Source organism: Mauremys mutica, chromosome 9 (genome assembly GCF_020497125.1).
Source record: "Mauremys mutica isolate MM-2020 ecotype Southern chromosome 9, ASM2049712v1, whole genome shotgun sequence".
In the NCBI taxonomy this organism is placed as follows: domain Eukaryota; kingdom Metazoa; phylum Chordata; order Testudines; family Geoemydidae; genus Mauremys; species Mauremys mutica.
In genome coordinates, this window is record NC_059080.1 from 22,511,786 (window position 1) to 22,622,801 (window position 111,016).

The window sequence follows — 111,016 nt, forward strand, 5'->3', positions numbered from 1 at the left end:
ACTTTCAGCAGATGGAAACAAGGGGGAGGGGGATTCTTGGTGCAGCATCCTAACTCCTGACATTTTATTGTGATGCTGTAGCATGACCAACCCTACAACACAGAGCTGCCAGTGACTGCAAGTGTCAGTTCAGGCAAAGTGGGCCCCAGCCCTGGGAGCCCGAACAGAGGCAGGCTCATGTACCTCCCCTGTTCTATAGCTCTACAGGGAATGGGAGGGAGAGGGCAGGCAGCAGGAGGGAAGTGACTGCAGGGGTTAGGTGAAGCATGTAGGCTTGTGCCCCCATCACAGCAAGCCCCTAACTTTTAGACACTTTCACTAACACAGCCATCATCTAACTGGCTAATCATCTCTGCAGTGGTGTCAGAACCTGCACCCCTGCTTCAGTGTCCCCTATAGACCACTGCAAGGTGCACAATCATCAGTGTAGGAATGAGCCAGCCTCACCTCATCCCACCCTTGGCAGTGTAGATTCAGGGTCAGTGGGCCAGTTGCCACCCACCTCTGCAGGATCCCCCAGCAAAATGGCTGTTCCCTCTTCGGCCCTGCCCCTGTGCTGGGGGTGACTGCAGAGGTGGCTGGTGCAAAGGGGCTGTAGGACAGCTAAGAGTTTGAATCTCCATCATCAGGTACAGAGAGCGGATGGAGCAGGTTTGGACTGAGGGGAAGAGGGAGGAGAAGGAAATGTCTAACATGCTGTGAACCTAACATCACCCTGAACATTCTACTTGTATGTTTATATAGGGTTTCTCTACACTCCATTGCAAACGTGTGTCTATATGTAAGGGGACTGTTGTCCCCTTACTAAAACTTGTGGGGGGGGGGGTTTGGTTGGCTAGCTCCCAGTACCAAAAGAAAGCGGAAGGGTCGATGAGAAATCAGGACCCTGAGACTGACAGTCCCCAGGAACAATGGGGAGAGGCCAATGTTCCAGGTCATAGGCGCTGACTCCTATTGGTGGGTGCTTAGCACCCACCCACAGCTTCCCACCCCACCCCCCCGCCCCACCCAGCTCAGCTCCATCTCCGTTCTGCCTCCGCCTCCTCTCCTGGGCACACCGCATGCCTGCTTTTCCCCCCTGGCTCCCAGCGCTTGCGCCGTGAAACAGCTGATTCGTGCAGCAAGTACTGGAAGGGAGGAGAGAGGAGGGGGAACACTGTGCACTTGGGGAAGAGGCAAGGCCGAGGCAGGGCTTTGGGGAAGGGGTCCAATAGGGGCAGGGAGGGGGAGAAGTTGGGGCGGGAACTTTGGGGAAGGGGTTGGAATGGGGGCAGGGCAGGGACAGGGAAAGGGTGGAGTCAGGGTGGGGCCAGGGGGGCGTGAGCACCCACCAGTGCCGGGGAAAGTTCGTGCCTATGTTCCAGGTCAGCCTGATTGACAGGGCGGGCAGGCTAATCAGGGAGTCAGGAGGGGTCCCATCCTCTGTGTGAGCTGGAATTGCCTGGGTCAGACAGAGTGGGGCTGAGCGAAGGAGAAGGAAGGGGCCCAAGCTGAGCTGGGGAGAGGAGCTGTGCCAGCCGGAGGGGCCAGAAAAGCAGCCCAGGAAGCAGGTCAGTGCTGGCAGCAGAGGCACAGAAGTAGCCCACAGAAGAGCAGATCCTGTGCTTGGAGGAAAGCTGCATCAGCCATAGCCAGAGAGGCCAGAAAAGCAGCCCAGAGAGCTTGAGGCAGAGTGGAGCTGGAGCTGAGGCAGAGTGCAGCTGGAGCAGTCCAGAGCCGGGTGTGGTGAGCAGCTGGGGAGAGCAACGGGGGACCCTGGGCAGCGGGCCCGATGCAGGGAGACACCCCCAGCCAAGAGACCCTGCAGGCCACACTTGGAGGGGGATCATAACCCCGATGGAGTGAGGGCGACACTGGGAAGAAGGATCCTGCCATCTAAAGCCTGAGGGCATGTGGGCACCGCCAGAGCAAGTGTCTGACCCGCAGCATCCCTGCAGCACAGCCAGGGCCTGAGAAAGAGGTCTGGGACTTGTGAGGAACAGACTGAACTTCCCTGACATTCCAGATTTGCTGGTTGTGATGTCCCCGTGCCACAGAGCTGGGTGATGTGTTTTCCTTTCACCTTTTTCATTTTTTCCTTATTCTTTTTTTTTAATTGATTGCAGTTTAATAAATTGTATTCGCTTTGAATTGCGTGTAATGATTAGTGGGTCAGGGAAGCAGCCAGTGCAGAGAGAGCACCTGGAGGGGGAACACCCTAGCCCCCACTAGAATGGGGGTCAGGTGAGGGCGGTGCAGAGGTGGGAAGAGGTGGTGCAAGGGTGGGGACGGGGGAGGGGTCGAGCACCCACCGGGCAGAGGGGAAGTTGGTGCCTATGCCCAGCCTTGTTTGGGTTGGGAGGACTCTGGCACACAGGAGAGTGGAAGGGGAGCCCTCGAGGTCAGGCAGACCTCTGGGTAAAGGAAATGGGAGTGAGGACTCAGATCCTTTCGCTAGCCCATTTCACTGGGTTAGTGTATAAGCCAGGAAAGTCCCCCACAATAGCGGGACCATTCCCCCCCCTTACATATAGTACCCAGGCTTGTGGTCTTGTTGTTTCCAAATCTGTGCTTGAGGGTCCACACTGCGTTGTAAGTCTGCATTTACAATTGCTGGACCTGGATCCCACAGCCATGCTAATGCCTCCATACTGCAATAGGCAGACATTCTGACTCAAGTTTGCTGCTTGAGCTGCACCCACACTGCAAAATGACAGGGTTTGGGCCCAAGTCACAGCAAGACTTGGGCTCTGACCCACTCTCCAACTAGAGTCCTGGGACCTGGGTCCTGAGTACTTGCTGACCTGAGTCAGACTGATTTGTGTGTGGAGGGATGTGGGGCTTGGGCTCAAACCTGGGTCAGAGCCCCAGGTTAGGGTGCAGTATACACATATCCGCAGTGCCTGGCACACTGTGGCCTGTAGGTGTAAGAAAGAATTACACGTGTGTGTGTTTATGTAAAATATTCCTTGATGGTGTTTCTTTAAAATTTGGAGCTATATGTTTATCCTGCTGTTCACATGGATGTGTGACAACACTGGCATTCAGGGTTCCTAATCTCAGCAATGTGAGCACAAAGCTAGTTCCCTACAAACCAAACTGTGACTGACACCTGAACGTTCACAAAGGGATGCTCTGGACTTGAACTTTATTAGGAGTCACAGGGCTAATGTTGGGAGCTTACTGGCTAAATCTCCAATGCACATTGCTTCAAAACTTGCAGAGGGGGGTCTTGAGAAATAGGATGATGCAGTCAAGGGGTTGGATTTTCCTCTAATTTACACTGTTGTAAAAGTACAGTGAGCTCATTGAGTTACGCTAGTGTGACTACACACTTCAAAATACAGCTTAGTATTTGATGGGCAAGTCACTACAGGGCCACATATTTGAATTCTTGTTCAGTCTGGCTCCAAACCTGGTACAAAGGAGCAATAGACAGCCCAGTGTCATTAGTCAAATCAAAACAGTGGGCAAGGATTTCCATACTCGTAGCATCTTGAGTCACTTATTTCAGTAATCAAGTTTTGGAGTGGTAGCCGTGTTAGTCTGTATCAGCAAAAAGAACGAGGAGTTCTTGTGGCACCTTAGAGACTAACAAATTTATTTGAGCATAAGCTTTCGTGGGCTACAGCCCACTTCATCGGATGCATGCAGTGGAAAATACAGTAGGAATATATATATACACAGAGAACATGAAAAAATGGGTGTTGCCATACCAACTGTAATGAGGATAATTAATTAAGGTGAGCTATTAGGTGATCTATAATCAGCAGAAGGAAAAAAATGTTTGTAGTGATAATCAGGATGGCCCATTTCCAACCCTTGACAAGATGTGAATAACAGGGGGAAAAATTGGCATGGGAAAACAGTTTTACTTTGTGTAATGACCCATCCACTCCCAGTCTTTATTCAAGCCTAATTTAATGGTATCTAGTTTGCAAATTAATTCTAATTCTGTAGTTTCTCATTGGAGTCTGTTTTTGAAGTTTTTTTGTTGGAGTATTGCGACTTTGAGATCTGTAATTGAGTGATCAGCGAGGTTCAAGTGTTCTCCGACTGGTTTTTGAATGTTATAATTCTTGATGTCTGATTTGTGTCCATTTATTCTTTTACGTAGAGACTGTCCGGTTTGGCTAATGTACATGGCAGCGGGGCATTGCTGGCACATGATGGCATATATCACATTGGTAGATGTGCAGGTGAACAAGCCTCTGATAGTGTGGCTGATGTGATTAGGTCCTATGATGGTGTCCCCTGAATAGATATGTGGACAGAGTTGACAACGGGCTTTGTTGCAAGGATAGGTTCCTGGGTTAGTGTTTTTGTTGTGTGGTGTGTGGTTGCTGGTGAGTATTTCTAAGTCAGCCATAAAAATGTTGGCATACTGTGGGCCCGTAGCAGTGCCGCTGACTTGAAGGTATACATTGTCCCCAAATGTGAAATAGTTGTGGGTGAGGACAAAGTCACAAAGTTCAGCCACCAGGTGTGTCGTGACATTAGCGTGGCTGACCTGTGTGACACACTATCAGAGGCTCGTTTGTTGTCAAGGGTTGGAAATGGGTCATCCTGATTATCACTACAAACGTTTTTTTTTTCTTCTGCTGATAATAGCTCACCTTAATTAATTACCCTCATTACAGTTGGTATGGCAGCACCCATTTTTCATGTTCTCTGTGTATATATGTTTTCCTACTGTATCTTCCACTGCATGCATCCGATGAAGTGGGTTTTAGCCCACGAAAGCTTATGCTCAAATAAATTTGTTAGTCTCTAAGGTGCCACAAGTACTCCTCGTTCTTCTTATTTCAGTAAGTTCCTACAGATATAGTGGGAACCCACCCAATGAGAAGTCTTGTTCTCAGCCTGGCCTATGAGATATATAAACAAATTCAAAGTCAACAAAGGTGGCAGAGGAAGGAAACTGGCATACTGTGATGTACAGGTAATTTCAGTGGGCCCTTAGGGAATCTATGTCCTTGTCTAAAGAAAAGTTGTACCAATTTAAGACAATGTAGTTAAATGAGTGCAGTCTTCTTAGACAAGACCTAGGGAATTTTGCTTGAGTGAGGCTGGAGGCTTCAGGCTTAATAAATACAACAGGGTCTCAAGAAGGCTATGGGCCTGATTCTTCTATTATTCCAGTTCTGTGCTGGTGTAACTCCATTGACCTCAGTAGTGTTACTCTTGCTTTACACTGGTATAAGGCAGAGGAGAATCAAATATCTTATAGTTTATATATTTCTTTTATAGAATGAGAATGATGCTGTTTTTCTTTTTCTTTTTCTTTTTCACAGAATACCACATGGTGAAGAAACAAGACATTGCAAAACATATTAACACATTTTACAGGCTGTTAAATGGAAATTTATTTATATTGTACTACATATAATTTTACAGCATATTATTGCTGAGGGGAAAAAATAAATTTCCCTTTCAGCAGTTGTGAAGATTTAATTATTAGTGTGTGCAAAGCACTTTGAGATCCTCAGATAGAGGCACTAGAGAAATGCAAAGTACTGTATAATTATTAATGTGGTGTCAATTCCTAATATGCCCTAGTTTACTGGTACTCCCAGAAGAATCCTAGAATCAAATTAAACAAAAGGGATTAGTCAGCAATAGGCTATGCTTAGTTGCCTATTAGTTTTTGGCTAGTCCACTTTCCATTTTGTAGCTGGATATGGATTTACACCACCTTAATTTATTCTAGCACCAGAAAGCGACAGGTATGTGGCCGAAGTCAATTAAGGGAGAAGAACCACTGGACCTAGGAATCGATTTAGTGGGGCAACAAATGAAGAAAACAGCTGCCTTGGTCTTAGTGTGGGGCTTGGAAACCCCATCACGGGCCCCTTTGAGAATCTGAACCCTAGATCGCATCTCATCAAGGACTAATATTTAAGTGCCTGAAAATGGGATACAGCTTTCTCAGCCACACAACGGCTATGAAATAATTTTGTAAATCAAAGTCTGACTCTATAATACCTTCCATAGATTAGTAGTCTATTGACTTTGACTGTTGCAGGATGGGGCCCTACATCTGATGCTTTTAAGACTTAGGGTATGTCTTAGGGTATGTTAAAGTGGTGCCGCGGCAGCGCTTTAATGTAGCTGTGTAGTCGCGGCACCAGCGCTGGGTCTCCCAGTGTTGTAAAAAACCTCACCTCCACGAGGGGAGTAGCTCCCAGCGCTGGTGCACTGTCTACACTGCCACTTTACAGCGCTGAAACGTGCAGCACTCAGGGGTGTGTTTTTTTGCTAAAGCCTTGTCTACACTACACAGTTTAACACTGAAATGCTCCTCTCACTGAAGTAACTCCCCAGCTATGCCAACATAATAAAAACACCTAAAAAATGTTGATTGAGGATTGCCTTAATCCTGCAAACTATATATGCTTAAATGTTCTCTATCCTACACTCCTTTCACATCCCCTCCATGTGCCTATACATCCCCCCCCACATTTTGATTCCATTATCCTCTGATGTTGTATTCTAATTTTTAAAATATACTTTGAAATATTTTATTCTATAAAACATCAGTAAGGTATTTTTAAACAGAAAAAATGTTGTTAAAAGGATTGCAGGTACAGGGGAAACTTCAGTAAACTTTAGTGGCTTAAATGTCAATGACCAAAATGAGAGCTTTGGCCTGCTCCAGCCTTCCTGGATTTCATGCAATTGTTCTGATTGTTTGTGAACTAGCCTGCAGGATGTTTAAAAACTCATGAATTTTGTTCAGGTAGAATATTGCATCAGGATGTGATACAATTTGTCAGTAGGATTTCCACTTAAAAGGGAGCTTGACCAATGGGGCAAACTCGTGCATCATGATTTCATATTTTCATTTGTAATCGGACATAATAATATCTGCAGTGTGATGTCTTATGGGTCTCAAAAGTTATTTCAGGCTCTCTCAAGATCACACTAAGTAGACTTGTACGTGGGATTACACTGCAGCAACACAGAAATGCGTTGGTGGTTCACTACTCTGTGTCAGCAACTCTTGTCAGGCCTGACATACTCACTACACCTAAAACACTGTTGTTACAATCTGTATCTAAAAGGCATCATGTAAAATATCATATACAAATTGGTAATAGGCTGGTCTTGAAAATCATTACATGGTGTATGTAAGGGGGTGCATACGAAGAGTTATAGGTATGTGCTACAAATGTGTTCTTAAATGTATTTGGTAAATAGTATCCTAGCCATGCCTGTTCCCGACAAAGGAATGTGGCTCCATATGCTTGAAAATGTCTCTAGTGTAAATGAGGCAAGGTGTGACCAAAGACAAAGAAGAGAACATTTACTTGCAAGGTTAAAAAAAAAAAGCCATCAAAGAGCAAGTGGGGAAAGATAAATACCTAATCTCAATGGAGGATGGAGCCTGCACCCCTGAGTAATCTTCATGCTTCTTGAAGCAGGGTCAATTAACTGTGGGAAGACAGTGTGGCATCTGCGCAAGGAAACAGAAACTTGGGGCTAGTCTACACAGCAGCACTTTAATGTGCCTTGTGTGGTCGTGGAGCAGCACTGGGAGAGAGCTCTCCCAGCGCTCTAAAAAGCCACCTCCACGAGGGGCATAGCTCCCGGCGCTGGTGCACTGTCTACACTGGTGCTTTACAGTGCTGCAACTTGCTGCGCTCAGGGGGGTGGTTTTTCACACCCCTGAGCGAGAAAGTTGCAGCGCTGTAAAGTGCCACTGTAAACAAGCCCTTGGTCTGCACTTACTTTTCAAAGAATACATTTCAAAGGCTGCCTCAGCTATAAAGACAGGAAGTCTGAATCTCCAGTGATAAGCAATTAAATCAACCGATTGTATACAATATTACTGTATTACCAAAGTGTATCAAGTAAGGTCTTCTATGGAAGCCTATGACCCCTGGTGATTAATGTCTTTGTGAAATGTATGCATTAACACTATCTGAGGAATTATGGATACTTACGACATTATGCTTTTAAAGTCTGTGATCAAACACAGAAAGAAACAGGCTTTCTCCCAGACAGGAGGGAAGGCAGCTAGCTATCTGTCTCCAATATAAATTAAACAGTGTGGAATCAAAACAATGGAAGCCCCATTTACATATGAAGTCCTTAGGATGGGAAGAACAGCAGGAAGCCTCCCTGGCTCTTGAAACAGAGACAGTACTTTAGGGTGACAAAAGGGGGGCAAAAGACATTTGCGTTATCCATCACTCGGGGGACTAATGGCGCCAGAGCTCTTGAAATCACAGAATTTTGGATCCTTCAGCTAAGAGGGCTACAGTCTCCGGGAACTGAGTTCAGTGAGAAACCTGCTTAGGCAAAGATTGTACCTTGCTGAAATTAAGTTTTAGTCCTAGAAGTATAGTTTTAGTTTTTGTTTGCTTGCAACCTTTTTTATCTTTATTCCTTATACTTGATATCACTTCTATGTTTTATTGTTAAATAAACTTAGATATCTGGTTAACTTTTATTGAGTACTCAAAGTACATTCACCTGCAAAAAACCCCAGCAAAAAACCCCAGCACACCTGTCCATTTTTTTTAAATATTAACATTTGATAATGTTTATGCCTGGTCTGTTAAATATGTTTCTATAGGGACTTCACTCTATTTAATAAAATCATTAGAAACAACATATTATAGGTGTCGTAATGATGCTCACTCTTTAATACCCTGTTAAATAGAAAGATCTGATGACTATATTCCTACATAATGTCTCTAAACAAAAGTTAACTGTTGTAATGTTTGTTTTGTTTCTCTCATTTATATGGCAAGGATTTGTAAACTTGTTAAAGCTTCCTAAATAAATAAATATTTTAAAAAATAGTTCAGTTGATTCAGAATTGATTTCTCTACTGTAGGCAAGGCGAGACTGGGGAAAGTAGGGAAGGAGAAATGGAGGAATGTGTATGGAAAACAGAGATGTGGGGCTTTAATGAGGGAAGGAGAGATTGAGGAGACTTGTGGGGGGAATGGGACATCAAAGGGCTTTAGGGAGGGTATGCTGAGGAGATTTATGGGGAGGATGAACACAGACTGAAGGCCTTCTGTCATGGGAGGAGAGGTTGGAAGGTTGTGTGTGGAGAGGGATACAATAAGGGGATATGGTGTTAGGATAGAAACACTGAAGGGATTGAGATGAAGTGGGTAGAGATTTAGGGAGAGCTGGGGGATGGGGATCTACAAGGAGAGGATGCAGATCCAAGGAAGGGGTCACTCAGGAGATGAGATGAGACCGGGGAACACTGGAGTGTGTGTGGGAGATGTGGGGACATGGGGACACAGTGAAGAAATGTAGGAGTGGGGAACACATGGGGTCACAGGAAGGACTGGGTCAGATGGACACACAGGGATGTGGGGGTCACAGGGAGGACCGGGTTCGGGGGACATGCAAGGATGTAGGGGCAGTCAAGGAGAGATTGGGGCTGAGGGACATGCAAGGATGTGGGGGGCAGATGGGGATTGGGGCAGGAGGACACTTGGGGCTGTAGGAGTCAGATGGGGATTGGGGCAGGGGGACATGTGGAGGTGTGGGGCACGGGGGATTGGGGCAGGGGGACACGCATGGGTGTGGGGGTAACAGGGAGGACCGGGGCAGAGGGACACACAAGGATGTGGGGACAGATGGGGACACACAGGGTCTGGGGGCAGAAGGTGGATTGGGGGCAGGGGGACACGCAGGGATATTGGGGGCAGAGGGGGATTGGGGCAGGGAGACAGGGTGTGGAGGCATATGGGGATTGGGGGACACACAGGGGCACCCTAAGGATTCAGGAGCCCTGGGGCAAAGCAACTTTGGGGGCCCCTTCCATAAAAGGAAGTTGCAATACTAGAGAATACTATAGTCTCGTAGGGGCCCCTGCGGGGCCTGGGGCAAATTACCCCCCTCCCCCGGCAGCCCTGGGGGGACACATGGGTGTAGGGGCAGAAGGTGGATCGGAGGCAGGGGAATAGGAGGGTGTTGGGGGCAGAGGGGAATTGGGGGCAGGGGAAATCGGGCGGGGTTTGGGGGGCGAGGAGACGGGGCTCAGACAGCGGCTCATGGAGGGCTTTGGGGCGCAGGCGGCAGCTGAGGCGATGGGGGAGGGTCAGGGGACACAATGACTTGCGGGGTGCTCGGACCCCGGCCCGCCAGGACCATGCGCCCGGAGCGGGGGTCGGGCGCTGGCTGCCTGGCCGGGCCGGGCGCGGAGCGCAGGCAGCGCCAGCCGGGGGAGGCAGCCAGGGGCGGGGGCTCGGCAGCTCCAGCCCAGAATAAAGGCGGGCGGCGGGGCCGCAGCTCCGGGGTGGGGTTTGCGCCGTCGCGGGAGAGGCAGACGAGTCCCGTTAGCAGGAAGCGCGGAGCCCGCAGCAGCCGGAGCGGAGGAGCCGAGAGCGCCGAGCCCAGCCCGCTGCCGCGAAGATGCCGAAGACGGTGGGTGCCCCCGGGCTGGGGAGGGGGCTCGCAGCAGCTGCTGCTGCTGGGGGCGGCGAACGGGAGCGGCTGTCTCCGCTCTGCCCCTGCGGGCCGCTCCCTGCGCAGCCCTTCCCCGCCCCGCCGTGCCGTGCGGTGCCAGCGGGCGCCCGGGGCGAGGGCTGGGGGCGCTGCTCGGGCGGGGCGGGGCAGCGGGGACTGAGCCCCCGTCTCGGGCTGGGGTGGGCAGGGCAGGGCTGAGCCGGGGGGGGCGCCGGCCGGGTTCAGCTCGGCGTTTCCCTTCTCGCGGCGGGGATTTCACCACCGGTGGCCGGTAGCTGGTGTGCGGAGCCGGGGGGGGGGACGGCCCGTGTTTTAAAACAAGCAACACGAACTTCGGGGGGGGGGTCCCTGGGCCCGATGCACTGTCCCCAGCCGCTGCGTGGGGTGGGGGCGGGGGCGACAGCTGTGGCCGAAACCCTGTACCCGGCGTGGCAGCTGCCCGGCCCCGGGATCCATCCAGGGGCGCGCTCGTGGCTGGCTACTTAGCGGAACAGGGGCCGGGCCGAGCTTCTGAGTCTCCCGTGAATGATCACATTCATGGGCGGGAGGGGCTCCTCTGAGGCGTGGACAGGAGCTGAAACGTGGGTAGGGCTGTGGGCAGCCATGGTGGAGCATGTGCGATTCCTGCTGGGTGGGTTCATTTGCAAACTAACCCTGCCCTCCAAAGAGTGTTAATTGGAGGTGGAGTAAATAACCCCCTCCCCCCCCGAGTTCTTATCATACCAGTCAGACTTCCCAGAACAGCGGGGGCGGGGGTGGTGGTAAGAGTTTCTGCCCCTGTAAATGAGGGAGGAGTGAATCTTCAGCAGAGCTGGGCTGTGTTGGCCCAGCTTCCATTGGGTGAGCTGCTAACTGTGAGATGACTGTCAATGGGTGATGGGTGATGGGTGTGTGTGTGGTGGAAATCAGCACTGAGACTTGCTTCTGGCTGCCCTTGGTGGAGGTGGCTGACTGACTAATTGCACAGTTGTGCAATTCTCATCCTGAAACTACCCACAAGCATTCATTCTTTTTGAATCAGACTTTTCTTTCTATCTGCCTCCCCTATTGACAGGGCCTTATTCAGTCTACACAAGTTTACAAGCCTTTCTATAAGTAACACGGCTACTCCCTGATACTTGAAGCCTTTCTGTAGTTCAGGGATCTTCTTAGGAGTGTATTTCCTGAATACAAATTTACTGACCTCTTTAAAGTCCAAGTATAGAGTTAAAAATGTATATAGAATGTAATCTCATAACTCCCAGTATGGCTACATCGCAGCCACAAAGAACATAGAGGTTGGTGTCTTTATAACTCATAATTAAAGTCTCTGTTTGACTGAGTTGCTAAGGAGCCTTGTCCCAACTTGATTCAAAAGTATTTCTTGGCTAGGGAGAACTGAGTGCTTGAGAAAGTTTTGTCAAGTCCATACTTGACTCTTTCTTTTTGTAGTAGGAGTTTAATGATGAATAAGAAGGATGAGTTTTTTCCATTTTCAATTTCTCTTGCTTGGACTCAGAACTGGTACTTATTTTCCAATAATGGAAAATAGAAGGGTCAAACTTGCAGGTCTGAAGATTGTCCTGTTTTTAAAAAATGTAGTTTGTAGACTAACAGCCCTTTTTAAACATAAAAAAACATGCAAGTATCTATATCTAATGAAACTACCCTGAACTTTTGAAGATAATGTGATTTGGGTTGAAGTACTTCTATCATACTGCAGGAGTTATTGATGGATAGGGTTACCATGCAAACAAGCTGTATCCAGATTTATGTGCCATGTTGTAATAAAGTGCCTGTTGCAATTTCAGAATCACATACACACCCTAGACTCAGTTCACGGTGTTCAATCTGGTGCTTTCCCCTCTTTGCCCAGGGGCTTGGTTCTATTTTCAGAGCAATTCAAATAGATGCAGATATGAAAATCCAAGCACTTCATTGTAGTACTTTATATCTGCTGTATGTTGTAACTTCAGATGCTGAAGCAGATTTAGAAGCTGGTTGTTTAAATGTGCACCTAGCTACCAAAGTGCAGAACTGTGGGCTCATTGAAATGAGGCAATACAAGTAGCCAGCTTCCCTCCTGTTTCCTGGCCTGTCTGTTATAATTGCAGACCTAAAATAAAATGACACTTCAGCCTGTACTGCAGATAAATTATAGTTCAAACATTTTCAAACTGTGACTTACAGGAAATGTAGGCAAAACTATAACTATTTCTCTAGGTGAAAGTAGCACACTACTAGTAGTCATCCTTCTTAAAACTTTAAAAAAAACACAATGGCTGAAATTCAAAGAGTAAAAGATGAGTTACTTTCTTCCTTCAAATCAAGGTCAAACATGAGTGAAACCGCCTAATAATTAGACATAGATGTAGTATGAATTCCATCACAAAAATAAATCGTGGAGGAGCCAGTTGGAGCAAATGTTTCAGTGAACACTTCTGGTTGGGCAAGAAAAAATTGATAGAATTTCACCAGACTCTCAGAAAATGGGCTGCTATGGTCACTGTTTGATCTAAGCATCAAAAACTGTTGCAGTTTTTTTTTTAAAGCATCTACCAGCCAGGCTAAAATTTAACAGAGCTAGATAGAAATCACCTTCCTTCAGCCATTCCATCACTTTTCAGAATTGGCCAAGTGGCATTAAACTTTGGTGCACTATTAATAGGAAGGAAAACTCCACTCTGTTAACCCTTGAACTAGTGCTACCTGTGACCTTTGAGATGTACATGGGTTCTCTTTGTCAAGCAGTCAGCACATTTGTGATCAAGGATGGGAAATGACTCCCAAGGGCTGGTCCCAAGAAGATATTTTTTTTTCTGGGGTGGCAGCTGGCACACTGGTGTTTATACAGGATATGTAGAAAGTCCATTGTGAAAATGCCTGCTAATCCTGCCAGACTGGGGGGGGAGGGGGGGGGACTGCATCTGGCCTCACAGATGAATTTAGAGAGCTATCCTAAACGGGTGTTGCTTCTGGCTCACCATTGTTCCTTGTTCTGAAAGATCTGTGTGATGTGTACAGTGTAAGCAGTTAAGGATTACATGAAAGAGTAGGCTATATACTTTTTTGTTTTGTTCCCACATGTTAGAGGAGATGGTTGACTGTTCAAAGGCTTTCCCAAGTCATACTAAGCACTGAAGTCTCTCCCCCTTTGTCATTAGAGCCTTGCTTATTGGCAAAGAGTGGGAACTGGTCTCACTGTGACTGGCTAGTGCTTCTGTCTGTCACTCTAACCATTTCATGCTTGGTAGAGCTGAACACTACACTGTGTTCCAGAATCTAATTGAGGTGAGTGAGCTGTCACTGCCAAAGCTGGTTCAAAACCTCATTTCATAACTTGTAGCTATTTAAAAAAAAATAATAAAAAAATTAGCTTGCCTGTGGGGTAAGTGTTGCTTCATAGAGCTAGTATTTTTCTCATGTTTCTACTAAATGGAGACATAAGGAGTTAAATTTACTGTCATTGACCTTAACTTGTAAATGGAAAAAAATAAACTAGCACTGATTTACTTTGAGTGGATTACCAGGTCCAGTGTGATAAACATAAGCGTCAGTCCCACACGAACTATTCATTTACCTTTGGATGTTTGTGATTCTATCTTGCTCTGTAAAACTTTAAGACCTAGTGATGATGAGCAGCAAGTTTTAACAGCTCAGTTCTTAATCACTCTACAACCTCATTTACAGCATAGGGAAATGGGATTAGCCAGAACTGGCCTTTCACAGACCAGTGGGTCTTGTAGACCAGGCCCAATCATTTTATAAGCAAGGCCTGGGCTAGTGCTCATCTGCTTTTTGTGTTAGCAGCACTTAAATGTTGCTGGCTGGTAGATGGAGTCTCTAGGGCATTAGCCCTTAGTGCCCTCTAACCCAAAATGTACATGCAAAGAAAATCTAATTGGAGAAATATGGAAGCTTTTAATAAAGAAAATGGGGAAAACATTTTCACCACTTTACTAATTTGTCAGTTTAAGCCTTTTTTCCCTGAAGAGTAACTTTGTGGCCTTTGGTTCACTATTCTGTATTGCCACTAATCCAGTATAGCAAAACTGCTGCTTAAGGTCCTTATAATGGCCTGTGTTCCTTTTTTTGGTTTAAAATGGGTGGCCCTTGACTTTGTCACTCTTGAATATCCTTGTGGCTTTTTCCCTTGCTATTCTCCAATATTGTATATACTTTGTTTTCTCTTGCTGCCTCCTTTCCAAACAATACCGATCAAGTTTCTCTAACAATCTGGCTCTGACAATCTGTTCAAATCTTAATGATACAGTAACTACAGTGTTACACATGTACTTGACTATTTTATACAGTTACAGAATTTACTCTAAGACTTGACTTTGGGGGTCTAGTGAGAGGCAACCATATAAAATGCCTGGTGAATTATAATAGACACATTCTTTTCACCTCTGGAGACCTGGGTTCAAATCCTGATGTGTTGCCAAGGAACATTCAAGGAATCCCAAATGTCTTGTCTTAACTAATACAGAACAAAAGGGTTTCCATTCTGAGGCTCCTTATATGATTTGGGAATCTTGTCTAACTTTGAGTGCTGTCTAAGCATTGATCTAGCATGGCTGCCTGAATCACTAGCTTGATTGCAACTTGAGTTTGCATAACTATTGTCCCTCTGCTCTGCAGTCTATCTGATAGGGCCTAAAATGAAAAGGCTGCATTGAGAGCCTCCATAGAACTCCATTTTCAGAGAAATGTATTAGGTTGCCTGAGGCATCTGGCAATTTCAAATTTATTTTTTTATTTTTATTTTTTACTTCAAATTGTATTGGGTTATGACTGGCTACATTTAAAACAACATTCTGGTGTGGTACCATACCAATATATAACTGATTTTGTTTTGGTACAGTAGGGAGGGATAGCTCAGTGGTTTGAGCATTGGCCTGCTAAACCCAGGGTTGAGAGTTCAATCCTTGAGGAGGCCACTTAGGGATCTGGGGCAAAAATTGGTCCTGCTAGTGAAGGCAGGGGGCTGGACTTGATGACCTTTCAAGGTCCCTTCCAGTTCTAGGAGATTGGTATATCTCCAATTATCACCTATTACCTTATTACAAACTCCTGTGGCAGACATAACTGTTTCACTGAAAATTCCCTTCTCCCTTCCTGTCCCATTGCGCCTCTTCCAGCAAAATGACTAACACTGACTATCTGGAAATATCTTAAGAAATTTGGCTTTGTTTTAGAATCTTTAAATGGGGATAAAATCAAACACTCTGACTAAAATGTCTCAATTAATGAAACTTTATTACCCAAAAACCATTTAATACTTGTGATTGGCAAAAGTGGAAGCTGAATGGTCAAATGACAAAAGGGCTGATTATTTTGCAGATCAGCAATCTCTGAAATGTTAATCCCTTTGGAACAGCAGTTATCATGGTTTCTTGGTGCTGCAGGAATATTTGGGTTCTGTATTGCATCTTGTATATAATGTGCAGTTGTACCTATGCACAATGGGGTGAGCTGAATGGACTAGAAACAGTATTTACTAGGATTTTTTGGACACTGTCATTTAAATAATACATAGGGGGTTACAAAATCCAATTGATAGGTAAAATAACATTGATTTGTTTAAGTTCTGGTGCATTTTTCCACACACAAGCCAGTGACAGGGCAAGTTTCCCTTACAACTTCAGCCTCTGCCTGAGTGCTTGAGCATTGATTTAGAATGGTGGCTGGTGAGTGGGGAGTGGGAATTCAGTCATTCAACCAAATTCTTGGTTGAGACTAACAAAAGGGGGGACTACTTATCAATGTCTTTTTAATAGTGGGATAGCCTAGTACCATTAGATGACTTGGAAAAATAATCTTTAACACAAAGTCCTATGACCCCTCTGGTGGGGTTGGGGATTAGGAGAGAAGTAGAATCTACAAGAGCTTCCTTCTAAATCCCCAAAAGCCTGAAGCTGAATAGATTTGCCACAAAAACCCCAAACTAATTTAATCTCCAAAATGACCAAACCAATTAAAGTTGCATTTTGTTGCACATCTAACTTTCCAGCATTTTGTCCTTACTCTCCCTTCTGAAAAGGGAACCCTTTTGGATAGCATATCTGGCTGGCCATGTCCTGCAGAGAACCTCCGTGCAAAAGCAGAATTCCAGACCTGTCCCTTTTGGGTAGTGACCAAAAGTTCACTAAACTCATCCTATCTGATTTTTTGAAAGACATTCATGGTCTTTGTTCACCTCTTGGACAAGTGTCCACCTGGCAAATCACCACTGTAACTGATCCCCTTAGCCTCTACAGAAGTGGCAAAAAACTGACGAGCCAGAGCCTGAACTCCCCCCCCGTGTACTTCTGGAGCTTGGCTACCACAGACTATTCTAGGTTCTCTAAGAACATAATGGCTAGATCAGTGTTGAAGCATACTTAAAAAGGCAGCATGGCTGTGCTTTCACAGCTGCTATTCATATCATAATTCTGTGGAGAAACAGAACACTTAATTCCCCAGGATTGCTAATCCAGCACCTCTCTCAAACACCAGAGTATTTTTTTTCTAACTGAATTGCAGGCAATTCCTCCTTTGGGGCAGCAGGGTTTGAAGTGCTTTCTCTGTCATGCTGACTCTGTTGCCTCTTCATATGTGTCTGATTAATCCCCTCTGAAGGTAAAGAATAGTCTCTGTTTAAAAAAAATAAAATGAAATATCCCTGCTTAAGATGCCTTAATATGGACTCCTTTTTGACAGGAAATGGCACAGCTGCCTCAAGAGGAAGCTCTCTGTTTCAGATGTCTCATGTATAATGTTTGGTGTGAAGCAAAATCTTGCTGTGCAGCTCTGCATAGCTCACTGAGCCCTGTGCAACTAGCAGGAAGTACAGCTAGTTAGCCAAAACTTTGTAAATTGAAGGAGGGACTCCTTATTAGCCTGTTGTGACTTATTTTTAAAGGTGCTTTTTCATCATGAGCTGCTCGGATCTGAGCATCTCTGCTCTCAACTGACTGACATTCTTCAGTGTGAGATTTGATGTCTGAGAGGTGCCTTCTGGCTCCACTCCAGTTTCTGAAGGAAACTGATGACTAAAGGCTTCCTCTCAACCACGTCATCTCCTGGACCCTTTCCTGGCTTGGTACCACTCAAAGTCAGCCAAATAAGGCCGTTTCTTTTTCTTCCTCGGTGCAGCCAAAGGGCCTCCCTGATTTTAGCACAATAAAGCTGCTGTTGGAGATTAATCATAACCCTGACGGTTACAATGAGGCCCCCTTGGAGAAGGGCTCTAAGAGTCTCTCAATGCTGGGGGTATGTCTACACAGCAACTAGACATTCCTGGCTGGCCTGTGCCAGTTGACTTGGGTTTGGGCTGTGGGGCTGTTTCATTGCTATGTATCCTTCCGGGCGTGGGCTGAAGCCCAAGCTATGGGACTCTCCTGCCTGACAGGGTCCTAGAGCCTGGGCTCAAGCCTGAGCCCAGAAGTCTACACAGATGTGGAACAGCCCCACAGCCAGAATTGACTGGCATGGGCCAGCCACAAATGTCTAGTTGCTGTGTAGACATACCCTGTATGTTACCTCAGGCTCTCCCCCCGTGCCTCCCTCCCAAGAAGTATCTCATTCACATGCTTGCTTTTAATGTGGTGCACCAAACTCTTCAGGGGGCCTCTGTAGCAGTGTTGCCATGCCCCCAAAAACCCAACCCACCCAGGAATAATTCATACCAATTTAGTGGTTTACTTTTCCTAAGGGATGTGTTAGAACAACAGAAGACCTGTGGATTAGATTCACTAAATGCCTTATTAGTGGCTTGTATTTTTACAGTGATCTTAAACTTCAGGCTGCTTTAGAAGCATAAGTCTGATGCTTGTGGTGGTTTTTATTGTGAATTGTTTCACAAAAGCACTTCCGTGGCTTAAACCTTATTGAAAACCGACTTCAACTGTGACATTCCTGAATGGTCTGGGTGTATAAACCCATCCTTCTGACTGCAATAGCTAATGCTGATTCTCTTTTGCTGTAATGCTTAATATATCTTCCAGTTCCACTGCCAAATATTTGTAGAAAATAGGTCATTTGCAGGCTTGGTGATGATAAAGCCATAGCTCTAGAGGAGAGGAGGAGAATCAGCTGTAACTGTTGTGAATTTTATGAAATTAAGCAACGTTCTTAAGCATTGAAACCTCCCTCTCCCCTCCCCCCTCAATGTAGCTGTAACATTGTGGGGGAGATCCAACATTTGCTGTCTTACTGCCCAGCCATTGGATACTTTTAGTCTACCTTCACATAGGTACCTCTCTTACCCACAAATTTGGGTGTCATAATGTCCATCTTGGTTTAGGTTTTTAAACTTGATGGTACAAGCTGACTAAATACTAATCTTTTGAGGACAATGGGAAAACTCCTACAGGAATCTGCAGACTTAAATTACAGCAGTACCCAAAGGTGTGCTAGTTGCCATACAAATCTGTAAGAAAACAGTCACTGTCCTGAGGTGCCTACTTTGGAGAAGGACAAGCATCTGAAGGGAGGGGAAAGTAGAATGAGGCTATGGCTACACTTGCACTTCAAAGTGCTGCGGCGGCAGCGCTTTGAAGTGCAAAGTGTAGTCAAAGCGCCAGCGCTGGGGGAGAGCTCTCCCAGCGCTGTCCGTACTCCACCTCCCTGTGGGGAATAACGTACAGCGCTGGGAGCCACGCTCCCAGCGCTGGGAGCCACACTCCCAGCGCTGGGGCTTTGACCACACTGGCGCTTTGCAGCGCCGCAATTTGCAGCGCTGGGGAGGGTGTGTTTTCACACCCTGCTGCAGCGCTGCAAATTTGTAAGTGTAGCCATGGCCTGAATGTGTACACTGTGGGGGTGGGAGTGTCTGGCAGTATCCAGCTGCTTCTTTCACTAGTCCAGGGGTGCGCAAACTGTGGCCCAGGGGCTGCATCTGGCCCGCCAGACATCTTAATTTGGCCCTTGAGCTCCTGCTGGGGAGCAGGGTCTGGGGCTTGCCCTGCTCTGTTGCTCCAGCCAGGGAGGGGGGGCCAGGGGCTTGCCTCACTCCACGTGGCTCTCGGAAGCGACAGCATGTCCCTCATTCACCCCTACACGTAGGGGCAGCCAGGGGGCTCTGCACACTGCCCCCGCAGCTCCCATTGGCCAGAAACCTCAGCCAATGGGAGCTGAGGTGCACAGAGCCGCCTGGCCGTGTCTCTGCATAGAGCTGGAGGGGGGACATGCTGCTGCTGCTTCTGGGAGTTGCTTGAGGTAAGCACTGCCCAGAGCTTGCACCCCTGATCCCCTCCCACCCTCTGAACCCCTCAGTCCCAGCCCAAAGCACCCTCCTGCACCCCAACCCCTCATCCCCAGCCCCACCCCAGAGCTTGCACCCCCAACCAGAGCCCCCGCCTGAACCCTGAAGTCCTCATTTTTGGCAACACCCCAGAGCCCACACCCCCTGCTGGAGCCCACACTCAACCCCCAATTTCATGAGCATTCATGGCCCACCATACAATTTCTATACCCAGATGTGGCCCTCAGGCCAAAAAGTTTGCCCACCCTTGCACTAGCCATTAATAGTAGCTTAAGAGGAGGAATTTGAATGGAGAGGTTAGTTGCTGTGCAGATCAGTGAAGGGAATTGTGGGAAAGAAAGCATGAAGACTGTTTGGGAGGGTGGAAGAGGAGAAACAAGGCATCAAAACTGGCATCACTGGAACAGAGGTACAGTGTGGTAAGAGACCTGGGTTTAACTTCAGTAATGTGGTATCATGTGAATCCCACAAAATACAGACCGGACTATAAATTTGGTAAATGACCCAGACTCCTTGCCTGTTGCAGCCCCTTAGTAAGCAACAATTCAGAATTTCCTGGAGATCCCATGCATACTTTAATGAAAGCTCTTAACTCTGCTCCAGAAACAAACTAGATTATTCCCTGAGGCTATGAGACATGTCTGACTCTCTGAAAATCACTAACCCAACCTCTCTTGTCCTCCCTCTTGCTTTGCCACTATGAATCACTGCCTTCTTTCCTCTGGCTAGGAAGGTCTCATTAACTTGAGGAAATTATTCAATATAGGAAAAAAATCTAGCAGCGAGTAGTCTCATCAGTGATGTAGTAGTTTATTTAAAACTTTATGGTTTTATGTGGCATAATACATCAAAAGCTGTGCTAAGCTCATCCCTGATGTAACTTTTGTTTACACTAAGAATGAATTTGGCCCCTTAATTTTATTGTCTGTTCTAGGGCGTGTCAATTTCCCATGTAGACCAGCAGAAATATAGCAGTATAATTATTCACTGACAAGAATTTAGATTAAAAAAAATACTTGGCACGGCAATTGGAGCAATTCCAGAATCTGGCCTTTTAAAATGATCTAAATAAATGCATTAGGAAATATGTATGTGTTTAGGTCTGTCTGGAGCAGGCTGGAAAATGGAAGCTGCAAGAGTTCATAAAGTATTTTCCTCTCCCCCTTTTCTCTACTAAATCTTGACAGATTTTTTTTCTACCTGTTGTAGCTTACATTCTGGGTGCAGAAGTCGGTGGTATTGTAAAAGCCTGCAGTCCTTTGTACAGCATTTTGACTGGTATACTTTCACCACAGGAAAATTCTTCTACTTTAATATCCTTGTATCTCATACTGGGGTGGGTGTGTGTTTTTGAAGAAGCTGTAGTGAAACTAGACAAACTTGAATGCACTTCTGGAAAGTTCCAGCAGTTTTCCTTTAAACTTAAATCAGTATTCAGGATGCTTTCTCTACTTACAGGTTCAGGAAAAGTGCAGATCCATGAGCTCTTAATTTAAACTACTCTGTCCTATAATGTAAGCACCCTTCTACTGTTCAACCTGTGTGCAATATACAGATAGGTTTTATGACTGTGGTCTCTGAAGGAAATGGATAAACTGTATCTGATAAACCAGTTAGCACAGCCCTCATTAAGCTCTTCTTGCGGAGATGGAGCTGCTGGTGAACACCTCTCATGAAAACAAAATTTAAGCCACTGTCCAGATTGAGTGTTAATCCAAAGGATAGATGGGGGAAGACAGTACTTTGTAGAGATAAAATTAAGACTTTGATGGTAAATTTTATCAGAGGGCTCATGATTATACAATGATGGGGCATTTAAAATGCCTAAATCTTGACATGAAAAATATGGTTACTGAATGAACAGTTTAACTACAAAATCCTTAAGGATTATTTTAAAGAATACATTTAACAAAATGGGTATTACACCAATTGATAAGGTACCAGATATATTTCAGTAATCAAGACAAGATTAATGGAATGTTCAACTTTATTGAAATCTGCAGCTCTTTGAGGGGGAAGGGGGAAACAAGTAAGTGTAGGAAAAAATTGTCTAGACTGTGTCCCATAATATAATCGTGTGGGGGAGGGGGGGAATTAAGAAAGGAATTGCTCCTTGGTATACAATAGTTTTTCTACATGCTAACTACACTCCATTGTGGAGGGTGAAGATGGTGCAAGATAGCCAAGTAGGATAAACTAGCACAGACCTTTTGCATAACCAAGTCAACCATTGGCTGTTAAAGTTTCTGATGGATTTAAAAAAAAAAAGTTGGTGACTCTTCTATTCTAACACTTCTATTTACTAGTTCTTAATTCCCTCCATGTTGCAGTACTCCAAAGAGGCTTAGTCCAGGTTTGTCAAGAAAATAGATTTAAAAAGTCAGTCTGGACTGACTTGATATAGATGAATTCTGCAGTGTTTGGATTCCTAAAACTGTTTGGATGGCAACAGTAAGTTACCTACTGAAAGACAGTAAGGCTCACTGGCTGTGCAGACTGGTGTTCATTTAAAGAAAAACTGTATTAAGCTCAGTTTGCTAGCCAGCAGTTTAAGGACTCCCTTCACACTTGTTACAGTTTTTATAAAGAGTGTCTGCTGTAGCACTTGTAAGGATTTGAAAACCAGGCATTAAATCTGGTCTTTCCCTTTCAAAGAGCCATATCTGACTACAGCACATGTGAATGGATTTTCAATAAGGGCTTGTCTACACTGCAACTGTTGACAAAACTTTTGTCTTTCACGGCTACTTAAAACACACCCGCCACCCCGAAAGACACAAGTTTTGCCAAAGCAAGTGGCAGTGTGAAGGCTCTCCTGCCAACAAAGCTACCACTGCTCATGGGGTTGGAAATATTTTTGCTGACAAAATACCGATAGGGAGCATTCACACATGCTGACTTTTAGCACCAAGGCTGTGTTGACACCACCTTGGTGCTAAAAGCTGCATAGTGTAGACATGCCCTGAGGCAGTGGTGCCCAATCTTATTACATAGGAGAGTCACACAAACCTAAGCACAACCTTGTGTGGGCCAAACATTAAAATATGTGGAATCTAAGATTTTTAAAGTCACCTTTATTGATTTATATTCAGTTCAGCTTGTTTCATATGTATTGGGTTGTTTACACTTGTGTAAACAAACACTACATATAAACTAAAATGATGTAAACATGATGACAAAAGGCTAAGGAATCTGCCATTAGTATATTGTGTTGATGCAGGGTCTGGGTCTTATGACTGGGCACCCCTGCGCTAAGGGAACAGCAAGTTTGAGGGGTGTGTGTTTGTGTGTGAGGGGGTATTATGTAACCTGTTTCCAAAATGCTTTGGGTGAGGAGAGGGAATGACTAGATTTCTGCACATTACGAGTCTTATGGCTTCTGAAGATATGATGTACAATTTGATTTTGGTATCAACCCTGTAATTGGAACATAGCTTAATCAAATAGCTTTGCTTTCTCCTGAAGGACGCATGACCCACCTGATGAGCTTCACACGGCTGGTAAAATAATGCTGAAAGTAATTCTGTAATATATTCACCAAAAGCAATGAAATGGATCTGTTTGTAGGATAATTGTCATCCAGTCAGGGAGCAGAAGCTTTTATTGTATCATTAAGTGACCACTCATACACAACAAATCAATTACAGTGAAAAGTTTGAACAGGGTGAAACTTTTTTTATATAAACTATTCAGTGAATACTTACAAAATTACATTCCTAGTAATCTGGCTCAGTGCATGAACAGAAAGAAGATGAATATTCATTTGATTAATCTAAAACAAGCAAAGCTGATCAAGTTATAAAGTGTTGGCCTTTGAGATGTTTCCAAAGGACCAGCATCCCATCAAAACTGGAAAATGGTAGGAATTATACTGCAGTCCTGCAAATATGGATGTCTCAGATGTTAAAGATTTGAAGGTTGTGCAGACTTGCTCGTGGAGGCTGACTGCAAACTGTGAACTTACCTGCTAAGACCACAGTTCAGTACTCTAGGTTTATCTTGCTGCTGTTAATGCCATCAGGCAAACTCTTGATGAGCAGGGAGTAATATGTTCGTTTTTATCAGAGTTATGATGGTATCAGTAACATGAAAAACCTTAACTTATTTTCTGAGAAGTATGGAAACTTACAAACAAGTATCTTTTTTTTTAAGCTGATGCTGTCATGTGGCCCATATGCCTTCCAAAACTGACAGCACATTGTTTTTTCATCTTTAAAACCTCTTTAAAAACATATTGCTTTAACTTTCAAGTGAGCTGCTCAAGATCATAGAAAACTGGAAGTTCCATATTTCAGTTGATAATTCTTGAGTTGGTGTGTCTGAGTCTCCATGGTATCTATCTGCGTTATCACTTGGTGTAGTACCAGTTGCTATGGTGTGAGTGTCTACCATACTACACTATTACTTAGCTGCAGTAACTGTAGAAAAATTAATACTGAGAGAGGGAAGGATTGTAATGCCTTGTACCTAACTGTCTCTTATGGCTTAGCTCTAATAACCTTTGGCACGTCACGTGTTATCTCAAGTACATCCTCAAGCAAGTCCCATCAGAAATGATGCATCAATTTGCATACCCCCAAGTCCAAACGGAGGATTGGCTTAGGAGCTTTCATAACCCTCTTAGGAAAAAGTTCCTCTTTTCTTTAGCTCTATAACATGTGCTAAAGTGCCTGTCCTGAGCTACAAGTGCCTCTGGCATAACATAAAAATATAACTAGACAAATGACCAAATGCTGTTTATCCCAAAATTGTAGAATAATCAACCAAAGATGAGGTGAAATACTAACAAACTCCACTCTTTACTCAGACCCCAAAACTTTATCTTTACACAGGAAATGGTTGAGATACTCACCTTTTAATATGGCAAATAACTGACCAATGCTAAATCACTAAGATGGGGAAATTTGATACACAATCCTTGCGATGTTTCAAGCTCTCTCCTACCTGTGTGGGTTAATTTGGCTTTACCGTGTGTGTGTGTGTGTGTGTCCTTCTGAATTAGTACTATATTTTGCTCTGTGTGGGTGTTAACCGAGCATAGGTGCTTCTGTCAATAAGGACCAGTGCAGCTTGTTCAGGGACAACCTGTAGCTACTGGTCTCAGCTCTTTGGTGGTCTCCTTGCACCTACTGTGAAACAAGCTGATTTGTTTTCTGTGTTACTTCTTAAACATTCCAGTGTGGAATTCTTAAATTTAATTGCACATCTAGAAACTAGCTTCACTAGTCATGAGCATAAAACCCACTCAGCAAGTAGGTTTGACTTACAAATGGAGAGTGTTTCTGACTCCTTCTCTTAGGAGCTGTATTTTGCTTCTGTACTTAAAAATAAGTATGAAAGGTGGTCTTCATTCCAGCTGAAATATTTCCTTTTTCTGAAAGGTATGACAAATATTCAAGTGGCCATACTCTCCCAAGCAGGAAGCTTGTGCCAGCGACCTTTAAAGTAAACTTGGTGCTGTGCACACGTGCAACCCCTTCTCCCAATACCCCAAAACTGATACTAGGACATGGGTTTAGACTTAATGCTATTGCTGTAGTGGTCACAAACTGTAGTGAAATATACTTCAGGGTGCCTAAGCATTTCTCTCCAACCGCCCTCTTTCGGTTACTTGCAACTTTCTGAATATCAACTGTTGGATGAAATGTTCTGAGCTTGGTACCTGCATGAGGATAGGACTATGTGTGTGGGAGATTGAAGAGGCTGCTTATAGCAATGCTAGCCCAGCTTTCCCTAATGGGTCTAGTACCAGAATGGTTGGAGAGAGTCAACATTTAGCAGAGAATTGCCTTGAAGATGTCTCTTCAGTGTTTCAGTTGGAATGGTTTTTGATTTGGCCCTGTTGAGCTTGAAAATCATCCATGGCGTAGGGATAGAGTAACTTTTTTAACAATAGAAGTCCTTTAGGACTTTTAATAAAAGGAAAAAAAGGACTAGCACTGTTTGCCGCTAATCTAGCATGGTGAGGTCTGGTTTTATTTCAACTTTTTTTGTTGGTATGAATTAAGAGATTAACTTTCATTGGAAATAGCCAGATACTGAGCAGGCTGCCTCTGCTATCCAATTCATTTTCTTAGCTCCAGAACTGCAGCTGTGTTTGGATTGCAGACATATCCTATCGTGCCATAGAGTAGATGCTTCCTACATTGATGGAAGGGATTTTTCTATCACTGTAGGTAATCCAGCCACCTAAGTAGCAGTAGCTAGGTTGACAGGTGGAGTCTTCTGTTGAGTAGTCTGTGGATTTAACTATAGTGCATAGGTGTGAATTTTTCAGACACTGTGGGGGGGCCTCCCCAGCATTGTAGCTAGGTGGATTTAAATTTTAGGAGTAGGCCAGGCCTCAGTCTTGAACTCCCACAGCCCTTGTTACTCTAGCTCAACTCACAGGTTAAAGCAAGTCTAGCAAGCCTCATCTTTGTGACAAGGGGGACAAGGGTAGACCTGTTAGAGGCTAATGTTCAAAGAAAGGTTTTGTGGTTTTTTTTTTTTTTTAAATCGCTAGCTCTGCTCACACTGAGCTGATAAATCTGTACATGTTTCCACTTCTCTTTTGGATTACATTTCCAGAGTAATACAGGGCTTTAGCAGCGACTTTTAGTGCAACTGCATGGCTAAAGCCCCATGCTTTCCATTGACAAGGAGCCCCTAACTTCTAGGTGTGCAGAAATCCTGATTCCTGGTCTGGAGGGTTAATATAGACCAGCATATCTGCTTTCCTAGGTGGCTGAAAGGCATTTTAATAGCAAAAACTTGGAATCTTTACATAATGCTAAATAAGTGATCAGCATTGCTCTTGATTGGAGAAGTACAGGCCTGTACTGTTTTGGAAGTGATGCAGACCTTTCGGCTGTGGAAACTGTTACTTTGTTTTTAAGATGGAGAGTGCCTGTGTGATACTGTAGCATGTGCTTGTTGTGAGTTCTGTCTAAACCGATTCAATGTAATCTGTGTTCCTTTAGAAGTTGCATTGTTCAAATACAATGAATGAACATGAGACTTCAAACTGCATGGGTCATTGTGTGCTTTCCCCCACCTCTTATTGTTTGTCTACTAGCTTTGGTTTTGGATTTCCCTTCAGGGCCCCATCCCAACTGACTTTAAGAAGTTATAGGTGGTTGTGAAAGAAGAGAGGTTTTTCCTCTTCTCCCCCCACCCCCAAGGGGTCTTGGAACACAGTCTCAGCCCTCATCTTTGGGAGAGAGACTTCCTTCTAACTACCAGAATGGACTTTTATAGTGACCATCAATCTTCTGGGTATTGTGCTGTAACTCTTTGCAAAGATACAAAGATACCCTTCCCTTTTAGTGGTATCTTTCTGCGTGGGGAAAAGTCACCACAATTCTTAAGTGGCACAAGCTCCTCTTTGAGTCAATTTTTATAACCCCATTTTAAAAGGGAGGTGGTGGTGGGGAGAACATCTACCTGCTATCTAAAAGGTGCCTCCAACACTTCCCTGTGGTTCTTGGCACCTCTTCACCCAGATGCACTGATCATTGCCTCCTCTAAGATGGCATTGGGTGACTAATCTTCTTTCAGCATGGGGTAACAATGCCCACTAATGCTCTTGGGTGGGTCTGAAGAACCTCTGAAATATATTACTAAGCATGTGGACCTGTGGATTACAAACTTGAACTATTGCTTTGAATTCCCCATTGTGTGTACTTCAAGGCACTAAGTAGTTCATGTTGCCTGTAGAAAGACATTTGGGAAGTGAGTGGTAGCCTGATTGTATGCTTCCAGAAGGGAACTCAGAGGTTTTCTTGCCTACGGTGACAAGTCAGACCTGAAGGGGAAAAGTAGCTTTGAGTCTTCAAAACTCTTCTCCATCATAATTATCTTCAATTCTAGCCTACTTGTATCTTCTGAGACCTTCTATAAAAATGTTAGAGCAGTTCTCAAATTACAGCAACATTTTATTGTAGAGATACTTATAGCTCCACTCCCCCTCCTCCCAGGCCATGCAAACTTTGTATTATCTTAAATAAACCCTGAGCCTTTGATCAAAATTAGGCTCTCACCACAGTTCAGAGGAAGGTAGGAAGATAATTTTTTTTTTTTTTAGTCCACATTAGTTACAGAACCAGGATAAATGACTTCTAACATTCAGTGACTGAAGTGATACAACCACTTCCCAATGTACCTGTCCCTGTGTTTATATGAGCAAGTATTCTCTTTTCCCCTTTAAGCTTACACTACAGAGCTGTTTAAGCCACCTGCTAGGGAGAAGTAGATATCCAATTTTCTGTTAGACATTGAAACTTAGCTGTAGCACTGATAGGCTAGTATTTAAAATTGCTGTAGTGTGTCCACTGGCAGGTGGATCCCTTTATTGGGATCTCCATTGTTTACAGCAGTTGTGGCTGGGAATTTCCTGGGGGAGGAGTGAATCTCTCTTTAAATAATGACAGGTTTCAGAGTAGCAGCCGTGTTAGTCTGTATCCGCAAAAAGAACAGGAGTACTTGTGGCACCTTAAAGACTAACAAATTTATTTTAGCATTTAGCATGAGCTTTCCCCTGTTCTCTCTTTAAAGAGATTGAGTGGAAAGCATTAGCAGATTTACTGTGGGGAGAAACCCTGCACTGGCAGGGAGAGGGAGTGGATGACCTAATCAGTCTCTCTCCTCCCCCCACCCCATTTCTACCCACTACTTAACCAAAAGCTAATAACCCTGCCTATTTATTTCAAACTTGTTTCAAAAAATGGGTTGTAGTTCAGTGTTTCTTAAATGTTACCAAATTTTGACTTTCTCCAAGTCCTTGCATTCTGATTCTCAGGAGTGTGGGGATGCTAAGAGTCTTGCAAACCCTGTAAATGTCAAGTATTTTCAGTGCTTGCTTTATAGCTATCTGACTTGCTTTTGACAGAGAGCTGCCCATCAAAGCCAGCACTCTGTACAATGCTCAAGTCATAACAGCTGATAATGGATTGTATGAAGCAGGAGTACTGTTTCAATATTCACATCCCTCTTTACAATTCTAGTTTTATAATCGTGTGTGTGTGTGGAAAAAGCCCTTATAAATTGGCGCTTTATGCATCTAAGTGATCTGAGCATCCAGATGCTACTTTAAAATGCCCAAATCTTGCCATCTTCTGAGAACTGGGCCATGTATGTTTCAAGGGGCATATGAATACCTCTGAGGTCTGAATATGGCTCAATCTTCAATGTTCTAGGGAAGTATGCTCTAGGTTAAGTAGTTTTGCTTAATGAAACCAGAATCCCTCTGGAAAGCTTTACTTTGGAAGGTAACTAGGAGCATATGTATTTTGATGTAGTTACACTGGTGGGTGTTGTGTTGTACCAATGCAGCTTACTCTGGTAACTTACTAGCGTACTTGACCAGTGAAGTCTCATTCTTGCATTGCTTCAGTTGTCTACATTGGAGGTTTGCATCAGTGTGACCATCTCAATGTAGTTACAACAGTGCAAACACTTGAAAATCTTCCTAATATGTAGGCAGGCACTAACATATAAAAGTAAGGTTTGGTGTTGCAAATCACTTTTTTTAATAAACCATAAATAACTCGGGTGGGATTATACAAATTGAAGTTAATGGGTGGGGTCAGGACCGTGCTTACCCATATGCAAAGTACGTGGCTGTGTAGGGGACCAGGAAATTTGGAAATTTCCTGGTGCCCTGCACAGCTGTGTGTTGCTCCAGCCCCTGCTCTGCCTCTGTCCCACCCCTACCCCCCACTACCCTGAGGAATGCAGCAGGGCTGGGCCTGCACTCTCCAGCAGTGTGAAGTGCAGTGGCCCAGCCCCAGCCACGCCACTGGCGAGTGCTGGGGGGTGGTCCCCCCCATCCCCCAAGCCATCCCCACTCCCCCATGCCATGGAGGCCTGGGGCCAGCATAGGGCCCAAGAATAGCTAGGGACAGCCCTGGGTGGGGTGGGAGGCAAATGAAGGTGGGGAAACTTTTTTTTTTTTTTTTTAAATCCCACAAAAATATCCCACCATGCTTCCTGGTGCTTCAGTGAAATCCTGCCTTGTATGGAGCAACATCCTGAATGGACTGATGAATCACTTCTCCTGAATATGAGACCCTAAAAGAAACAAAGTTAGAAGATTTAACTTTCTCTGGAGATGAAGCAGATTCTGGGATTCTCAGAATCTACTTAATGATCAACAGCTTTACTTTAGGTCTCATTGCAGACAAATCTGGAGATATGCCTCATAGACTGGACAGGCACACTCCCACAGCAGGTACATCTGGGTTCATAGTTCCTAGAAATCTGGCTACTGGACAGTTCTAGGGCCTACTGGGAGACTGCACAAGTACTTGGTGTGCCCCACCCAGGCGTTGATCTTCAGCTGTTAAGTTGACCTATGAAGATCATAAAATACAACTGATGTGCCAGAAGTGACCACCTCTGTTTGTTGACCAAGAGATCTAACTAGGTGACAACTTTGTAAAAGGTTTACACAAACGCTGTAGAATTATATAGAAAGGGATGGTGTGCTTCCCCTCCACCCTCAGAGTGTACATTTTATGTACACATGTATTTTCTCTCATAAAAAGCAGTTTTGGAATTTTGCAACTAGAGAAGTTGTTTGTTTTTTTCCCTAAATTTCTTCAAGTTTTGGATTTTTTTTTTAACTTATGAAGCTGGAATTAGCTGCAGGTACTCCCCCAGCGCTGCAGGTACTCCACCTCCCCGAGGGGATTAGCTTACAGCGCTGGGAGCCGTGCTCCCAGCACTGGGGCACTGTTTACGCTGGCGCTTTGCAGCGCTGTAACTTGCTGCGCTCAGGGGGGTGTTTTTTTCACACCCCTGAGCGAGAAAGTTGCAGTGCTGTAAAGTGCCAGTGTAGCCAAGGCCTTAGAAACAAAGATTCAAAACACTTGTGCAGCCCCTCAGGATCTTGTGTAGCTGCTGGTCCAGGGTGTCAGCCCTTCTTCCAGGGTTTCATAGGTAGCCCCTGTGCCCTGTCAAAGCTTCCATCTGACAGGCACAAAGAGCCCCTTCCCATTCCCAGGTCCTTTCCTGACTGGCCCTTTCCTAAGAGGCAGGAAGCCTTGTATGTGATTTCACATAGGCCACGTCCCTGGCCCTAATCTTGTGCCCTGAAACTTCAGCTCTTACTTTTTAAAAAGTCCAAAGGCCATACTAAGCACACAGACGTGTGCATATTCCCAGCATACGTTTGTCACACAACTCAAGATCTAGTCTGTTCTGTTTTCAGACAGTTGTCTCTTGTTACAAATATGGAAGGGGACAAATGATGGCAACTACCTCAAGCTGGATTTGGCTCTCCTGAGCCTGATGTTGAACATGTGGTGAGGGGAGATGTAATGTCCTCTTTCCAGAATCTGATGTTTGTCAGTCAAAATCCAGAAGGGGCACAAAGCTTGTTGGTCTCTGCAAGTCACCCAAGTAGCTGCTCTGTCCGTGTTCTGAAAAGCAATTTTTTTTAAGGGCTTATTTTCAAACCCTAGTGGCACAGGAACTTCAGACAGCAGCTTTATCACAGGAAAGCAAAGGGAGTGTGCATGAAGATTCTATTTATGAGAGAGGAAATGGCAAAAATAGAGGAATTGACTTACTACCCAAGGCTGTGAATAACATTTGCAATAACTGCCGCCATAAATATCTGGACTTGACTATTACTCTGAGGGATCCACCCATAATATTTTCTTTCTGGTTTAGTGTTCTTAGTTTTGCAGTTCCTTTTTTTTCCTCCCCGCCTCCTCATTTAAGAGGGTGGGGAACTGCTTGTGTCCTTCCTGGCTGACTAGCCAGTGGCCACTGTGTTGAAACACAGATGATGACTGCGAGAAGTGGTTAATGCTGTATCACTTGGTTGGTTAGGAAGGAATTTTTGCCATTTAACTCACAGAATTGGAATATCCAGACAAACTACATGTAATAAATTCAGTTACCCTCAACTGATGAATTTTGCTAGTAACCTGTTGAAAGGAACAAGTCCCCCTGCTGGTGGCTAAAACCTAATGACCATGCTTTAACCCTGACACAACAATCTACATGTTGTCCTCCTTCCTGAAAGGAACATAGTTTCTAAGGATTTTATTATTCTGTTATAAATCAAATAGGTAATATCCCCAGAGTTGTAAATCTCTAAAACTCACCTTCTATTTGCTGAGAACTAATTAATTAATGCTGAGGTAAACCTTTTTTTTTTTTTTAATGGTGTTCCCTGATCGTGCTTGGTTGTCGTAAAGCCACACTTCCATAGCTTTGACACTTTTTTTATATCCATACCCATGGGGGGGGGGGGGGAACAGTGTTACTGAAACAAGGAAACTGGTCTTTAATTGGGTGGGATGAAGGAAGGAAGCTTCCTCTTCCTCCTCCCCCACCCCTGGTTTTTAAAAAGGTCTTTAACAGAACTCCAAGCATTCTTGACTCCTCATTGGACTGGGATGGTGGAAAAGCCTGAAGCCTTAGCCAGACTGTGGTGTGGGTGACTATCTCTCGTGTAAGGCATTCTTGTTCCATGAAGAAACTGTCTTTAGATATTCTTCACATGTAGCCTACTGCAAAAATCCAGAAACTTTGATTATATACATATAATGAAGTAGGTAAGATTCCAATTTGCTTTAATGGTGGCAGGAAAGACTTACCCAACAACACACAGCTGAGCTTAAGCAAGATTCTAGGGGTCTGGTTGTCATAGGTGCCGAGTGCCTACAACTCAAGACTTGCATTGTCCATTGGCTTCCTCTTAACTGTTTTAAGAAAGCCCAGCTTAGGTGTGGTAGTGCTGCCGTGATAGCCATAGAGAGTCCAGTTAGGGAATGACCTATTTGCCTCTCAAGATGGCAGTGTCTGTAGAGAGGTATTTTGCTTTTCATCTGCATGAGGGTGGAGTGTACATCCTAAAGGTAAAGTAAACCTTTACAGGATTTGGTAGGTGCAGGTGAAGAGCTGGTGAAAAGGGATTAAATGCTCAGGCTATGGCTACACTTGCACTTCAAAGTGCTGCCGCGGCAGCGCTTTGAAGTGCAAGTGTAGTCAAAGCGCCAGCGCTAGGAGAGAGCTCTCCCATCGCTGTCCGTACTCCACCTCCCTGTGGGGAATAACGTACAGCACTGGGAGCCACGCTCCCAGCGCTGGGGCTTTGACCACACTGGCCCTTTGCAGTGCTGGAGAGGGTGTATTTTCACACCCTGCTGCAGCGCTGCAAATTTGCAAGTGTAGCCATGGCCTCAGTTCCCTCAATGTGGTGTGAATAACTTTCATGGATAAAGATCCTGGGTTGGGAAGTTAGCGCTGCTGGAACATAATGTTTTGCCTTTAACTTTTGGTCAGAAAACTTGAGACTATCCCAGGTTGCTCTTCTAACAAAGATTTCAGCTAGTGGAAGGATAGACACTCTTTTTGGGAGTCCTGATACAAGTCGTCATTCTCAAGGTGCCTGATGACTGGGTGATCTGCTTTGTAAACATTTGTTAGCTGCAGCCCTTAAAGGGAGTTCTTCCAAAGGTGCTGCACTGTGAGACTTAATTATCAGTAATAGAATATTGTGTTTTTTCAGAGCATCTTGCAACATATCTGTGAGGTAAGTGCTATTCACATCTTGCAGATGGAGGTGTGAGAAAGTACTGGAGTGCTAAGAGCATAAATGACTTGTGAGAGGGTGATAGGAATGGGAATAGAATTCAAGTCCATGCTCAGTCCTGTGTTTAGATGGTAATAAGTAGAGAAAACAGATGCAATTCTCTATTGGTGAAGGGAGTTGTGATAATTGGACATTCATGTGTTAACAATCTGGAGTATCACTTAATAATTGCAAATGCAGAATAAGATTATTGCACCAAAAGATGGACTGTCATACTGGAGACATTTTAAGTTTTGGATACTTAAATCTACTTGCCTCTTTGCATGTCTCCACTCTTGCTAATACAAGTTCTTGGTATTTTAATGAGTTTCCTCCCTCCTATCTTGTCATGCCCCTCTGCTTATACACATCTATCACAATGAACCAAAGTAGAAATACAGGTCTGTCACATCTTGCATGCATTTAACATGCGCAATTTCAGCTTTTGGTGGTTGGCAAAAAAAAAAGAGAAAAATAACAATTTTAATATTGTACCTGTAGTGCAGGGGATTCCGCCTGCCATTCAACTCAAGGTAATTTTGACTCTACGCAGTTTTCGCTTTATGCCTAATGACTGGGAACGGAACCCCCGCGTAAGATGACTCGCCTGTAATCATGGGGGTGCCTCATGTGAAGAATGGAAACTTCCAAGGAGCCTCTTTAACTAGCAGTTTAACTGCAAACCAGTCATTATGACAAACATAAGATAAGGTGCGAAAGGGCCATACAATATCAGCCACTACAGTATGAATTCTGCAGTTTAAAATCTGTTAAAGTGCTGTTGGTGAGCTCTGACTCAGAGGAGCACTGTGTCCTCTCATAATGCAAAGTATTGCTGTAGGAGATTGGAGACTGGACTAACTTGGTAAAGGATCTTTTCAGGGTGTTTTCAATGATTGCCATACATGTATACTTTATACAGCTTTTACTATATAATACAATAGGGTCTTAATTAGGGGGGGAAATTTAAAGGTTAATTCTTTCCCCCCTCCCCCCCCCCCAGACAACCTAGAATACTAAGGTAGGATTGGAGTTGCACTAAAATCTGTAAAATGGCTAGTCATGTGCAGAGGCTGGAGAAGAGTATATTGTAAAACACTACAGACTGGATATAAGAAGCCCCCTCACCTGTAGACAGTTGGCAGTAGATCCTGTGCAACTGTTCAGAATTGAAAATGGAGGTATCCTTGCAACTGAAACAGGTGTAGTCTCCGCCACCAGTCTGTTAGATAAGGCAGAGCATTCTCTTCCTCTCTGCACCCAATAACCAATGTTGGTACTCAAATAGTGTGGCCTAAGTGGAATGAGGTAGTCCAGAAAGCCATCCGTGATAAATAGGCACCTAGTACAGGTGACCTAGTCCTCTAGCAAACATCTGTAGCCCTTACTTCAATGGCCAGGACACTCCAAGTATACCCCCAATAAGAACAATGACATCCAAATGTCATATGTACTTCATTGTTGCTATAAATGGTGGGACCACAGACTCTTAATGCTGACAATGCCCCACTGAGTTCCACTGAAGAAGCAAGAGAAAATGTCACACCCTGTGACAATGAATGCCTGATTTGCATGTTCACTTCCCTTCATCTCTCTCCCTTCCCCCACCCCTCTTTCTCAGATCCACTTCTTCAAGTAGATTTGTTTTCAGATGTAATCAAGTTTTTGAGCCTTGCTGAGGCGGATATGGTTCACTTCCTGTTGTAGTGGGCTGGCCCCACCATTCTCTCAACTACTCAATGCTTTGGAAGTTGCTTTAGAGGTGCAGCTTGCAGCAAGGACAGACAATTGAAGTCAAAAGCCAACTTTATGGTATCCTGGGAATCTGAAAATCAAATAGTTAAGTTTAACAAACTAAAATGCAATTTTTAAAGATCCTCTAGCTCCAGCAGCTACCCTGTGTAGCTATCTATAACTGGAGCATTAATGGCTTTAATGGGTATTGTAGTTACCAGTGGCCCTGTATCCCTTTCTGGAAGATGAGTGGTGAGTTTTCCCAGTCCTTCTAGTCTTCTGATGTATCTGACCAACCTGGCTTCTGATCTAGTTCTGCTAGGCAGAAAGCAAGTCCCATTCCCTTTACATGCACCATCAATTACTTGACATCCAGTCAGGTACAGTCTTCAGATGTCAAATTTACATACTTGTCTCTGGAGTTGGATTCAGCCATAAAGTGCAGACTAAGGTGGCTGAGCACTGCCGCTACAGATTGTTTTAATTAACTTTAAGGAATACTCTTATAGGAGTTCATACATGCCCATAATAGATTAACTGCTTAATGCTGCATGTTCCAGCATATTACTCTTAAGACTATATAACGTTCTGTGCTAAATACTAGGAATTGCTATACTGGATCCAGAACAGTATCCTGTCTCCAATAGTGGTCAGAACTAGATGTTTCAGAGGAAGGTGCAAGAACCTTGTATCCAGCAGATGTTCCTCCCCAACACATACACTAGTCCAGTGGTCCCCAACCTTTTCAGTGTGGTGGGTGCCTGACGACTAGCTGCCAAAATGCCACTGAGACGTAGCGTCAGGAGGCATCACCGCTGAAAATCAGCAGCATTTTGGCAGCAGCGCTTGATGTTGCTGCTTCTCGGCAGCATTTTGGCACTGCTTTTCTGGTGGCCTGTAGGAGGGCGCACTAGATGCCACAGAGGCAGTCTCCTAATAGCTAGGGATCGGCTTGCCCCCTGAAGCAAGAGGCTTCAGACAGCTTCTCCCCAAACTAATTGTAATTCTAGATATTCTTGTTGCCATGTAAATGTCCAGTCCTGTCTCTTTGTAGAATCTTGCAAGTCAGTGACATGTGGCAGCGATTTCCACAGTCTAATTATGTGTTTTGTATGTGGGGTGTGGGGGGAAGTATCTTCTTGTTGGCTTTGTATTTGTCACCTTCTGATTTCATTGAATGTTCCCTTGTTCTTCAGTTTTGAGACTGGGAGATTAGAAGCTCCTCGTCAGCCTTCTCTACAATGTTCATTATTTTCTTAACTTCTATCATGTACCCACTTGGCTCTCCTTAAAAGATGAACATCCCACCCTTTTCAGATCTCTTCATACAAGTTTCTCCATTCCATTAATCCCTTTCATGGTCCATCTTAGAATCTCCTCAAACTCTGAAATCCCCTTTTTGAGATGGACCGGTGCTGCAGACAGTTTTCTACATAAGCCACAATGGTGAGGAGGCTCAGGCTTTGTTTCTCAGTTGTCTATTGAAAATGCGAGGTTGGTGGTGTGTGTGGTGTGTGTTTTTTTTTTTTTTTTTAGCATGCCTGACATTCAGTTGCAGTATTGGATGCATCCTAGCTCTCCACTGGCTTCAGTGGCTGGTTGAGATTGTACAGGAGCAGAGGTGGCAAAGTACCAGCAGCTGAAGATTTGAAGGGTTTCAGTTTAGCTCCCACTGGACTTGGCTCCTCCGTGCTGCTTATCTTCCTGGGTGCTGGTTGACTGCACCTGATAATTAGACCAGCCTTTCAATGACATGAGAGAAGCTCTCCTGAAAGGGCTCAGGCCACTGTGGCCTTCAGTTCCTGCTGCTTCTCCATCCTGTGACCTGGAGATGAGCCTCTACTCCTTTTGTAGGTTGTCCTTTTGAATAAGACTTTTTATTATTGGGATGAAGTGTGTTTGTTTTTTTTAAAATATTTCTCTCCATAAACTCATGTTCGTTTGAGCTGTAGTTTTATTTTAATGACAGATGATATTGTCACTGCAATCTTTATTTCCTAAATCTGAAATTACCTCAGACTGATCTTTTCTTAAGGTTCTCAGTCATGTTAGTTTAATTTTACATGATACAAGAGCTGTCTATTTTGACATCTGTTGCTTGCATAAAATAGTCAGTCTGAAAGTTTTTATAAACTTGCCTAGGGGCCAGATTTTAAAGTATTTAAGCAACTAAAGAAGCAAAAGTTTAGCGGGATTTCCCAAATCACTTAGACCCCTGTCAATGGGAATTAAGCACCTCTTTGTGTCTTTAGGTATTTAAATATCTTTAAAAATCTGTCGTCCCCCCCCGCCAGTTCTCCTACTAAAACTCTTCTGTGCTGTGCACACAGATAACACAAGTGTCTCAACACTCTCCATAACTAGAGTATTGTTAGAGATAGTCAACTTGAAAACTGGTGTAAAAAAATAAATAAAGTACTTTTAAATTAATCTATGTACAAGTTACAATGACAAAACTGACCTAGAAATAACACTTTTTTGTTGCACATTGAATCTGTTTCTCTTTAAATTATAGTGGTCATCTTGGGGGGTGTGTGTGTAAAATTAAGTTTTCAGTGTCCATTTAATTTCTCCCTGAAGCTGTCTAAGCCTGTGTGGGGCAAAGAAGCTAAATCTTACAACATTTGCTCCTTGTCCTTACGGTCTGCACTAAAGTGGTTGGGGGTCCAGGAGTCAAGTGAGCTCCCATCATGTGTTCCAGTAAAAGATAATGACTAGTGAAAATGGAAATGAATGACTGTAAGGGATATACCTCTTCTACAGTGATCATAGGTATCAAGGTGCATTAGAAAAGTGGGCAAATAACATACTTGTTTGTTAGAGGAATAAACTGAGACCCAGAGGCAAACTCATCCAAAGTCTCTCAGTGAGCTGCTGGCAAAGCTGGGGATGGAACACATCTACTGACCCAGTCTAGTGCCCTGTCCATAGAGCCCAAGGTCTCTAAGAGTAGAAGTAGAGGACTAGTGTGTGTGAAAGTTAAATGGAAAAACAAGATGGATGCAGCAGGCTTTCTTGGGTGGCCATCCAGAGGGTTAATCTTTTTCTCCAGGTTGCAATGTGGCAGGGTTATGCTTGGAACTCTGGGTGTGCCTGCCTGCTGGTGTTCTGTTCCCTGATTAGCTTAGGAATATGAAAAGCCCCTTTAAGATTGCTGGAAGGGGGCTTGGTTTAATTAAATGTAATCCCTTCAGCAATTGCAAGCACTTTCATATGACCTAGGTTCAGCTTCACTCCGACACACAAAGAACACAGGGAAATTTGAGAGGGAAGGGCTAGCACTCAAAAAGAAGCCAGATGTCTGTAAGTATCCCTGGTGCAACAGGTGGGGGTGGAGTGGCTTATCTCTAATGTTCCTTGTAGGGCCTGTAGTAAGCAGAAGCACCAGGTTCACTCTACTGTGTGACTTCATGTCCCTCTGGCAAGCCACTGGGCCTGGAATATGTAAGGTGTCAGGGCCAGGTTAGTTCATCTTTCGAGCCAGGATTAGAATTAATATGTTGCTGTGAGAAATGTCTACCTCTTAAGCAACATGTGTGGGTTTTGGGGGGTAGAATTTCACCCTGATCATGGTGTCCTGGGCCTCCGTATTCTTTACAGAGCTCCCCTTTTGATGCTGCTATTAAAGTCCTCTTATGGCTTTGCCACATTATGAATTGCTTCCCCATACAATTTCTGTTGTATGTGGTATACTTCATTTCCTGTCCTAAACTGTGTAGTATTGCAACATGCTGTTAGTCTGAAAATTTCCACCCCAGAAGTGGCTTCATTTCATGGGTGGGTGTAGTCATTCTTGTGTGTATGACTCATAAAGGAATTCAGATTTTGTATGGGTGAAAGGAGTGTGTAAATGTAGCACAGTATTCTATTTAACTTTATTCCAAACTGTCCATGAGAAAATCAGATGAACCGTAAGTTCCCCTTTTATAGAGCAGTTTTCTCCAGGAATAGTCTGAAATGGACATATTGATAACTTGAATCAGAGCTGTAACATATCAGGAGATGTGAAGCCTATAAATCAAACCAGTAGTGTTGTATCCTGTGCTCTTGAAGAGTAGCAATCTTCCTGCATTGTGCCCTCCAATAAGGAATGACTTTTTTTAATAGCCCAAGAAATAATTAGTCAGGGAGTCTTGAATAAATGATACTCTAGGGGATATTTCATGTCCCTCAAATTACAAGCACAATATGTAGGGCTCTGGCTTGGGTTATCCATACACAAAATGGACAGCTTGCCATCTGAGAAGGAATGTACCCTAAGGGTTCGAGGTTTGGTAATGCCTGAGTCAGTAAGCCTGCTTCCATGTCTTGATAGCATGAGGATGAGGGCAGTGAATGTCCTAATTGTATAAACTGTCATCTTAAATAGAGGCGGAAATAGGCAAGATTGTTAGCAATGCCAGCTTCATGTGGGTATTGTAAAAAGCCTGGTGGGTTAAAACTTGCAGGTGGAGAATCTGCATCATGAAAGCTTAGTGCAATTTATGATTATGCTGGAATCTGGGGAAATAGTGGTGTGGGGACAGGAATGCATCAGTAGCAGTGTGGGAGTTGTGATAAAGCAGTGGTTTTCAGCCTCTGGTATACGGAAATCAGACATGGTCTGCAGATCCCCAGGGGTCCAAAGGGGTCGACACCTCCATTTGAGTTTTTTAGGGGTCTGCAGCTGAAAAAGGTTGAAAACCACTGATACAGCAATGAACAAAACTACTTTCCAAGGCCAATGGACATTGATATCAGGGCTCAGTTAAGGTAACTGCTACGCTTTTGGGAGTGAGGGGCAACTTGCTTCCATGCCAAGCTACACTAGGACTAGGCTCTGTTACTATGGGGGGGGTGTAACTTTTTTTAATTCCGCCACTAGAAGTTGCTGCTAGATCTGAAATGTTTTCAGTGGGTGAAACCGATTGGGAGAGCCACCCCCACTTGGGAACTCAAATACAAAGTGACTTGCAAATATCTTTTTGTGAACAATAGCAGAGTTTGACTTGCCAGGTTCCCAGGGTTCTTGGGATGGCTTAACTGTTCATGAGCTGGCTGATGGGGATATATGTGCATGTGGTGGTAAATCCTACAAGTTCATTGAATTTCAATAAAACTAATCTGGTAAAAATTTTTTGAATAGAAGCGTCATTCTAGCCTTCCTTTCTTTCAGGGAATGTCAGAATATCTCAAAAATGATCCCAAATGGCATAGCTGAACTCAGTAGCTTACAAATAAAGCCACAGGTTGGAATTTGTTTCCTAAAGTATTCAGCAAATACTTGATGATAATGGGTACAGCTGTAGAAACTAATTCCTTTCATGTGTGACTAAAAAGAGTTAAACTTGCAACTGAAATGTGGTAGCCAGTTACTTAATGTTGCACTGAATTCCCTCTCCATTTGAGCCCTCTGCTCAGGGAAATGCAGACTGGTAAAATGTACTAACTTTGACTTCTGTCATGTGATTATCTAAAAGTGGGATCAGTCCCAGTCCACAGATCCACTAAATTCCCAACATACCATTTGAATGGGGTATACTTGTTTTCAGACTATGGTGAAAAGGCACTCTGGTCAAAGCAGCAGTCGACTGACTCAGCATATAGAGTTGGTTCATATGTTTTTTTGGTCATCCTTTGTTACTTGCCTCTTGTTTGCCCAGCTGAACTCATGGCTTGCTTCATGCACCTCTTAGTGGTGCATAACACAGGACCACCTTAATTATCCATTGACTTTTTCCTCAGGTCATTCCTGATCCTGGGCTTGAAGGAAGTGATATGCTGAATATCAGCTGGATCAACCCTGTCCAGGGCTAGCTCTAACTTTTTTTTTTTTTTTTTTGCTGCCCCAAGCAAAAAAAAAAGTGCCGCCCTGCCCCACCATAACCCCCCTCCCCAGCGCCACCCATCCGAACCAAAAAAACCCCCCAAAACTGAGTGCTGCCCCAAGCACATGCTTGGTCGGCTGGTGCCTGGAGCTGGCCCTGACTCTGATCCTGTCCATATTTAGCAACTGTGCTTATCCTTGCTCTTCCTTACAAGCATGTGTTAGATGATGAATTTGTGAACTCATATTGCTCCATATGCAAAAAGGGTCATATGAAATAACTGAAATCAGTTCTCTAAAATACTGTTTTTTAGATAAGCAAAACTTCACACCGTGTGTGTGTGTGGGGGGGGGGGGAGAATACTGATGACACACAACCCACAATATTTAGATGCTAAAAAAAACTTCTTGTATTACGGGCTTAAAATGCAGTAGTCTCCTACAGACACTCAGAGGCCATTTGTTAATACCCTGGAATTATTACAACATGTAAAATCTCCTCTTCTCCCAGTACCTTTGGACTTTCTATTGCAGGAACTCTGATCCTTAAAGGGGAGGCGGGGGAAAGGGGGAACCCTTCAGCTAACTAACAGTGCACTTGATTAGTACAGGAGTTGGTCACATCCAGTGATGAGCTGCCAGAATTAATAACTGGTTCCCTACTGGGCCTTCGGTGGCACGTCGGTGGTGGGTCCTCACTCACTCAGAGTTTTCACCTGGAGCGAGTGAACAACCTGCTGCCAAAGTGCCGTTGCCAACCTGGTAGGGAACCAGTTAAGCACTTCCCAGTGAGTACAAGCCCGAGACCTGCTCCCCCCCCCACTGTCCCTCAGGACACCACCCCCTACCCAACTCGCCCTGCTCCCTGTCCCTTGACTGCCCTGACCCCAGGGGTGAAAGTAGAAATAGGGACTTATGGGTATGGGGCTGGCTCGAGGCTGCAGAAGGGGGGGAGGTCAGAGCCAGCCCAGCCTGCCCTGTACTGGTAAGTGCCCTCCGCCTCCCCTGCTGGGGTAGGAGCGGCAGCCAGGGGCTCCGGCAGCAGTTTAAAGGGCCCAGGTCTCCCCTACTTCTACCACCCCAGCCCTTTAAATAGCCCCTGGAGTAGCGGCAGTGGGGCTCTGGCAGCTATTTAAAGGGCCTAGGGCAGTAGAGGCAGTGGGAGCCCCAGCCCTGGCCCGGCCTGCTTACCATGCTGCTCAGGGCAGCGTGTATGGGTGCTGTGCAGCCCCATCCCCTTACCATGCTGCTCAAAGTGGCAGGAGCTCCTGAGCTGGCCAGGAGTGGTCCAGAGTGCTGGTGCCAGGCTCTGAAAGAGGAGGGAAGGCAGGGGAGGGGCCAGGGGAGCCTCCCCAGCTGGGAGCTCAGGTGGGCTGGACAGGACAGTACTGTGGGCCAGATGTGGCCTGCGACCTGGAGTTTGCCCAGCCCTTTAACCACCAGTTCTAAATCGGCTTCTGAATTTAACTGGTTCACATGAACCAGCTCCATCTCACCACTGGGCATATCCTTCCATCCCTGCACCTAGACACAAGTCAGCCTAATAAATTGTAAAGTAATTGATAAGGCAAGTGACTCTGGGATGGCACTTTCATATAAAGGAGATCCCTTTTCTCCATTGCTATGTGAGTGGACAGGGGAACACTGGGTACCAGTTGTATCAAGTGTAGTAGGAAATACCATCATGCAGCTGTAATTTGGCCTGGCTACATTTTAGTTTCCTGTTTGCCATTCTTATAAGGTAGCTACAGGCCAAACCACCCTGTTTAGTTTATTGCTGGTTATTAAAAGAAGGGAGGGGGATTATTCTTCCTCTCTGAACATCTGAGAATAACTGATGTGCCAGAGCATTGGAAAGGAACTTATTAGCAAACCTATTCAGGCGTTTACATGGAGGAGGGGATGAAGGGTGGGTATGGAAGGCATATGCACAGTGTTAAACTTTTGAAGGCCTGTTGCAAATAGATAATGGTACCAGGCACCTAGTATCACTTGTCTCCAATTTGATGCTGCTGTGGGAGGAGGTGCTGATCCCTGATGATTTCTGAAGCTATATATTAAAAGGCAATCTTGCCAGTTGCAGCTGTTTTTCCATATGGGAACAGGCACTGCTCTGACTTGGAGGGTTTGGCCTGTGTAGGAGGCCTTGCCTTCACAGCAGTGCTGTCCAGGGCAGCAGGAAATTCTGTTGTAGAAGCAATTTCGTAACTTAGAAAAAAAAAAGGGCAGTTAAAGTGGTAAAACCATGGCAACTGCTCTCTGTAACAGACGGAGGAGTTGCTGGGGTTCCGGCTGTTTCCTTTAGGGAGATGTTAGCAATATGGTCTGTTTCATGACGAGTATCTTCTCCTTCTTGATATCTGGTGTGGAGTGTTCTTAGGAATCCTGTTAGGGAGGGACACTAAGAGGTACCACAGCCATCTTCTAATACGCAGCAAAAGCCATTTCTTTAGAAGCACTTTGCACAGTATTGAGAGCTGTAAATATGTATAAACTAAAGTGGAGGGAGGATAAAGGGTTCTGCAAGCCTTTCTCTTCCTTTTGATTAGTAAATTACTAGTCGGCTCAAAGGGCTAGCAGAATTTTTACTATAGTAGAGGTGGCTTCTAAAGGTCTAAATGAAATTGTTTTCATGGTTGCACTCGTACATGAGTAAATGCATTAAAAGTGCTAAAATGGATGGATTTATTGGGTTGCATTAAATAGAAATGCAGTGAAACATACCCAGGCAATCATCCTGAAGTGGAAGTCTAAAACTATAAGCGCCTGTAAATCCCTTAACTGCATATTTTAGCTGTTAACATATTGGAGGGTTTAAGACAAACCCTTAACATAACTCCTTTGGAAAGGAAGGGTATGAAGTGTTTCTAGAAAGCCAGCTTTCATACATATGCACACAGAAGTATCTTTCTGGGCTCTTATCATTGGAGGGAATGTGTTTCCCTGCTCTTACTAGTCATTTCATAAAAATTCAATATATAGTAACCCTACAATGACTGACATGGAATCTCATGTCTTGCTACCCAATTGGGTTACTCCCCCCTTACATTGGGGAGTAGCTGGTTCTTTGAAATGGGAAACATTAGCCTGTGAACAACCAGTTAACATGAGCAGTGGTGTCAGCACCACCTGTGCTAACACTTGAACTAAATTGCTGTTGGTGCTTGTGTATATGGGGAGATCACGTCACCTTTGCCATGCCACTTCCAGGCAGTGGTCTAGTCTCTAGCACATGCCTGGTGGCTGCATGCATTGGTGAGCATGTGTATATAGGGTTTTGGAGGGGAAAACTTTAGAACTACTTACTTTGTGGAAGCCTTGGTTGCAACTCGATTTGGCTGGTGAAGGACACCAATACAATGCTCATAGAAAAGGGTCTGACTCTGTGTTTTGTCCCCTGAGCCAGTCCAGAGCTCGCTGGTCTGTCTTTACCTTTGCTTCCAAATGCTGGCAGAAGAAAAACCTACTAGATTCAGGAAAATGAGAGTTCAGTTCCTAGCTCTGCCACATGCTCACTATGCAATCTGGGGCAGGTCACTTCAACTGTACACCCACTTCTGCATCTGTGAAATGGGGAGAGTACATACCCCACTGCTGTTAGTACATCAGACATGAGGAAATTTTAGCTTGAGAGAGATCTATTTCCCCCCCCCCCCCTTTTTCAGAAGTGCAAGGTATAAACAGCTTAAACCTCGTGCTGGCAGCACTTTCAAAAATCTTCGGCACAGTGTTTATGGAATACAGATAAATGGTGGTAAAAAATAAATTTGGTCTTTTAACCCCTCCTACCCCCCAAAAATCCTAGCATCTCATAACTGACAAAGGAAACAGCATGATGTGCTGTGGTGGGATTGAATTCTCTTGGCTAACGTCAAGAATAGTCATCAATATTTATAGGACACCCATGCTGCTGTGGCATTCTCAATGATGGGCAGAGTATGAGGCTTTTTTTGTTCATCTTAAGGGATTTTTAAGGTTAACTAGGAAAGACTTTAGCTGATTGCTCTGCCAGGCACTGTCTCATCAGAGGTGATATACGCAGTATGTATACTAATGTACACTTAAAGTTCTGCTTTATCGCTTAAGGGTGAACAGAGGAAGAGAGTTCTTCTGTGTAATATATATCTTTTACTATCAGTTAAATGAACTGATGGGGATGGAACCTCTCCTACACATATGACAATGTCTCTCACTAAGGGGCCATACTCTTAAAACATCAGCCATGTGCCTGTCCTCCTTTATAAAGTGTTGTTACAAGCCTGACCTTTTATCCGCTTACTGGGATAATAAAGAGAAACTCCACTTCCCATTTCAAACAGTAGAACCTTGCTAATGCTCTTATCACTGATCCACACCCAATAACTCATGCACACAAACTAGCTTCTCAGCAAAAATGTTTCACTGTAGTGAGGTACCATGTTTATCTTTGCAAAACTTAATACACCATAGTGGCTAGCATAGTATGAGATTATAAATAAATCAGTTGCACTATTGCTGCTATTTGGCTAATAGATCACAAGAAGCTCTCTCCCTCTTGATCTCTTGCTAACTCACAAAATTCAGTTATTCAGTAGATCCCTCAATTATTAGTGCAGACAAGTGAGGCCCCACTGTATTTAGGGGTGGCTTTACAGAGCACCTACTTTATCTCTCAATTTAAACTGGCCGCTGGAATCCATATACCCTGAATTAAGCAGAACTACATAGGTCTCGAGATTTTTATGCCTGCTTCTGAACTTTTCATTTACTGAACTCTGCTTGAGCAGAAATAGTTGGCAGAACCTTTAGAGTGGAAAATGCAGGTATTTAACTCTCTCAAATAGTTACCCATGTTCAGTACTACAAGATCCTTAAAGATTTTTATATACTGAACAGATGGGTGGTAGAATAGGCTTAAATGCACCGAAATAAAAATAGGCCCCTTACTGCATACCCAATTACTGTGATGTAGCAGTGTCAAGCATTGCATCTTAACTCTGTGTGGGCACAAATAGGTTTAAAAGATTAGAATCCTGCATGTAGGACTGGTACTACCATCCATCAAGGCAGCTTCACTTTATGGTCTGATCTGGAAAGCAGTTTTTTAAAATATTATTCAGTCCCAGGATATAAACCAGCCACAGATGCTACAATTCAGCCCACAGTTCCAATTAATCAGGAGAAGACAGAAGTGTCAAAGCCAACATTGTCTCTCTAATATCAGTCTAAATCGCTTGCCCAAGCCAGGATGTCCTTGGCCAGCAGTCATCATTTTAAAACTGTAAAAGGGAGAGCAAAATAATGGATTGCTCCTCCACCAGTGAGCGGAACCAATAGTAGTAAAACTTTTGGGGAAAGAGGACTTAAGTCATTGCAGAGGATAGTATTCAAAAGACAATTGTGGCTGAATTGAGTGTAACCTGTCTGACAGTTGACTTTGTTTAAAAAATAAATAAATAAATCCTTGTTCTGGTCCATATATGCCACGAACAAGGGAAAAAACTGTAGATGCTTCCTGGCTACTTATTTCAGCTGGCAACACAAGAATGCCTAGCTAGACTGTATTTACTAGCCAATTAAGAACAATTGTTCTGTTCACAGTGGGGTCCAACTGACTGATACCATGCTAAAGGAGGTGACAAATAAATAGAGCCAATGTAGATACCCAGAATCTCTAGAAGAGCCTCCTGTGAGGAGTGCTGCACAGCAACTACAAAACACATAGGGTTAAAGTTGTTGTCTTATAAGCTAGCCAAAGAAGGCAAAAGAGGCTTGGCTAAGATATTTTTCTTACTGCATGGTGATGGAACAGTTAATGCTAGGGCAGAATAAAGTGCAAGATGCCAGCATGGTTATCCCAGGGAGTGGGGGAATTGTCCTGTTGGGATCTAGTTGAGAAATGCACATATTTGGGCACAGCGATCTTTTCCTGTGTGTAAATCTAGGATTTGACTAGTTCATCCATTAATAGAAATAAAGCCTTTTGCTCACATCTTTCCACAGCTGTTCTGCAGTTTTGTGTGCTGCTATCTCATTAGCAGAGGAAATGGTGGTATGTTAGTAGTGATGAAACCTCTCTAGGTAGACAAATTACTCTGAACCAGCTTAATTCATAGCTGTATTGGGTGGTTCCTCAAATATTTCTCTGACAATTGCTTTTTTGGTCTCTAGTGTCATGGTTAACAACTTTAGTCTAAACTTGAGTTTGAATTTTTATTGGTAAAGCCAACCTATTTAGTGGCTTTTTCTTTGGGAGGGGGCAGATAGAGATGAAGGGAGAGTTGGGAAGGGTCGATCATCTTGAAGAGAGCTGGTAACTAATTAAAAATTTTGACTCCTGGCAAGCCAGGGGTAACCATAGCACAGTTCTTTGTATTCTCAGTTTTGATACATTAGGTATCTTGTTTTGCATAATCCTGAAAATTTTGGCTTGAGTGTCCTGGATGGGAGAGTACTAGAACACAGCTTGTTCTAAAAATACCCTGCTAAAAATACTTGAAGCACAATGTACATAGGTATTGGAGGTTTTCCCTTCCATATAAACAGATATGCAAACAGAAATGGGTTCACAAACAACTTGCATCTTTTTTTTTTGGGGGAGGGGGGGTGCTACTGAAAGTCCTAACATTAGCTTCACCCACATTCTTGTAACTCATCCTCTCCGTTTTCAGGTAGGAATGTGGTTTTTCCCCCCCCCCCACCCCCCCACTCAAATCTACAAGAAGTCTCCTTTAACCTAGGAAAATGCAGCTCTGCACTGAATTAATTTGATAGATGCTCCAGAGAGGTCTGAAATGGAATCACAGCTCAGTCATACAGTAGTATTCAAAGAGGAACCTGTCCCACCTTAGACTGTGGCTACACTAAACTTACAGCCACGCAGCTGCATAATATAACCACTCTAGGCCAATGGGGGAGAGCTTGGTAGCTGTGTGGCAGCTCTCCCACTGACATAGTGATATGTACATGGTGTTAGGTTGGCATTATTTATGTTGCTTGGGGGATGGCTCTTTCACACCCCTGAGTGACCTAACTTTCTCCTGCAGTAAGGGCAGGGCTGGCTCCAGACACCAGCCTACCAAGCACATGCTTGGGGCGGCACCTTGGGACGGGGCGGCACTCGGGGTTTATTTTTGGTTTTGTTTGGCCTGGCAGCGCTGGGGGGAGGCGGGGCTTGGGAGATGTGGCGCCGTGCTGGGGGGGCAGGGACTTGGGCAGCTCGGCTGGGGCAGGCTTCGCTCGGCGCGGCACTCGGGGGGGCAGGGACTTGGGTGGTGCAGGGCGGTGCTCGGGAGGTGGGGGGACTTGAGCGGTGCGGTGCTCGGGAGGGGCAGGGGACTTGGGGGTGCGATGGTGGGGGGGCGGGGCAGCGCTTTTGCTTGGGGCGGCAAAAATGTTAGAGCCGGCCCTGAGTAAGGGCTAGTGTAGACATAGCCTTAAACCCTACAGGATTCAAGCAGCTCTCATGGGGGTAGAATATATAGTCTAATAGAGGCTCTAATGTGCCTTTAATTTGGGACTGACAACTTCTTTATGGCTACAAGGAGTCTAGTGGCACCTTTAAAGACTAACAGATTCATTTGGGCATAAACTTTTTTGTGGGTAAAAAAACCCGCTTCTTCAGATGCATGGAGTGAAAAGTACAGACGCAGGCATTATTATACTGATGCATGAAGAGAAGGGAATTACCTCACAAGTGGAGAACTACTATTGACAGGGCCCTGGCCCATCCCCAAACCCCTAAGGAGGCCCCATTCTTACTGTGAGCGGTGTGGTGTGGTGTGTTTTTATTTTTATTTTTTTTAGTCTCCCAGACATAGAACGCCACTAATTTACACACTACATAGCCCTCAGATCCTCATGCTCTTGCCCCACCTGTCAAAGGTTTAGTAGATTGCTGTAGGGAGGTCTTGACCCTAAGATTTCGTGTTCAATAAACAAATATAGTGTAGGGTACTGTGTAGAAAGGCATTACTGTTGCAGTCCAAAAGAACTACAGGGTAGCTTGTCAGTCCTACAGCTTTGTGAACAGCATGTACACTGTCAGGGGATCCTCTCTCGTTCACAGAAGTGATGTGTGTGGGCAAAGCTTCTGCATCTTATCAAATCTGAAACTTGACACTCTTGCCCTCACTTCTCCCAAGATTTGCATGGCAGGGTTTTGGCTACACAACTTGCCTCAATCAAAGGAAGCTGTAGCCATATAATCAAATTCTTGATAGGCTTCTTGAGCAGCTTAAGCAGTTAATATTTCTGAGCATGTTTATAGGCTCATGAGTAGGATCTCCTGGTCTGAGTGGTGGGTTTTTAGAGAAGACAACCAGCAGTTTCAAGTGCTTTCCCTTCTTAAATATAATGGAAGCTGTTGGCATGTCCTCTGTCGAGCACTAACTTTATATCTGTGTTTACAAACTATAATATGCCATTTTACATGTACATGTTTAGATTTAGATTGGATTAATTTTTTTTTAGAAGGGATGTAAATGCTCCTGTTTCATAGCAGAGATGAACCATTCACTGACTTGGGTAGGGAGAGTGAGGAGGTTAAGAAGAAACTTCTCCATATGGGCTTTCTGCTCACTTAAAGGTTTCTTGCACCTTTTATCCAAAGGCTCCAGCACTGGCTGTTGTAGACTGTCGGTGGGACTAGATAAATGGACCACTGATGTGATGTAGTATGACCGTTCCTATGTTCCCTGTAATAGCATCACACAATTAGGAACACTCATTGTAACCACTTTTTCTTCTCTTCTTTATCTTCCAGATCAGTGTGCGAGTTACCACCATGGATGCTGAGCTGGAGTTTGCCATCCAGCCCAACACCACGGGGAAGCAGCTCTTTGATCAGGTAAAGTGACACAACTTCAGAAAACATGCACTTAGTACTGACTTTGCTAGCGCCTCTCTTCTCCCCCTGCCCACCTTCATAACTATCCTCACCCATTAACACACACTCGCCACTGACTTATTTCTTTGAGGCCTTTAAAAGAGACTACATGGCCATTAGACTCTCATCAAGGAACTGCATGGTTTTTATCCCCACCTCATTATTTGTATATTTTAATTCTGAGTGTGCCAGGAGCTATATCTGCCCCCAAAGTGCTTCCACTCTTGGGCAAATTGCATACCAAGAGGAGGGGAAAGGCTAAAATATGCAATCATCATGGTTTTAAAAAATATTAACTGTCCTGAATCACCTCTCTCCCTACCATCATCAATTAGCTTATTGTAGGTGTGTTCGTAGAAATAGCCCCTGGGAGGCATTTGAAAGAGTCGTGCCTATTCAAAATAAAAACTCCCCTTTTGTACAAGTGTCAGCAAACGAGTTCAGTGAAATGATGTGCACTATAACATGTGCCAGACTTTGACAAGGCGATTCTTACTACTGTAAGTCACTTCCTAGGTTCAGCTGTCTTTATCTTGGTGCACTGGCTTTCCTCTGCATTCTATGCTCACTGGCAGGGTGGATTCCCTCCCCCCGCTCCCCTCTAGCTCAGGCTAAACAGAAGCAGGGAGACATATGCAGCCCAAACGTGGAGCTGTGAAGCCATGGACATTATCAATCGCAGCTGTTGAGAAACTGACAGACTCCATTACACATCTCCTCTGTAATCCCAGGGGCCTTATCCAGGCTACTGCCCAGCCGCTCAGAGCATCCGCTCAGCCTGTGGAGAGTGATGCAATCATGTCTTGTAGACAGTAGGGACTTTGTCGAGCTGCCGTTGGGGGAGGTGGCATGCAGTAGAGGTGGAAGGAGGAAGAGATCACAGGCGTTGGCTGCTTGCAGAAGATTCTGTGAACAATAAGTCTTATTTTCATTTTCTTTTGCCTGATGATTCCTTCATGTGTTGAACATGGGTGTGGTTCAGAAGAAACCCTAGACATTCTGGGGCCAGTCTTTGCACCGCATCTGGGCTAGTGAGGAAAGAAAAATCAATCATGGTTACTTTACCCATAAAGCTGACTATCTCATTTGAGACCAAAAGGCTTAATTTTGTACCGCAAGATCACTTAAAGGTTTTTTCCTTTCAAACGCTTCACTGTTGCAATGTGCAGATAGTAAATGTTCCCTCTTCTGCTGTTTCGCTGCAGTATAGAGGAATAGGTTGACAGATTAGTATACTATTTTTGTGACGGAGCAGTGTCTCAAGATAGTCAATGAATTAAACCTCTACTTCCTCCCAAAGCCTTGACTTAAGGAGGGCTTGGATGGGCTGTTGGGGCTATTGCCATTCAGTAATATGCGAACACTTCTAGCCTTGTGACCCACCCTTTAAATATAACCATTGCATGATTCATAGAAATGACATTGTTGAAACCAACCAGCATGAGTGTACACAAATAAGTGTAGGGGACAATGAATTGTTAGTTCATTCTGCATCTGGCATTTCAAGTGTTACTGCAGTATGATGGAATAAAATTAAGAGCTTGATGTTCTCAAAGTTTGTCTTCCCTTGAAACTACTGTCTTGTGTTTTTGGGTTTTTTGGGGTGTGAGGTGGGGTTCACCATGTCTACTGTTCAAGGGTCAGGCTTTAATACTCTTAACCCCACAGAGTAAGGTGCTATTCAGCAAGCACACCACTGACTTTAGTGGATGTTCTTGCAGGTGTAACTGTTAACCAGTGAGAGTAGAGGGTTCCGAATCTTGTCCATGTTGGTCTGCAATTTTGATTGTGTGCCCCTAGGGTGGCAGAACATTTCCACAAAGTACACATTGATGCTGAATTTAGTCTTTACAGTGAGTAAGTCTGTATTTGAGACGCATCTATCATTCATCATATAAACCTTCTAATTTTTAATCATTGATAATGTTTTTGTCATTCATAGCCCAGAGAGAAAGCAGTATCGATTTGGCTTTTGAGGATTTTTGGCCAGTGTAGCTTGTTTTTAGGCACTGGCTTTTTTAAAGTTACCTGGGTGCCCAAATATTTTGACACCTTAAAGTGGTCTGACACACATTCATCAAAAGGTTTGGAGCATCCACAGCTGGCATGTTAATGCTATGCTATGCTAGGAGCTCCTGAAAATTTAGACCATTTTTCATAGGTGCCTAAAAACCTGGTTTAAATCTAAACAGTCATTTATTGAAAATGTTTGCCACTACTTTTGAGCAGAATTTATTTTTGTCAAGACTGAAATATTTTTCTGCTTGCCTCTTACTTCCCTTTTCCCCCCCCCCGGTTTCTCCCCATTACTTGAACTATTAAAGGTCCTACTTCCCTCTGTCACCCAAAGTCTAAAAGACTGATGCATAGTTGAGTCGAGATACCAGATCTTCAAAGATTAGAAGGCTGAATCTTAAAACCATGTAGAAGCTTCACTAATGGGTTAATTTTTAAAAATCTTAATGGAAGAATTTCAATGAATGAGTGGTAATTTGACCCACAAGGAGAGGAAGATACACTGGCATATGACTAAAGTTTTCCACAATACATCAAAGCCAGGATACAGAACAGTTCCTCCACTACCTTTCTCAAGGTCTCATTTTTCAGTTATCTGCATTATTACAGCTGTCAGATATATACTAAAATATTAAAGGAGAGAAATTTCACTAAATGGTGTGTGTCCATCCACTTTGTGCCTTGACAAGGGCAAAGAAGATTCTTGCAGGTTTCCCAGTAGGCCGTATCTGGTTAATACACAATATATGGACAGTTGAATGATCTAGCTATAGCATGCTATGGTTGCCATCTAGAAGCTTGTCTGATTTGTAATCTCCTGCTGCTCACTCCACAGGGAGTATGTGAAAGTGGTGTGTGTAGTCCTTGACAGCTGTGCATGTCTGCCTCACTCTGGTGACTCTGGCAGTTCTAGGAATATGGCACTAGGGGTCGGGGCAGTCAGATGAGGGCTAGGCAGTGAAAGTGCCATTTAGCCAAAGGACTTCAGAACAACAGTGACTTCAAAGGGAAGCTCTTGAGTTGGGAAGATGAAGGTTCTGCCAAGGAAAAGTGAGTGGTCCAGACACTGAGGAGCGAGATGGGAAGTAGGCATTGCATTTATGGGTATCAAGGCTGCCCTCTTGTCTGTAGTAGGCTGACCTGCTGAACTGCAGGAGGGGTGAGGAATTTTAGAATCTGCTATTACGTCAGTGCAATGATAAAGAATCTAATCTGTCCTCTAATGTTGCCCTGGCATTCAAAAACTGTCTCTGGACAATTGCATGAGGGGGAAGCTTGATTGCAAAGGAAACAGTCCATTCAGCTTCAGCAACAATGGGAAATGTATTGCTCCTGTCTTGAAATAAGACTGATTATTCTGTATTTTTGTTTCTTGACCAAACATTCTAGCCTGCAAAGACTGCCCTGGTTTGTAATTCTGAACAAAATGTTATGTTGGTTCTTTCAGAAGTTTACAACTGAACATTGACTTAATATAGCTTCAAAACTTTACTATGAAGAAAAATGCTGCTTTCCTTTTTTTATGTAGTTAACACAGGACTGTACTATATTTGCTTTTTTGTCTCTGCTGCTGCCTGATTGTGTACTTCGGGTTCCAAATGAGGTGTGTGGTTGACTGGTCAGTTTAACTCTGGTGCTCATAATTCTGAGGTTCTTCTGTATTTAAGCTGGCTCAGAGAACCGCTTGTCATGAAAAGTACCATCAGGCATTATAATCTGAACATGGCAAAAGAGTTCAGGGCTATATTGGAATATTTTAAACTGTTGCTCAGAATATAACCGTGTAAAATAATGAGTTGATAAGTATAACCAGAAAGACCAAAGAGCTTGGATGCAGCAGCTGATGTAGGGAATTTCAACAATGTGTATGGAACAAGCTTCAGGATGGATGTTAAATTGGGGATTTTTTTGGAAACCAAATACTGGAGTTCTACCAAATGATCTAACCTGGCAGGGGATGGTGAAGGGAGAGGGGCATGAAATGGGTGCAGGGCTGTCCTCTGGTATTTTTTTTGCTTAGTTATAAATACTACTTGTGCCCTCATTCAATGGACTGCAGCCAAATCATCCCTGCCTGTCTGGTTAGCCCTGGTTGGAATCCTTCTCTTGCTTCCACACTCTTCCTGCATCAAGTTCAAATGCCTCTACCTACTACAGTTCTGCAATGCTGGGCTCTGTTGTCATCCTCGATTTCACCACCACTTGTGCAGCGCTTTGCCAATCACCTTGCCTCTCTGATCCCTGTGTCTTTTTTTTTTCTTTGCACCTCATGTATCTTCCTCCTCCCTCCCCCACCCAAGGCCTTTACATCTGCTCTCTATCCTCTGCACCTGATATAATGCACTTGCATAAAGAGTGAGGTGGTTTTTCCTAAAAGCTCACTTCTTGCAGCTAACCGTTCTCTTCTGTTCTTGCCTAGTAGTTCTCGTTTTTTTTGATGTAGACCTGTGCCAAGCGGCAAATGCATATTCAAATAACTTAGAGCCATTTCTCCACCCTGTCCGCATGCTGTCTAATTTGGACTGTAGACTTTTATGGTAGGGGGCATATCTTCTATCTGTGTAAAATGACACATGTACCTCTGATGCAGTTCAGAACTGCATTTCTTGCCACAGCTACTAATGGACTTTTTGGACTGCACATTTTAGCTGCAACTCTTGCTTTGCCATTACATGGGCCTTGAGGTTTGCTGTTGGCTTTGCCACTTGTCCAAAGAGATTTTCGGTACAATGGGTAAGACCCAAATGGAACCAGGTTACGGTGCTCTGGCTCTGGTGTAATTACTTCTAGGCTTATAGTTGTACTAGCTACTTTAAGTTTTATGGCATGCTCTTCGGACAAAATTGGGTCAGCAGTCACTTCTGCACTGCGCCTGGCAGCCACATCTTTCAGCACCTTGTTGAGGACCCTCCCCCCCCCCCAACTGATAAAGCCAGACTGTTTTGTGTAGCTGTATTGGGATCTTCTCAGGCCTAATCTTGATGCTTCCTGGAGTCTTGTCAAGGGGGGTGAGTTTCTGCTCTGTTCCAAACAGACTCCTAGCACTGGCATTCCCTTTCTTTCATTGAGAGTAAATGAGACTTTGAATGTAGGAATTTGTTAGATCTGAGTTGAGCTGTTCCCTTCTTACTAAACTTAGCAAAACTAGCACCCAGCTTGTGGTCAAACCTTCTTCTGATACACAACTGTAATGGATATGAACATATTGTATTATGTGCATTTGACTTCATTCAGCCACATTCAAGTGCAGCCTGTTTATAGCTCTCCCTACATTATGTATATTTGACCTGCCAGTGAGCTCATTGGACCTTTTCTCTTTGTAGCTACCAGGCTCACCTTAACTAAAAGTGCAGCAAAAAATTGTTGCCCTGTGTTCATTTTAAATCACTTCAAATATGAATTGACACTAATTCTGACACTGTTAGTTCCCATGACTTTCATCTTATTAAACAGTGGTTTCACTAGAGCAGGGTGGAGTTTGTGGTTGGCTGCAGAGATGGTTTCACAGCAGTTTATTTTTAAGTGCTGACATTTGTTAAACTCCCTCTACTTTTTCTATACTACTGAACATTTAGCAGAAGTTGAAAACTAGGTAGCTTTCTCCATGACAGAGCAGCCTGAGACTATAAAGGCTACTCTCCTGCTTGCCTCTTTCTGTAATGGAGTCTGGGTTCTAAGCTGTTATTTCTATAACCAACTACTTTGATTAATGTATTGATCCACCCAAGGGATGCATGAGTCCTTCTGTCTTGCCTGTCACCAATAGCTTCAGATAGGTTCTATTGCAGCCTTTTGTACCCTTCTAATATCTGGCTTTTGTTTTCCCCAACTGCACATGCAATTGTACGCCTGACTTAAGTATAGAACTAAGAAAATTACATACATAGACAGACAATTTTCAGTTGCAAATGGTCAGCAGGGTGCTCGTATAGCCACTTGTATAAACCAGTCCTAGTTATTGATGTTTATTCCATAGGGTCTCAGTATTGTGCGAGTTTTCCTAATTATTCAGTTGCTTTAGATGCCTCTGAATGTCAACACTTTTCAGCTGACTAGTGAAACTGTAGCACTCTACAGATAACTAACTGGGAGGCTCTTTTAGAATTTAATGTGGCTTGTGTAGTTGCAGCAGAGTGCTGGAGGAGAGCTCTCCCAGTGCTCTTTTAATAAATTAAAAAAAAAAGAAAAAGAGAAAAACACTCCACCTCCACAAGGGGCGTGGCTCCCAGTGCTGGTGCACTGTCTGCACTGGCACTTTACAGTGCTGAAACTTGCTGCACTTGGGGGAGGGGTGTGTGTGTGTGTGGATTTTTTTCCCCCTCCCCAACCCCTGAGCGAGGAAAGGTGCAGCGCTGTAAAGTGCCAGTGTAGACAAGTCCTTGGTTATGGAGCTACAGGTCAGTGGAGGGACTCCGCTGCCCTCACTCTGCTTAGCTCCTTGGGTGGTTCTTCCTTCACTGCTGTTACAGTGGTCAGTAAAGCACCTGTGAAATGGCAACTCTCCCTAGTTTGTGGATTAGCATGAAGACTGCAACATCAACACCAATTTATTTCCCCCCCTCCACGCCCTCATTGCGTGTGGATTAAAGGTAAAATATAGCATGGCTTGAGACTCTTAATACATAACTGTTACATTGTGGGTCTCTGCCCCCTCAGTACTGCTACATATGGTGCAGAACACTGTTTCATTCTAAATTTGTTTAATTATAGATGGGGTAAATGATTATCTGTGATGGACAAACTGCATATTCAGTAGGTAGCTTGTTCCTTTAAACTGCTTTGGAATCCTACCCTACACCCCCAATCCCATCCCATTCTCCCTCCTCTTAAATATTTCCTTTGAGACACTCTTCCTACCATAATGCCACCAGCTACGTTTTGTTTTACTAACTTTGACTACCGTGTGGTTACCAAGAGGAAGCAGTAGTTGACTTAGTTGAGGTGCTCTTCCTGGTACAGATGGGTTTTTCTTTTTTCTTTTGAAGGTGTGGTGTGCAGGCTGGACTTCTCTAACTAGAATTTAAATCCAGATAGTTTTGTTCAAAGAAATCCATGTTTAGGTTGGTGGAATTAATTTTTTATTTCCTACCTACAGAAGTAGCAATAAGACACCATTAAGTGGAAGCTGCTTGAAATAAAAAAATCACATGAATTCAATCTTCTGCATGCCTTGACTTCGTACAACACCGTACAGCCAAATCTCAAAACGGACGTGCAGAGTCCCCTTCCACTTCCCCAGCCCTTTCTGCTGTAGACTTCTTTCCAACCCACAGAGCAGCTCTACTTTTGACCTGTTCAGCACCTAGTAATTAAACTCAGTCTTGTTAGTCTACTTCTTTCTCCTCCTGTTTTATTGCCTCCTCTGGATGTACAGCCTACATCACACTTCTTCGTCAGAGCCCTTAGCCAGCCTCTGCAGCTTCTGGAACTACTTGTTGGAGACAGCAGCTACTGGTGAACACTTAAGTGGCAACTGATGCCTCCGGGCAGAGGATCAGCCCTGCATTACAGATAGGAAGTTGGGAATTATTTCCACTGGTTGCTGGCTACATTTAAAAATTTGACTCATTGCCCTAAATGAACATGCAGTGGAGGTTTAGGACCACACCCCTCCTATTTTGAGCAAAAAACAGTTTGGTTCCCCAAAGTCTTATCTCTGGCTTTGTATCCACATGCGCCCTCTACCTACCACAGTCAAAGCCTCTGCATCTATCATACCACAATAGCACTTCTGATTTATTAGGTCAGACCACAATATTCCTCTCCCATATTGTAAGCACAGTCCTACAAAGCTTCTAATTCTTGATAGTAAGAAACACTGACAGCTCTTCCCTGTACCTCCCAGAAAAATTTATCTCTAGCCTTGATCTGGGCTGGGCAGTCCAGTTTGCTACATCTACCCTTTGAATTTTATAACCGCTCTAATACCACATCATGGACAAGACATGAGTATGGGACTCCTAGACAATTTTTATATAATACAGTATCTGCCATATGAAGTGAAGAAAGTAGGTATTGTCCTAACTACACAACATGGTTGAGTGGGAATGTGGGGGTCATAATTACATGGTATGTCAAGTGGGGGTAAAACACCATCAAAACAGAGTATGCCAGACTTGTGAGCATTTTAAATCCTCTTTGCACAGGGGTGTATGACTACGGAATATGTAATGAATCAATTAAGTCCCTAGTTTGGGAACCTAGGAATTTATAAGTTTGGATATTCATAAACTCAAATTTTTTGACTTAATTTTTAACACCTCAGTGTTCTAATTTTTCTTAAATTGAATCCACAGACATAACTCATTACATTTTTCATTTGAGGATTTTTTTACAAACTTGTCAAGTCAAATGGTAACATCCTGTTTATGTGGAGCTACTTACCTAGTAGATATGGGCACTGGACTGCCTAAAGCTATGAGCTTCAACTTGCTCGTACTGTACAGCTTCCACAAGCCTATCCCCGTGGAATCCTTATGCACAGCCAGTTCAGCACCAAATTAAGAGTCTGAAGATGTGTGTGCAGATTTCAGGAAGGACCAAGGACCAGAGTACATTTGGTTTGACACATACATGGTTTGAGGTCCAAGTTTTAATGGTTGTCTGTATGCAACTCCAAAACCAGCCACCCAACCGTAAAGTAAACAAAGGTTGTAGGACTCATTTGAGGACTTTTATTTATGATAAAAATAATGAAAATTTCAAGTTTCTTAGCAAAGTCAGGTGATTATGGCATGCTTCAGAAAGAAAATATTTTTTGAGTAAGTTACATTGGGAAATGAACACTTGGCTTGTAACAGAAAGCTATGAACTCTAAGGAGTTATGGCTGAAATTTTCAGCTTCTCCCTTGTAGCCCCGTGACTACATCTTATTCAGAGTGCTCACTGTCCTTTATGCTCATTGCTGAGCATATGCTAGCACATACTCAGATGTGGAGCCTATCAAGGTCCATATCAATGGGGAAAGCCTGTACTGAATCGCTCCTGTAATTCTGGATTCTAGAGCAATGCTGTAATGCTTAAGAACATAAACTGGGTCAGACCAAAGGTTCATCTAGCCCAGTGTTCTGTCTTCCGACAGTGGCTAGTGCAAAGTTCCCCAGAAGGAACAAATAGAACAGGTAATCAAGTGATCCACCCCCCACTGTTGCCCAGTCCTTCTGGCAGACAGAGGTTAGGGATACCATCCCTGCCCATCCTAGCTAATAGCCATTGACGGACCTATCCTCCATGAACTTATCTAGTTCTTTTTTGAACCCTGTTATAGTCTTGGCCTTCACAACACCCTCTGGCAAGGAGTTCCACAGGCTGACTGTGCATTGTTGTGTGTATGGGGAAAATACTTTCTTTTCTTTAAACTTGCTGCTTATTAATGTCATTCGGTGACCCCCAGTTCTTGTGTTTATGAAAAGGAGTAAATGACATTTACTCCATAAAATCATGACTGGTGTGGAGAGACATGTATCATATTCCCCCTCCCCCCCGTTGTCTTTTCCAAGACGAAAAGTCCCAATCTTTTTAATCTCTCATCATATGGCGGACCTTCCATACCACTTATTTTTGTTGCCCTGTTTTTGAACCTTTTCCAGTTCGCAGTATTCAAGATGTGAGTGTATCATGGATTTATATAGCGGCAATATATTTTGTCATCTGTCTATCCCTTTCTTAATGATTCCCAGCATTGTTTGCTTTTTTGACTGCTGCACACTGAGTAGATATTTTTCAGTGAACTATCCACAATGACTCCAAGATCTTTCTTGAGTGGTAACAGCAACTTAAACCCCATTTTATATGTATAATTGGGATAGGTTTCCAATGTGCATTACTTTGCTTCTAAGCCATCTATTTGAAGTCCTTGTTTGTCAGTGAGAAGTAGGAAGAGTCTTGTCTATTTTATTTATTTTTATTTTTTCAATTTCTTCATGGTTGCTTATAGGGAGCAACAGTTTTAGCCACAACAGTTTAGTAGAGACAAAGCTCCCTAGGGGTACTAGAAAAAACATCTTCACCCAATTAAGAGGCTTATGGAATACCTTTTTGCAGCCTTTTTTGTGCTGCACATAAGTGAACTGTGAGGAGCCAATGGAGATGCACTCAGCAGTAGCAAGAGTAATCTGAAATATTTCCTTGAAATATTACAGTAGCATTTAAAGGGCTGATAGAGTGGTTAATGCATTAGCCTCCTAGATTAAGTTAGCAATGCCTTTTGCCATTACCATAAGGGAAAGCTAGGATTCCATGGGCAGTGTTCATCAGGTCTACCCACCCACCCCAGAATGCATCCTCTTTCTGCAGCTATGGGTGGTTGTGGTGTTGAAGTCTTTTTGGAAATGTGGCTTTGCCATTTACTTCAGGAACCAACTGTATACAAAATTAAACTTGGTTTCCAAAGGGTGACTGGAACCAGGAACTGTTCTCTTAGAGGGAAACCTTGTAGGTGCTCTTGTTCAACCAGAAAATGAGATTATCCATTTTCCCCTCTCAAATTGTTCTTGGAGCATGTTCTCTTGGCTGTAGATTGGGCCAAGAGGAATGAAGTTAGACTAGTACCAAGCAACGTGTATATCTTGCACAAAACCCTTTCTAAAACCTATACTATGGCAATTCAGAACCTTGAGAGGAGTACTTTATTTTTTCCAGGGATGGGGAGGAGGGCTTATTAGGTATCTTCTCAGTAGTCCATGTCTGTCTCAATAAAGGACAGCTGGGCCCTTCTTAGTGGTATTTGAAGGTTATCTCTCTAGAATAGTGGCTCCTGGGCTGCTTAACTTGTATATAATTATGCTTCACTTCTATAGGATGTTGGTTCATTCTGTATCATTCTAGAACTCCTCATGCTATTCCTCCCCCCCGACCTTAAACATCAGTCTTAAAGCATGTGGACACAAATGCAGGATCTATTTTTGGTAGGATGTGCACACATTAGATGTAAGTTTTGTGATCAGGCTGCTTTGTCTGATACATAAGTAGTTATGCTTCAGGTCTCTGTAAAATTAAATTGGTTTACATTTAAATGAAACTCGAGGAATAAAACTAAGTGTTTGCTTTTTTGGGTTTTTTTATTTTGTTAAAAGCAATAAACTATTCTAAAGGCTGCCTTCACAACCAGGAATTCTAGATAGAAATAAAACTTTAGTTTAGATTTGACAGGAAGATGGGTTTTGTAGTTATTGGCATAGAGAGTAAAAGTTTAACATGACTTTTGTGGGCATTAAACAAATCGTCCCACCATATTGCTGCTGCTGCTGGATGTGGTGGTAGAATGTGTGTACTGCTGTGAAGCTAGAATACCAGGGCAAAGGCTACAGTGAAACTAGCCAACTTCATACATTCGGTAAAGCATTTTGTTCCCTTTTCACAGCATATGAAACAATGATAAACATGAAGGCTTTTCGACATACAAAGCATTTTCAGCTAATTAAGTTTCACTATTGCCAAATCCAAACATTTAGTCATGAGTCTGGCCCTCCAAAAATCATGAGATTAAAGGGGAAAATTGGGGTTCTTGGCTTGCTTTCTGGAATTTGACGCTTTAGGGTTCCTTTTCTCAGTTTGTTCTTTGCATCTCTGAGGGCTGAAACTGTTTGTTTTTTAAATGAGTGGGGGTTTGTCACCATAATCCTGTGACTCAGAGCTTGGGCTTTAAGAAAAGCACCATGTTGAGAGACTTGCAATAAAATTGCATTAGTAACAACGAAGCTTAAAGTAGAATGCAGATCTGGCTCATGTTGATCCTGGTTCCCAGGGCTTAAATTCTCTGATTATTTCCCGGAGCCCCCTGCACCTCTTTTCTCCCTTCCCCGATTCAGGACTCCAGGTTTCAGTTGCAGGGGGTCCTCAGGGCTTTCAGCCCCACAAGGGAGGGTGGCTGCTGGGGCTCTCAAGGGTTTAAAAATATTTACTGGCGCTCTGCTCTGGATGGCTCTGGCTGAATTTAAGCCTTGCTTGTTTTTCATCTGATGTTTTGGAAGCTGACAATAGAGGAAAGGGGAGCTTCCTGCATACACACCACAGTTTCCTCTTTAAACTCCCCCCACCCACTGGTGCATAATATGCCCAATAACCTGAATGACTGAAATGGTGCTGTTTTTTCCATCTTCTCCCCCCCCCCAACTTTGAGGGAAAGAACCCCACTCCCAGAGAAAAGAAGCAAGTAACTTTAATTCTTCCAATTGTCTCTGAATAATGACTTGACAATAGAAGTTAGTGGACCAAATTCTGGTAGTGCAATCCCATTGTGGATGGGTTTCAAGGACATAATTGAAGACAGAATGATCCAGTAAGGTGTGGATTTGCCCTAGCTCTAGTGCCTTTTTGTTAGTCTTTTTTCTACTCAGACTAGTAAACCATTCACAGAATGGCATCTGTAATACCTTGTGTGGCAATGATCCCATGTGAAAAGAGATTCTGTAATGGGCCACTTGAAGCTTCCAATTCTAGCTATCAAGTTGAACATAATGAAAACTGTTAGTGGGCTGCTGGCTGGCTTCTCTCAGCAGAACGCTTAATACCTTGACCACCTTCCTGCAAAAAATGGAGACACTATAACTTAAGGGCTTTCCTGGGAAGAGATAGCAAGTGATCCAACTTTCTGGTTGCATAACTAGAACCTAACTGTGAAAGGGGTTTAGGGTCAGGGAGCTATTGGGGTACTGAGGCATCCCAGGAGAAGTTAGTTTGCTTGCAGAGGATTATTGAGAGAACAGGAATTCTCAAAGTTGAAAGGCAAGTTTAAGTGTGTGTTAAACCCTAATTTTTAGAATTGTCACTCAAAATACTTGAGAATTAGTCATCACTGGTGTTCGCCATTTTGTTAGTGATTTAGAATGAGAAATTGAATGAGTAATGGTGAGAAACTGGGAAAAACTTCCCTAATGTGGATGTCACTTTCATGCATGTCAGTCAATGGCTTGTTCATACTTGTTTACAGGCATCTTTGATGGCATATTTAATGCTCTTCAAAGCAGTAGAGAGAGAGGGGATGGCAGATGTCTAGATTCACTTTTGTCATTGGGCATGCAGCAAATACAAAATCCTTTTGCCTTGTGGTGGTTCTCCAGTAGTCAGAACGCTGTGTCTGGGAGCAGTGCCAGAGACTCCATAGTCATCTTTTTCTTTAACTAGAAAGATGGAATGTATGAGCAACAGGAGCCTTATAGGGAAGCATGTGAAATTGGGATAAGAAGCATTGGGTGTAGCAAGGGACTGAAGAAACTGGTATTGCCCTAGAACAGTGGTTTTCAAACTCTTATTTTTTTCTGGGGACCCAGTTGAAGAAAACTGATGCCCACACCCCAGTGGAGTTGGGGATGAGGGTTTGGGATGTGGGAGGGGGCTCTGGGCTGAGGCAGGGGTTGGAGTGTAGGGGGGGGTCAGGGTTCTGGGGTCGGTGTGCAGCCTCTGGGGTGGAGCCAGGAAGGGATTGGGGAGGGGCTCGGGGCAGGGGATTGGGGTGCACACTGCGCTGCTGACTGGGAGCTGCTAGAGGTAAGAGGCAGGCTTCCCACCTGTCCTGGAACCATGGGGCACGCTGCGCCCTGGAAGTGGCCTGCAGCAGTCCAGCTCCTAGGTGGAGGCGCACAAGCAGCTCCTGGCCAATGGGAGTGTGGAGCTGGTGCTTGGGGTGGGGGCAGCACGTGGAGCCCTGTGCCTCCCCACCTAGAAGCCAGATCTGTTGCTGGCTGCTTCTGGGGCGCAGCACAGTGTTGGAACTGGTAGGCACTGGCCTGCCTTATCTCGGCAGCACTGCCGACAAAACTTTTTAATGCCCAATTGGTAGTGCTGACCAGAGCCGCTAGGGTCCCTACATGCTGAGCAAGGCGACATGGTGCCTTGCATGCTGCGACTCAGTACTGGGTTGTGACCTAACTTTTTGAAAAACACTGCCATAAGACTTGCATGTATCTGTAAGAATGTTATTGCCACTGTTGCAATAGAGATTCACTCAAAGGATGAGTGCAAAGATACTTAGAGTGGTTATTTCAATATAAGGTGGGAAAAGGCTTGATACAATTCTGATCTGGGATTTACTTGTGGCAACCCAAGTTTCACTTGATAAACAGTGCCTGAGCTAGGGTCTTTATTTATATTGGCTACGAAACCATAACTGGAAGATTGCCTGAACTCTCCATACGCTGCTTTCCACCATCCTATAGGCAGATCAAAAACATGAAATTTATGAATAAATTCCTTGTATTATACTCCAGAGTTCTGTTAGTCAACTTGACTTAATATTCTGCCTGGTAAGGAGGAAAGATAGTGTTCTCTTGTATATTTATAGCCTTACTTTGTAAGTAGAACAAGTTATTTTGTAATACAGCATATGGTCAGCTGTCTTTAAAATTCATTGTCCCTCATCAAAACAACCCTATGCATCTTGTCCATTTGCACCTTCCATTCCTGCTCACTGCCAAGAATTGTGTGAGGCCCCACAGGCAAACAGTTCATCAAATCTCCAAATGCTGTGTAGCCCTTTACCAATCTACTTTTGTTAATCAGGCTGCTAGCTGACAGGCAGACTCCCAGCAGCTGTAGAAATCAGTCTCTACCTTGATTATGATTTTTCCCTTTACCAAGTAGAACAAAAAATTTTTTTATATGCAGTGGGGAGTCACTTCCCTTTGCCATCGGTAGAGGCTACCAGCATGCACATCCAGTTGGAAAGATTTCAGATATGAATGAGTACATACAGCCTGAGCACAGACCTGGTCTAGCAAGCCAGAATGTGCTTGGCTTTACAGCTCACATAATTCATAGCACTAATTTAGGTTGGTTCTATGCAGCATAGTGTCAGTATAACTTTGCAAAAAAGTTATATGGGGGTGGGGGGCGGAAGGGAGGGAATAAGATTTGTAAAGATACTGAGTTTGCATAGCTGGCTTTCCTTTTTGTCCCATCTGTTGTTGCTGTTGCTATTACAGTGCAGACTTCTCTGTGGAATAAAAGTCCTTTTGTGCTATGGCCTCAGTGTGATGCCATTCGGTTCCTTTTTTGGCAGTTCAGCATGCTGAACTCCCAGGCTTAAGCTGTCGGCAAATGAAACTGAGGCAAGCAGACACATGCAGCAGTGGGGGTGAGCCATCATCCTATTCAAATGATAATGATGCCCGAGAACAGAGCTCTCATTTTAACTGTGTTCCAGACCCATTCCTTCCCCTGCCCCACACACTTATAAGCTATATAGTAGCCTGCAGTCTTAAATGCACTTCAGAAAGTCTGTTTAGCAGCATGCATTCCATTGTCTGTGACAAACATTTGCTTATGTTCCTATGACCTACTGTCCCCAGGAGTTTACTCCAAACCATTGGACCAGTCCCCCAACTTTTAAGCAAGTGGTGCTTCTTGAACAAATCCCACTGAAGTCAGAGGGACTGGTGCATAGGGGAGGATTGCAGTATGTGGCCCAATATTTGTTACTAGGATTATGTCTACCCTATAGAGGCTATATTAGAACAGCTATGCTGGCATAACCCCACAGTGTAGACACAGCCTACACTGACTGAAGGGATCTTCCTCCTTTTCACCATCCACCTAAATAAACAAATGGTAGCAAGGTTGATGGACTCATTCTTCCATCAATCTAGCTGTCTTTATACCGGAGGCACTAGGTCAGAATAGCTGGGTGTTGGTCAGGAGTATGGATTTTTCACATACGATATACTTGACTTAATCGTAGACCAAGTCTGATAAATACTTCTTACCTGTAAACCCCTCTGCCTTTTGCTGTAGATAGCAAAGCAGTAAGTGGCCCAGCATTGTTCTCAGATCCAGCATTCCTTCTACTCTTAGAAGCCTTAGGAATAAAACCAGTAATACAAATTTCAGGGTATGCTGCGCCCCATAGTGATAGAACAGGATAGAGCGGAGGGCTTCCTAAAGATTCAAAGAGGAAGTGATTTTGAGAGGGGAGATCCCATCAGCACTGCTTCTCCCTGAAGAAATTGTCCAGGCATCAGACAGAGTGGCAAGCAGGCAGTCACAGGGAGTGGGTAAATCTGAAGTCTGACAGGTAGGATAGAGTGAGTGCCTGCAGTCTTGAGACACTTGGATGCAGTGTTGTTGGGGGGGTCATAATTTTACAGAATAGTTTGAAAGACAGGTGGGTAAAGTCAGCTGGCTAAGAAGCTAGTGAAGATGATGGGGAGAAGGGGACATATCTATCTTGTTTTCCTGAAGTGTAGCATACAGCTTGGAAGCCAGATGACAAAATTTCAGGAAGGTTGCCTGTGGGGGAATTTTTAGCCTGTAGCATGTCCCTGGCTTATCAAAAAGTTCAGTTCTGTTGGTTTGGCAGTAGCTAATTTGTTCATGATCACAAATAACCCCCACCCCCTGACAGGAAATAGCATTACCACAGTAGTTCTCCACCTCCGGCAAGCTTCTAACACTGAATGCTACAATAGCTTTGGGAAGTCATCTTCATTTATATAGCACCAAAAGTGTGCTAGGTGCATGACAGAGGAGAGATCCCTGCATCAGGATTTAGTTATTGCATTGGTGGCTCGTCACTGTCTAAGGGGCATGTTGTCCTGCCTTACCCAAAGCGGTGCACTTCAGTGGAGCAGCTAAACTGCGGGTGGGTATGGGTAGGCATCATTTACATACAAGTTAGCATGCATTGCAAATCTTAAGGCATGTGGCAGTTAACAGGACTGACTCTCTCTGGTCCATAGCAGAGTGGTTCATGGTATGCTCAAAAATAGGACCCTTGCATGTAAAAATGAGGAATGGTTCTGGAACTAGAGCCAAGACGCATGCTGTCTACTCCTGTAGTATCTGCCATTGCCTTACCCAACCAGCACATATCACTCCTTACTGCAGTCGTCCTTGCTCGTTTGAGTGTCTACTATCTCAGCATTTGCACTGTTGCCATCCAGGCTGAGACCAGGGGTCTAAGGTGTATAGCTTCCCACCTGCAAACTCTCTGGAATCTACCTACATACAAGGGAAACCCTGGCCTTTGCTGTGGTGCCAAAATCTTAGTGTATCAATAACTTAGGGTTGCTCCGTGCTCCAGCTTTTTCCAGTAGGAGTCCTGTTTCAGATGGGTTTAGGGGGGCATCTGAAATGAGTTTGAGATAGGTGCTTAGTTCTTAATTGGTGTCTGTCTTACTCAGAAAACTATTGTATAACTGGCAGCCTTTACTCAGGGAGGGAGAGTGAGGGGGCATGTAAGAAGATGCAGCAGGGTGGTAGTGATCTGCACCAGCAGAGCTGCCTAGGGCATTCTGTTACTACCTGCCTCAATTTGGCCTACCCTAATTACCATCACCCTACCTCAAATTTGGCAAACTTTTTAGGGGCCCCTCTTATCTCTCCCTTTTATAAAGGACTCTGTAGAAGTGGTATGAAGTGCAGGGAGTCCACAAGGATAGTGGGTTCCTCCCCCCCTGCCCCAAATACTCAGTCAACAGGTGGAAGTTGGATTATTTGATGCTTTTCTAAACTTGCCTACCCCAACACATTCCCAGGTAACCAGTGAGCCCATGAATGGTCAGCTGTGACAGTTACTGATGCGCCCACACCGCTCTGTCTTCTTTTCCAGGTTGTGAAGACAATTGGGCTGAGAGAGGTCTGGTTTTTTGGACTTCAATACCAGGACACCAAGGGCTTCTCAACATGGCTGAAACTCAATAAAAAGGTATATGCCTAGTTATCCAACTTGTACACTTGATAATTTAGTGCATTTGTTTTAACCATTCTTTTCTGGAATCTTGTCCTCAGCTGGATGGGATGCTCAGATCCTCCGTATGCTGCTCTGAATAGTGAACCTTGAGATGTGTATAACTTTTTTGCTAGTCTGTGCTGACTGTTCCAGAATGGCTGGCACATCTGGCTAGGTCTACAACATACAATCTGCTGTTCCTGGCCTGCAGTTATCCCATGCTTTATCCAGGCAGATCTAATGTGGTGGATCAAGGAAGAGACTTTATCCATGTGTAATACATCTGGTGAATAAGACTCCTGGTGTGGTGCCATCCCTAGGAAGCACTGTGGTGCATGACTTACTGATAGGTTCACAATAGCATTTGGCAGCTGCTAAACAAATGAGAAATAATCTTGGCTAGACTGGACCAACTCAGCAGTTTCCAATGAATTGCTCAATGGGAGGATACTTTATGCTTTTTTGTTTTGTGTGTCAGAAGGGAAGTGTTTTTTTGAATATGCCTCTGTCTTTCTTACTCCCTTTTTATTACACACTGCTCAACTCAGCTGGCAGGCTAGCTCTAAAACTGGATGGTGCCATCTCTCACTCCAGGTGACCGCACAGGATGTGCGCAAGGAAAGCCCGCTGCTCTTCAAGTTCCGTGCCAAGTTCTACCCAGAGGATGTGTCCGAGGAGCTGATTCAGGACATCACGCAGCGCCTCTTTTTCCTCCAGGTGAAGGAGGGCATCTTGAATGATGATATCTATTGCCCTCCAGAGACTGCTGTCCTTCTGGCTTCCTATGCCGTCCAATCTAAACATGGAGACTTCAACAAGGAGCTGCACAAGCCTGGCTATCTTGCTGGTGACAAACTGCTCCCTCAAAGGTATGCAGACTTCACCAGCCTCGGACCTCCCAGCACCATGAAAGGCACAAGTGCTATATTTACTATAGCTTCACTTACTCTGTCTTTTTTGCTTGTATTGTTTTCTCAAACCATCTTAATTATGATGGGGTGTGCAGGGAGCATCTTTCCATAAGAGCAAGGCTGTTGCATTTCCTGCCCCCCTGTCTATTCTCCCTGGGCATTTGCATTTTGAAGAGTGGATTGCAACTCAGTATAAAAGTGCAGGTAGAAACTTAAATTTCTGGGAATAATTGAAGATATCCGAGCAACAGAAAGAAGGGGGGGAACAAAGGGCAAAGGGGAGTCAATTTTGGCACTAAAATTCATAAATGGGTATGATCGTACAAAAGAAATGAGAAGCTGGATATCCTTACTTGGCTAAATATTCAGGGCTACTGTCACATTGCGCAGTAGTCTGGATATGCGGCAGTGGTGTTCATCAGGCCAAATTGTTTCTTAACCCAATTAAATGCTCTAAGAGTCAACGCTGGCCAATAAGGCCTCATTTACTATAGAATTTCTGTTGGCATTGTCTCAATGCACAGTATAACATTTAGACTGTACAGCACTGCATATGCTCAGACTTGTGGCCTGTCTCTGTGTAGTCCCTTCTTTCATACTGACAGGATCTTGCTGCGCTTTTTTCCTTTCTAGAGTTCTGGAGCAACACAAACTCAATAAAGACCAGTGGGAGGAGAGGATCCAGGTGTGGCATGAGGAACATCGGGGAATGCTCAGGTAACTGATCAAGGTTCGATCTCACTCTGTTAGAATAGTATAGTCATATTGCACGGTAGTTCTCAACTCCTGTAGATAAGGTTTGTGTCTAAACAAAAGATCATCCTAGGGCAAAGGCCTCTTATCATTGTTCTAGCCATCTTGCTGAAGAATAACTATCTTGTCTGTCTCAGCCAATACCGGCTGAAAGTTTACAATCGCTTTAGCAAAGTGAAACTGAACTTTTTAAATAGTTGCATTATAAGAACACCCAGACTGGATCGGACCAATGGTCCATCTACCTCAGTATTGTCTGACAGTGGCCAGTGCCAGCTGCTTCAGACAGAATGAATAGAACAGGGCAATTTCAAGTGAGTCATCCACCTTGCAGTCCCAGCTTCTGGCAGCTGGAAGTTTAGGGACCTTGTCAAAGGTTTTTAGTGTTTAACTACCCTCTAGTCATCTGGTACAAAGGCTGATTTAAGTAATAGGTTATGTACCATGGTTAGTAGTTCTGCAATTGCATATGAGGTCTTTCAGAATTCTTGGGAATACCATTTGTCATGGTGACTTATTGTTTAACTTGTCAGTTTGTTCCAAAACTATTATTTGACACCTTGATCTGGGACAGTTGCTCAGATTTTTCTCTTAAAAAGAATGGTTTGCGTGAGGAGATCTGCCAGAGATCCTCTGCAGTGAAGACTTCAAAGAATTATTTAGTTTCTCCACAATGGCCTTGTCTTCCTTGAGTGCTCCTTTAGCATGTCAATCGTCCAGTGGCCCCACTGACTTTGGCAGGTTCCCTGCTTCTGATGTACTTGGTAACAAACTTTTTTTTATTTTCGTTTTGTATCTTCAGCTAGTTGCTCTTCAAATTCTTTCTTGGCTTGCCTTTACACTTGATTGCCAGGGTTTATGCTTCCTTATTTCTCAGTAGGATGAGTTCCAAACTTTTTTAAGGAATGTCTTTTTGCCTCCTTTACTCTGTTTAGCCATGGTGGCATTTTTGGGGTCCAATTTTTTTTGTTAAATTTGGGGTATACATTTAGTTTGAGCCTGCATGGTGTTTGTTTTAAATGGTTTCCATGCAGCGTGCAGGCTTTTCACCCTATTAATTTCCATTTAACAAAAGTGAGGCAGCTTGTATCGTTCTTCCCCCCCCCCTTTTTTTTTTTTTTAAAGTTAAATGCTACCATAGTGGGTTTTTTAGTATTCCTTGTCCCGCCAAGAATGTTCAACTTAATTACATTATGGTCACTATTACTGAGTACTTCAGTTACAGTCAGTCACCTCTTTGGCCAGATCCAGTGGTCAATTTAGGACTAAATCAAGAATTGCCCCTCCCTTTTGTGGGTTACAGCAGTGGTTCTCAACCAGGGGGCCATGAGAAGGTTTCAGGGGGTTTGCCAAGCAGGGCCAGTGTTTGGCTTTCTGCCCTGGGCTCCAGTGAGTAAGTCCCCTCCCCTCGTGGGGCTGAAGCCTGGGGCCCTGGCACCTGGGGCTGAAGACGAAACTTGAGCAACTTAGCTTCATGGGGCCACATATGGCATGCGGCCCCAGGCAACTGCCCTGCTTGCTACCTCTAATGCTGGCCCTGGCTTTTATATGCAGAAAACTAGTTGTGGCACAGATGGACGGTGGGGTTCCTGTAGTATGTTGGGGGCGAGGGGGGGGCTCAGAGAAAAAGGTTGAGAACTCCTGGGTTTCAGGACCAGCTGCTCCAAGAAACAGTCCTTTAATGTGTCTAGAAATTGTATCTCTGCAACCCTTCCTGAGGTGACACATGCCTAGTCATGGGGACAGTTGAAATCACCCAATATTATTATTTCCAGCCTTTGTAGCATCTCTAATCTCCCTAAGCATTTAATCATCATGGTCAGGAGATTGGCGTTCTGTTCCTGCTGCTATCCTCGTATTGTTCAGGCATGGAATTTACCATAGAATCTTAATGGAGACAGTTTGGTTCATTTTAGGATTTTTACTTTGACTCTGTCATACAGCGTCACTCCCACACCAGCATGACCTACTTTCATTCCTATATTTTGTACCTTGGTATTACTGGGTCCCATTAATTATCCTTCCACCAAGTTTCCACTATTATGTCAGTATCCTCATGTAATGCCAGGCACTCTAGTTCATCAATATTAGTATTAGACTGCTAGCATTTGTGTATATAAGCACTAGTATATTGTCAATGTTCAATTGCTTGCCTTCGTGTGTTATTTAAATGGACTTTTTTTCTTAAACATTTTGCCTGGTTCTCACTACCTCCCTCATCTGCTTTACCAACTTCTTTCCTATCTCTTTACTAGGACGTAAAGTTCCCCCTCTAATAGAAACATCCCACCTGAACCATATGCTCCTCTTGGCTTTTGCCCAGCCCGTAGTTTAAAAAATCCTGTCTGCATTGTCATGCTCTGAGGTGTTGTCAGACTAGTTGCCATTAACCAATCAATTGACAAGGCAGTAAATTCTCTATTTTTGGCTTATCTGGTTTCAAATGTGAATATTTGCTCTCCTTTGCACGTTTTTAGGGAAGATGCCATCTTGGAGTACCTGAAAATTGCACAGGATCTAGAAATGTACGGCGTGAACTACTTCAGCATTAAGAATAAGAAGGGCTCTGAACTCTGGCTAGGTGTTGATGCTCTTGGACTCAACATTTATGAGCAGAATGACAGGTAACAAAAGGACGTCTCTCAGTTCACTGCCCCCTCTCTTGTGACCTTTCATTCCGCAGTGCGGATGCAGCTAACACACAAACTTCCTTCTCCAAAGCAAAGGAATACTTTGAAGAATCAGGTTTTTGGAACAGATAGCTGTTCCTCAGTCAGCTACACAGGAAGGTGGTTCAGTTTGTTGGGATGATGCTATTTGCGGTCTGCAAACTCCTCCAAATCACATCCTCGTGGCTCTTGGCAATGTCCTTGACATAAACCTTGTGATTCAGTACTCTGGATCTCCTGCATAAGTACAGCTGTTCACTATCATAGGGTAGATAGACCAAGAAACTGAAATTAGGCATTGATCAAATCCCATTAAATGGGGTTTGCGTAAAGACTGAGCCTTCAAATCTTAAGGAAGGTCTATGCTGAAAACGCAGCAGCTGTGCCACTGTAACACTTAAGACAGTGAGAGCGCTGCTCCTGCCAGCGTAGCTAGTCCACCTCCCAAGAGGCAGTAGCTATGTCAACAGGAGAAGCTGTCCTGCTGACACCATGTAGCCCATACCAGGGGTTAGGTTGGTATAACTACATTGCTTGAGTGTGGATTTTTCACAGATAGATAAGTCTGTAGTGTAAACCTGGCCTTACTTTCTCTAATGGGGGAGAAGGGTTGAAAAGCTGTCAACTCCTGCTCTTGTATTTTGGTTTTTACATGCCTCTTCACTCTTGTTTCTGGCATTGGCTGGAACTGGGAATTACTGAAATACTCTGAGAGCCAGTTTGAGATTTCCAGCCCAGTGTTGTAGACTAAGAATTTGAGTCAGCTTGGGGTAACGTCTACTAAAAACTCCTTTCTTTCTTCTTGCAGGTTAACACCAAAAATTGGATTCCCTTGGAGTGAGATCAGGAATATTTCATTCAACGATAAGAAGTTTGTTATCAAGCCCATTGACAAGAAAGCACCAGTAAGAAACAGTACTCAGACATAAATGTTTAGCATTTTATACATAGAATTGAGCTAAACATCGTTTATACATTTAAATACTACCAATCTAGTCAATTCTAGAACCTTCTGTTTGCATCATAAGGCATCCACATATTGCCAAAGTAATACCTCAAGCATTGCAGAGCAGGCTTAATAGTAGTAAGTGGGTAGATGGGTTGGCACGGGGAGGGGGTTTATACAATTGCTATTGTATATAGTTGTCCACTTCTGATTTGATGACCGGCTGCCTTACATCGAGATGAGAAAATTACTGCTGAGATTTTTCTTCCTTGTTGATGTGCACTGAAGAATCTTACTATTTCTGATAACCCAAACAAATCCCATTCACCCTGGAAAAATCCAAAGTACAATGCATTTCTAATCTCTGCAATTCTGGAGAAAATGAAATCAAGCTGTAGCTCCTTGGCTTCCCCATATACCTATTTATATCTTCTGAAGTTACTGCTGCTTGGAAACCACCTTGCAGCTGTTGTACCTCATTCACACAACGAAGATGCATTTTCTTCCCCTTTTCTGGCATAAGAGGAAACCTTCTTTTTCACGTGTCGGCCAGAACATTACAATCCTAGTTGAATAGAAAGAGTAAGGGTGTGAGACCATGTGGTTCATCACCTTTATATGATCCTAACAACTTGTAGAATGTCTCAGAATGTAGAAACTCTTCCTTAAAACCAGACGCTGAGGTTTGATAGAGGAATGCTTTAACTGAGTTTTGAGTATTTCTGCACTGCATGCATATCCACACAACTGAAAATCCAGTTCCAGTATGCACTAGGCAGAACGTAAACCCTGAGGATTTTCTGAGGCCAGAGACTTGAACTGCACCATAGATCACTGGGAATCCCAGGAAAACTGACAACTATATAGTCTCCTTGTAATCTCCAAAATGTGCTTGTGGGGATACATCTGTACAAGTTCTGTCAATCTTCATCATCTAAACCAACTGTTTAGTACTGATAATTCAAGGCACCTGACCCATGTCATCAAGCACCTGTCTGTGCTGGGTATAGGTGTTTGAAATCCGTTTTTATTACTGGTAATGGGCTCCCTCAGACACTTGACATTTTTTATGTGCAAGGCTGCTATTGGATACAGTGTTTATATTTCGCGCATGCTTGGAGTGATGAGTCTAACGTGGTCTCCCATCTGTCCCAAGGACTTTGTATTCTATGCCCCACGATTACGGATTAACAAGCGAATCCTGGCACTGTGCATGGGGAACCATGAGCTCTATATGCGCAGACGTAAACCAGACACCATTGAGGTGCAGCAGATGAAGGCACAGGCTCGGGAAGAGAAGCATCAGAAACAGATGGAGAGGTGGGTACTGCAGGGCTCTGAGTAACTAGTGTTTGTGAGTCCACTGCTAGACTGATTAAAGCAGATTCATTTCTGCTCCAGTAAACCTAAAGAGATGATGTAGATGGCACTCCTTATAAATATGACCCTGTGTAGGACTGCCTTGGGCAGCTCAAAGCATTTCAGGTCTATTCATATCAATATCATGATTCTGAATCTTAATGATGACTCTACAGGCTATATTTCAAACTAGTCTGGGTTGTCCAAGTAGGTGAGCTAAACAGGGCTGTCGCTTGACCTGTATAACTTCTACAAATGAAAACCTAACTGACACAGTTCACTAATGTTTGCAGTGGTGGTGTTAGTGTCAGTGTCAGTCCCAGGACTGGAAAAAGAGGGGTGGGTGGGGGTGTGTGTGTGTGTGTGTGTCCCAATGGAAGTTGGTCCAATGAAAGACATTATTTCACCCATCTTATGTCTCTAAAGTTCACTAAGTCATTTGCTGCTTACATGCTCACAGTTCTTCTATAATAAAGTATGGAGATCTTTGAATTGTGATTTAGATTTAACTGCTGTACTGTAACTTTTCCCCCCAAATCAGAGCTCTGCTGGAGAATGAGAAGAAAAAGAGGGAACTAGCAGAAAAGGAGAAAGAGAAGATTGAGCGTGAGAAGGAAGAGCTGATGGAACGACTCAGACAAATTGAGGAGCAAACCAAGAAAGCTCAACTAGGTATTAGGAAATGTGCATTGGGAGAGACTGGAATAGTCTGGTTCTATAGGGCCTTCATTTAAAAAAAAAAAATAAAAAAAAAAAATAAAAAAAATTCCACAATTACCTACCCCACCAACCAACTTACTTCCTTGAGCTACATAATCACATGGTGCTCTGGTCCAGTTGGTGCTGATGGAAAGACGTGGTTTTTTTTGTTTTTTTTTCTGTGGTACCCTAAGGGGGCAGGTGTGAGAGACTGCACCACAGATGACTTTCCTGTCCTTTTCCTGAACTCTTACTACCTCAAATGGTGGTAAATGTGGTGCTGCCAAAGCAAATTGCTGTAGATTTATTTGCTTCTTGGTTTAACTAACACAAAACAGGAGCTTGAGTTGTCTGGTGCTTTTACAGACAAATGGTTCAGACCAATGGTAACCAGATGGTATTTGAAGCTAACTTTAAAAAAGATGTAATTTGGGGTAGGACAATGCAAAACCAGGCTGTCTATGCAGTATATTCCTAACCTGTTCACCAATATTTATTCCCACTTGTTTACCCACATTTCTGTGTTGGGAGTGAAGGGAAGGGGAAGGAAGCTTGCTTTCCTGCATGGATTCTGTGCTTGGAGGATCAGAAAGAGAATCTTTGCCTCATACTTTTTGTGTCCTCACTTCAGAATTGGAAGAACAGACCCGCAGGGCACTGGAGCTAGAGCAGGAAAGGAAACGAGCCCAGGAAGAAGCAGAGAAGCTGGCTAAGGAACGCAAAGAGGCAGAAGAGGCAAAGGAAGCCCTACTGAAAGCATCCCATGATCAGAAAAAGACCCAGGAGCAGCTGGTAAGCAGCTTTCCTGAAAGCTTAGCAGTGGGGGAATAGTTTTACTGGAGTTCTAGACCACCGGCCTCAAAACTGGGTGAGTTATGTAGTCTAGTTGTAGCTGTAGTAGGGGGCATAAGCTACTAGTTAAAGAAACTTAATTGCATTTTTCTGAAAAATGCTGGTGTTTTACTGTGGTCTCTATTTGAGCTGCTTTTTGTATGTAGTGATTGATGGAGAATACCTTCCAGTAAAGGTCCATGTATGTGCTAACTAGTCAAGCTGGGTACTGAGAGAGCAACTTCATGGCCTTGTTCTAGACTACTTAAAATTAAAGGAAGAAAAGGAGGGAAAGACCAAGCCAAGGCCCACAGTTACAAGATGGGCATACGGCAACTAACAATGTATCCATAAGTGGCTTTAGGTGTCTTTCTCTTGCATCTCTGGAAATCCTGTCTGGCACCCCCCAAAAAAACAACCCACAAAACCCTTCCCCTTTGGTCCTAGTCCTCTTTTTATCAGTGTGGAAATGGAACTTCCAGGTTCCTGGGGCTTTAGGGGCCTAATATCAGAAGGGAATTGGTTTTCTCTCCTACTAAAAATAACCTATTACTTCCACAGGCAGCTGAGATGTCAGAACTCACATCCAAAATCTCACAGCTGGAAATGGCCAGGCAGAAGAAGGAGAGTGAAGCCTTGGAATGGCAACAGAAGGTATCAGTGGAGCCTAAATACAAAAGTATAGCTTTGGCCTTAGCACAGTATTTCTCTTCTTATTGTGGACTGGTCTGACCATCTGGCCATGTCATGCGATTAATTGTATAACCCAAACCACAAGTCCTTTACCATGCGGAGAGCTCCTTAAAATAAGACTCAGAACACTCTTCAGCAGAAAGGAGAGAAGCCAATGTGTGGTAAAGCTAAGTTGCCTCCAGCTATCAATTTGCCAGTTATTTCCTAGTTCACCTTGCTAGAACTAGTTTTTGGATCAAAAAGTGGTGAGAGCGACTTACGCAGGTAAAATCCAGTAGTTGCACACAGCTCCAAATTCATTCAGTGTTCCTAAAGTGAATTTATTCAAAAGAATAAGCAGAAAATGTCCACCTTGCAACTTAAATGGACAGACATGGGAATTATCCTGTGGGCAGACTTCAAAAAGATGGGCGCACTTACACCCTTATTCATGCCTAATTTGTGTGCAGACTGTGTAGTTGCACATGCCTAGGGCTGGTTTAAGGTATGAGTATACACAGTGCAGGATTTACAGGTGCAGGTTGGGTATCTGAACACTTAAAATGCATACAAATGTGTGCACATCTGCACACGCCTAACTCTGCAGTACTTGTACACAGACGGCTGCCCAGATTATCTGAGTTGCCTTTAGTTACTGCAAATAAGCTACAACTCCCCTATCAAAACTCTTTGAGGTTGATGGCCATATTCTAGCTCCACTAGTGTATGATGGTGCCTAGACAGCCTATGAATTCTCTCACTTGAAAGTGCTTCACCCAAAGGGGTTATGGACATTCTGAAAGAGACATCTGAACCCAGATGTTCCCTCTTTTGGGTCCCTTGGACTGTAAGAGAAGCCTTTGAAATGGGTCTCTTTCCCGCTAACCCACTGAGGGATGTTGCCCTTCTGCAGGCTCAGACAGTGCAGGAAGACCTAGAGAAGACCAAAGAGGAACTGAAGACTGCCATGAGCACTCCTCATGTCACTGAACCCATGCAGTCTGAGAATGAGCATGATGATGAACAGGATGAGAACGCTGCGGAGGCCAGTGCTGAACTGAAGGCAGATGCCACCATCAAGGACCGCAGCGAGGAGGATCGCACCACTGAGGCAGAGAAGAACGAACGGGTTCAGAAACACTTGAAGGTAATGCCGGGGGTGGGGTCAGGGATATCTGCTGCTTCTGGGCTGCTGTTTCCTTCTTGCCTGCCATGCTCAGGTAGCTGTAGTGGGGACTAAATTCATCTACTGAGGAGTAGGTGCCACAATCTCATCAATTCAATACATAGGGAGAGTGGGGGAGAAGCTTGCCTCTCCCCCGCCCACTCCCATCCAATAACCATTCAAACCTCTTGCCAGTGAAGAGTACTTGTGTATTGCCAAGAAAAGCATCTGTCCAATATATTCTGCCCACTTGAATCCCGCTGGCCATCTGACAGCTGTTCAGTGCTGTCTGGAACAGGATGAAGGACTTGGTCCAGTTCTTATCAAGCAGATGTCCATGCCAGTCTGCTGCCCTGCTGGCTGACTCTACTGGATTGCACTGCTCAACCCCAGTAGTGGTCTTTCAGAGGCGGGTTTGAAGCGCCTTGTTGAGAGCAGCACAGGAAAACTGTCCTGCGATCTGTCCAGTACCTACACTGAACTTCAGTCTGCTGGGTGGTGTCTGTTTATAGCAGTGGTGAACGAACAAGTGGTACTCTGAGTGCAGCTGTGACTCACTCACTGGATGTCTAGGCTGCTTCACCTGCAGACCAAGGCAGAAATATTACTGCATTGTGCTGTGGCGATGCTAGAAAGGTGGCTGGAATCTGCAGTGCCTTTCTAATGGCCAGGGGGTTGCCATTTTTGTTCACTATTTAAATGAATATCTTAAATCTTGCCATTGTTTCCCTCTCCAACCCCTACCCCGTGCCCCCCATGGGAAAAATCGCTTGCTAGAGAGCCCCAGGGGGGGCACCTTTTTGGAGTTTTCACCTTTTCCTATGTAATGTTATGCCTAACTTTTTAGTCCAGACTTCTTCATACACTAGACAAAACCTAGATTTGTGAGCATCACATGTCCCACACTGAAAATACTGGGGGTGAGAGAATACCAGATTAGGTAGGCACAGGGTCTTCCATCTCAAAGGATAGTGATCTTTTGGGTCTAAGGCCCGCTTTACCTCTTGCTGATCCTACAGCTCAGCGCTGCTGCATGTGCTGGCTTGTAACCCTACTTCTTTCTCCCATCTATAGGCTCTTACCTCAGAGCTGGCAAATGCCCGAGATGAAACCAAGAAGACAGCCAATGACATGATCCACGCTGAGAACATGCGGCAGGGCCGTGACAAGTACAAGACCCTCCGCCAGATCCGGCAGGGCAATACTAAGCAGCGCATTGATGAGTTTGAGTCCATGTAAACTCTCTTGCACCTGCTGTCCCCTCTTTCTCGTCCTCTCCCATCATTCACGTGTAATCGTGCTGCGCTGGAACCACTACAGAAGAGTGACCATGGTCTTTATTTATCGAGTTTCGTGCAGTCTCTGCAGTTCAGCAATGGAGGAACAAACAAAATATCCATGTTGTCTTGGGTGGGGTGGGGACTCCAAATCTGAAATTGTTTTTGCTTAGCTTGGTAAAGTCTCAATTGCACATGGCTTTGTACTGTTCACTGAAACAATTGCATTGCTCTCTGGGTCCACTGGGAGGAGATGCAACCAGACACTTCCACTGAGTTACATATGGTAAAAGTCAGCAGTCTGACACACATGCCTTAAAACAATACTTCAGTATTAGAATTGAGTAGCTAGGGGCTAGATCGCTGCTTTAATGCAAGGGTTTGGTTTTATTAAGTTGGGGGGTGTTGGGAAAGAAGGTTTGCGTGAAAAAGGGTTGGAAGTAAAGTATAACTGTTTGTAAAAGACCAAAGCTTTTTCTGCTCTCCAAATTTGAGCAAGCCAAACAGATCATCTGAACTGTCAGTGTTAAAACTTCTTGCGGGATCCATCAGACTTCTTTTTAGTTATGAAACTTTTAGTTTCCTATACCTGAGTCCTTTGGAGTGATCTGGGCATTTCCATTAAAGTAACTTGTTTTGGAGCAGTAAATTCCCTATTCAGTGAGGAGAGGGGTTCCTCCTCCACAGTTATTCTTGTTCATTGCCATTTGTTGTGCCAATGGCAGGTAGTAGCAGAGACTGTTGGAGGGGCTTTAACTTCCACTAGTGACCCCAAACTAGAATTCTAAAGGAATAGGCAAATATGTGAGGGGGAAGGGGGGGAAGAGACTTAAAAATTAAGTAGTTATTACTAAATGAAAATGTAGCCACCAAAAATCATGACTGTCTGAGTATGATGCATTTATTCTTCTCATGCAGATAACTTCCAGAAAAGGCCTTTTTACCATAAATCATTGGTGCCTTATGACTTGTGCAGATGCATATTGTAGTTTAGGGTTTTAATAAGGTGTCCTTAGTTTTTTAATTAGTTTAAACTAGGAAAAATGACCAGCAGCTGGGGCCCAAAAATCATCAGTGACCTAAGGCTTTTCATTTCATATCTGGTTAATCTGTTAAAGGTCAGTGCCTTCATCCCTTCCTGCCGTCTCTTCTGGTTGGGAAGAGAAGATACCTTGCTAGCTGTCTGTCCTAAATAGAATCCTCTTTTCCTGTTGCCAACTTAATTGTCACAGGATAGCAGCACACTTAATTCCTAACTCAAATCTGTCCTCCCCTTGGAATGATATTGTGTCCTTTGTGGCCCTGAGAACAGAAGTTTCTGCCCCTAGTGATGAGGTAACTCTGTCCTGAGCTAGCTGTTACTGTTTTACTGTCACTTGTTGGCCAGGACAACAAATGACAGTCATCCAAATGGACTTGTTATGCATTCCTGTCCATGTTATAGGGAAGATTCAGTGTACACTTGGCAGGAAAGAACCGTGTATGTTCAGGGTTGACTTGGACATGACCTTTAATTCTTTGTAGAAGAAAATGAGGGGAAAATGCTCCTGTTTTAGAAGAGCCCTTTTAAAATTCAAATCCATCTAAATGGTCTCCCTCTCCCCTGCTCTTCACATCTTAGCTTAGACTGTTGCTACTTAAATTTGCAGCCTTCAGCCTGGCTGGTAGTGTGTTCTTGCTTGGCATGTTCCAAAATCTATGCAACTTCAGCCTTGTGGGAGCTTCCCACCCCCTTCTCATCCATGTAGTATCACCATTATTGGTGGTATAAAGAAAATACCTGAAAACTTACACTAGAGCTCCTAAACCTCAAACTCCTTCTACTAAGGCAAACTAGAAGTGGTACAGTGGAATGTTAGTGGTGTGGAGAGAAGAGTGCCAGAAAGTCAGTGTTAATACAAGCCTGCAGTATTTCTTCAGGAATCCCTTGTGCTGCTTGAAACCACCACATCTGTATGAGTGATTTTAGAGAAGCAATATCCATTTGTTTGCATGGAGATCCGTGCAAACACTGATCAAGTGGACCTCTGTTGGTAGCATAACCTAATGTAGATCCTTCCAAATGTCCAATACATGCATTTTTGAAGCACTTTTGTCCCCAGACACAATGTGCCTTTAGGCGGGGAGGGAGAAGGAAACCTTCCATCAACCAAAAAAACTCACAAAACACCCCAGTGCTTTGAAAGTTACAAATAAAATTGCAGTTAAACTTGTCAGAACTTATTTGCATATTTCTTTACTGAAGAGTTGTTGGCACTGATTCTATCTGTCTCAGTAATGAGAGAACAGACAACAATTAAACTTCACTTCTGGTGCTTTAAACCTGGTTCTCAGCAGTTCTGCTCTGTCTGTGACAACTACTGGCTTTTTTTTTTCTTTTAAAGTCTTTTATTGCATCTTTAACGGTTTCCTTAATGAGAAGATGCACAGTGCCTGGAGTATGTTTGTTCAAATAAACCTCTTTCTGTTGTGATGGGTCACAGAACACTGCTGAACTCCTGTGTTATGTTGACGTGACTTCTGTTTTTGTCACGTTCTAATTTCAAATGGTCCAATATAGGAATAGAACAGTTCATACCAGTGAGTCCACCTAACTCCTTGTGTAGTTGTTTCAGCTGTGCCCTTTCCTACCAGTATTATATTCCAGTGGTATCTAATGATATTTGATTTCAGTCTTTCTAGCTATGCACAATTAGAAAATATTAGTCATGGGAGGAGGAGATGTTTATAGTCCCCTCGCCCTTTGAAAATGTATACTGTATTGTAAAGAGATGATATTTTGCAAGGAAATTAATGTAAGATGCTTTCAGTATTATGGTGAGATTTCTAGACACATTTTTTTATTTGTTACAATACATTGAGCAAATTTATTTCCTCTTCTCCCTCCCCCCCCCCCCCAGTTTGTTTACTACTTGGATATGGAGTATCCTCTTCGGGGGTTATCCTATGAAGTGTTTGCCTGCCTTTGGTTTTTTTGTTGCTGTAAATTATGTCTACATGTTTTTGACCAACCTTTTTATTTTGGTTATATTAAAACAGCAGTCCCTTGGGGCTTGAGTTACCTCACAAGCCCCATATGGCTAACCACAAAAAGAAACTTGGTATCAAAACACTCTAGTTTGGAGGAATTTGTTAAAGTCCATGTCCTGTTCTTCCTTCAGTGCCAATAAAGTTTAGAGAAATTAAATCCTTGGTGTATCTGAGTTGCTGTGCTTTCTGCTTCAAGCCTTCCCCCGCCACTTCCATGTTCTGCCACTGCACCGCCATGCTCACTTGCAACAGTCTGTTACCATGGAACTCCAACCTCTCGGCATTAACACATTCTGTAGTTTCTTCTTGATGCACACAAATAGAGGCTAGGATGGAACCCACAAGCTCTCTACTTAAGACGTAGAAGTCAAAACAGAGTCACAGGATTGTACTGTCATTAACACCTGCAGCTGAGAATGACCCAAGGTAAAAAACCTGATAGTTATGTCTAAAACTGCTTCCAGTTCAGGGAAGAACCTAAAATGGTTGGATTTTGAGTTAAAATTTTCACTAAATCTTGTTTCTGGTGTGGAGACATAGCTGCCTCTTTGCATCAGTAAGTCACAAGAGGGCAGCATAGATTAGCCTGTTTTTGGTTTTTTTTGTAGCTAAATTCCTATGTAGTGGGGATTTGAACTTGGATTTTTTTCCCCCCAAGCTACCAGTTGCTTTTCCTCACTATCCTCCCAAATCTCAAAAATGTGTAGTTTGAGATTTTTAGGGATGAGAAAATGCTGAAGGAAGAGGGGGATGTTACACATGCTCTCTCCAAGCTGAGTGTGGGCAGTTTAGTTTCCATATTGAGAGGAGAGTCATAATTGGGAAGAGACAATGATCATCTTAGGGATTTAGATGTGACTAGAGAAGAGCTTTCTGCACCAACCACATTGCCTCTCTGCACCTCAGTCTCCCCATCTGTAAAATGAGGAGGATAAAGATCCTTATTTTTGATGGTGCTTTGAGATCTATTGGTGAAAAATCATTACAGAAGAACTTACTGTTGGCCGTCTGTTGTACTTAATAAGGAATACTGGTGGTCATGATTTTGGGGGTCAGTGACACTTCCTATCCCCTCTGGTGGGTTGCAAGCATGTCTCTAGAACAGCCTTCTTCCCCTAAGGCATTGGGTGATAAAGGATCATGATAGGTGGGGCTGCCAAGTAATGATCAAATTTTTGGCCTACAGTTTGCTCAGTGTACTTGTTTTCTAGGAGTGCTCCCAATTTATAACGAGATTATTGGACTCAGCAAAGAAGACAACTGGTTTGAGACTACACTGGTGTCTTGTGTCTTAACTATTTCTTGTTTTAAATCACTGTAAATATGCCTTGTCCACAGTGGTGGAGTCTTAGATGCCTCTTATTGTCCAATCAAAATACCACTATATGGCTGCAGGAACAATACAATATTGACTTTCTCCTAAACAAGTACCAAATCCTTATCAACCATCTGGATTAAGGCTGTATGAACCACAATGGTGTAAGAGGCAACCTTGTATTAAGCAGTGTCAAGTGTAGCAGATTAGATATGAGCATCAGCACAGGTGTGGGATTCAAGAATGGATGTGTGTGTGTGAATGTACTTTAAGACCGCTCTGATCATCCACTTAGTCAATCATGTAAGTGCAGTGACTTCAGTGGAGTTACTCCTGACATACACTGGCGTGAGTAATCCTTAATATCTTCACTGGGGACTTGTCTCTAAGGGTATATCTATACTACCCATCTGATCAGTGGGCAGCAATCGATCTAGCAGGGGTCAATTTATCACATCTAGTCTAGATGCAATAAATCAACCCCCAAGTGCTCGCCTGTTGACTCCAGGGCGAGAGGCGCAGGCGGAGTGGATGGGGGAGCATCAGTAGTTGACTCACCGCAGTGTCTTCACTGCAGTGAGTAGATCTAAGTACACTGACTTAGCTGAAGTTGTGTAACTTAAATTGAGATTTCCCCCGCCCCCGGGTTAGACCAGGCCTATGCCTATGGAAGAAGTGAGCCATTTCACTGTCCTGGAATGGGAAACTAACCCTAAATAACCACCTTCTGAAAACTCTACCCACTGGGAAAGAAATGTACCTGCAAACAGGTGTGGAAAAGTTGAGTTAAGGCTGCAAAATAGCTTTCATTACAGCACCCTATTTCACATGCTCCTAAGGCTCTAAAACAACCGGGGCTCACATTTTTCCATGCTTGGTCTCTCTTGAAAGGTGTCAAGGCTCAACACCCCCACCCCAATCCATTTCTAAGTTACAGAAAGGTAACGTCGTGTAGCTTAAATGGTAACTCGTGCTTCTAAGAGTTGCAGCAAAAACTTTAAACTTTCCAGGGGTACAGTCTAATCATAATCCTTAACATTTTATGCAGTGCTTTCCATTGGTATAGCACTGTATGAACATGGAGCAAATGCTCTTTGCTCTACTTGAAACAGGGAGGAGGGGTGAATTTCCTTCTCCTTTCCTCTTACTAACTTTCCATTCCTCACTCTACTGCTAACCCCAATAGAAAGAGAGAACAAAATGTAACTAGTGAAGTTGCTAGTTCTGCACCATGCTAATTTGCTTGTTTATTAGATCCTTGTCATCTGCCTTGTTAGATAGTAAATCTCAGAGGGTGGATTGTATCTCTGTACAGTGTCTAGCACAATGGGACCGCAGTGCTGGTTAAGGCTTCTGGGTGCTACCGTCATACATAATGCTGACCTGAAATGTCAGCATACCCCAAACATACACAAAGCTGTGCGATTCAGGCAAGTTATGGCTATCCTGACTGTTCCTGTGTAGAATCTGTGCCCTTGTTTTGCACAGGTGACATTTCAGATTTCCTGTTGGTGTGAAGCTGTTGGTGTGATCTGGAGCACAGCTGAAAGTTTCAGAAGCTGGCATTCACGAAAGGGATATTAGTCTGTACAGCCCTAAAGAGTCTGTGTGGGCATTATGTGCTGGCACTGTTGAAGGGGAAGACCTTGTGGAGAGGTAGGTAGTTAAGTGCATGTGTCTTGATGTGCAGTTTTATGGGACAGCCTTTGGTACTTACCAAGGACTGTACAGTGGTTAGGTTTTAGTATTAACTATTTAAATAGCCACTTTTCTCTGCTGAGCTCTATCCTCCTGCCTATTCCGTGCTCATGCATGCTCTCTGCCTGTCCCTCTACCCACATGTGGTGAGAGACAGCTAAAGCCTTAGTCCCTCCTCTTCTCCCTTTTGCCCCAGCTCTCTGCTTACCCTTCCTGGGATTTGTCCCTTTGTTATAACCCTCCGTCTGTTGGGATGTGAGAAGAAACAAAAAATCTGAAAGATGGTTTTTATCTGGTCCAGTGTAAAGAAACTCTCTCCCCGCAGCCTGTTCAGAGAGACGTGTTTCTCTTCGGACAGTTAGGCAAACCCACAGGTTACAAAACGCAAGGTTCTGATTTAATGTGTTGGCAGGGTTGAAAGCGCAGTAATTTAAGTGATCCAGGGTCAGGCCCCTGGGACACTCATCCCCAGGCAGGCATGTCATGTCTATGTCCAATCATCCTCCCAGTGTGGTGGGTGGTCTCTACCGAAAGCTAAGAACTAACTGGTGAGGATGGTTAGTGTGGGCTGTTTGTCACAGAATTATGGACTTTAAGGTCAGAAGGGACCATCATCATCATCTAGTCTGACCTCCTGCACAATGCAGGTCACATAATCTCACCCACCCTCTCCTGTAATATACTCCTAACCTATGTCTGAGCTATTGAAGTTCTCAAATCATGGTTTAAAAACTTCAAGGTGCAGAGAATCCTCCAGCAAGTGACCCGTGCCCCACACTGCAGAGGAAGGCAAAAAACCCTCGGGGCCTCTGCCAATCTGCCCTGGAGGAAAACTCCTTCCCGACCCTGAATATGGAGATCAGCTAAACCAGGGGTCCCCAACACGGTGCCCGAATTTCTGCGGCGTTTCAGCAGTGACACCTCTCAGACTCCACTTGCTGCCAAGAGACATCGAGAGCGCCACAGAAATTCGGTGGATGCTCCACTGCCACCACGGTCCTTCATCTGGCGCCCGCCAGACGAAAAGGTTGGGGACCACTGAGCTAAACTCTGAGCATGTAGGCAAGACTCGCTGGCCAAACATCCAGGAAAGAATTCTCTGTAGTAACTTGGATCCCACCCCATCTAACATCCCATCACAGGCCAGTGGGCATATTTACTGCTAATAATCAAAGATCAATTAATTGCCAAAATTAGGCTATCCTATCATACCATCCCTTCCATTAACTTATCAAGCTTAGTCTTGAAGCCAGATATGTCTTTTGCCCCCACTACTCCCCTTGGAAGGCTGTTCCAGAGCTTCACTCCTCTGATGGCTAGAAACCATCTAATTTCAAGTCTAAACATCCTGATGGCCAGTTTATATCCATTTGTTCTTGTGTCCACATTGATACTGAGCTTAAATAATTCCTCTCCCTCCCTGGTATTTATTCCTCCTGATATATTTATAGAGAGCAATCATATCTCCCCTTAGCCTTCTTTTGGTTAGGCTAAACAAGCCAAGCTCTTTGAGTCTCCTTTCATAAGTCAGGTTTTCCATTCCGTGGATCATCCTATTAGCCCTTCTCTGTACCTGTTCCAGTTTGAATTCATCCTCCTTAAACCTGGGAGACCAGAACTGCCCACAGTATTCCAGATGTAGAGAATCCTGTGGCACCTTATAGACTAAACAGACGTTTTGCAGCATGAGCTTTCGTGGGTGAATACTTGCTTGCAATACTTGCAAGCATCCGAAGAAGTGGGTATTCACCCACGAAAGCTCATGCTGCAAAACGTCTGTTTAGTCTATAAGGTGCCACAGGATTCTCTGCTTCTACAGAACCAGACTAACACGGCTACCCCTCTGATAGTATTCCAGATATCATTATGTAGCATATTTGGTTCACAAACAGTTGGAGGTGACATATGTCACCAGAGGTGGGGTGGCTCTCAGCTGACTTAATCAACACAGAACAATTGACATCCATCAGCCCTGCATTTACAGTGTGAAGCAGATGCAGGCTTAAGCATGGACAAAGACAAAAGAATTTAAAGGAAAGACTCTGAACTAAAGTGAAGCCCATAAATGTGGCCGCACGGCTCCATGGAGGTGTTAGATCAGTGCATATTGCAAGTGCCCAGAAGATAAGGGATTAGGCACTTGACTGTAACAAAGTGGGTGTGTGTTTAATTTAATTTATAACCTGGAAAGGTGGGGGGAACTCATGGAGCCCAAAGTGGAGCACTTGTCCTGCAAGTAGACAGCAGAGTCAGGAGGATATTCCACAGTGGACACAGACAAGGCTGTTTCACTCTGTAAGCAGGTGGAAGTAATTCACCTCTGCTAACCCCAGAAACTCTCAGTCCCCAGTGCGCAGATGAGATCAGTTTCTTCTGTATTCTTCCAGTCACTTCCTTATTTCCACAATTAATTGGATATAAATGCCCATTGGTGTCAAGCTGGCTAATGCCATCAAATATATGGATGACTTGCAATAACCAATGTAATTCAGGCTTTCCTGAAAGACTCTCTTGAACAGCAATTGGGGCTAAGTCCTGCTCTCATATGTATGTAGGACTCTTAACTTTTCTCCTACTAATTATATACTTCAATTTTGAATCCCTTTATTTTAGGCTATGGAGAAAAAACAAAAATAAGCATAAAGACTCCATGAGAGAGTGCAACCAATTGTCCAGTGTTCATGATATGTCCCGCACTTGACACTGACCAATGGAGGATGAAAGTCTATTACAGCTACAGGAGTTACTTTAGCTCAAGGATCAATGGTCACCATTTTAGGTCTAGAGGTCGGGAGTTCAATTTCCCTGTGATGGTGGTGGTTACAAGAGTGCTGTCTCACTGTATCATGCTGCATTGACTTTGCTGCACAAAATGACACCTGTCTCTGCAGCTAGTTGGTATTTAATGTCCTGTAAAAGTGGAGGGCACCGTAAACAAGAACAGAAGTTACATTCATCATGGCCTTTGCCAGGAGTATCTTGTATCTGAGAGCAGAATTTCTCCCTAAGGAGAAGTGGAGAATAAACCCAGCTGCAGTTTGACACCATATTCTTCACTGGCTGCTCTAAGTAGTTGTGAAATGTGTTAACCAGCTGTCACTTTGTGTGAAGAGTTTGATTCTGATCTCACCCATGGTATACCGCAGATTTACTCCACTGCTTTCCCTTAGTCGCTCTGCACTGGCACAAGGGTGACCAGGCCCCAAAATTGCTATATGCCCATCTCCTGTCCATTGACTTCACATGGGAATTATAATTTTGTTTTCCTCCTTTCCAAGAAAAACTCAGTTTAAGCTCTTCCGCAAGATGTGCATAGGACAGACACAGAGCTCAACTCAGAAAAGTCTCACCAGTGCAGCTGTGATTAAAGCAGAGGGCTAGCTTCTGGCTGCAGGTGTGTTTAGCCCCACTTCAGGAGCAGCTCATGGGCAAGGCCATGACTTTCTGTTGCTGTGTTAGAGAACATCACAGAACTTGAGGCAACTGAATGAGTGACCTAAGGTGGTGGTTGATTGTGAGGGTGAGTCTATGTAGCAGCAGAGGGATAGGAAGGTCAGTATGTAAGCAAGGAATGAGTGGAGAGGAGAAATGACATAAAAACAAGAGGAGGAAGAAAAGGAGAAGCAGAGGAATTAGGGAGAAGGAGGCAGTGGGGAAAAGAAGGGTCCCCAGGAGAAGGGGAGAAATGAGATGGAGCTGCTGGATGGGACCCTAACTTTGGTGCTCTTCAGAGAGAACCTTAAGTCTGTCCAAAGCAAATACCTAGACCTATTGGCACAGCTCCTGGTCACGAGAGCAAGTTGGAAAAGTACAAATCTCCATCATTCCTGCTGCCTCCAATTCTGAAGTTTTAAGGAAAACAAACCAGGGTTGCGCTGACATAAAGATTGAACAGGGCAGCAAGGGGCTTGGAATATATCGAGCTGGAGTCAGCAGGTTCCAGCAAAGGCCATTTGTATCCCAAGTGCAGTGGCATTGCCCTCTTCACTCATGCCAGCAGAATCCTTGAGTGACTGAAAAGCATTTGCTGCTGTAAACTAGAGACTTGGCTGGGACACTTGAACCACTGGGAAGACCTTCACCCGGATGCTTTCGAAGATGGTTAGGTGAATTAATGACAGTTTCTGACAGTGTTGATTTGTCACATGGGGCAGCATACCAGTGCTGCCCCGTTTGTGGCATTGCATTGTGATAAATCATTGGTTAGTGTCTCTTCACTAGTGCTGGAAAAATGTGCTGCTCCTCCTTTGTTTGGACCATTTCTCAGGAGATCTCAAAACACTCAAACACCAATGAGGCAGATAAATGCTATTCCCATTTTACAAGTGGGGAAACTGAGGCATAGAGTTGAATGGCCTGATTTGTGGAGGTGCTGACCACTTGCCGCGCTGTGTCTATAGGGAAGCTGAGCACCCACAATTCCCAAGTATCTGGCCATACACAACCAAAATATTGTGACTCCTAGATGTCTGTTCTAACCACTGTAGCACATTATTTCCATTTGCTCTCATCAGGTTCAACATGTTCGGCATGGGGCAGACTTGTGTGTTTGGATCTGGGTACGTGAGCAGTACGCAGATGGATTCAGGCTGCACCAGTGCAATATTTTCCCTGTAATAGAAATAGTCAGAATGGGGCAGGCAGACTAAGCAGTTTTCATCTGGAGTTAGGGATGATGAATTTTGGAAGGTGACTTTAAACCTGCGGACATGGGACCCTCTTACCTGTGCTTTGTCACTGGGAATGTCTGCTGTGGTTTTTCATACAAGAGGAATGCTGGGCTGAGATGTCGTGGGTGGTCTGGTTTTGCTACATTAGTTACAAGTGAAGACCAAACTCCTCCCACCGCTCCATTGTCCCTGGATTTGGGCACGTCTCTTTCTGGGATGGTATCTTAGCCAAAGGCACTCCACCTTGGTGGGAGTTGTTCTACTCAGACTTTACTGGTAAAGATAAGACAGGCCTATGTGTGGCTGCCTCATTGGCAGTACCTGGCCGATTGGGTCTGCGCACACCCTTCTGAGGAAAAGCAATACTGACCCAACATTCATGCTGCTTTACCAATATTAGTGAACTCACCCTCACCGTCTCGTGGCAGGCAAATAAGTGTCAGCAGTCCCCTTCTTCCAGATGGGGTAAACTGAGGCTAGAGAAGAGAATTGACTACTAGGGCTCTGTCTGCAGGGCCAGTGGCAAGGTGGTGCAGCGAGTCTCCAAGCCTGGGTTGACAGGCTCTGGCTCAAGCTACTGCACTGAAAATAGCTATATAGACCAGGGGTTGGCAACCTTTCAGAAGTGGTGTGCCGAGTCTTCATTTATTCACTCTAATTTAAGGTTTCACATGCCAGTAATACATTAACGTTTTTAGACGGACTCTTTCTATAACTCTATAACATATAACTGAACTATTGTTGTATGTAAAGTAAATAAGGTTTATAAAATGTTTAAGAAGCTTCATTTAAAATTAAATTAAAATGCAGAGCCCCCTGGACCGGTGGCCAGGACCCAGGCAGTGTGAGTGCCACTGAAAATCAGCTTGTGTGCAGCCTATGGCACACGTGCCATAAGTTGCCTACCCCTGATATAGACAGTGCTTTTAAATTGTGACTCGGGCCATTCAGAGCTTGAGCTGCAACGTCCATATAGCTACTTTTAGCATGGCAGTGTGAACCTGAGTCTGTTGACCTGGGTTTGGAGGCTTGCTGCTGTAGGCTGTGTAGATATACTCTAAAAGAGCTGGAATTAGAGCTCTGCAGCTCCTGGTTCCCAGCTCAGCCCACTAGCTCTATCATCTCTCAAGGCATCACTATTTCAGAATCCCTCATTGCTTGCTGAGCCATGAGGGCACAGACCACCTGCCCTATTCCCATCAGCATAACAGTGGAATGGTGGAATCTAGCTCCCAGACCCAATCTCTCTCTCCGTGACTCACTGCAGATAACAAAGGAGCCAGTTCCGTGTCCAGTAGGATCGAGACCACTCTCTTCAAGTTCACAGCCCCACAGACAGATGATTGTTCCATACACAAGTCTCCTTTTCATATTTACAACCCATGAATTACTCTTGCTGCAGTTACAAGGCTGGGGAGGGGCACAGTATGTAGCCACAGGGGATTTTAGCCAGGGGCAGCTCTACAAATTTGGCTGCCCCAAGCAGTCATGTGCGGGAGGCGCCCCCGAGCCGCGGGAGCAGCGGACCTCCCGCGGGCATGACTGCGGAGGGTCCGCTGGTCGCGCGGCTCGGCTGGACCTCCCGCAGCTGCGGGCGGTTCACTGGTCCAGCGGCTCCGGTTGAGCTGCCGCAGGCATGCCTGCAGGAGGTCCAGCCGAGCCGCGGGACCAACGTACCGTCCGCAGTCATGCCTGCGGGAGGTCCACTGGAGCCACCGGCCGAGCGTCCCCTCCACAGTCATGCCTGCGGCAGGTCCGCTGCTCCCGGGGCTCCGGTGGACCTCCCACAGGCATGACTACGGCAGGTCCGCCGGCCCAGCCTGCCGCCCCCCTGGGAAAGGGCCACCCCAGGCGGGTGCTTGCCCCGCTGGGCTCTGGAGCCGGCCCTGATTTTAGCTACTGATAGTTAAAAGGGGGAGGGAATTTCTTTTATAACCTCCCAATCGTTCCCTCCCCAAACCCTAGTTCTGAGACACGAGCATGAGTGTATTTGCAATTGCAGGTGTGTTTGGGATGCTGCACATGGCATTAAACTAGATGAGAATCCTGCTTTTTGAGAGGCTATGCACTAATCGAGTGTAGGCCTGATTTGAGGCCTACCAGCCCTGACAAGTTGGCAGCATTGGGGTTAATGCTTACTGATTAGACTTGTGTTTGCAGGGACAACCCTGTGCCTAAGGGAAGCATAGATAGTGTTTGGGTTTGTACTGGGCTCTTGCCTCTTACTGATGATGTGTACTTGTGAGTACTGGAACAGAGCCCTAAGGAACATGCCCATAGAAGGAGTGAAACTGCCTCTGGCTGCTGTAATGGTGGTCAGAGTACCTGGGTTTGGTATTCAGGAAATGCTGCTGAGTGTGCTTCCTGCTCAGAGCTGCTGCAATGCCATTAAGTAATTTCTTGTCCGTTCAGCCTTGTGCTGATTTCACTTTGATTACTCACCGCTTTTAATTTTGCTGTCAGGGAATCCACATCACCTTGCCACCTCTCCCAAATGTTTTTGGGGCAGTCCCTAAGCTGGATGGGTTTGTCCCTTGCCCTGTGCTTGAGGATTCTAAAGTAGCCATGATTTACTACACGCTGGGGGGGAGGGGGAACCCCCCTTCACAGCATGTGCAGAGGCAGTGTGAGGGCTGCATGCGCTGTCTGTACAAGTGCTGCAGCAGCAGAATGTGACGCTGCCTATGGTGTGTGCAGTGGCGGAAAGCCGCCTTCTCTCTTAGCTCCTGCCTACTCAGCAAAGCAGAGGCTGGGGCCAGGACTTGAATCGAGGTCTCTAATTGGGCAAGACGGGGCACTAACCGCTGGACAGCCGAAATCAATGCTGCTAAGAGCCATTCTATGTGCTGTACAGTGTGTGTTTATCCCTAGCTCTTTTGCAGTCTCCCAGGTTTAGGGAGTGAGCTCTGTCACTTTACAAACACCTGGTGTTACTTTTGGAATTGGTCCTAGTTTTGCAGATGGAGGTGTCCACCCACTACCTCCCTTATACTATCCTCAGACGTCCAAAATTAGGTGAGGCCCTGCTGTCAGCTGATCCCTGTCTCCAAGCCTCCGCAATGGTTTAGCTGGAGGGGAGTTGCTCCCCACCCACCAATTCCACAGTCGCTGCAGTGCTCCCTTGAGGGATGGGGGTAATGAGCTCAGCATCAGCTCCTCAGCTGGGCTATCCCTTGTTGTGCCATTGACCTGCTATTCACTGTGCGGTTTCAGAATTCTTCGTAGCGAAGGAGGTCAGTGCTAAGCAAACATGCCAGTGTCCTTGCAAGAGAGCTGCTGCTCATATGTCTTGCGTATCTCTCGGTTCAAGGTTTGTTGGTGAGATAAGCTGCTCAGCTGTTTGTTTGGATGTGCTCTTGGTCCTTTTTCCGTATTGTTCATGGCGAATCCAGTCCTCATTTAACGCAAGGATGGGGGGACAGAACAGAGGGGCTGAGCTGCACCTACAAACCCAGGCTCATGAGCAGAGAGGGGGATTGGAGGAGTCTTTTAATAACCATGTGCAGTGTTTGCTGGTTAAAGTTAGAGGTGGGCCTGAGCCACAAAGTTTGGGTTTGGATCTGAACTTTCTCAGCCTTTGTGATATTCAGGCCCAATGTTTTAGTTCAGCATGTGATAGAGAGAGGGTGACCAGCTGTCCCAATTTTATAGGGACAGTCCTGATACTTGGGGCTTTATCTTATATAAGCCCTGTCCCAATATTTCACACTTGCTGTCTGGTCACTCTAGATAGAGATCAAACCAGCTGTTACATGTTGATCTGGGGCTGAATTTCCTCAACATTTTAGGGGCCTGAGATCAGGGATTTAGTCTGATCCCCGTCTCCAGTGAAAAGGTTCCCCTACCACAGTGAAGTCACTGTGCGAATGAAGGCACTCTTGAGAACAGCCCTGCCTGAACTCCTGCATGACATGGGACGGGGTTGATGTCGGTTTTCCTGCCCTATTGCACAAATAATTTAAAATGGGAGATTTTACGGTAGGGGCCAGTGCTACATTGACTGGGGGTCGGGGTCTGTGCAATGGCTGAGACACCCTAACAATGAAAGTCTTTTCCATCTCTAACGTATGTGCGTGTACAGACTATTAAAAACCAAGTTTACTGGGCAGGGCCCGTGTCAGGGTTTATTTCCTTCCTTTAACATCTCTACCCTGCAGAGCATGGGACATACAGCAATTGTTTCAGTGTGGGAGGCACAGCCGTCATCCGGACTGAGACGGTAATAATATGCATTAGATTAAAACCATAATAATAATAATACTTCAGCTCCCACCCCCCATCCATTACGGGAAAAGGCACTGGGCTGAGCAAACGCTGATAGGATCCATAATGCCAGGTGGACCTTACAGCAGAGTAAAGCCCCATATATGCTGTGAGTGTTATGGAGGTACAGCTATGCTGCTGTAGCGCCATGCTGGAAGTGCTTTTTAGAGTGAAGGAAGGGTTTTTCCGTCGCTGTAGTTAAGCCACTTCTCCGAGTGGCAGGAACTAGATTGACAGAGGGTTCTTCCGTTGACTAGAATGGGGTTAGGTCGGCTTAATGATGGCTCTCAGGGAGTGGGTGGGGCTGGGGTGCATTTTTCACACCTGTGAATGCTACAGCTAGGTCAATATAACATTTAAGGTAGGCCAGGCCCAAATGCACTTGTGGGGGTTGCTGAAGAGATCTAGCTGCTTCCTGAAGAGCAATTCCTACTAAACTCCACACGCAGCCTCTTTGGATGGGAGAGCATGTCTGTCATTCAGTGCACAGCCCTTTAAGGTCCTGGCATGGGTAGGATGTGAACCCCCTCTCCTGGGAGGCTAGCCCCTGGCTTTGCCTCTTTCACACCCCCTTGCCTGCTGGAGCCCCAAGCTGCCCCCCCCCCCAGTGTGGCCAGAGATGCTCTGGCCAAGTTGCCTAGACTGCCTGTGAACCCATCTTAATTGCCCCAGCCAACCCAAGCATCAGCCTGCCCGCCGTGGGCCGCCAGCTTGCCCCAGCCATGCTGGCCGCCCCTATTCCCGCACCACCAGCCAGCCAGCAACCCCCAGGCTGCTGGCTGCTGGCCAGCCTGAGCCACTGGTTGACCAAGCTCTGAGCTCCAGGCTGCCAGCCTGAGCTGAGCCCCAGCTGGCTTTGGGGAGGAGGAGGAGCGAGGGTGAGGCCTTGGGACAGAGCATGGGCGGGGCCACAATCTGGGTTTGGGGAGGCTTAGCCTCCCCAGGCCTATTATACCTGCTGCCCATGGGTGATGTGGTGTTGCGCTTCTGAGCTGTGTCCCCGTTGTGGCAAGGCATTAAGACTTGCTCTGTGTTGTGTAGAGAATGCTTATCAATACAGGACTAATCACTGACTTGTCACCTCCCCCTCTTAAGTTTTACAGGGAAGGGCTTGATTCCCCTTTCACTCATACTGGTTTTCTGCCACTGATGCTGCAGCTCACGAAAGCTCATGCTAAAATAAATTTGTTAGTCTTTAAGGTGCCACAAGTACTCCTGTTCTTTTTGCAGATACAGACTAACACGGCTGCTACTCTGAAACCTGACTTCAAGGGAGTAACTCCGGATGTAGGTCAGTGGGGTGAGAGGAGAACCATGTTCAGTCAGTGTACTCTTTGTCATGGGTCTGTTCCTGTATGGTCTATGGGGGCCTCTACTGGCTGCTATGTGCATTACACAGTGAGGTGAAAGTCGGAGAGTGGGGAAAGGGTTTGGGGGTGGTTGTGACGCCAGATGAATCCAACAGAGCACTTGCAGCAGAGGACTTGCTTTGCTGCTGCTTGCATTTCTGTTGTGTTCAAGCTACCTTTGTTGATCATTTGTCAATCAGTTACAGAGCACCTTGTTTCTTTCTCTCTCTCTTCCCCCCCCCCATTCCCCCATATACAGGGATGTCTTCTAGACTAGAGTGCAACCACAGTGTGTGATTGCAGATCAAGTAGACATACCTGAGCTTGCTTTAATTTAGCTAGTTTGGGTCCCAAAGGAGAGTCACGTGGCAACTCATGCTTCAGTGCTAGCCCCATGTGTAATTATCTGGGGAGTAGTTAGCTGTGCTTGTACAGCGTGTGCTGAAGTTTATGCTGTTACAGCTTTGCTGCTCCGTTACTGGAGCTAGCAAGATTAAAGCTAGCTTGGGTGCATCACCCTGTGATGGCAGTATAGACACACCCATAGAGAATGGTGATGACCCTTCTCTCATTAAAGTCAGTAGGAGTAGGAACAGGATCCAAAGCATTGAATGGGAATCAAATAACCCTGTATGTTTGAGAATCTCACTGATGGGACGGCACATCACAGGGAGGGCAGATACCTCTAGAGATCATGGGTTCTCTGAGACCTCAGGGAGGGGACCCTCTTTCTTTCTAACCTCATGTCATTCCCTGAAAGCTTTTCCCCACCTTCAATTTAGTCTTGAGAGCAATACAACACAATGATTTAAATGGCATGTTTTAATTATGGCTGCTTGGAAATTGTCCCTGAATTTTCCCCCCCCAACAGATTATTGGAGTTTTTGACTGACTAGACTTGTTCATGGAGTGTCTGCTTTCCTCCTGTTGATTTTTGTTGGAAAAACTGAAAACCCTCAAACCAAGAAGTTTCTGGTTGAAAATGTTCACTTCTTTGACAGAGTGTCAATTTTTTCCACTGAAAACAAACAAAACAATTCTTGCTTCTAAATTTTCATCCCCAGCCCCATTTTCTGACCAGATCTAGACTAAATCTCCTAATGTCTCTGCCTTTTGGGATTGATTGGTGGTTTGCTGCTATCCTCTTCTGAAACCTATGGGAGCCCTAGACCTTTTCACTTTAAAAGGTTCACTAATACTGGTAACTAACAATGCCTCTATAGTAATGTAAAGGATATATTATGATATAGATAATTAAAACAAATATTTCTATTAACTGTCAAATTATTCAGATTTGTTTAGGGGTAACTCAGTCTTTTGAAATGATCAGCCCAAGACTGGACTTGCCTCTCATCTATAGGGGTGGGTCCTTTTCAGGACAGGGGTGAGGACATTGTTACAGGGCAGAGGACACTATTGCTGCCATGATCATACTTGTTTTGGGAATAAATTGAGGCTCTAGGGTTACCACCGGTACTAAATTCCCTGTACATTTAAATGACTAGGATAATCCACGCTTGCGCAACATTTTGCAGCTGAAGATTTCAAAACCATTCACTAATTGAGCTGCTCCTCTCCCTTGTGAAGTAGATAAAGGTGCCCAATTTACAGAAAGGAAGTTGTGGCACAGAGGGATGAAGTGACTTGCTCATAGTGATACAGCATCTGAATCAGGAATAGAACCCAGGAGTCCTAGCTCACTAGTGTAAGTGCTCAAGGACACACACTCGCTGAGACAGCAATAGAGCGCAATCATTTCAAGTCCCAGTGCGCTGTTTCAACCCACAGGTCAGACATACATATTGTACTGAAGATAGCAGCTGAAAATGGCTTTGTTTAGTTGCTAGAATGAAACAGGAATTGGAAAGAATAGTGAAGTGTGATCAGTTGGGGTTCTAACCTACTCAGGAGTTGCATATTACTGCTGCTTACAAAACTCCACCAGTGGGTTGGGCTGTAGTCAGGTCCAGGATACACCCTCTTTCCTCCTCCACAGGGAGGCTGTCCTAGATTTTTTTTCCCCCCTCTCTCAGCTGTACTTATACCTCAGAAGCTAGCCAGCCCTGCAACAAAAAAAGGAAACATAAAGCAGGACTCAGCTAGCATGATGGCCCGATGTGCTCCACGGCTTATCCGCCCCTTGCTAAACGGACTTAATTTGGGCAAAGTTCAGTCTTTTCAATGCCTCAGAATAGCTGAGCACAGTCAGGCACCTGCCAGCCTGCAGCCAGAGAGAAGCTTCGGCTCCACACACAGGCTGCATGATGTCCCAAGGGACACAGGGTAAGCAAAAGACTCAACTCTACCTTATTTCTTCCAGGACCTTTCAGGAAAAACAGTCTGACCCCTCATGCCTCTATCTTGGCCTGCTGAGGTGGGTGGGACAGACAAATTAGTGAGGGTGTTTAAAATAAATAGCAGGCAATCCCCATATTAGGTGAGACTGGGACTGCAAGACCACAGTGGTCTGTGGGAGGTATGGCTTCACTTGCATCTAGAATGAAAGAGGCAATGCCACCCAACGGACAATTGGGGTGGACGTTCTGCTGAATCTGTGCATGGTTCTTGCCCTGTGTACTCTCACTAGCTTATTGTACTTGGTGTCCTAAAGGGAGACCAGTTGACAGGGGGTTGAATTGGGACAGTAGATAATATTTAGTGGGGGATAGCCACTGAGGGGCAAGTTCAGCAATACCTCCTGTATTTAGATCTGAGTGAGTTCTAGCAAATGCTGGGGACTAGTATTTCTCTGACCGTGGCAACATTTATATACCTTGGCTGGTTCCTTTCTTTTTTTTGTCTGAATTTAGTGCTAGTTGGACAGCCCTGGAGAATGAAATCCTTTCTTTATTCATAGCAGCACTGCAAGCTTCCTTCTCCCTCTTCTCCTGCCAAGTGCTTCACTGCTGACCCGGAGGGTGAGAGGGCAGCTGAGTCTCCATAGCCTGGTGATGGTTATTGTTTGTCTGTGTTATAATAGAGACCCCAACTGAGATGAGTGTCCCATTGTGCTAGGTGCTGTACAAATACAAGGTGAGAGGCCAGGCTGACAATCTAAAGAGGCAAGACAGACACATGGGGGTGGAGGAGGAGACAGAGGCCCAGAGATATGCAGTGGCTTTGACAAGGTCACACAGCAGGTCAGTGGAAAAGCCAGGTTCCTGAGTCCAGCTGAACCACACTGCCCGAGCCAGTCCTCGGCCTCTCTGCGGAGACAGCCGAAAAGGGGGCCAATTAATGCAAACCGTGACAGTGTTTTTTGTGATGTGGACCCCTGTTTGGTAGAAATTGGTCTGAGATTTGCATCGTTTTTCCTATGCCTCCAAACACCCATCAGAGGATAAATACACTCAGTCACTGCCAGTAGGGCTGGATTCCCAGTATGCCGAAAGGCTCCAGGGCCCATTTTCCATTACGGTGGCTTTACATACTCTAGTGCTACAGGATGGTTTATATTTCAGTGCCTGGGGGAAAGGTGAGATCATGTCATGTGTCCTAAAGATGTCAAATACTTCATCTCAGTAACCTTTTTTTCTCAGAAAGGGCCAGTGGGGTTTAAGGAATTACAGATATCTTCTCAGGGTTTTATTAGTGTGGTGTGGTTTTTTTGAAGGATGTATTCAACACATGGCCTGGGGCTGGCCAAGGCTTCTAGCTACAGCCACGTGAGTTCAGATTCTGACCTTGTCTTTCACTCCCCAGCTCGTAAGGCTGGCAGCACTGTGCAGGCAGCAGTGCACGCATTTCCTGGGCAGAAGCCAGCACCGCACATTGCACTGCACTGACTATCACCCTCACAGCTGGGAGCAGAAGGTTCTCAGGAACTCCTCCTTGGGGGCAATACAGCTGACTCCACATTTACTATAGGGGTTGTTACACTATTAACATACAAACAGGAACACAAGGGTTTTTTTCCCCCCCAAATTCTCCCTGTTTTCTCTCGGATGGATCCCACCATTTATTTACATTTTCCCCTGAGGATCTCCCAATCTTTACATCCCTCCACAGTTCTTGGGCAAGCATGCTGGAGCCATCTGCCTTTCCAGTGGATGGATCCCAATAAGAGCTTCTATTTAACTGGCCACAGGGGGCACCGTTGAGCAACACGGATTCCTCACTTTCCACTCAGGAATGCACTGTAGGGCAGAGACCAAGCCGCAAACCCACCTCCCCATCATGGTACTACACAGAACAGTAACCAACGTCAGTTCTTGAGCACGTGAGCTCTTTGTGCAGAAGGATTTTAAGATCCCATCAGGATAGCACATTCTAGAGAGGCTCCTGTTCTTTGATAGGACTGTCTTTTAATGATGAGTCTGCCAGCTAAAGGATGGGGGAGAGTATTCAGGAATAAGGGCTGGGAGAAGACCCATTCCTATCAATCCAGCTCTTCTTAAATTCACAAGTTAAAAATTTCTTCCTTCTCCTTTTGCAGAATCCCAGCCCAGGGCCAGACCCCAGAAGCAGTTTGGAGGTTGCATAGGGGTCAGCAAATCCATCTTTGGATTAGCTATTAAAAATATGTCTTAAATCAGACATAAACAGCCCTGCAGCATCTGGCAGGTCAGGTGTAGTGCCTTAAAGCTGCTTTCTGCACCTTTAAAAGAAAGTCCCCCAGAGATCAGAGTATGCCTCATTGGGCCCAAACAATCAACAGGCCAACCCCTTACAGTCAGATCAAAGCATTTATATTTGATCCAAAACCAAACAGTACATGGGCTTGGATTAGGGAAGGAGTATTTCACTGGCACCAAATCCTTGGGTGGTTTTGAAAGCAGAATGTCAGTTAAAAGCATAGAGCTGCAAGCTACTAATTTAGTGTGGTTTGTTATTACCAGTATTGTCCATGATGTGCAGGCACTTTCCAAATACTTGAGAAGGATGGTCCCTGCTCTTGGGAGCTCACCATCTCATGGCAACTAGTGAGGGAAAGGGGACCAACAACAGGCAATTTAGATACAAGGCAACTTGGCTTATTGTAAGCAGCACAGCAGTAGTGGCGTTTTAAGGACTTAAGCGTGGGCAGGGTAGGAGCCTTGCAGATTTGCTCAAGGAAGTCGTGCCATATGTAAGGGGCAGCAGAGGAATAGCTATAGCGGCCGTTGTGTGAGAAGCTGACCAATGGGAGAACAAGGGTGGGGAATATTGGCAAAGCAGGGTGGGTGTGGGGGCAGGCTTGACAAAGGAGGCTAGTGAGGTAGATAGTGCTATTCTGTGAGAGTAAGGAATGCAGAATCAAACAGAGTTTCTGGGTGGGTCTGAGTTTTACCTCAAGGCTCTCACCAGTTCTGATGGTATCTTCTCTAGTTAGTCCTGAAGGAGCTCCGTTTGTGTTAAGGGTAATGTGGAAGGAAAACCCATTTCCCTGGGGAAAAGAAAGGGAACTTGTAGCTCTTCCAAACAAATGTGATCCGAGTCAGGCTTTAATCTGCTAGCAAAGATTAAGACCCATCTAGAAAAAGAGCCCAGCCAGCAAAATGGAAAACACAATAGGCCACTTTGTTATCTGACCTTAGAGAAAGGAGTTGTAGTGATAAGCCTGTTAAATGGGACTTATGAACAGCCACTATCAACTGTTTTCCTTTTTAATTAGTTTGTTGCTTACTAAATTCTTTCCAGCAGTACTTTTTGGCACCATGCTTTTTCATATGGCCTTATGAAATATCTTTGGAAAAAATAAACATTTAAAGGGCCACTCCTCTACTAGTTTTCTGTATCATGTAGAGCCTGAGAAGATTAGTGACTGTGGGTGCTTCAGTTTTTGAGCTGCCCAAATTGAAACATCTTGCAGAAATCTTCAGAAAATGCTGAGCACCTGCCTCTGAAAATTAGACACATTTAAAGTGTCTCAAATTGGACACCCAAAATCACTACTCTTTTGAAAATCTTGGTCCAAGATTTTGTTAAGGAACAACAAGAGTTTTGCAAAATGTAATATAAATAGGAATTCTGTCCTGATGTAAAAATGGCAATCAACAGGAGGTTTGCATCTTGTGTTGTTTAAATATTACCCTGCAGTTTTGCAATAATAGTCTGTGAAGACAGGAGAGTGAACTGACTAGTCTAGTAAGGCGGGAGATTTGTGCCATAGAGCTGAATGGTTGCTTACATCCATGCACCCATCCACCATACCATATGCATAATAAGGACAGCATGTTGTAACCATACGGAGGCAAGCTGTGGAGTCCTGTTTGACAAACCAGTCGTCAAGCCAGAGAAAATCTTCTAAGTCATTTCAGTCCTCTAAACAGTGAGATTCCCACTGCAGGATGTGTGAGATTATCAAAGTAAACAGCCTAAATTATTCATTCAGTTTTACTAATCTAAGGCAGTGATGGTAAGGTGTAATGATTTTTAAAAATAAAAGATTGATAAATACCTAGCAATGATAATGGGTTTGGCAGTTGTTGATCTAAAAGTGCCTTAAAAAGCGGGTTATCATTGCACTATACAGAGAGGTAAACTGAGGCACAGTGGGGCTGTGTAACTTTCCTGAACTCATACAAGGAGTCAGTGGCAACAGGACTTGGGGTGCCTTATTCTCAGTCCAGTGCTCTGTCTGCTGCACCATGCTATCACTTAGCTGCCACAGCGCCCACTTAGTCAAGAATATGACTTGGGGCACGAGCCCACATGAATTTCTTATGCTGAATTCCCTTTGAAGTCAATGAAAGTTCCATGCCTGGGTGGTTGTAACACTGGTGTCTTAGTGATGGCTGAAGCTCTAAAGGCGTGGTTCAGAAGGTAGGTGAAGGTTAGAGTTTGCTTTTCCTTCTTCCAAAGCATTTTGCCCACCGCTAAGTGCAATCCTACCACTTTGCCTTTCCCTATTTTGAAGGAGCCAATCCTTTTATTCAGTTTCTAGGACAAATGGGAAAGATTCTGGGAGACACCGGCTCCAGACATCTGAGAAGACGTTCCACAGACTGTTAAATGGCTTGCTTTGTTGACCCAGGGTACGTCTATACTACCTGCTGCGTCGGCGGGTAGTGTTCGATGTATTGGGGATCGATTTATCGCATCTTGTCTAGACGCGATAAATCGATCCCCAAATTGACGCCTGTACTCCACCTCGGCAGGAGGAGTAAGCGGAGTCGACGGGGGAACCGTGGCGGTCAACTTGCTGCCGTGAGGACGGCCAGGTAAGTTCTACTAAGATACTTCGACTTGAGCTACATGAATAGTGTAGCTGAAGTTGCGTATCTTAGTTTGACCCTCACCCCCCCTGTGTAACCCAGGCTTTTGCGTAGCTGAAGTCAAAGTCTCTTAGTTCAACTTACCTGCCCGTCCTCACGGCAGCGAGTCGACCGCTGCGGCCCCCCCCCCGTCGACTCTGCTTACTCCTCCTCCTGCTGAGGTGGAGTACAGGCATCAGTTTGGGGATCGATTTATCGCGTCTAGACGAGATGCGATAAATCGATCCCTGATACATCAAATAGTATAGACGTACCCTCACTGGGGGGGAGGGGGCGTTGAAATGGCTCTGAAGATTTTTTTCTGTCTCTGGCTGCAATGGGCCATTTTTGTTACACATGTGACATGAGTGTGTATAAGAAACCATTCCTACAGTGGTACAGGTCTCCCGCCTGACTTCTCTTACTGTTTTCATCTCCAGGGGGTCCTGCCCTGAAAAATGTTCTAGGTATTGCTTTGTGATTGAAACTCCCTGAAAAGCAATAGGCAGAGCTCCTAATTTTACGGTACATGAGTCTCTGAATTATATCTTGCCTATCTGAATTATGTAGCAATGGGAAAACACATAGGGGTTCCTGAAAATGACAAGGAAATAAGACAACCCTTCTGCTCCCTTCTCCTGCCAGTTTAGATTAAATCTATGCAGAGGCTTTTTCAAGAGATAATCGTCAGTGTTTCAAATTTTCTACCACTGGAGGCTACTGATGGAATCCATTTTACTAGGATTCAAGAGAGCATTAATTATTTAGAGAGATACTGTAACAAGGGCATAATCGTGACAATTAATGCTCGTGATCAACTATTATCTAAGAGTATAGATGGCACTAGACACAATCATGGCGTTTCTGGATCACTGGTGCAGAGTTAATCTGATCAGTAAGCTTGGTAGAGGGAAGGAATTTCCACTCCCTTCCTCACAGTGGAGTTTTCACAGGTAAATTTTTTCACCTGCTTCTGAAGGATGGATCAGAGACCATTCATTACAATGAGGTAGGTATATGCTACATGTTCTATCCAATGCATTTGGGAATAGTTTTCATTCCCCTCTACCATCTGAACTAGGTCCACAGGTGCCAACTTTCCAAAGGCCCGGGGGGTGTTCGACCCCTGGCTCTGACCCAGGCTCCGCCCCCACTATACCACTCCCCCAAGGCCCCACCATTTCCCTACCTCTTCATGCCCCTGCTTCACCCCTGCCCCACCTCTTCCACCCCACCCCACTTCTTCCCACCCAGTTCCACCCCCTCCCCTGAGCGCACTGCGTCCTCGCTCCTTCCCCTTCCCTCCAAGCCTCCTGTATGCTGCAAAAGAGTTGTTCATGGCAGGCGGGAGGCGCAGGAAGGGAGGGGGAGGCATTGAAGCATTGGGCCCACTGGGGGGGCAGGAAGTGCTGGGGTGTGGGGTGGGGAGGCGCTGATAGGGTGGCTGCCGGTGTGAGCTCAGCACCCAGCATTTTTTCCATGTGGGTGCTCTAGCCCTGGAGCACCCACGGAGTCGGCACCTATGCCTAAGTCCTTCTCATTTGTTTCTGCACTCACTGATAGAAAGAAATCAATGGAGGACTCCCTATACCAGAAATAATTGATTTCTGCCTGCTGCACAGCACAGCTAGGGATGAACACATTGCATAAGCACTCCCAGCTGTTGCTTCAGCTCTCTCCGGGATATCCCTAATGACAAGTTTTCCCTCTGCTTACTTCTCGGGCTTTCCAAGAGCATGCCTGAGGCAAATGAGCCTAAATACAATGTAGGACATCCTTCTGGGCAGCTACACTGGAAACTTCAGAGCCTTTGGTATACACTTAGGTCGTTTGATTTTGTGTGCTTGCACTCTGTGGGCATATTGCTAAGAAATCGGTAGACTGTGTCATAATTTCCCAACACATCTGAGTATTACTGCATGTGTCTTTGTCCCTTGGGCTTCCAGGAATGTGGCCTTGCTGAGTTTTGCTCACTTTAAGTCTTATTCTGACTGTGAGAAACTGAGTGCTGTTTCATTCAGCCTTGTATAAGGGGCAAACCGGAGGATTGCAGGCTTGGCCAATTCTCTCTACTAAACAAACACATCATTCTCAAGGCTGCAAAACTTTCTTCCAATGCCAGCAATGACAAAAGCAAGGCCACCTGGCTGCAGCAACACTTCTGTTGCTCAGGAGTGTATCAGAAGCTGCTAGATGGGTGACATCCCTTTCTAGAGGGCTGAGAGCAATCTGCAAAGTCAACCTGGGAGAGTGGGGTGCAGGGAGACTGAGCTGCTGTGAAGTTCTGTTGGCTTTGGAGACCATTCTTGCCTTGTGAATTCACAGGCGTATGGGCAGGTCACCGTTCATAGGTGCTATGCAGAATGATGCCATTGTATTCAGTGTGCCACTCTGTCAGCCCATCGAGTTCTAAATGCTCAGAGAGCTGGTGTTGTGATATGCTTCTAGGCCACCAGTGCACCTCTTGACTAGGCCAATATTGTTTACTATTTGGTTGTTCAGTAGTTGATGGGAAATGAGTTGGGGGAGGGTCTCAGTCTAGCTCCTATGGGACAGATGTTTCCACATGGGTGGCATGAATTGGCCATCTTCTTGTCAAAGTTGGCATTGAGGACAAAATCTTAGAAAAGAGACGACTAAGGGGGGGGGAATATAATAGAGGTCTATAAAATCATGAATGGTATAGAAAAAGTGAATAAGGAAGTGTTATTTATCCTTTCACATAACACTATAACCAGGGGTCACCCAATGAAATTAATAGGTAGCAGGTTTAAAACAAACATAAGGAACACGACGCACAGTCAACCTGTGGAATTTGTTGCCAGGGGATGTTGTGAAGGCCAAAAGTGTAACTGAGTTCAAAAAGAATTAGCTAACTTCATGGAGGGTAGGTCCATCAATAGCTATTAGCCAAGATTGTCAGGGACAAACCCCATGCTCTGGGTGTCTCTAAACCTCTTATTGGCTGAAGCTGGGATTGGATGACGGGGATGGATCTCTCACTAATTACTCTGTTCTGTCCATTCCCTCTGAAGCATCTGGCACTGTTAACAGTTAGGATACTGGGCTATATGGATCATGGGTCTGACCCAGAATGGCCTTCCTTATGTTCTTAAGGACTGAGTGAGATACAGAGGCTGATCTTTTCCTCTCCTCCCTAGAGATGGTGGTTCTAGGTCAGTGTTGGCAGGCCTGTTCCATAGGTCTCTAGGGCTGTCAATTTAAATTGCAAATTCCCTTCAGCAAGAATGATTTCACCTCATCTGAGATTTCCACTTCTCTCTTGGATGTTGTTTTCAGAGCCCCTCACCTGTCATTTTAGCACTATCGGTCCTGATTTTGTAACCTTGGGGTGTGAGGTTTCTGGCACTTTACTGTAGTGATGGTTGAACCTCAAAGCATTCAGCAGATGCTGAACTCCACCATCTGTAATTTGGATGTAATTGATCTGCCAAACTGGGCCAGAACAGGTTGTTTCATGAGATTTCCAGAACCAGCATGCAGACAGCTCCTCTTGGGGTATCTTGACAACTTTGCTTCCAGGAGGAACCCAGAGCAGCACGGGCAGCTGTGAAAATCAGCAATGATGCAATTGTTAGCTATGTTCCGTTTAAGTCTGGGGCAAAAAAGTCTTTTATCTGAATTGTTTGGCCACCCCTTAAGTATTGTGGAGGTAGCACTGTGTGGAAAGCATAGTTGGATTACCAAAATCCTGCCTCTGTTCTTGCATAGGAGACGTGTAACAGAAATACACTAGCCACAGAAATGCTAATTGGACCCATATGACTTTTAGGAGCTCCATATGATGAAGCTTGTGTGCTTGCAGTTTATAGATCACAAAGACTGTGAATATTTCCTGCCATGGCATACCCTGGGGAACCCAAGTAAAGTCACAAGTGTATGTTTTACAGCAGGCTCAGGGCCAGATTGTGATTCCCTTGTCTATACTACATGCTCCATATTTCCCAGTCTTTTTTCTCCAGCCGACAGGAATCCGATTAGGTTGCATTCATGCAAAGAAAGGCATAGGGGATGAGTGATTTAATATCCAGAGAAAATCCCTCTCCATCTTTTGAGCAGCACTTCAGAATAACCTAGGTAGAGGCAGAAAGAACCCATCTCAGGTTTTACACTGTGCTTGCTGAGTCTGATCTATTGTTGTTGCTATAATGCAATAGTTAGTTATTACAGGTAACATATCTAGGTTGTAGGCATCCCTGCAGAAATGGGTTGTGAGTTTTATGCAGACTTCCAGCCAGAATGGGCATATTCAGCAAAGTTCCTGGACCTTCACCTTCATATAGAGTTTTAGGGCCAAATCTAGCCCTAGTGAAAACGGGTATGACTTCCATTCATACACTGAAAGCTGTCTCCCTCTTATGATGAGGATGAATTTAGCTCTTGGTGTAGTATCAAGGCTCCCAGTGACTCTTTCAGAGGTTGAACTAACAAAGAGTAGAAATGAAGCATTTAGCAAATAATCCCCCCCGGGGGGGGAGGGGGGGAGAGCAAGCCCTGTTTGCACAATTTAAATCTGATCCTGAGCAGCTTTACTGTGCAGTATCCTCACTTCACTCCATACAGGATTAGCCCAGAGAGGCCCCCCTCGCCCAGCAATAGCATATTCTAGCAAGCTCTTTGGGTTTAAATCAACAGTGTCCCACCGCTTGCCCATACACAGGCTGCAAGTGCAGCACGGGTACGCTCGTTCACCCTTAATCAAATTTCTATTCTTAGAAACGTTTGCTGAAGGGGTAAAGTTTGAGTCTGTTCAGATTTGAATGACTCTCTAGTTTGCCCTTCCTTGTACGCTGAGAGATATGGGGACAGAATCAGGGCCTGCAAGGTTCTACTTCTGTGCAAAACTCCTGGCAAACTTTGTCCATCCCTGTTGAACACACAGCTCCACAGCTGAGGTCTGCACACAGCAAAGGCAATTCACTAGCAAACTCTCAAACAAGGAAGAGGAGTTTTTGCTTTGGACTCCCCCCCCCGCCCCCGGTGGGCAGCATGAAATGGGGTCTGGGCCTACTTCTTTAGGCACCATGGGCTGTTATCCCTCAGCCTCTCTCTCTCTCTCTTTCTTTCATACCTCCCCCCCCCCCACACACACACACTTGCAGCGACCCTCACATATGCATCCCCCATCTCTTCATACTGGGATAATTACTTAAACATTGCCATGGTATTTCATATCAGTGTCTGCAGAACTTCTGGGGTTTCTTACACTCGCTCCTTTCCCTGCACTGCTGTGAGTCCTTTGAGCACAAATCTGCATTATTTCCCCATTCCGTGAAACAATAAAGACAATGTTATTAAAAAATAAAAGGAAGGGAAGCAGCTTGTGTTTAACCTTTTCCATGGAGTGCAGCTTCGTTCCTTCCCTGCTTGCTGTTGTCACGGTGACAGGAGTAGGGCTGTTTTGCAAGCACCACAATGCAGCCTCCTGAACTTGAATGGCAAGGACTGACACATGAAGATACATAGTGTAGGGACTTTCATGCAACTGCATTGTAGCCCTTCAAGAAGGTGGGTGCTTATGTAAATTCCTCATGTGATCACTGCTTCGTTCTCCTGCTCAACTGGCAGTTGTTTCATAGGTGGCAGTGGCCCAGCTTGCACTGACCTCCTGTAACTTGTTTGACAGCTCTGCGGACAGAGTGACGGTGCATTTTATAAACCGGGATGGAGAGAGACTCACGGCCACAGCCAAAGAAGGGGAGAGTTTGCTGGAAGTGGTGGTTAATCAAAACCTGGGCATCGATGGCTTTGGTAGGTGCAATAATAAAGCCCCCCCAGGGTCAAACACAAAAGTGAAATAAGCAATGCGGGGAATTGTGAGACTGCAGACTGTCAACGTCACTCATTGTTCTGGTTATCATCAGTTCTGCGGTTGGGTCAAACTCGAATCGCTGAACTGGGGACCAGCTTCTCTCTCTGCCACACAGTCCTTAATGAGTATGTGTGTGTCCGGGGAGCAGGGGTTTCACATCCCTGTCTCATTTAAAGGGCCAGAACATCAATATCTGTGCGCCCCGTCCTAGCTGGCATCCCATAGACTGTATTAATGTGGTTATTTGATACATCCAGATAAATATGTTCATATTTCAACTATGTATTAATTTGGCTTTGGGAGCCTTCTGGATAAGAGGCACGGGGCTGTCAGTAAATGTTAGTAGCAAGAATGGTTCCTTGATTTCCCTCTGGAACCTCTCCTGATGCACTTTCGGCCTGGGTATAGGCAGGGCCGCCTCTTCTCCCAGTTCCTCAAGAGTGTCTCCTCTACCTCCTTGCTGTTCTCTGATGCACTGTGCTGACCCCTCCCGTTTCCTGCAGGTGCCTGTGAAGGGACATTGGCCTGCTCCACGTGTCACCTCATCTTTGAGGAGGACGTCTTTCAAAAGTTGGATGCCATTACAGACGAGGAGCTGGACATGCTGGATTTGGCCTATGGACTCACTGATACGTAAGCATTTCTGCCTGTTGGAGTTGGCCTATAGAAACCCACCACTTTCTGGGCTGGGAACGTTCTGTCTCGCTCCTCGTAACCCAGCCTCTCAGTGTTTATAAGGCACCAGTTACTGAGAGGGTGTGATTTATTTTCTATTATGAACGTATCTTAAGAATCTCCTTCCTCTGGGAGGGTAGTGCTACCTCCATCCTGTGATAGCTGGGCTGTTGTATGAATCTGGAGACAAAACAGAATGGTGTGGGCATTGGTGGTGGAAGCTAGTGGGTTCTTTCCTTTGCCATAAAAATGTATGAGGCTCATTCTGTTGTGTCTGCTTTTCAGATCACGCCTAGGCTGCCAGGTGTGTGTGAAGAAGGCGATGGATGGTGTGACTGTCCAGGTCCCAGTGGAGGTTGCTGACATGAGGAGAGAGCTGGAAGTGGGAAAGCAAAGCAAATAATGTACAAATAATATTAGTAACCGGCATTGGCACCTGCACAAAGCCTTCCCTTTGATTTAGGCGTGTTTTTTAAAGTATGTTATATTTTGTTGTTTCCATTGAGCCTTGTGACCAGTTTGCATTAGGTCACATAGGCCCTGATTCAGGATCCATCCCTATTCAGCAAAACTCTTCCTTACACATGTGCTAAACTTGAAGGACTTAAGCACATGCTTAGAGTTAAGAACGTGCTTAAGTCTGCTGATGTTCAACAAAACACTTCAGTGTTTTGCTTAAATGCTCTGCTGAACTAGGGCCATAGCAAACACAGGTGATTCTCTCCCTTCCTTGAAGTTAAGGACATGCCATTCACAGTAACTGTTGGGAATTTTGCTGGATCTGGCTACTTAACTGTAGAGAGACTTCCCTTTTTGACATAGTTGGGGGGACGCTAGTGCCATAAAATCATAATTGCATGCATCAGCTTGATTAAATAGGCTAAGTTAGTTTGATAAATAGCAATGGATTGATAACAGGATTCTGCTATTTTACACAGAAATGGAATTCTTTTTCCATAAATATGAACTTTTTGTGCCAATGTGCACCAACTGTGCTAATTTCTCCAAATATTTGCTCCTTTCCCCTCCATTGTATCCCATTCCAGCTCAAAAATAAAAGGCTAATGACTGGGTTTCTAGACCAATTAACTTTTTGTTTTCCTGATGTGGTTGATAGTACAATGAATGAAATGGAGATTTGGGGCATGAACATGCAGTTGCTGTTTTAAAAGATGTATTTTACCTCCTGGATTCTTTCTTGATGAGCATGTCTGACTGCATGAGAGGTGTGACTGCAGCCTGTGTAGTCGTATCCAAGATCACTTTGATCTGTCTCAAATGACAATAGCAGTGAAGCCCCAGCAGCATAGGCTGTATAACCCTACGTGCTCACTTCACTCTCCCGACTTGAAAGGCCAAGCTGCAGCATCTACTCAGCTCTTTTTAATGCACTAGCACCAGTCTGTAGACCTGGGCTGAGAGGCTCACTCCCAGAGCCAGTGTAGACATGCCCTAGGTGTGTACTCAAGCAGCTAGACCGCTGCTTCGGCTTCACTGATCTTTGTATTCCAGCTAGCTAGACCAAAGCTAGCTCTGGCATGTAGACACATGCTGTAGTCACCTCTCTGACTACAGTGTAGACGTACCCTATATGTTTGAGTGAAATTTCTAAACTTGCCACTGAAGCCACATGGACATTTGAAGTCTGTATTCAGGTTTTCCATTCAGAAATCTTTCTCTCAGAAGTAAGGATTTGGTTGCAAATTCACAATGCATTTATCAGGCAATCAAAAAACAATGCCCTAATGGGAAACTGTCTATCAGCTTGCACTATGTTTTAGCGATAAAAGGGAATACTTTTTCACACAATGCATTATTAGACAGTGGAATTAATTGCCACAAGATATCATTGAGGCCAAGAATTTAGCAAGATTTAAAGAGTGGCTGGACATTTATATGAATAACAAGAATGTCCAGAGTTATAATAGCTGATGCTAACAAAAGAGTACTGCAAGGGAGATAAAATGTCATGTTTCAGGGTTATTTTAAACTAATCTTTTAGAGATTAGGATGAGTCCTTCAGGGGCAGATTTTTCCACATCTGCTTACTGTGAGGTTTCTTGCATCTTCCTTCAAATTGTCTGGTGCCTGACATCTGCCATAAATCTGCTTCTTCATGTGCAATCCAATCCCATGTGGCTGATTTCAACCACCTAGCCTGTTTTGGCTGGGATAAGCATGCAGATTGCTAGATGCTGATGTGAACCATTTTAAACTGGGAAGCATGTGAAAACAGGCTCTTTGGTGAGATTTCCAGTGCCTCCTGCTCCTGAATGAGCTGGCAGTAAAATGAAAAAAGCCTTTCTCACAGTGATTTGGCACAGCCCAGGCTGGAAACCAGCAGCACTTACATGAGAAAATGGAGCAAAAAAGTTAGCCAAACTCTTTCAAATAGCAAAGATTTTAGACAGGTCTTATTGTAGTTGAC

At 44.6% G+C, this 111,016-nt stretch overlaps 2 protein-coding genes across 3 annotated transcripts; both read left to right on the forward strand.

Annotated features, from left to right (window-relative positions):
• Positions 1-10,248: 10,248 nt before the first annotated feature.
• On the forward strand, positions 10,249-78,747 carry MSN (moesin). The gene is made up of 13 exons (XM_045030384.1): positions 10,249-10,377; positions 49,496-49,579; positions 67,179-67,274; positions 67,893-68,167; positions 68,843-68,926; positions 71,440-71,586; positions 72,440-72,536; positions 73,734-73,897; positions 74,478-74,608; positions 75,267-75,427; positions 76,028-76,120; positions 77,052-77,285; positions 78,378-78,747. The coding sequence occupies exons 1-13, from the start codon at positions 10,366-10,368 to the stop codon at positions 78,540-78,542; spliced, it is 1,743 nt and encodes a 580-aa protein (XP_044886319.1). The 5' UTR covers positions 10,249-10,365; the 3' UTR covers positions 78,543-78,747.
• Positions 78,748-96,959: 18,212 nt separating this feature from the next.
• Positions 96,960-109,677, forward strand: LOC123377304 (adrenodoxin-like). 2 transcript variants are annotated; one of them, XM_045030043.1, is made up of 5 exons: positions 101,824-101,861; positions 101,985-102,047; positions 107,728-107,852; positions 108,417-108,546; positions 108,874-109,677. In XM_045030043.1, the coding sequence occupies exons 1-5, from the start codon at positions 101,839-101,841 to the stop codon at positions 108,989-108,991; spliced, it is 459 nt and encodes a 152-aa protein (XP_044885978.1). In that variant the 5' UTR covers positions 101,824-101,838; the 3' UTR covers positions 108,992-109,677. The 2 variants fall into 2 exon arrangements, with proteins under 2 accessions (XP_044885977.1, XP_044885978.1); XM_045030042.1 differs by lacking the exons at positions 101,824-101,861; positions 101,985-102,047 and adding an exon at positions 96,960-97,188.
• The last annotated feature ends 1,339 nt before the right edge of the window (positions 109,678-111,016 follow it).

Excerpts from the sequence above, each read along its gene's own strand:
- MSN (XM_045030384.1), top strand. Across the intron at positions 74,609-75,266 it reads AACCAAGAAAGCTCAACTAG|AATTGGAAGAACAGACCCGC; the intron begins GTATTAGGAAAT and ends TCCTCACTTCAG. Across the intron at positions 77,286-78,377 it reads GGGTTCAGAAACACTTGAAG|GCTCTTACCTCAGAGCTGGC; the intron begins GTAATGCCGGGG and ends TCCCATCTATAG.
- LOC123377304 (XM_045030042.1), top strand. The coding sequence starts at position 97,010 with ATGATGGCCCGATGTGCTCCACGGCTTATCCGCCCCTTGCTAAACGGA. Across the intron at positions 97,189-107,727 it reads GATGTCCCAAGGGACACAGG|CTCTGCGGACAGAGTGACGG; the intron begins GTAAGCAAAAGA and ends CTTGTTTGACAG. Across the intron at positions 107,853-108,416 it reads CCTGGGCATCGATGGCTTTG|GTGCCTGTGAAGGGACATTG; the intron begins GTAGGTGCAATA and ends CGTTTCCTGCAG.